The sequence below is a fragment of the Haemaphysalis longicornis genome, unplaced genomic scaffold, assembly GCF_048455015.1.
Source record: "Haemaphysalis longicornis isolate Haplotype H1 unplaced genomic scaffold, Haemaphysalis longicornis Haplotype H1 scaffold_2, whole genome shotgun sequence".
NCBI lineage: Eukaryota > Metazoa > Arthropoda > Arachnida > Ixodida > Ixodidae > Haemaphysalis > Haemaphysalis longicornis.
This window is the reverse complement of record NW_027526295.1, coordinates 13,756,834-13,901,012: the sequence shown is the minus strand read 5'-3', so window position 1 is coordinate 13,901,012 and position 144,179 is coordinate 13,756,834. Positions and strand designations below refer to the sequence as shown.

The 144,179-nt window shown below is 48.8% G+C and overlaps 1 protein-coding gene across 1 annotated transcript; it reads right to left on the bottom strand.

The window, feature by feature from the left end:
* Positions 1 to 85,977: 85,977 nt before the first annotated feature.
* Positions 85,978 to 139,549, bottom strand: LOC144168760 (transmembrane 9 superfamily member 2-like). The gene is made up of 13 exons (XM_077697722.1): positions 139,268 to 139,549; positions 129,691 to 129,758; positions 122,154 to 122,247; positions 120,742 to 120,999; positions 116,259 to 116,404; positions 115,946 to 116,060; positions 115,804 to 115,883; positions 101,442 to 101,550; positions 99,782 to 99,914; positions 99,643 to 99,704; positions 97,333 to 97,390; positions 95,331 to 95,981; positions 85,978 to 87,599 (listed from the first exon to the last, which is right to left on the bottom strand). The coding sequence occupies exons 1-13, from the start codon at positions 139,400 to 139,402 to the stop codon at positions 87,532 to 87,534; spliced, it is 1,977 nt and encodes a 658-aa protein (XP_077553848.1). The 5' UTR covers positions 139,403 to 139,549; the 3' UTR covers positions 85,978 to 87,531.
* Positions 139,550 to 144,179: the final 4,630 nt, after the last annotated feature.

Below are 144,179 nucleotides of genomic sequence, written 5' to 3'. Positions count from 1 at the left end.
GTGTAGTTTAAAAAGAAGGACTTCATTGCAGGCTTCACAGGCATACTTTTAACCATCCTTAAAACATCAAGCCCTGTGCCCGCACCGTATAACGATCTATACAGTGGCACAGGTAAACAAACATCCACTAAATCTTTGTACAGGCGCTTCCTGGAAACACTACACAGGTAGTCGAAAGAAAATCGTACCTTCAAAAATTCAACAGACAGAGCAACTTCTCGCAAATATCCTTTCACCCCCCTGCACACAATATCACTTGAAGACACAACAAAGTCAGGCAGCACATTTTTCAACCGCACTTGAATTACAGTGCGCAAGAAGGCGTCTTTCTGATCCCGCACAAAACAAAACCTTGCGACAACTTGTCGTAAAAATAAATGACAAAGACCAACACCCCCCTTTTTGACTGGGCGAAAAATGTTAGAGCGACTGGTTCTTTCCCAGCTGGGAGACCAAACAAAGACCGCAAATACTCTGTGGATTTTTTGGACATTAGCCCGTGACATACACAACACTTGCAGCACGTACCACACTTTGGCTAACAAAAAAAGGTTGCAGATAGTGTCACGGGCAAACAAAGAAAAATTGCGCCCTTGCCAGTTTCTGGTTTTGTCTCTCAACTTTTCGGTCTCGTTAGTCCAGTAGTCTCGGCTATCCCTATAATGCTCCAGAGGCACCCCTAGATATTTTGTTGGTGCCGTGATCCATTGTATGCATTCAAAAACGGCAGGGGTTGAGCACCAGTTCCCGTGCCACAATCCCGAACATTTATCCCAGTTAATTGCAGCCCCAGATTTTTCACAAAAGGACTTAACCACCTTAACTGCTTCGCTTATGCTCTTTTGATCGCGACAGAATCATCTGCGTATGCGAGCAGTTTTACTTCAGTGTTCTGTAATGCAAACCCCCGTATTCGTTCATGCTTGATTATTTTTAAACAGAAAGGCTCGAGATACAGCGCAAAAAGAAGAGGCGATAACGGACAACCTTGCCTGACCGAACAACCAACATTTATACTTTCACTTAAATTTTTGTTAACGATTATGCTCGCCTTGCATCCGGCATACGCCATCTTTATACCATCCAAGATAACAGACCCAACATTCTAAGATTCTGAAAAGTATGTCATGGGACACCCGGTCAAAAGCCTTCTCAAGGTCGAGTTGCACCATCGCCACACGACCTGAGAAGGCATCACAGCACTCTAACACACTTCTAACGACGTGCACATTGGTACTTATCGTGCGATGCTTAATGCCGCAAGTTTGATGTGGTCCTACCAAAAACTGAATTACGTTTTGCAACCGTCTAGCTAAGACTTTCACGTAAATTTTGTAGTCAACGTTGGCTAGACTAATTGGCCTATACGCCTTTACGGACAGCAGCTGTACTGCATCTTCACACTTCGGTATCAAGATGATGTGTGTCTCCTTAAAAGACTGCGGGAGAACATGTAGTTTGTAAGCCTCTAACAATACTTCATATAAAGATACCACTACCTCCCTTTTGAAAGCCTTGTAAAATTCCGCGCTTAACCCGTCTGGCCCGGGTGACTTACAGGTGTTCAGATCATCTATTGCATTTTCTAAATCCCACACACTAATTGGTGCTTCCATTATTTCACAAAGCTCTGGTTCTAATTTGGGCATAAGCGGTAAAAATTCATCAGCAAAGCCATCGTTCATTGGAATGTGCCTGTCTAACAGCTCAGTGTAATACTCGACGAACGCCCGCTCAATCGTTTCTTTTTGGGCCGTAACACCATTTTTGTACCGTATTTTCCTGATTTCGTTTTTCTGCGCGTAATGTTTTTCATCAGACAACGCACGCTTTGTAGGCATTTCACCGAACCACATCTTATCTGCTCGTGCTCGCACGATAGCTCCCCTATAACGGTCAGTATCGATGACTTCTAGTTTATTTTTTGTGTCTCTTATTTCTTGCTTGAACTCGCCGGCGTTTGCGCTTTCTTCTAACAATAGAGTCCTTAACTGTTGGCGAAGTTCTTGATCCTTCTCTCTTTTCTGTTTATTGATAATTGTGCTTCTTTCGACTGCACCTATTTTAACTTGTTCTTTAAAAAGGTCCCACTTGACTCCCCAGCTCGTCTGCGCATCACTGTGCATATTAGTAAACAGTTCACTGACCCTAGCTGTAAAAGGTTCATCTTTAAGTACCCGGCTGTTTAATTTCCACAACTTCCAATTCCACTTCGTGGTTTTCTGTTTGTTTCCCAGACAGAACGCCACAAGGCAATGATTGCTGTAGGACAAGGCCTCGACCTTATAACTGTCACACAGTGGCACAAGTTCACTTGATATGTACACTCTATCCAGCCTCGCGTGACTGGCACCTTGAAAATGTGTAAACCAAATTGGATCTCTAGTCGTACAGAGAGCTACGTCATCCAAACAATATTTTGAAGTTATGTCCACTAAGCATTTGGCGCTTTTATCTCTAACCCGCTCGTGGGCTGCTCTGTCCTCTGTCATGCACACACAGTTGAAATCCCCAAGCAAGATAACAACCCTTTCGCACTCAAGGTGCTTACTAATAGTTTGGAAAAAACTCTCCCGCTCACCCTGTCTGTTCGGTGCATAAATACATATAACTCTCCATTCAATATCGCAAAATGAAAAGTCGATATACGCATAGCGGCCACTCGAATCAGCTACAGTGGTCTGTTCAACAATCCCTATTGATCGCCTGATAAAAAGGGCACACCCAGCCGATGTTCCCACGGCGTGCGAGACACACACATTAAAATTTGCTCTAAAAGGTTGCAACATGCGGTCTGTCATTTCCTGGCTTTCCACTTTAGTTTCTTGCACCGCAATTATATCCAGTTCTCGGTCCGCGAACAGCCTACCAAGCTGGCATTGCTTCCGTCTCGCTGCCAGGCCTCGCACATTAACCGTGGCAACGTTAATTGCAGCTTCTAAACGTACAGCCATTTGGAAAAACTAGACCGCATGCCGCTCACCTCGGACATATGACAAATGCGCGGGTGTGCGTCCGCTAGCGGAGGTCAATGCGGCATGAGGCGTTCGCCCCGCGTTCTTGGGCACACATAAATCTCTTCACGAGGGGTGCTTTGGCGGCCTCCTCTCTCCGACTTGAATGTTCGACTTAGGTTCAGGGCGCTTTTTCCTCGCTGTGGGCCCAGTCGAGGCAATACCCACCAGGTTCTTCGCGTCAGCGTCCGCAGCACTGTCCTCCCGTGGCCGCCTGGCCGCGAGCTCATTGAATGCACCATCCTTCCCACGAGTGGCGGCGTCCTCGGCGTCCATGGAGGCGTCGCTTGGGTAGCCGTCGTCAATACTTGGCAGCGGGGTATCTTGCGGCTGCACCTCCGGCGCCTGAGCTCCCGCTGTTTCTTCCGTGCCCGTCGTCCCCTCAATAGCACTACCTTCGTCATTGTCCCTTTCTTCTGCTGGCGTGTCCGCCGGGATCGGTGTATGCTCCTCGTCCAGGCCCTTGACGACCTCCTCCGCCTCCGCTTCGTCCATTATGTGCTTCCAACGCTCTTCTGTTGCTCCGGGTCCGGTGGCCGCCGCATACGTTTTCACGCAATTGGCGCCATCATGTCCGAAACGCCGGCAGACGTTGCACTTGGGAACGCGACACTCCCTCCGAATGTGCCCAGTCTGTTGACACCGAAGGCACAGCGGTGGTCTTCCCGGCACGGCAACGAGAGCAAGCTCGGTTCCGATACGCAGCTGGTGCGGCAAATCGTCCCTTGCAACTCCCCCTTTCAGCCGGAGAACAACAATGCGTGTCATGGTGCTGAAATTCGCACACCCTGTCGCACGCTACTTTTCTTTCGTCGCTTCAACCACAGTTCCGTACGGCGCGAACGCTTCCTTTATCTGATCGTCGGGAACATTGTGCAGGACCCAGTGAAGCTTGACGCGGACGTCTTGCTGGCACGGGTCAATTACCAGGCACCTGTGGCCCTTGACGGTGATTTCTTTCTTCGCGAGCACTTTCTTCTTTCCTTCTTCGGTCGTAAAGGTGACTGCCCAGATATGATTCATCTCGTAGGTGCCGAGGGCAGCAATGTCGGCGAGCACAGCGTCTTGCGCTAACGCGTCTCGAAAGTCTTCAACTCGGTACGGTCGAGCCCTTACGTCTCCATTCAGAAAAATGGTGTTAAAAACAACAGACCCGGTTGGCAGGGGAGGCAGAACAACAGAGTAATCCTGGGCATCTTCAGCATTCCTGTTTCCGCGGCGAGACTGGGCCGCAAACGCCGCTCCGACGGAGCTCATGATACCGCGTCCGCACGCTGCGGTGACCGGAAGTGGAAACATTTAGCTACGAGCCCACCCGAAGAATGGCAAGACAGGTGGTGTACTCACCAAGCACATCTACGGGTTTACCCCCTGCGTTCTCGCTGAATGCCACGTGAAAGTGTCACGCGACCGCTCACGACCGTCTAGCGGCCCTGTGCGCACCTTGCTCATGTGCTAAGAGTTACAAATATTAAAGGAAGCTCACACCAATGCATGAAATCTCACTTCTAGTACGCCAATGTGCTAAAGACTGTGGCCTCCAGTGTTCACGTAAACAATCACAACTCCTTGTCGTCCACCCTCACGCCAAACCACGGAATACGTTCAAATACTCCTTGATGGCCAGGTCATGACTCCAAGCTCCAGCATCAAGATCCTGGGCCTACATCTCGAGGCTAACACCAAGAGTGACGTCTCCTTGCAGCGCCTTAAAAACAGCATTAATCAAATCATACACATGATCAGGCGAGTTGCCACAAAGAAGCGAGGCCTAAAGGAATCCGGTACCTTTCGATTAATTGAGGCTTTTGTCCTGTCTTCTTCTCGACAAGGAAGACATAGAGATGCTTTATATAATGATTAGAAAGGTGGTCGAGCAGGCTATTTGTCTTTTCATGAGTCCGTCCACACAGAGGCTGCTTAGCACGGGGCTCCACAACACGGTGGAAGAGCTGATAGAAGGCCATCTTTCTAACCAGAAGGCCCGGCTAAGAACTGCGATGGGTAACCGCAGGCTTCACCAGATTGGCTGTACAGCCCAGAATGTTACTTCGCTTGACGTACTCGCAGACTCTTGGCGACAAAAACTAAAGATATCCCTTTACTTAGAAATATGAACCCCTCACATGACGAGGGTCACCGAAAAGCACGGGCTCAAACGCTAAACACCTCCCTCGGTGGGGATCATGCAGTTATCTACACAGACGCCTCCAAAAATCGAGGGAAGAAATACGCCATCATCGTGGCTACCTCCAGAACCAACCTCCTTGCGTGTAGCTCGCTGAGGACCCAAGAAATGACGGCAGCAGAAGAGGCAGCCATCACCTTGGCTCTCGCTCAACCAGGCGTTCGGAGGGTAGTCATCGACTCCCAGCAAGCCTACTGGAATTACCAGTAGGGTTGGGTGTCCTGACCTGCACTGCGCGTGCTAAAAAATCACTCCCCAAACGGTTCCATTCAGCTCATCTGGACACCCCCTCATGCTTCAATGGAGGGCAACAAATACGCCCACCCAACAACCCCGCGCTTTAACCTCCCGTGCTATGGAGCTGCACGAGGACAGTCACCCGCTTGTCACGTTCAGCGAGATAACCCAGCTATATCGCCTTCTGAGACAGACCGTACCTTCGCCTTACCCTGACCTTTCCAGAGAACAGCAAACTACCCTACCGCTCATACAACCCGGGCTCCTTCACACAGCCTACGCGTCTTCACTTAGTGTATCCGAATCGCTACGACGCTGAATGTAAATTTTGCTCAGAAGTAGGAACACTCCGTCCGGTAATCGGGGTGTGCGACTTTAGCCCTGAGCATCATCCTCTCTTTCCGTCAACTACCCAACAAGAGCAATGAGAGATGCTGCTGTCCAGGCCCTCTCTACCTACCCAGCTTCAGCGGGTGGACAGAACACAGGCCGCGCGAACTGCATATGGACCCCACAGAAGAAGGAATCACTCCCCAGGGCTGCACTCTGGGCCGTTCAAAAATCTGAACAGAAGTATTTCTTCCTCCTTCTCCTTCTCTGCCGCAAATCTCGTCGCCTCCGTCCGCGGCGCAGAGGCGGAAAAGTCAGATCGTCTAGCACCGGGTTGGAGCTTACTTTAATTTTATAAAAAAAGTTTCCACTCTTGTGTTATACTAATACAACTCAACCAAACACCGTTCATGCTTCATGCATTGATTTAACCTTAACAAGAATATCTCTTTGAAGTAATAAATGGTGTGCTTAAGTGCATTTCATTTCTCTCTGGTTTTGCTATTTGTAGAGCGATGTGAGTAAATTTAAGTGGCGTCGCATGGGTAGTCGTTACGGGTGCCGTTTATAGCTTTGCTTTCCAACCACATTCACGGGGTGGATTGGCGCGATTTTTTTCAGTATATTTATATTTAGGTCACCGCCGCAGATAAGAGAGGCAATTTCGAGTAGAAAATTCGAAACATTTTTCTAGGTTATCTGAGAAAATTTGACACCGAACCACTTGGAGGACGGTAGCAGACTGTTATAAGGGTGTCGTGTACTTTTAATGTCATTATTTCACAATCGTTTGTGCTTACAGAAAACTCTTGCAGTAGTTCGCAAGTAAATTCTTTTTTTACGAAAATGCATATGCCACCTCCTCGACTATTGGCGCGGTTTAAGTACAAAGTGTTATACGATGCAGCTTTCTGTTAGCAATATTGTATCGACAGACAGACAGACAGACGGACAGAAAAACTTTATTTCGATTAATGCCATTCAGGTCGCGCTTGTAGCCGGTGGCAGCTACTCACCAGCGACCTCCTCAGCCCTGTCGCTTAGCCGGACCTGAAGGTCCGGATCGGAGCTGCGGAGCGCGGCCTCCTGGTGCTCCTCGGTGGGGAACGGATCCTGGGGGCATGCCCATGTGAGATAGGGTGGCGTGTTCACCGCACGGGTGGCAGGCTGCGGTTTGGTAGAGACTTGGGTGTACGTGGGTAAGACGGGCTGGGTTGCAGAAAGTGTTCGTTTGCAGTAAACGCCAAATGCGAGCTTTGCTGTTATATAATTGCTGGTCCGCCGGTGGGTAGATTCGGCGGGAGAGGTGGTAGTGTGTGGTGATACAATGAAATGTGACCAGGCGATCCCTCGCAGACCGCGCCTCGTGATAGGGATAGAGATTAGACCCTGCCCTGATCGTGGGCCCTCGGCCATTTTCGTGGGCCGTCTCGTGTCCCTCGAGGCCGGAGTGTGCGGGTGCCGAGGTCAAGTGAATTGTCTGGCCTGGGAATATGGGTGGACATTTTCCCGAAGAAAAAATTAAAACGAACCCAAGGGATGAGGAGAGAGAAACACAGTATACGGGACGAGCGCTCGTTCCGTCTACTGTGTTTCTCTGTCCTCGTCCTTTGGGCTCGTTTTAATTTTTTGAAGCCATGAACCGACTCGCCCAACAAAGCATTCTATTAATTTTTCTAGAATTTTGAGTGCCACTCGTGATAATCGGCCTGTGGCGAAATTTTGAATAGCAGTCTTTGAATCAGAAAGGATTGCTTGATTTGTTCAAGATATAAAGACAGATCTGATTCCTTGTTTCTTAGTGATCGTATATTCAAGTGAAAACATTTGAAGGATTTTATGAATTCCTTTTTGAAAGGCACATGGTAGTACAGATGACTCGGCATTTTTACGGCTCATTTTTACGACTTTTTTGCTGCGGTGTTTACCTGAGTTTATCTAGGTCGCTTCTGCATGTGACAACAACACGCTTGTCCTTATCTTCTTTACGAACAAGAACTCGGCCGTTTGCATCCTTTGCCCAGCTTTTTTGCTTCTTGAAGCAAAGCACGAGTTCGTTTGGTCAGATTCTTGAGCATGTATCCTCACGGCCGCGAAGTTTATTCCTGTTGTTCCACCACTTTTCCCTATCTGTCTGCCTTGCAAAGCGGCAGATTATGCGCGGTATTTTTTCCTTTCTTGAATGGCAGACGGTGAATCACTACCACGGCGTTCTCGGGAAGAGGCTGCAGCTCAACGTCGGGCGCCAGCGCATTCACTTTGTTCAGTAGGCCTTCTGTTTCCGTAGGCATGATGCCATAGAATTCTACATTGAGGCGCCGGCGGCTCTTGTCGCCGAACCTGTCCTTGAGCAGCTGGACGGCACTCTCATATCAGGCCTGCGTTGTTGGTAGCCCGGCGATGGCAGCTGCTGCTTCGCCTTCCAGGTAATTTCGGAGGTATATAGGGAAACTTGTCGGTGGTGGTCAGAGCCTGGTTGGTGTGGACTGCGCCGTTGAATTTCTCCCGAAACGACGTCCATCTACACAAGTCCCCATAAAAAAGCTTGATGGTGAGCATTTGTAAACGAGGTCTGGAATGGAACAGTCGCTGGTACATGTGGCGTATTAATCGCGAACGATGGGGCAGCCTGCACCGTGCGGCTGACGCTGAGGTCATCGAGCTGGCACTGAAGATGAGTCAGTCTCGAACGTCTCGTTGTTGTAGTGCGCTGCAGATACGTACTCCTTTGCCAGCTCCTTGACCGCAATCGCGTCCTCGACCTGGGCGTCGATATCGCGAAGCTGCTTTCTTCATCCATCAGCTTTCTGAGCGCTGTTCAGTCAGAGAAGCCGCTCTCAATGAGCGTTGTCGTCTTTGTTGCTTGGGTTCGCCTAGGATGGTACGGGGTGACGTCAGCGGCTCGGTAACGGCGGGCGGTGTGCAAAGAACTACGTCGCATTGCGGGTGCGGTCGGCGCGACGCGAAGTACGAAGGGCGCAAAGCGAAACGGCCGGTCCACAGAGGGAAATTCGGCAGCACGAACGAACCGGGGCCGTTAATGGACATTGACGTTAACGGACACAGGGTTCACAAAGAAACATTATAAGCAAAAAAAAAGGTGCGCCAACACGACTCTAAGACGGATCCACGTTTACGCCCCTGAACCACATCTGTAACACATATTCCTCAAAAGTATTTATTTTGGTCACCAGCATCGTCCCACCTTTTTTAGTCAGTTTAGGCTTCTCTTGTGACATGAAAGCAAAAATGGTGGCCCGGCATACGCGAACGAAAATCTCAACGCCATAGGAGTTACGAATTAAGAACTGGCGTGCTTACGTGGCATTCATCGAGTGCAGCACGGCCGACTGGAATCCTCCTGCAATGCCCGTTTGGTCTAGGCGGCCATTTACTTCGAAGAACACGTTGTATGGGGGAGCCTGCCGGCAAAAAACATATCATTCGGGTTATTAAAAAAGGGCACGAATGTGTTCTTTGTTTTGGCGAAGGAGCAACTGCTGTCATTGCTGTATAAGTGGGTTATATTGTTAAACCTAAATGCTAATCTCGCTCCTTCATAGCTTGGTTGATGAACCGAGCACGAACGAGCGAGCAGGTGAACTTCCCTTTCGAAGACAAGAGTGAAAAGCTTGTTTTCCAGCACAGTTAGAAGTTGTTTGGTTCGAGCCAATCTTTACATTACTTGCATGCCTAGAAAGTTTGTAGGTCTTTCCTGGAGTAAACAGAGGCAAGAGCCGTAGCACGCCGCAAACTAAGCATCACACACGCTCCCCAGCATGCCACCTCTTAAAATGATGCAATCGCATCGCACGACACCTTATAACCGGCGCGAGCACCAGTGCGTGTTGCGAATGCTTCACAGAACCAGCATGTCATACACAGGATAACGACTGAGCAAACTTTGCTTCATTGCAATCTTGGTGTCCCTCGGCGTCTCTGGCCTATTTGCGGTCCGTGCTCAGTCGGTGCAGAAACCGGTGTTCATCGGATGCACTTTCCCTCAGGAGACACGACGGGGCCCCGAGGCAGACAGCAGCGGGCACCCTGGCTTTTGTGTTTTTACCTGCATTAATGGAGCAGGTGGTTTTGGGTTGTTCTCCTTACGTCAACCTTCCGTTCATGCTTACGTGCCTCGAAGGCCGTGTTCCACGCTCTGTTGGCGTCGCTTGCCTGCACCGCGCGTCTTTGGGCTCAATTTCCGTACCGGCCACGTTGTCTGTCTGTCTGTCTGTCTGTCTGTCTGTCTGTTTGTTTGTTTGTTTGTTTGTTTGTTTGTTTGTTTGTTTGTTTGCTGTCGTTGTTGTTTTCTTTTTTTGCGCGCGCACATTTTCGCTAAATACGGCGCGTAATACTTTCGTATTCGCCTCGTCAGTGAAGAGGGACGTTTCTTCATCCGAACTGGCTAGACTGTAGATTCTGCGAGCTGCTTCACCGGCGACGTTCAGGGCGGTTTGGAGGGAGTCTTAAATAATGCCGGACTGCCCTCGATGTGTCCAAACAATGGCGCCGTCAGCCTAAAAAGTGTCGTATCTCGGGGATAGCTTCAGAATATTGCCCATACGTCGCATGGACGAGTTAAATAGTACTGTAGGAGAGCGGGTCGCCCCGTGAGGAATGAGAGGGGTGCTGCGTCAAAACTTGCGGTCTACGATTTGTATATTGAAGGCGCGAGATAGCGCCAAGTCCCTTGCGTCTACAAGGGCGTACCGTCGTCATCTAACAAGTCCAATCCATTCGCGAGGTGTACAGGGCTCAGCTAGGAGACTGCAGGATGTCCTCGAACATGCGAAACAGTGGGTATCGGGTAGATAGGTGTCCGTGATAGCCATATTGAGGGAGCGCTTGGTATCTTGGAGATGTCGCTGAAGGATCGCGTGGGCCGTGCGCTCCGTAAATTCAGCAACGTGGGATGTGCGTGGGATGTGCTGCACATGGGAGAGTTCTGCAGGTTATTCGAAATGAAGGTCGTGCGGTGCTTTCTTACAGGTCACAAAGAGGCAGTTGCCCTATTCATACAATGCTAATGGCGCGAAGAAAACGGTGTCGGTCAGCATCTGACATATTCCGAGGAACGGCAAGTTGGGCCGAGGACTCCACACTTGTCCAATGCTATGTGGAGCTTGCTCCAAAGCGAATTCCTCATCGGATAGGGAGTTTAGAGAGCCGCGATAATCAAAATTCTTTTTTTTTTTTTGCGAAAGATCACCCTGCGGCATGCGGGAGCGATAGGCCGTATGTGCACAATTCCAAGGGGCGTCGTTTTTTTTGTTTTGTTTTTTTTTTTTGCTAAAGCTAGCTTTCAAAAGTGTGTGCAGGTTACACTCGAGTTCAAAACTACAATTGGCTTTAAAGCGACCAGCAGCCAACTCCTCCCGATATCCAACTTAATAATGCGGTCCAAAAGAATCCGTAAACATGACGAGAATAAATTTCGAACTACCCATTCCTCGATGGCCTCAGCTGTTACAGTTAGCACAGCAGTCGTTAGCAGTTCAGTCGTGAGGATTCCGAAAAGGTAGCACCGTGAAGTGTCCCGAAGCGCAAGGCAATTCTACTGGCCACCAGCGCGTGAACCGAGCGGCGTCGCGCCCATCCCCGAGACGCGATTGGCGTAAACAGAGCTGAGAGAGAAAAACTTTTATCTTCGTACGAGGCTTCGCGAACTCGGAAGCTCCCTGGCGGAAGTCATGCAGGAGCTTCGAATGAACCGTCACGTCTGAAACCGTGAAGGTCAGGGCGGTTGAAGTGGCAAGCGCTTTCAATGTTCCCCGCTCCAGTTTTAATGCCAGCAGTTAACGAAGCGCAAGGGACGTTTGCTGCCACTGTTGCGTGCGTCAAATGAGATGTCTTTTTTCAGGTATGTGGCATCACGTATTTGACACCTGCGAGGTAGGATCGGTGTCGAATTATTTTTGTGAATCTTCCCAAGTAAACTTTCCTTCGCTTTGCAATCAGGGGCGGGTCACAATCGTGCAAATTCGGTACGTCTTCTCACCGTGAACAGTAGAGCGGACGGGACGCTGTGTTGACCGGTTGCGCGATTACTCGTGTGTGTGTGCGTGTTCTCGCTAGAACCCGGTTTTGGGATTTACTACGGCGCTTGGTCTCGGTACAGGGCCCAGGGTGCTGGCAAGTTCACCACACTGTTTTTTTTTTCTTTATTTAAGTACCGTAAGGGGGCTGTAAGCTGTAAGGGGACCGGGGCCCCGTCAGGCGATGCCCGCCTGCAGCCTCGGCTCCCTCTTAGAGCTGTCTAAGAAAAATAAACGAACAAAACGTCTCTCTCCAGCCACACGGCGCGCGCTGATATAGGCGGCGTCCCAAATTACGAAGACGGAGGAGAAGTGAAATTCGAGACCGAGAGCTGCAAATTTTAATGTTAAAGCACGTACGGAGAAACAAGTGTCTCGGTGGGCTCTTTTGTACGCGTTTTTAGTCCTCTTTAGTACGCCCATGGTGATGAAACGTTGCAGCGCGAGGCGTTGGAAAACGAGTGTCCCGGTGTTTTAGTACCGTGACCGCATGAGAATTGCACGACGAGTGACAACGACGACATGAGACGCCGGCAGCCCGAGCCCCCAAGGGGCTTCGCCCCTAGAAGCTTTTTTGGTGGCTGGAATGAGGCACTCAGTCCCAGCTCATTCAAACTAAGCGAAGTTGTACTTTCTCTTGGCGGCCCCTTGGATGAGACCGAACAAGTCAGCCCCGCACGATTTGCTTCTTCAGATGGTTGGGTTGGCGAGTATGTGATGAGAGCAAAATGCTCAAAAACAGCAATAGTGAAACCGACGGAAAAAAATGGACAAGCGCACGCACACACACACGTGCACATAAATAAGGTAGAAAGAGAGGCACTCACAAGCGGGCGCATTTCGAGAAACCTACAGGAGCTCCGAAACCCCGCACCGCAATGTCTGCCATCCCACGGCCTAAAGTCTTCCATGCAGACATTCGCCGCCCGTAGTGAACCGTAATTCGCGCCGACGGGAAGCGCGGTCAAACACACAAGTGTCCGCAGTCATTTCTCACCCCGCAAAGGTGACACAATGTCACCAGTCCGATATTGTAAAGAAAACTTCGGGGGTAAGCAAGTGTGCCTGTGTTGCCTGCGGACATTGTTCTGAGCATCCTTGAAAGAGTCGGTTTAGGCAGCTGATTTGGGCACGAACATTCTTTTGACACATGTCAAAAAAATCTGACAACACCTACGCAAACGTAATGAATGACATAGCGTGCTTCCTGTCGCATCTTTTGCGTGTATTTTGTGGCGCTATTCTTGAGCAGAGCGCAGCAATTTTTAAGGGCGCTGCAAACACAACCGTCACATTGTATAAGGCGAACTTTTTAAGGTTGTTCGAAAATCGGTGTGAGTAGGGTATTTCCAGATTATTTAATAAATGCAATAGAATCTATACTAAATCGTAGCGCACGTTTCGTTCTTGCCAACTACTGTTGCACATCAAGCGCAACATCTTTGAAGGCTATACCTTAAACATCTCTCTCCTCTCACACCGTAACAGTTAGCACGCTTAGAACTGCTGCACGAAATTCATTAATTCAATCCGAAATTGAAAAGTGAACTTTTCCACAAACCTCAATATATACAATCACGTATTGACCATCGCCATAAATTGAGAGTATTTCACATTGTCGCACGAAATTATTTTTTCATTCATTTATGCTTGAAACTACCAATGAATGGAACCACCTGCCGGCCTCCATTGCGGACATAACCCGTGCTTTTAAAACTGTTATTGAAAGATACTTTTGCTGCTCCATCTCGTTTTGTTTTTATTTGCAAATTTCTAAGAATTTATCGTGTATACATGTTCTGTATTCCGTTAGGTTCCCTTAAGTCTGTAACACCCTCGGGCCTTGAAGGTACTGCAGATGTATGATATGAACTACAAAACTTAGTTTTCATTATTTGCGTCCAACTCATTTTTATTACCAGCGCCATTTCCTTCTTAAGCACGCAATTCTCTGCGAGCTGTTTCAGCCATTACTGCAAATCTGTGAACCGGTGGTAGGGTGCAGTTTGCGATCACCTCCGTGAATATTGTCACTAAGTTCCCATTATGACACTACACGAGCAAGCACGCACTTGATTGATCTATCTTGGCCCTTTAAGTACGTGGGACAGTTATTGCAACTTAGGCACTGTTTAAATGACACTAGAAATTTGGCTATACTTTATTAGCCATTGGAGAGCATGAGATCAAGTAAAATCTTATCTTCTAAGGGAGATGCTAGCACATATAAATACCAGCTCAGTATATCGTGCAGAAAGCCATATACCTGCATGCAGAACTACAGTGCGCGAGTAGCAAGCCACGCCATAATTATTTAGCACCAGTCCTGTATAGACTGCTTACTCACAAAAAATCCGCCTGCTTTCAGAGTTCTGTTCAGGGTGCAGGGCTCCATTGCATTTGGGGAATTTTCTTGCACCCCGCGAGTTGGGCGGCTGTCGCATGACCTGCGGTTCAAGTGCTGCGTTTTATAGGAAGCGTGACACGGGTTGTGCGTGGCCTTGACCTGGCCGAATGTGGCCGACAAACATTGAGGGCCACTTCAACAAAGCAGGTGCGATTTATGCATCGCAGCCTCCTATTCATCAGAGGCAGCTTGGTTTCGCCGCATTCAGTGTTTTGCCTCGCGTTGTTCGGTACACACAGGCTGCATCCCGATGACACAGAGGGAGCCTGCACGCCGGTACATTTCATATTTCTAATGCACAAAGATGAATGCGATGTCGACCCACCAACAGCTCATGTCAGTAGCTAAACGAAGAGGGTGGCCGTACAGAAGGATCGCGAAAAGGAACCATCCGTCACGTGATGAAAAAGCGCTTCGGTTAGGCCTTCCCATGGCCACGACTGTCTGGGGCCACTTTTCTTACAGATAAATAGACATGATGGTTTACAACGATCATTCGTGCTGTCAGCACAACTTGAAAGTGTTTGCTCACAGAACCGAAATGAGATTAATCACTGGCCGGAATTGGCGTCGAAGCTTGCCGCATCGATCCAGTTTGGGTGATCCGGCTCGCGGGCTGGAAGAGCGTGGCGCAGGTGGGCCGCCCTGTTCGGCCATCCATGGTGTCGATTGGCGGATTTTTTCTTGCTCAGCGCACGATGGCAGAAGAGCGCAAAGGTTTGGCCAGCCCAAATGGGTCTGCAATGATGCTGCCTACTCTCGGACGATGGTCCATAAAAATGTATTCTCTCTCTTAATATCTGGCTGATTATAGAGTGGGTTTGACTCCACGTTGGATAAATACATAGCGTAGAACATGAAAGCTTGGATTTCCACTCCACGCGTGTCAATGTTTCCTGACTTAATATTGTCGCGAATAATATTAATATTATAATAATAATATTGTCGGGATTGAAAAAGCGGACTCCCCATAGTCACCTATTCCAGAAAAATGTCAGGGCGCGGATTCATGAAGCGGAAAGGAGATATGGACCACCTTCTGAGAAACAACAAACGAACCGCGCAGTTTCTTAGTTTTTGTTTCCCTAAGGCGGGCATTACATAGGATCTCATAGCAGTAAAACCACACAATTCGCTCTGAAACAGCCGAGAAATACAATCTTCACAGCAACTTATCATGATAACAGCACCAAGTACTATAACAGCAAACTCCGTATACCAGAGCAACTGCAATTACAAAACAGGAGGAAATATTTTTAAAAGCACCAAATAACACAACAATGCCCATACCAATACCATGACGTAAGATACAAAACACCGCACAAAGGCCGCAAACGCGAAGCACATCTTTCTTTAGTACTCACATTCTTGAACTTCCTCAGCACACGCTTTTCCAAAACAAAACACTTGGGCAGCAGTGGTTGCGGCTGCGTACACGGGAATAACTTTGCTGTGCACTTTCTTCAGGTTGGTTACAAGTGTATCTTGTTTCGTTCAGAATACTTTTTTGCCGTTGCCTCTGCTGCCCTTGGTGCATTTACAGCAAAGCTTTCTAGCTCTGCCTGCCAACCGTTCTTTTGTGGCCTGCGGTGCAACAAACTCCCAACGCTGCGGAGGCGGCGGCGACGGGGGCAGAGGGTTTCACTCACGGAGCACACTGTAGAAGGCGCTGCGTTCCCCGGCGTACCCAGCGTTCCCCGCGCGCCGGAGCCTGCTTAGCCCGGCGGGCGCGACGGCGGAACTTATTCCGTCGGCTGTCTCGTCTGCTTCAAAGGCGGTTGTTTTTTTTTTTTGGACTGTTTTGGCGCAGCTTCGCCTTCATTGCGCGCTCCCTTCGCATGGCTGGATTAACTTGTTCGACAGCATGTCCTGGGTAACCCGGACCCGACGAAATTAAGTGGTCGTACGGCAAAGATGCGTTAAGGATTGGTTTGCAGGGCGGGAAAACAAAATGTACAAACAACATTTGGCCGCTAGAGAAAGGCTACGTTTTGCGCACTGCTTGCCGCGAATGGGACTCCCTTTTCTAAATTGGTGAATACCAACTCGATTGTGTTTTAAAAGGTATTATAAAAGGCGAAAGGAGCAACTGGTTGTGATGAATAGGGATCATAAAAGTTCCCTCAGCTTTTTTGCAAATCTTAAACTTACTATACTAACTAGTTTTAATCGGTATAAATGGGAATCACTTAGCTCACATGTCGAATTGTTTCTGTGTCTTGTGTTGGGTTTCGCTGCGCTTGTGTTGCGCGGTGGTGTAGCCAGCACGTCAATAATGGCTAGGTTCCGCTGTCTCACCCTTCGAATGAGTCCGAGTCACCGACGGGCTACAGCGGCGGACGCCGCCGCCGCTGTAGCCCGGCGGTGAATGTAGTGAGTGAGTGTAGCCCGGGACGCCGCCCCCTTTACATTTCAGGTAACGGCTGGCAGAATCTCTGATTTCACTCCTTGTAGAGCCACGTGTGTGAATTCAAGTGACGTCTCATGGGCAATTGCAGTGGGTGTCGTTAAAGCTTTGCTTTCCAACCACGTTCACAGCGTGTATAGCAGCCAATTTGTTTTTCGGTTATCACGCGAGTGAAGATCACTATGCCCACTTTGCGCCGAGCTTGCTAAAGAAATGCAAGCGCTTCGGCCAGAATTTGCCACGATGACAGAAAGTCTTGACATGTTTAATGGACTGTACGAAACCGTCATGAAAAAGAACGAGGATCTTGCCAAGCAAAATAAGTTGTTCAAAGAACCAGCTCCCTTGGCTGCTCAATAAAAAATGTTTTTTACCACCACCACCGCCCACCTCCCCTGTGTAGATGAATCGTGGGGTTCACTTGGTGTTTCCGTTGGATTGATTCTGAAATCGCGTGAAACGTATCGGGAACGCGTATGATTATTATGTTTTATGATTACTATTATGTTATATTGGCCAATCTTGGTCAATCTCTCTAACTGGTATGCTTGGGGCTTCGCTGTCGCAACGACCTTTACTCCATCAATGTTGCTGTAAGTGGGAGCTTCTTTTCTTTTATTGCAAGTGTTAATCATTGCCCCATCATGCGTTGTATCAGTAGCATATTGACGTAGTTTGAATGAGTCAAGGATATAAGGCGCGTTCGTAGCATTTGATTCTGTCTCGGTTTTGTGGCGCACTGGGAAGAGCACCATGTACCTCGCGTTTCGCCCACAGGGTCGTGGGATCGAAACCGGGCGCCGCTAACTATTGTTTTTTTTTTATAGTGTAGGGGGAGGGGTGTGGACGGACAACGCCGTATGGAGGGACAAGGCAAGTGAATGAGATGTAGTCGCATCTAAAAGATATTAAAACGCATGTCTGAGCTTGACCAATGTATTCTCGTTTCAATAACGTGGCACTGAAAGGCATCCCTTCTACGCAAGGTGAACACTGTCTGGCTATTATTAAATCTATCGGCGACAAGATAGGCTGTCCAATAAATGCACCTGACCTCGATACTATGCACAGAGTCCCAGTCAAAAATGAGATGAACATAATTACAAGATTTCGCTCTAGGAGAAATCTGACTTCGCAAGCAAGGCCACGAAGGCGCGGTTGACTACGCGGGCTGTAGGGTTTAATCGAACCGACGATAGCCCCGTGTAAATGACCACCTCACGCCTGAAAGGAAGCAGCTCTATGCGCAAGCGCTGGAACTCAAGCGGGAGAAGCAATGGACTGCACTATCAAAGCTAGACAGGCTGAAAACGCTCGCGTGTACCGTGCATGGAGGACCTCCGTATCTTCCAATAGGTAGCCCGCGTGTCATGCTTTCAGCTGACATTTCACGGCTAGTCTTTCTTGGGATGAAAGTAAATCAGTAATTCATGCAAAATTAGCCTTTCTGTCGCTGGTGCGCTTAAACGTACGCAGTCTGCGAAAACACTACAATGATTTGTTAGCTTTTCTTTAAATGCTTAGTCGCTCATTTTCGTTCATATTGCCGCGAGCCATGTATGGGTTTGTTTATTTATTGTTTGTTTACTTATTGTTTGTTTTTTCTGCCGGGCCACGCCCGGCTGTGTTATCTGCGTTCTAAGGAAAGCGCGTCTTCCATTCTTTATTTTTATGCTGCACGGGCTATCACATTCAGATAAGCAAACTGTGTCACCCTAACGTCGCTAGCCCAGAATAATCTTCTGTGATCTACAATGCTCTGGATGTGAATCGACGGTTCCAGAAACACTGGCGCCGAAAGATAAAAGCCTGCAGAGCAGACGCCGCGGCATATCGACTCGACGACACTAGCCTGCGCAAGTCACTTTGCTGACCGCTGCTTCGCCGCCTCTGTATTCTTTTGAGTTGTTAGAGAGCACAAGTTCGCTCCAATAAACTTGTTCCTCATTCAAGACAACTGCGTCGTCCTTGGCTTCGTGACATCTGGTGGATGTGCTGGGTACTCACCCTTTATGCTCACTACGACATCTGGAAGCGGCCAAGCCAGTCCAACCAGAGAAAGCCACCGACTCCAAGGATTGCTACCCGAGTTCGGTCTTCTGCCAGAAGGACCCAAGAGAAGGAACTCTGCAACCAACACCATGGTGCAAGAAACAACGTCGCCAATCGTCCTGCAGCAGCCCCGAGAACCGCCATCGTTCCGCGGAGCCCCTGCTGAAGACCCCGAAGAATGGTTGGAGAAGCTGGAGCGCGTCCGCATCTTCAACAGGTGGGACGACGAAGAAACTTTCCGGCATGTCTTCTTTTACTTAGAAGATGCTGCTCGAACTTGGTTCGAGAACCATGAGAGCTCTTTGACCGACTGGACGCAATTCAAAAGCGCGTTCCTTAAGACCTTCACGACCGTGGTGAGAAAAGAACGAGCTGCGTTTTTACTGGAAACTCGAACGCAACACCCGAACGAAGGAGTCGTAATCTTCGTTGAGGAAATGAAGCGACTATTTTGTCGCGCGGACCCGGATATGACGGAAGAAAAGAAACTGAGGTTTCTGATGCGAGGAGTAAAGCAAGAACTTTTTGCTTGCCTTGTCCGCAACCCCCCCCCCCCCCAATTCGGTGGCCGAATTCGCGTCCGAGGCGGCCGCCATGGAGGAGACGTTGGAAATTCGCACGAGGCAGTACGACCGCCCTGTCAACGCGCTGTTCTCGAAGACCATAGGCGCCGCAACTGTAAGCTCCGAAAATTTGCTCGAGACCATCCGAGTAGTGGTCAAGAAGGAACTTCAAAAGCTTTTTCCAACAACGCCGGAACCTCAAGTGGCTTCCCTTACTGACGTCATCCGAGAAAAGGTTCAATAGGCGCTGGGGACTTCTACGGCTTCAGAAGCACCCCGACAGCCCCAAGCAATGACCTACTCCGCAGCTCTTCGTCAACCCCGCCCTGCTCCAAACCGTGGTCAAGAGGCCGAGCCATGCCGCCGTCTAATGCCGCCCACCCGACACTCTGTAGACCAATACAAGGCGCCAAGGAAGACCGACGTGTGGCGAACGCCCGATATTCGCTCGCCGTGCTACCACTGCGGAGAGGCCGACCACATCTACCGTCACTGTCCCTACAAGAGGCGCGATTTGCGAGGGTTCTCCGTCGACGCCCCACGCCCTCGATACGGCCAGCGCCCTGCTGAGATCGAAGAATACCTCTCCAACACCAACCGAGGACCAGCCCGTTTCAACCGTTCGCCGTCGCCCTACCCATATCAGCCACCGAACCGCCGCAGCACTGCTGACTTCTCACGTGGAAGGTCCCCCAGCCCACGCGGGGGAAACTAAAAGCAGCAACTTCTGGAGGTAAAGTTGCACGACCGCCTAAAAATGAAGACCCTCCAACGACGCAGCGACTCGCTGAATACCATAATTCACGACATGCCTTCAACCCGACGACCCAATCTAACCCTGACGTGACTCCAGAAGACGACGACAGCAAAACGGCGCGACGCGTTCCCGACGTCACCGAACCGGCGGCTGAGAACACGACGAATACTACAACGCATAGTGCCCGACCGTCAACACGTACAAGCCGAGATACGACGCCCCGACGCACCCGAAACTCGAGGAAAGCGGCGTTCGCCGTTCAGCTGTCCATCGACGGCTTTGATATAGTCGCCCTCATAGACACGGGAGCCGACTACTCAGTAATGAGCGGACCATTTGCGTCTGAGCTGAAGAAAGATACGACAAGATGGACGGTCCGCACATTGGCACAACAGGAGGTAACCTCGTGACGCCAAGTGGAACGTGCACATCGCGCGTCACCATAGACGGCACAACGTACTCTGCGGCGTTCGTCATTTTGCCTAACTGCTCCCGCGACGTAATTCTCGGAATGGACTTTTTGACGGACAACGGCGCAATAATTGATCTGCAGACCAAGTCGCTAACTTTTTCCTCCGATCACTCCACGACGCCGCAGCCGAACCCCGATCACCGTGCTGCTGTCAGGATCGCCGACGATCACGTCACCCTGCCACCCCGCGCAAGCTTGATGGTCATCGTCTACTGCGAAGATGCTGTTCCTGACGTCGACTCTGTCATAGAGAGTGATCAAAGGTTGCTTCTCGACCGCGGTGTGTCTGTCGCAAAAGGCATTGCGCAGTTTAAGCAACGCAAATCCCACGTTTTGGTCGCCAATTTCACCGAGGAGTACCAGCATTTAAACAAGGGTGCTGCCATCGCGTTCCTCGAAGAAACGCAAGAAGCAAGTGACGTGATCGCAGTCGCCGACTTTGAACGCGCCCCTGAAGATACCTTCAAGCTTCCGCATCCCTTCGACGTAAACCGCAAAAAGAAAGGAACAAGTTTTCGGCTTTGCTGCGTCGTTACAGGGAGTGTTTTTCGTCGAACTCAAAATTACGTCAGACACCTCTTGGCGAAGCACCGTATAATAACCGAAGATGGAGCCCGACCTACCCGACAGTCACCGTACCGCGTCTCTTCACACGAGCGGGAAGCCATCCGGATTCAAGTCGACGACATGCTGAGCGACGACATTATACAGCCATCGAAAAGTCCGTGGGCTGCGCCTGTCGTACTCGTGAAGAAAAAAGACGGCACCGGCGACTGACCAAAATCACCATAAAGGACGTGTACCCCCTGCCACGAATCGACGACGGCCTCGACTACCTCTGCAATGCGAAGTACTTTTCATCGATGAATTTGAAGACCGGCTACTGGCAAATTGAAGTGGACGAGAGAGACCGAGAGAAGACTGCATTTATAAACCCGGGCGTTGTGATGCCGTTTCGGCAGTGCACGACGCCAGCAACGTTTCAAAGAGTCGGACTGTGCTAGTCGGCCTGAAGTGGCACACCTGTCTCGTATATCTCGACGACGTTGTGGTATTCGCCCAAAATTTCGACGAACACCTTGAAAGATTGGAGCCTGTACTCGAGGCTATTCCCACGTCGGGGTTAACGCTAAAGCCTGAAAGTGTCGTTTCGCTTACGAGGAACTCAGGTTTTTGGGACACGTCGTCAACGCCGCAGGAGCCCTGCCTGACGCGGCGAAAACATCAGCCATAGCGAACTTCCCAAAACCGAAAGACAAAAAGGGCGTGCGAAGATTTCTCGGGCTGTGCGCATACTACCGGCGCTTCGTCGCAAACTTCGCACGCATTGCAGAGCCTTGACGAAAGATAGCACCCCTTTCAGCTGGGAAAACGACTAAGCAAAAGCATTGTGCGAGCTGCAAAATGCCTGCAAAGCCCTCCCGTGCTCGCTCATTTCCACGAAAACGCCGAAACAGAAATGCACACGGACGCCAGTAATATAGGCTTGGGTGCTGTCCTCGTCCAAAAGCAAAGCGGTTGCGAAAACCTAATCGCCTATGCCAACCGTGGTCTCTCGAAGGAGGAGAAAAACTACTTTGCCTCTAAGAAATAGTTCCTGGCTATTATATGGTCGATTTCAAAATTTCGCCCATACGTGTACGGAAGACCATTAAAAGTTGTAACAGACCACCATGCGCTGTGTTGGCTCGCCAATTTGAAGGACCGCTCTGGCCATCTTGGGCGGTAGAGCTTGCGCCTGCAGGAGGTTGACGTTACAATCGTCTATAAATCCGGCAGGAAACACTCCGACGCCGACTGCCTGTCCCGCGCCCCCGTCGAACCTCTACCGCAAGACTCCGATGAAGACAGCGCGTTCTTCGGAATGGTGACGGAAAGCGACCTAGCCGCCCAGCAGCGTGCCGACCCAGACTTACGCGTAATAATGGACTACCTCGAGGGATGCAACGTCGCCGTTCCTAGAACCTTTAAACGCAACTTACCAGCATTCAGCCTCAGAAACTCCGTCATCGTGAAGAAGAATTTCAGCCCCGGAACGAGAACGAATTATCTATTTGACATCACCGCAGAGCTCCGTGACGAAATTTCGGAAGCGTGACACGATGACCCGTCTTCCGGATATCTCGGCACAGCTCGAACTATTGCAAAAATCAAGGCGAAGTACTTCTGGCCCCGCCTTACATTCGACGTCACCCACTACGTTCGGAGTTGCCGTGACTGACAGCGACGAAAAACGCCGCCCACAAGACCCGCCGGCTTTCTGCAACCGATCGCTGTCCCATCGAGGCCCTTTCAACAGATTGGAATGGACCTTCTAGGCCCATTCCCTACGTCACAATCACAGAACAAGTGGATTGTTGTAGCGACAGACTACATGGCGCGCTAAGCAGAGACCGCCGCTCTTCCGAGGGGGACTGCACAAGAAGTCGCAAAGTTCTTCTTAAAGCAAGTTGTGCTGTGACATGGAGCCCCTGAAGTCCTAATCACGGACCGCGGAACGCCCTTCACTTACGCTAAGGAATCTTACGCTACAGCAACACGGATCATGGAAGAACGACGGCGTACCACCCCCAAACGAACGGACTAACGGAACGACTGAACAAGACGATCGCGGATATGCTGTCAATGTATGTCGACGTTGAACATAAGACTTGGGACGAAGTGCTCCCGTATGTCACGTTTGCGTACAACACGGCTATCCAGGAAACTACGCAAATGACGCCGTTCGAGCTTGTCTACGGAAGACTGCCGACTACGATGCTTGGCGCCATTCTTCCGCATGTAGAAGACGACGACCTCAACCCCGACGTCCAAGGATACCTCCAGCGTGCGGAGGAGGCCCACCAGCTCGCTCGAGTTCGTACAACGGACCAGCAGCTGGTGGATGCCGGGCGCTACAACCTCCGACGCCGAGACGTCGAGTGCCACCCAGGGGACCGTGTTTGGGTTTGGACTCCCATCCGACGATGCGGACTCACTGAGAAGCTTCTGCGACGGTATTTCGGACCTTACCAGATTCTACGACGTGTCGGCCAACTTACCTACGAGGTGATCCCCGATGGTGATTTCGGAACATCACGACGACGCACGCGGCCCGAAGTCGTCCACGTGGTTCACTTGAAACCTTACTATGCAAGATCACGGACATGTTTGTTGTTTGTTCAGACTGTCTTTTATTTTAGCATCGGGTTGATGCACTCTTAGAGGGGGGGTGGGGGGGTAATGCCGCAAACCATGTATGGGTGTGTTTATTTATTGTTTGTTTATTTATTTGTTTTTTCTGCCGGGCCACGCCCGGCTGTATTATCTGCGTTCCAAACAAAGCGCGGCTCCTATTTTATATTTTTATGCCTCACGGGCTATTATATTCAGATAAGCAGACTGTTTCCCCGTAACTTCGCTAGCCCAGAATAATCTTCTGTGATCTACAATGTTCTGGATGTGAATCGGTGGTTCCAGAAACACTCGCGCCGAAAGATAAAAGCCTGCAGAGCAGACGCCGCGGCATTCGATTCGACGACACTCGCCTGCGCAAGTCACTTTGTTGACCGCTGCTTCACCGCCTCTGTATTCTTTCGCGTTGTTAGGAGAGCACAAGTTCGGTCGAATAAACTTGTTTCTCATTCAAGATAACTGCGTCGTCCTTGGCTTCGTGACAATATGTTTGTCGGAAAAATGGTTATTGTCAAATGAACGTGACGTGTATGGCCTGACAGGCTACACTTCAGAGTATTGTAATCGCGGTAGAACCAGAGGAGGCCACTGACGTATAAACGCCGTCGTGATACTGTAATTAGGAATAACGTCCTCTGCGAATCTGTCTGGTTAGAATTTCAACATAGTGTACTGCCCCTCAATAATCGAAACTCTATAGTCAAAACTATAATCGCATCCATTTATCGTTCACCCTCATCATCGTACTCTGAATTTTGTTCTCAGTTTGCCAAAATCTTAGGTACTCTAGCAGATGATAAGAAAATTCTAATTAGTGGTGACATTAACATTATAATCCTAGATCCCAACAGTGAGTCCTGTTTAGTGTACATGCAATGTCTGCTGGACTTTGGTCTTTCCCTCTTACTTCTGTCGCCAACGCTATTGGATATCACTGGTTCCAGCAGTTTAATTGAATGTCTTTTCTAACATTATCACAGGTCAGATAGCAGGAGTTGTGGATCATAACATAACAGATCATAGTCCCATTTTCATTTGCATAGGAACACATGTGAAGGAAGGTTCCATCAGCTACATAAAGTCTTGGTTTGATGACGCACAATTCATTAAAAACATTCACAACGTTGACTGGAGTCCGGTAATTCAAGAAAATTGCGCTCACAAAGCGTTTGATCTTTTTTCAAGGGTTATTTCCACTTCAATCGAGCTACGTACGACTAATACTACAGTACTGCACTGGTTTAATTCCTACCGGAAACCGTGGATTACTAAGGATCTATTAAAATCTTGTCAAAACAGACAACCTTCGCAGAAAATTAAAATCCCAGCCTTTTAACGTATCACTAAAGTCGCGGTTTTAAAAAATGTCAAATGTACTCGCCACCGTTTTTAGGGCTGCTAAACGTGAATATTACCAATACCAAATTATAAAAATGTAAATGACATTAGGCGCAATTGGAATCGAATCAAGTAGTTCCTTAATAATGTGGGCTATGGCGTTGCGCTGCTGAGCACGAGGACGCGGGTTCGATTCCCGGCTGCGGCGGCCGCTTTTCTGATGGTGGCGAAAAGCAAAAACGCCCGTGTGTACGAGATTTCGGCGCACGTTAAAGATCCCCAGGTGGTCAAAATTAATCCGGAGCCCTCCATTACGGCGCGCCTCATCGCCTGCGTTGCGTCGGCGCGTTAAACCCTACAATCAATCAATCCTTAATAATGTGGATAAGAAAACATGTGTAACCAAAGTGATTAGTAATTGAGAATAAATACCCGCCGCGGTGGCTCAGTGGCTAAGGCGTTGCGCTGCTGAGCACGAGGTCGCGGGTTCGATTCCCGGCCGCGGCGGCCGCTTTTCTGATGGAGGCGAAAAGCAAAAACGCCCGTGTGTACGAGATTTCGGCGCACGTTAAAGATCCCCAGGTGGTCAAAATTAATCCGGAGCCCTCCACTACGGCGCGCCTCATCGCCTGCGTTGCGTCGGCGCGTTAAACCCCACAATCAATCAAATCAATTGAGAATAAATCAGTGACCCTGCCCACTGCCGCACACACGTTTAGCGAACATTTTGCTACCACCGAGAATGAGCAAACGTACCCATCGTGCCCGATTTTATCGCGCTGTGCTCATTCCTTCTATCTGCGTCCTACATGCGCAGATGAAGTACTGCAGGTCATAATTGCTCTCAAAACTACTGCTGCTGGTTTAGATGGCATTCATCCCTCCAAGGATAAGCTAGTAGCCAACCACCTATTCTGCCAAATTTTACTAACTAAATCTTCAAAACTGGTGTATTCCCTCATATACTAAAAATGGGAAAAATAATACCGGTATTTAAAAAAGGTGATCGCCACTGCATTAGTAACTATCGCTCGATTTGCATTGTCTCATTTTTTAGCAAAGTTATAGAAAAAATACTATACAAACGACTAATGAGCTACTTGACTACGTTCGAACTGTTATCTCCCCAACAGTTTGGATTTAGGCAGGGAAACTCTACTAACTTGCACTAATTAATTTTACTGAAAAAATTTAACGAACTATTGATGAAGGTTTTATTGCTGGGGCTATTTTTTTCGACTTGTCCAAAGCCTTCGATACCATTAATCACGCAATTCTTCTGGGAAAACTTCTATCATTTGGCATATCGGTCCCACCTCTTCGACACAGAAAGCAGCTTACTCAATCGGATAGAGTGTCTTTTGTCTAACCGAGCACAATATGTAAGTGCTAACAATTGTAACTCACCGTTGCAACACGTAACATCTGGGGTGCCGCAAGGTTCTGTGTTAGGTCCCTTACTCTTCCTAATTTATATTAATGACCTTCCTAACATTATTTCTTCTACAATTAGACTTTTTGCTGATGATTGCGTGATTTATCGTGAAATAACTAACCCGGAAGATTCCGTCATCTATCCAACGTGACATTAATACCGTATCTTCTTGGTGCAATAATTGGCTGATGCAACTTAACGTTAACAAATGTAAAATAATGAGAGTTTCTTTTTTTTTTTTTTTTTTTTTTTTTTTTTTTGCGATAGTATGCCCTTTGGCATAAAGTCTTATAGGTACAAGTTGGCACCCGTTTCCCGGAGGAAATCCAGAAGACAGCGGTGGTGGGGCCCCCACAGCCATCGGTGCAGATCAGGAGGTCTCCCAGGATGCAGGCCTGTGCCGCGAAGGTGTCTGGATCTCGCTGCACTAAGGGAAGGGCACGTCCATAGTAGGTGGTTGGTGTCGGCGTCTTCGGCAGGAACCGTACAGAAAGGGCAGGTGTTGGTAAACGGGGCATGGTATCGTGGTGGCCACGCCCGGGTTACCGCAGGAGATAGGGCCACCCCAACTCGAAGTCTACGCAGCAGGACCTCCTCCCAGCGAGCGAGCCCACTGGGGAGGTCTGTTCCACACGGTGGGATGAGAGCGCGTGTGGCGCGACGCAGATCTTCCTTTAGTTGGACAAATTTTTCATGTGGGTCCGTTGTCAGCAAGGGCAGCGGTCGTGGAACCGAGGAGAGGTGACAGGAAGTATCCGCCGCAATATGCGCGGTGATAGTATTACGCCGGATCCACGACAGTCGGAGAGGGCAGGGGTATGTGTCCAGCAGTTTATGAATCTCTCTTGAAACGGACGAGTTGGAGGATACACGGCGCAAATCCCGTATGGCCGCCGTTGAGTCCGTGTACATTTGTACAGTAAAACTTCCAGGGGCTTGAAGTGCTGGTAGTAGCGCTTGCAGTCCGTCCCGGATGGCTGTGAGCTCTGCTAGCATAGAAGGCCAAGTGCGAAGTGATTCATAAGCGCAGTTTTGGTTCGCTTCTGAATGAGAGGGACATTGGATCGCCGTAGTTAAAACGCCGTCTTGGGCCCCAGCGTCCACAAATGCCTCTACAACCTGGGGCTGGTTCGCAGCCGCTCGTAATGGTGCGCCCGCGGTCTGCGCGTCTGCGTTCCCGGTCGACCGACTGTGGAGTCTAGTTAGCGGCCTGTTGTCGGTCACTTGATGATATAGCCAGGGCGGCCTAGTTACAGGGTGGGCTGGAAAGGCGGGTAGAGGACGGCCCATGTAAATTGCCAATGCCGCTGCCTCCGCAACAAAATTAAGTTTGTGCTGGCGGGCGGAGCGGCGCTGATGTACAAGCTCATCCAGGGTGTTCAGTTGAGCTTCTGCCTGAAGAGATGGTATGGGCGTCATTTGAGGGAGGCAGGTGATTGTCCGCATTGCAGCTCTATTAATTGATTCAAGTCGGGCCCACTCTGCTTGGGTCATATGCTGGAATTGAGCCTGATAGATAAGTCGAGGCTGAAGTATTGCCCGCACCAAGAGTCGGGCTATTTTGAAGCAGGAGCCCCCAGCCTTTTGTGACATGCGTCGGATAAGGTGTAGCATTTGACCTGCTTGTTGGCGGGCAGATCGAAGCCACAAGGCAGCTGACCCTGACGACGAAATTTCCAATCCCAGCACGCGAAGAGAGGTAGCAGTGCGCACAGGCTGGCCGGATAGTTGTAGCGCGATCGGGGATATCTCCAATCTACGACGGCCCCAAGCATTGGCAACGGACAGAAGGGCAGTCTTCTCGACTGAAAGCGAGAGCCCAGCGTATTCACACCACTTCTGTGTGTCGATTAAAGCTTGTTGCAAGCTCGCGGCTTGTTGAGACAGGTCTGGGTGGACAGTCCATACTGTAATATCGTCCGCGTACACCAAAAGGTGTATGTCTGGCATGGAGCCAAGATGCCAGGCAAGTGGCAGCATAACTACGTTAAATAGGAAGGGTGAAATCACTGATCCCTGAGGCACTCCACGGACGGGCATAAAATGGCCATAACTAGTTCCACCAATCCGTACTGAAAATGATCTTTTAGTCAAGAAGGTCCGGATAAAAGATCGGACCTTTTCCGGCACAAGTAAGCTTTGGAGAACTTCCAGGATAGCATTGTGGCTGACGTTGTCATATGCCTTGTGAATGTCCATGGCAAGCAACGTCCGCACTTTGCGAGACCGGCCGCCCAGTAGCACCATTGATGATAAATGCTCAAGTCCATCCTCTGTCCCCAGACGAGGTCTGAACCCAATCTGTGCCGGGTGGTACCACCGGTAAGTGTCCATCCACCACTGAAGTCGCGTAGCCAGCATTCGCTCCAACAGTTTCCACAAGGTGCACATTAATGCGATTGGGCGCAAATTGGGGAGATGCTCGGGTGGTTTGCCTGGCTTCGGTATAGCGACGATATCTGCCCGGAGCCATGACTCTGGTATTTGGCCCGAGAGCCACACCTCATTGATGGAATCGAGGAGACGGCTCAGGGCCGGATCATCGAGGTTCTTATAAACCTCGTACGTAACGCCGTCTGGGCCGGGAGATGACCGAATTTTCGCCTGGTCTATCGCAGCCAGGAACTCTGCCATGGTGAAAGCCGATTGCATTCCACGGACCGCGGCATCAGAAGGAGAGGCTCCTACGTGGCTCGGTAGAGGAAACGGGCACGGGTTGCTAGCCGGGAGGATGTCAAATGCAGGGTACAAGGCGCGAACCACATCGATGGCAAACTGGTCCGGGTTCTTGCCTGATGCCAGGCATGCACTAGCTGCTGCATCCGGGGTGCGGTCGCCTGATTCCATTGCCCGAAAAGTGCGCCAAATAGACGATGTGGTGGACGAAGGGCCGAGCGACTCACACCAGCTAAGCCATCGTTGCCGCGAAAGACGTTTCTCGTGTCGTCTGGCCGCAGCGGTCAACCGTTGCAAACGCATTCGAGCCGGCGCACACGAGGGATCCCGCGAGGCAGCCACTTCAGCCTGTTTGCGCTGGGCCCACAGCTGCAAAAGTCGGAGGTCAGGCTTTGGCCGGGACTCCTCTACCCACGTCATCCGACTGGCACTGCTCAGAGCCTCTTTAATCACAGTGGTGGGGTCGGTGCTGGGGGCCGTCATGGTTGCGTTGATGTTGCACCGGAACTCATCCCAGTTCACTATAGTGTAGCTCCGCCGAAGCCGACGCGTCGAGTTCGGGGCAATGCCAAGCCTGATAGGGTGATGATCACTGCCCCAGCAGTCGGCCTCTCGCTGCCAAGATACCACTGCACTACCAAGCCACCAGGTTAAGTCGGGTGAGTAAGGCGGCATCCGGGGATGAGTGCATCGACGCGTAGGACATGATATATCATTTAGAAGTGCGAAGTGGGCATCGTTGAAATGTTCAAGTAACGTACATCCGCGTTCACTTGATGTAGGGTATCCCCAATTGCAATGGGGCGCATTGAAGTCACCCGTTACGAGTATGGGACAGCCAGCGTTCGAACGGCGCAGAGATGTTAGCCACCCCAATCGCAGCCGGGGTGCACGTCCGCTGTGTGGTCGCACATAGCACGAGACAAGAATTATTGCACACCTGGGCAGTTGCACCTTTACCGCAACCACTTCCTGCCAAGCCGTACACCATGCTTCTAATGGAATTGGAGTTTGTGCATACGCCGTGTGCACATAAATTGCGGCTTTGCCTGGTGGAGACGTGGTGGAGCCACAGCGCCCATCAGGTATGGAAGGCGTAGCATAGGCTCTAAAATTGGGGAGGCGAGGTAACCCGTTTGTCTCTTGGAGCAGGAACGCCCAAGCTCGAAGTTTGCCTAGGCGGAGACGTTCACGAAGCTCACCCATCTTCGTTGTGAGCCCCCGGCAGTTCCACTGTACTACATATTGTGGGTCAGGCATAGTAATAAGAGGTCTAGCGAAGTTGGGCTGCTAACACAGACACCAAATTCTGTAGCTGCTGCACCACAAACTGAAGGAGCTCTTGCTGGGTGCGGATGGAAGGGACTGGCTTTTGCTGGTGCAGGCTCGGTTGTGAGAGACTGGGCTGACTCGATTGGCTTGGTTGTTCTGGCGGCTGACGCTGCGACCGACGAATTAGCCGAGCACGGCGCTGGCTGAGCTTGGTGACCTCAGCTTGCAGCACAGCCAACTGTTGGTCCACCTCTGCTAGCTCGTCTGTAACCGGAGATGCATTTCCAGTGAACTTGTGCTTATTCTGTCGGCGTGAGGAGCGACGGAGCACATCGCGGTACGAGGGCTGCATGTACTCTGCCGGCTCTGCAGCGACTTCCTCCATAGCGTCTTCGTTATCCTCCGCCAAACACTCGAAGCGATTGGACGTATGGATTGCCTTGGGCTCAGACCGGCGTCGCCACGCTCGTCGTTTAGCAAGTGCAGCTTTGCATTTCGTAGGACATTTCTTGTCCGTAATGTCATGGTCATCGCTACGACACAGACCGCATCGAAACGTGACCTTTGGCGGCGTGGCCGACGGGTTAGCTGGCGGTTCCGATTCAGAAGTAGCGAGTGGTTCTGGGGCAGAGGATGGGCACGAAGTGCTCATGTGCCCCTGACGAAAGCATCGGTAACAGTGCACCACTCCGGCCTTGAACAGGCGGGGCCGAAGTACGCAGCCATTGTACAAAAGTCGTTCTGGTGGCTCTAGTGGGCCACGCAGAGTAACCAGGCACGTGCGGCCAGAGCCCATGTAGCGGGCAAGAAGCACCTGGTGAGAGGCACACCGGAGGCTGGCACGAAGGACTTCGGGATCCTCGCCGGGATCTACCCCAGAAACGACATATCGCCGGATGTCACTTCCCGACAGCAGGTACACTTGTACAGTAAGCTGCTTTTCAGCCGCGAGTGGAATACGGTGTAGGGAGCATAGCCGCTGGACAGCCTCTAGAGACGGCACCCACACAGATATAGTGTTGGTGCGACTGTGGTAGGCGTATCCAGTAAATCCAGAGGTTTGCAGGCAGCTGTCGAGAGTCTGTTGAAGTACCTTCGTTGGAAGAGACAGGATGTTGAAGCGCTCTCGAGGTTTGATGGCGACCTTGTACGTGGAGGAGCTGGCCGTCGCTGTAAAGCCCTGGGGAGCGGCGGTCGCTGCACGGGGTGAAGCGGCTGCCGGTGGTGAACTGCGCTCATCCGACCGCTGAAGTGGCTTGTTTGTATCCGAGGAACACGCCCGCTTGGCCGCAGGTGAAGTTGAGTCTTCAGTAGTGACTTGGGGTGCCCCCTGGTCAGACGGACGTTTAGATAAACTGGAGGGCTCAGCCGGAGGTAGCGGGAACGGTGGCGTTACCTCCATTGGTGGGAAATCCTCTAGCGTCGGGTGCGTAGTCGCTTCTGCAGCAGCAAGGGTCACCGCCAGTTGCGCTGACATCTGGGACATAGCTGAGCGGTGCCGTGCCCGCCAATTGGACTGCGATTGAGGTGCTAGGCCTAGCGGCCGGTGAGCGGGATCCGAAGCAGAGGACGTCCCCGAGGGGTCATCCTCTTGCTTGCCGACTGTCCGTGGAGGGGCCAGAGACGTTGCAGCGTGGATCAAAAGGCACAAGAGGGGATAAACCAGCTGGTAATTACGAATTCAGGCGAAAACAACGAGCATGGAAGAACGCAAAGAGACCGCTCCTTCTTCGTCGTCGTCGTCCAACGTACCATGAGAGTTTCTTCTGGCGTTAAGTAGTATAACCCGTTTGAGCTATTTCCGTACGAACTTAACAATGTGCATTTATCTTCTGTCTCTTCTTATAAGTACCTTGGCGTCCACATTAGCACTCATCTGCAATGGCATGAACATATTAATTATGTTACCAATGATGCTAACCACATGCTTGGCTTCTTGCGCCGTAATTTTGCTCTTGCTCCAGTGTCTTTAAAACTCTTACTATATAAAACCCTTGTTAGATCAAAATTAGAGTATGCATCATCTATTTGGGACCCTCATATGGTGGTGTTGTCTTCATCCTTGGAAGCCATTCAGAACCGGGCTGCTCGATTCATTGTCACAAACTACTCACGAACTGCTAGCATCACGTCAATTAAATCTCTTAAACTCAGTGACCTTGCTGCTAGAAGGAAAATTGCGCGCTTGTGCCTCTTTCATAAGATTTACTTTACTAACCCCATTCTAAAACAGGCTCTCATTTCTGCTCCATCCTACAACTCCGCACGAAACGATCACAGGTTCAAGGTAGGGGTTCCTCAGTGTCGCGCAAACCCCTACTTTCACTCGTTCATTTCCAAGACCTGCGAGGACTGGAACCACCTCCCCGCCTCCATCGCCAGCATTCCGGATCCTACATCATTTAAAACGGCTGTAACTAATATTGTATGAAATGTTAACCACTCCTCTGTGTAACGCCTTCGCGCTTTGACAGTATTTTAATAAATAAATAAATAAATAAACTTATTGAAGGCTATCTAACCAACCGATCAGAAGGGGTACAAATTAACAGAATTTCTCCCTCCGCTAAACCTATTACAAAAGGCGTTCCCCAAGATTCGATTATAGGCCTTTTACTATTTCTACTCTTCCTGAACGACTTACCAAAGTACTTAATCACACACAATGTATCTTACATGCGGACGACACTCCTATTTACACCTCCCACAAAACTATAGCTGCACTTCAATACCGGCTTAACACATACCTGAATAATGTTAACCTCTGGTGCCACCGTAATATTTTACGCATGAATGCTACTAAAACTACTGTGATGTTATTCTACTCCCCTCAAACTGTAATAAATACCTCACCTTTAATAACAATTGACAGCCATACTCTGAAGGTCACCGAGACATCCAAGTTCCGAGGCGTCATCCTGGACAATGCACCTCAAATTTAACTACCACGCAAATTCTCTCCTTCAAAAAGTTTCTTTTGGAATTCACATCATTATCAAGACACGTGCGTACTTTCAGCCTCATATCATCCGATCCCTCTACTATGCTTACAATCACAGTCACCTGTCATATTGCTTGCCGTGTTGGGGAAACCCCTACACAACACATCTCGATCAACTCCGACGCCTTCAAAACCAAGCCATCAGACTAATGACATTTAGTCCATTTATTTCTCATTCCAAACCTATTTATCATGACTTAAACGTCATTCCCCTTCATCAGTTATTCAGCCTTAAACTATTAGTAATTATGTACAGACTCATTCATGGCGAAGCACACATAGATGGAGTCACTAGTGATCACCTTGCCAATACTAACTGCAGTAGATTTTCAACGCGCAATAAACTCCTCTTACCTAAGGCGAGAACTATTTATGGGAAGTTCACTACTATATTTGCTGGCGTATCAAGCTGGAATATCTTGCCCCATGACATGAAAATTTCCCCTTGTCAACACATATTTCATCGCCGCGCTAAAAACAATTTCGTTCAATGTTTAAACGATCTACCTGCCTAAGACTTAATTTGACTTGATCTCGTCTTTTATCCGTAGCACCTAGTATTATTCCTTTTTTTTCGTTTGTCTTTTTCTGCTTATTCATGGTACGCATACTTTTTTCTTTATTGTGCAGTTTGTCACCATATTATAAAAACCCTCATATAAAAACCTCATATAAAAAACCTCATATAAAAAAGAGTTCCTGCGTTTTTGCAAACGCGCCATTCCATAGGGGTGATTTAATTCCCGTGCAAGCCGGGTGAACTTCCCAAGCGTTGTAGTCCCACACCAGAACCGAGCGCCAGGCCGGGAAGTCGCTTGTACCTATTTTACCGGTAGGTGCCCGGCGCCACCAAGGAACACGAATTCACATGGTGCCTTCCACAGCCACGATGGACGCTCAACTCGCAACCGCCTGTGGCAGGACATGCCGCCAGACTCTTTCACCCCCGGCAATGGCGCAACGCGGCAAGATGGCCGGGTGCCCCGCCAGATGGACAAGGGTCAGGGGCCCCTCGATAGTCGATAGGGTAAAGGCAGCTTTCCAGACGTGGATTCCCCTTTCAAGGGTCCGCACTCGACCAGGGACGCCTGTACCCATTAAATAAACCGGTGGGTGCCCGGCGGCACCAGGATTCCAAACTTTTTTTGAAACTGCCTCTGATATGTCCGCAAATGTAAATTTGTTGTGGCTCCAGTTTAAGGTCATTGTTCTTCACTGCATAAATAGCTTTATACCTGTGAAACACAGAAAAACCAACCTAAAAAACCCATGGATGAATCGAGAAGTTATCCAAGCGAAACGTCAAGTAAAAAGGTTACGGCGGGCGGCGAGGATCAACCCCGCCAACTCGCCAGGTAACCATAAGTTATTAAATACAGTCACGGAACTGAAAAAAAAGCATTACTACAACGTAACCCTTCCAAACTTTATCACAAATAGCCCGCAGAAATTCTGGAGGCATTTTCGTAAAAGTCCTGAACCGTCGTCTACACTAACAGCAGAAGGGAAGTTAGCCAAGTCGAATGCGCAAAATGATTTCTTCCGCTCGGTATTCACGACAGATAATGGCATGTCACCTTATTTAAAACAACACAATACTGACAGAACTGACAAAATTAGCATCAGAGACGCTGGAATTATGCAACTATTGCTTAACTTGGACCCGAAAAAAGCCACCGGCCCGGATGACATACCGAACGAATTCCTAAAAAGATATGCAGAATGGTGTAGCAAGTACCTCGGCCGAATTTTTCGCAACTCGCTTTCAACATCTACCCTGCCGAAAGACTGGAAAAAAGCAAAAGTAGTACCAATTCACAAATCAGGAGACAAAATCGACGTTTCAAATTTCAGGCCTATTTCACTAACAAGCACGTCATGCAAATTACTTGAGCACATAATCCTGAGGCATCTAACTGTTTTCTTGGAAAAAGTGAACTTTTTATCACCTCATCAGCACGGCTTCCGCAGCGGTCTATCAACTATTACACAGCTAACAGAAGTAGTTCACGTCCTCGCACTATCCATTAACAACCACGCGCAAACGGACATCATTCTACTGGATGTTTCCAAGGCGTTTGATTGTGTAAGCCATACTAAATTAATTGGGAAATAGGAAAGTGTGATTGGCAAAGGCGCAATATCGGCATGGGTAGAAGACTTCCTCACGAACAGATCACAGTTAGTTGTTTTCGAAAACACACCATCTCAGACCGTACCTGTAACATCCGGTGTTCCGCAGGGGTCAGTCCTGGGACCACTTTTGTTCCTAATTTTTATTAACGACATCACTTTCAATATCGAGTGCAACATCACATTATTTGCAGATGACTGCATTATTTACAAGGAAATTAATAGCTATACGGACCACCTGATGCTTAACATGTCTCTTAGTAAAATAACGGAATGGTGTTGTGACCAGGGTGTCGAACCGGAACCGAACCGAAAACCGGAACCGAACCCGAATTTTTGCCCGGAACCGGAACTGAACCGAACCCATATTTTTTCCGCCATTTTGGAACTGAACCCGAACCAGAAGGAATCGAAGGAACCGTTCCGAAACGGTTCCGGGGCCTTAAAAATATGATTTCTAGTTTTTGATTATGGTGGTCTACCTTGTGTCTGAGGATATTTTTACCACTTGCCTCACAGCGCCACCAAATATTACGCATACTGTGTAGTCGCACAACCATTCAGTTTTTCTTCCTATTATAACCCTCAATATAATGTAAAGTTGTCCGTATATGAGACACGTATATGCGGCACGTCGCATAGCAGCGACGCCATTACAGGGGGGAGTAACTGCTCGGCGTTTCGTCCCGTTGCTCTCTAGATCGGCGGGGACGAACATTTACTCCGCGAATTATGCACACGGCATGTACGCTCCCAAAGTTACTCCTTTTGAGAAGCAACGGTCGCTCGCGAGGACTAACAGCTCTACTTAGTCCTTTCTTCCTCCTTTTTCGCTAAGAGTGTATACTATCAGTTTGTGTTAGATACTGTTCATTTCCCCAATTTTCTTTTAGCATTACGAATAAGTTATGCTTGAACGTATATTCCGAGGCAACATATCATGGCTTAGTCATCGTGGTTCCCATGTACATGGTGTTTAATATTGTGTAAAGCGTTCAATGTGTTATTAATTCGAATGCATCCCTGCCCCCTTGTGAAGGCCTCCAAGGACATCATCAACTGCTGGAGTGTTGTATACGCTGGGCTAGTTGGTGCTGTTCCCTGCACCTAACAGAGCAGGCGAAGGCACGGAAGGGGGGGATACAAACAAGCGGTGTTTTAACTCTCAAATTCTTATGCACTGCTCTTAAAGCTTGCTCACAAAACATACCTTTCGGTAAAACAACGAATTAGTCTTCTTCACCCGTTAAAAGCAGTTTCAGGTCATCGTTTACCATGCAATGTACCATAACGTTCCAGTTGAAGCTTATTTCGGGCCTGACTGTGGGCCGCACGACGGCATCCATGCACTCCCCGACGCGGCGCTCCTTATCACCCTCGGGAACATGGGGAGCGATGGCACGGGTCAATAAGGTAACCTTTTCCACGTTTTAAAAACGGCGCTCAAAGGCAAACTTTGGGCCTAACTGCAAAACTTAGCGATGGGGCTCCGCGACCTGCATGTCACCCAACGCGTGCCCTTGTCCTTGCGTTGGAGTGGATCTTTTCCTGGATGGAAGGGTATGCCGGACGATGATACAAAGCGCTTACGTTGCTTGGTCAGCGGAAGCTATAGGTACTTAAAAAGCGTAGCAGATAAACCAATTTTTTTAATGCGAAATTTTTTGCCTTATTGTGCAAAAATACGCGTGTGTGCGGGCGTGCTCTTGTGGTTATTTGATGGTATCAAATACGATGGAGGTCGGGCAGGCTCTCTGCTACCCAGAGAAATTGCCTGTCCTGCCAAAAGAGTGCCCGCTTGTCAGTAAATTACACCTGTCTGCCTGCCTGCCCATCAGGGAAGAGATTTCGGCGAGGATGCGTGATTTGGAGACGAGCGGTGGCTCGTCACCAGCCACCCAGGAGGGGTGTGGGACGCAAAGCCGCACCACGGCGACACTCGATGGAACCAAAAAAAAAAGATGGTATATAGACGGACGCGTTCACTCTTTCCTTCGCGTCTGGAAGCACTGCGAAAGCTCTAGGTATCGCGGCACGGAGCGGTGCTGCCTGCTTTGCTCGTCGCAGCAGATACGCCTTTCATTTCTGCATTGCTTTTGTGGCTTTCTTTAAACAGCGGAGCTACTTAAGCTTGAACCTGGTTCGGTGGCGTCCGCAAAAAAAAATACTAAGGACGAAACCTGCGCTGCCCGTAATTGGTGCACCACCACAGAAAATATTGTATAACAGTGAAGCCGGCTTTCGCGCCTGCTCGAGTGTTAGCACAAGGGGCATATGCGTGTGCGCACCCTTTACTATATACCCTCTTGAAGGTGAGAGTATTTTTCGGGCTACTAAAACGCAAAAACAAATTGGCGCAGCTACACTAGTCGCGCAAGGCTGGAGAAATAGTCCATCTGAAGGTCGATCTTGCTTCTTCCCCCTAGGATCCGCTGTTAGTGTTGGGGACCGACCGGAACGGCCTTGTAAAAACCGGGTAAACTTGGCCTCACCCCTCAACACTTAGTCTAGCCTAGCAAGAACATCCCGAAACGTAAAAAACTGAGCGGAGCCCAGCAAAGCTTAGGAAAAGAGCATGATACGAAAAAGCGAGGATGACCCTCAGCTCCGCTGTTTCTCCAGCCTGCACCATTTTGAACATCGAAGCTGCTGTTGCTGGCTGTAATGTGTGCGGCGTCATCAGAAAACCCCCGGGTCATAGTTAATCCAGCCGCTTACCGCGCACGTGAGCAGGCGCCTTACGTGAAGCGCCTGGCATCGTCCAGGCTTGCGCGTGGTGCTCGGAAAAAAATTGGCCGCGTATCTGCTCCTTTCGTTGCAAATGACGTCAAAAGACGATAGTCCTTATCGGCTTTTGCGAAGTTAATGCCTCCCTTCGCTTTACCGCTCACCTCTCATGTTGTTCCTCTTGCGTCGCGCTCCTCCCAAGGTAAAGACGCCAAATGTTTGCTTAAATCATTTTAAATTCCCCGCGTTCCACTGCTCCAAACCGGGTGTCTCGATGCGAACGCTGCCGTATACGGCGAAGACGCGCGTTAATCGAGGGGCCCTACTTCAACGTTTATAGAACCGCGTTTCCCTACTCCACGTGCGTTGCAAGCAGAACGTGGAAACTATCTAGTGGAACCTTGCGTAACTGTTGCCGGTTGATTTCTTAGAATGGCACCAGAAGCTATAGTGGCGCGGGCGACAGCAGGCAACGGCGGAGTGAATTCTTTTTCTGCAGTTGATGAAGTATTTAATTTCTCAAAAGTCAAGCATGTTTGAATTTTTATAAAGGAACACTGCAAATATCACTTCTGTATTGATCTGTTGTCTCATATTTGCGTAATGTCTTGTTCTTCTTCCACAATGTTGACAAGTATGAACATTCCACCGGACATAGACGGGTAGATTTAGCACTGACTATATAAGACTATTGCGCCGGCATTGTTTTGCTTTGGCCGGGTGGCTGAATCGAGTCACAGACAGACAGATGGACAGACATACAGACATACAGACAGACTAAAATTTCTGGGTTTAAGTAGCCCAAGAAAGACTATCGTCTTTAAAATACAAAGAAAGCAGTTCATGTGCGACCGCGCCTCAAGGGGGATGCACAAGACAGCTCGCGCTACAGACGCATAGTTCGCGGACCCGGTTGCCACTGGTTCTAGCACGTGTTGACGCGCTCCACTTTCGAACACATGTGAAAGTGTGCGGACAAAGCGATCCTGGGCCGCCAGTCGTGCGTGATGAAGACGACGCTATAGATGGATTTGACGATGACTACTACTACCGCAGTGAATCACGACAACGGAACATGTAAATGAACAATTTCAAACCTACTGATAAGTGGCGGTGTGTCCTTCAGTGCTTACATAGAAAGAAATCCTCCAGGCCTTGCGCGACTTATGTAGTGCAAGCATCTCCAATTTTATTACGTGGCTATAGAATGCGTTCATTGCTGCAGCTGAAGGAAAGCCGGCCAATAGCCCCTCCATTGCTGTAATGGTGTTTTTCCGGCGGTCGAAGAAGGGAAAGAGAGAAAAATCTTTTGAGCAAGTTTACAAGTTGCCTAATAGATATAGAACGGTAATTTTTGGCTGAGGTGTTTTGCCACCCTCTATAATCTTAGTATTGCACGTGTTCGTTGACTACGTTCCGGAAGCATTTGAGATTTCGAAAAAATTGCAAAAAGGGTTGCAGGGTCTTTTTGAATTGCCAAAATGAGAACGTTTGCGCAAAGAAACATAGAATATGAATTTGTTTATATACCGACGTTACAATGATACGAAAACGCAGCACTAAAAAAATTAAACACAAATAACACTCTTGCTCTTTTTCTCCGAACCCGTTTGAACCCGTTTGAACTGGTTCGAACCGGTTCGAACCGGTTCGAACCGGAACGAAATGGTGCTCCGGAACCGAACCGGAACTGAACCCGAAAGGCTTGAACCCGAACCCGAACCGAACCCGAAAAAATTCCGGTTCGACACCCTGGTTGTGACTGGCAAATGACCATAAACATTAAAAAAATCCGTTGCCATGACCATTTCAACAAAAAAACAGCCTTCTACGTTTACATACTTCATTAATGGCATACCCTTAAGTAAGGTTTCGCAACACAAGTATTTAGGAATTACGCTTACTTCCGATCTTAGATGGGATACACACATCACAAATATTACCGCCGCCGCGTTGCGCAAACTGTTCTACCTAAAACGATGCCTAAAGACGTCCCCCACTCCTACCAAGCTGTTAGCTTATAGAACATTCGTAAGACCGCTTCTGGAATATGCAAACACTATATGGTTTCCGCACTCGACTACCCTCATTAAAAAGATTGAAAGTGTCCAACGAAAGGCAATAAGGTTCATCCACAACAAATATAAACGGACTGACTCTCCCACTAACCTCTTGGCTGTTTCAGGAATAAAAAGTTTGTCACTTAGAGCGAGGCACGCTCGCCTAACTCGCCTTGTTCCAGCTAATTCAGAACAGTTACAAGATTGATACGCATAAATACATATCTTTTTCTCAGACCCGCCCTACACGTCACAAACACGACCGCACCATATGTGAATATTCCTGTAGTAACGACACGTTTCTGGAATATGCAACTCTTTTTTTTCCATGGCAATACGCGAGTGGAACAAACTGGACTCGGTGATAACAAGCACTGACTCGTTATCTAAGTTCGTCAAAATGCTAGATTAGTCAGTGAAGGAATAACACTTATTGTTGCGCGAACCGAACAGCACACGTGTAGCATTTCCAGCTTTCAAATCTGTTCATTTCTTGAGTATTTTGTTGCTGCAGCTTTGTAGTGGCACTATTCTTACCTTTTTGATGGACTTGTTTCTTTGGTTTATTTTTTCTTCTTGTTACTACAGCTTGCAATATAGGTGCGTGTATGTGTAAAGTTATGTAATTATTTGTGTCTTTGAGTGCATATGTTCTTTTTTCTTCTTTCTCATGAAGCAAGCCTGCAGATTCATACGTTTCTTGCACGCACATTATGTACGCCCTCCTGCTATGCTCTCGAATGAGAGTGGCAGTATTGTAAATAAATAAATATACATTCCGTAACATTTTTTTTCTATTTATTGTACACATGCTTTCGTTTTTTTCTTTATTGTGCACTTTTGTCAGCATGTCTGGAAACCCATATGTATATTCTTTAACCTGTTATGTTCATGTGACAATATTTAAGACGTATCAGTTTGCTTATTTTTATACTGATGTTGATTTCACTCGTTTTGTACAAGTCTAAACCACTGAGCCCTTGTCGCACCATTACCCCACCGACTAGATATAGGAGGTTCCCCCGACAGTCACTGACTTTGGAACCTCCTCCTGTAATGTTTCCATCTTGTGTTTTATCTTTATGCTTGAATAAATTCAATTCAATTCAGCCCTTCCGCGTCACAGTCCCAAAGGGTTAGATAAAGGCAAGAAAGGAAGTAGGCGAAAATTCACTTTTTTTTTGCGTGGTCCACACGTTAGGAAATTCGTTGGATGCGCTTCGTTATTGGTGCAGTTAAATCGGTAGTGTGATGATTGTGAAAACTTTGCAGATGACATCTACGTACGTTTAGTTCACAAGTTTTACGACGTGTCCGCTTCCCTTCAACGTGCAGGAATCGTTCTCGAACGGAGTTGTTGCATTTACCATTGTCGCAAACTCCCGCGTACAGTGGAAAGCTTGATGACAGTAAACACGGGAGCGCGTGTCGCTCAGTGCACGCAGGCCGGTCTAGCAATGGGATGGTTCGTACATTTGGCGGATCCACTCCCTGACAATGGTTGATTGTGCTGTTGTGTGCTGCGACAGCTGCGCTAGATATCGGGAAACGATTCCAGCGAAGGCATGTGCCGATGAGGGGCTTTTTATCAAGCGCGAAAGAGAGCGAACCCATTAAAACGTTTGCTTTTCGCTGCCGGATTGGGTGGTAAAAGATGCGTTATCCTCCGTAACGTAACTAATGCAGCAGGCAGCCTCGCGATAAGGCGCTTTCAGGGAGTGCGCCCGCCAACCGCACGAACTGCGAGAGCACGCCAGCCGCTCACCAGAGCGCTCTGCATGCATTGAGCGGCACGCGCTCCCGTGTTCACTGTCATAAAGCTTTCGACTCTACACCGTCTACTGGTATTGTGTAAATTGTTGTCATCTTTATGCAGCATCCCATAATTATTGTATAGCGTTTTTAAAGCAAAGCTTTCTACCTCTACCAGGCTAAGTAACTAAATAAAACTAAATAAAATAAATAACCAGGCTAAATAAAACTACTGGCATCGCCAGGGATCGAACCTGGACCCGAAGAGAGCCCGTCGTCGTAGCGACGAAGCTACGCCCACTTTTTTTTTTCCTTTAATGCATGGAAATTTTAGAAAATTTCAACAGACAAGACACTTAACACACAATATAAACACTAACAGACAGCAAAGGGCAAGGACATCAGTCGAACAAAGATCAAAACTCAGGCAAGCAAACACACGCATCCAAAAGAGGCAGCCACTCTGGTGGTTCACTCTGCGCAGCATAAATGCTCCGCACCAACGCCGCCTGTTCCCGAAAAGTGCACTTGGTCGGCCTAGGGGGTTCCGCATGCCGATCAGTCATGCGGCACTTCCACAAGCTAAACAATCCTAGGAGAACGAAAACGTCATATGGCACCACATTAACATCTTCAAATGGTGTACGGGGTGATGTCAATGTCCTTTTTTAGTGTCCGCTGCAAAACGTCCCAGAAGAACACAGCGTCCCGGCACAACACAAAACAATGATCAATTGTCTCTGGTTGATTACAGAGGCGACAATTGTCCGACCAAGAAATAGACATTCCTTTTTCGCGCAGCCATGTCTTAACTGGGAGTGTGGAAGAATGAAGCTTGAAGAAAAATGTTTTTGCATTTGGCGGGATACACATGCTCATTACGCGTTTTAAAACATTGCTTTTCTGGTGGCCTAAGTAAGACTGGCGATAAACAGGCATCGGGAATAGACTTTCAATAAGAGTGTTCGTCATAGTTTTCCTTGACATGCTGAACAGATATTCCAAGGAAAACCGCGCGGTAAGAAAGTTAAATGACTCCACGACCTCTTTGAGAAATCCCCATGGAGGCTTCGTATTGACTTCGCCCGTACATACAAGCAAAAAAGGCAAATGGAAACTTATGCGCTGCTGAAGTACAGTTAGTAAAAGTGGGTGATCAATCAATTTGTAGAATAAAAAACGAGACACAAGTTGGCACACAAACAAATGCATGAGCCCAACACCCCCTGCCTTTAAAGGAAGAAACAAGTTGTCCCACGGCATAGGTTCCCATTGAGATCCCCACACAAATGTTGCAAAAACTCTATGTAGGGCCTGTACTTTTGCTCGCGCACAGTGAAGCACTTGAAGCACATAAAGGAGCTTTGTGGCAAGGAAGACGTTACACACTCTTGCACGTGCAAACACAGAGAGGTCGTGCCCATTCCATGCCTGCGATGCGCGCTTAACTTGCGTTAGCGCTGATGACCAATGAGGCCCTGTGTTCCGTATTTGATGTAACGGCACGCCGAGGTACTGAAGTGGGGCACTATCCCAAATAATACCAGCGAATCTGGGTGGTTTTGTTCCCCATTGTCCGATCCAAAATCCTTAGTTTTTTCCATATTGACATCCGCTCCAGACACATCGCAGAAATGCTTAGTCACTGTAAGGGCTTCCTGGACACTCCTTTTGTCGGCGCAAAAATACGCTATATCATCTGCATAAGCAAGCACCTTAACTTCGCACGATTGTAAGCGAAAACCTTTCACTCTTTGACTCTGCTGAATGCTGAGACAAAGAGGCTCGAGGTACAATGCAAACAGCAACGGTGACAGGGGGCAGCCTTGCCTGACAGACGACTTGATCGCAATCGGCTCAGACAGAATCCGATTGACGATATGCTGTGTACTGCACCGATCATAGCACAGCTTGATGCTCTTATATAACACATCACCTAAGTTGACTGCTGCCAAAAGTGCGAATAAGAAATCATGAGAAACCCGATCAAACGCTTTTGCAAGTCAATTTGTATTAGGGCCACCTGATCTACCGAATCGGACACGCACTCCAACACAGAACGAGCGATATGAATATTTGTGTGAATACTCCTGCCCCGAATACCGCAAGTTTGGTGGGACCCCACTAAACTATACGTGGAGACAGTGAGAAAGACGCTGGTTTTGATTCAGCGGCTGTGGAGGGGGAGGGCGCTTTTTGGGGAAAGATAAATAGTGTAACGTGGCGGCAGAGCCAATGACTAGAACGACGGTTGAAGGATGAGCAACAATCTATTTACAGAATTTGGAATGCGGCCATAACCGCGCGCGCTGGGACCTAACCACTTCTTCGTCGCCCTCGTTGTCTTCTCTGATGAGCCGCGGCTGTATGGGGTATTGGCCGCCTAGGTGTCCCGTGACAATAGGAGAAAGATAAATAGGAGAAAGATAAATAGGAGCGCCCACTTCGCTCTCTCCAACTGGCCTTTAAAGGAGCCATGAAGACAGAATACAAGTTTGTTTTATTCGAAAGATTTCGCGTTTTATAGCGCCCCCAGCGCTTGTCCGGCAGCAAATGATGCCGTATTCACTGAGAAAGTGATCAATTTAGGTTGCGCACACAGATAACCATGATTGCTTTGTTCCGCTATAAATAATATAAACAGCGGTTAATCAGCTCCCGTGGTTGTTTCGCTTCACTTTGTCCCGTATTAGCGCTGTTCGATCCGTGCAATGAACCAACTAGCCCAGCTACAAACACTCCTGCAGTACCTCGTCAGCATAGATGAGACAAGCGGACGCTTCTTCGCCAAAAAAACCGATGCTGAAGAATATGCATTCCCACCACCGTACACGGTGTCGTGCGTGGCAGACACGCATTAGCGATAAGTTCGAAGCCACGGTTCCGAACTAGTAAGCACGTCTTTTGTCTGAAAATTTTCGCGCCTAACTGTGGCGGATATAAGGAGCCTAGGACAAAAGAATGGAAATTGTATAATTTTACACACAGCACAAGGTCAAGAGGTAAGGCCCAGCAAAACAAGTGATTGAACAATTAACAAAACCACTTACCACTATAGGGACCGGACGGCCGTTGTATGGCACCACCGTCGCTTCAGCAAACAGCGCGGCCCGTGGCGAACCGCTCGTCAGTGGAATGCCGGTGGCGGTCAGCGCAGAGTTATGTGCATGGCTTTCTGTGGTTTCTCTGCGGTGAGTCTTGCAAAGCGTACATAACCCTACGGGCTTTTTTTTCTGATAGGTAAATCTTAAGCGTGGGGGTGACCTCTACGAGGCATGCCATGTGTGTGATTTACGCTCGTATACTCAGTATTTACGAATAGCAGTCGACGCTCAATGCGCCAAGCTGGAAGTCAAGCTGGAAGTGAATTAAAGCCCGTTCCTTCATGCAATTTTTTCATGCCTGCATGCAGTTTCGCGTATCGAGGAGTGTATTGCAGCTAAATGCTCCCACAGAGCCGGTGTGTGCAACCGATCCAGGAATGCTGCGGCGCTGGCCTTTGGCAGTTGACGACGAAACGGCGTCGTGCACAAGCGAAAGACAAAGTTGGGGGTGCCTTGTAAGATTTACCTCAAAACATAAATTGTGATGGACGACGCTTCCGTAACTTCACTAACTACGGCTGAAACGTGTTTAATTTCGCAGAAATGTTCTTAGTACAGTCATCGGGAATCGTTTACAGAATAAATACCGCATGATAGCAGAATGTTCTTGATTTCGTGGAGAAGCATTGCTTTACACGAATTGCAATGGTTGCTGGCTAATCGGTAAATGGTTTTTCAAAAACCAATTCCTGCGTGGCTGGAGGACGCAAGACGGGAGGGTGCCCGAAACCTGTATACTCAGATTCACAACTTAATGCTGCGGTCGGTTTACAAGCTGCGCCACCTACGCTTGAAAAATCATGCACTCTTCCGTCTAGCGACGATGATGGTTTATAGCAAAACTTTCTTGTATGGGTTTCCTGGGTTGCCTTCTGGATTTAAACTTTGACTAGTTGAGCTTCGAATTTGACCAGCACGCAGTTTGATCTTTTGATTGCAGCGTCCTTGACTTTGACCATTTCCCATTCGATTTCGCACGAAGAAAGCTTTGCGTTCAACCATCGTAATCATTAGGCGGAGGGCTAGATGATTTTGCTGTTTAATTTTTAACTTCCATGCGCCCCTCTCCAAATCTAAACTTTTTCCAGCGTGTCGGAAATGTGTCTGTGCTGGAGGACTCGCGCTGATGCACCCCTATTTGAGGCAACTAATCGCGCGTTTTCGGTGTCTTCACAAGGCATTACACGATTTTTTTAGGTACTCTGTAAAGAATACTTAAGCGTTAAAAAACACCGGCTGGCGTTGACACTGCCACATTTTTTAACTATCGGTGCCAGCCTTTGTTCCACGCAGGTAGTAAAACGGTAAGCGGAGGAGGGATGGTTTGGGTTGTTGGGTGGGTGAATAACTTTGGCTCTTGATAAAATGACCACCACGAACGTGAGTTCCACTTCGGCTTTCAGGCTCACATGCTGTCACAGTGTCGCTCACCAAAACCGAAGGCACAAAGCTCACGGTTACAGAAAGAAAGTGTAAACTACCGCAACATTTCTACGGGTAATCCATCTCGCACGCAAGTGCCTTTCTCTTCAAAGCACACGTATCGAGGTATCCCAGCGCTAAGGCTGGCGTGGAAACCATAGTATTCGAAACCACTGAAGATCATTTAAAGTGTTTAAAGCGGTAGAAATGAAAACTAATATTCCTAATAGTTTTATTCCTACTCAGATCGCGCAGAGCCACGCGCAGAGTGCTGCAAAAGGCGCTCATTTCAGTGTAGCCCGTTCCCAAACTTAGATGCGTCAAATATGCTTATGTAGCCGTTAGTGCATTTAAGAAGAAATGAATACTAATAATAGTAGTTTTAGTCGTACTCAGACCGGGTGGAGCCAAGCGCAGATCGCTGCAAAAAGCACTCATGCCATTGTAGCCGATACCCAACTTTTGAGGCGTCCGACAAGTTTATGTAGCCGTTATTGCATCTAAGAACCCAACACATCTGTCTACACTTCGTTTCATCTCACATGTCTGCTCCCAACACCACCAAAACATTCAAGTACCGAAGCAAACACGACAAAAACAACGGGAGGCTATGTAGTCCACTGCACCGGCTCATTCCACTAACGAGGAGAGCGCCGAGTGGTGGCGCCACCCGTCCAGCTGCCCGGTCCCTGTAGAAAATCGTTGAACGACGCGGGAAACGTTACGCGCGGGTATGGTGGCTAGAAGGGAGGTTCCCGTTTGAACCCATTCCCATTTTACCCTCCCCGCTTGTTCCCTCCCGTTTCAACCCGGCGCAAAACACCCTTCCCCTTTCGCCCTTTCCCACTTCGCCTGTTCCCGTTTGAACCCATTCCCATTTCAACCTTCCCGTTTGTTCCTTCCCATTTCAACCCGGCGCGAAAGAACCTTCCCCTTTCGTATTTTCCTATTTAGCCCGTTCCCAGGAATAACGTGCCCAAAACACTTTCATGATGCTCTTCCTTTACTTCCGTTTGTTCACAGCCGCTGCGATAGCATGCTCAGTACAGCCAGAGTCCTTGACTGCTTTTCAAACCTGGGGTTCACTTTTTGAATCTACAGATGACGAAATTTGGTTACAATTCAAGTCCTACCAATTAAAAAATCTGCACAATTTACTCGAAAACAGCGAAATACCTAAACTAAACATATTTAGGTCGCGAGGGTCTCCCGGCGTCTGCCCTCCTTTGCTCTTGTCCGGTCGACTGACCCTCGTCTCTAGCTTCTTTAGACCCCCCCCCCCAAAAAAAAAAAAATTCCAGACACTTAAGTTTTATTACATTAAAACGACGCCATCATGGCCGTGTACCGAAAGAGTGTGAGGAGGGACAACTAACACACACGAACACGTCAACCAGAGGTTTGACACAAACAATTATTTTATCCACACTCTAGAGCTAACTTTAACTCAAGCTTCAAGGTAATCGGCAAAGGACGAGTAAATAACTAATAAAAACCAACCGACCCATACCAACTCCGAGCGCTGACCATCGACCCTCGGGCGGCCTCTGCGACGCGCGCCAAAAATATGCTCAGCGCTGAAGACATTCCCGGCTTTGTCAACCAGGCGTGTCCATTACAAACGGAGCTGTCAGTCCCTCGTCACATATATCCGTTGTAGCAGTGACACTGTAGACCTGTTACGAATTCGAACCTCACTGCGTACCTTGGCCGGTGCAACATTTAGAAGCGCCACGGCGGGCCTTTCTCAATATTTATCTCTAGCCCCACGAATGACGGCGCATCGAGGATGACCCCACCGACCAGGACGCACCCGCTCTTTGCATGCTGTAATGCGGTAATTACCCCCGGCAACTAGAGAGACTAGAGCACTGCACGTGCCGGAATTTCTAGGCCCGGCCCGGCCCCGACAAGTTTTTAAAACGGGAGCCCGAGCCCGCCCGAGCCCGACAAATTTTTTAAATGCGAGCCCGAGCCCGGCCTGAGCCCGACAAAAATTTAAAATATCAGCCCGAGCCCGACCCGAGTCCAGTAGAATTTAATGAAATAAGTCCATCTCCGCCAGACTTTATAAGTATCAGCCCGAGTCCAAAAGGCTATAATCATGAGCCCGAAAACGTTTGCGGTTTTAACCTAAAAGCGTAAGCATAAAGCGACTACTTCGGATTTAAATTTTTATACTTGGACCGCTTTTTGCACAACTTAAATATCGGGACTTAGAAGCTGTATTTTTGTGAGTAGCGGTGAAATATGCACTTCATTTGTGACAGTCCGCGAAATCAAGGCACACTGAGAATTCTTAAAATGATTCTGAGAAAAGTGATTATGTTTATTTATGCAACACTTGGACATATATTGCACGTTTGTTTCCAGTTCTCGCTCCTTGCTACATGTTTTTGTGGAGAAACAATAAATTATCCATGGACTCTTTCTTCAGGCAGGTGCGTCTTGCTTGCATAATGTAGCCCGCGGCACTGAAGTTCCGCTCGCTGCTAGCACTTGTGGCAGGGATGCACAGGATGCGTTTGGACAGAAGGGCCAGTTTCGGGAATTCCTTCTCGTGCTCTCTCCAAAAGTCACACAGATCAGACACGCCTGAGCACGAGTACTCCTTCTTGCCATACAGATACTCCTCCATTTCATCTGTAGGTGTCTTGTCGTCCTCCTTGTCACACCAGTCTAAAAACAGACCAAGGCACCTTCTTTTCGCAGCGGGCTCTCGAACGTCATTGTTCGTTTCATCTTCACCACCTTGGCTCATTGCTTCAGTGATACGGGCAAGCAGCTCTCTTACGTGCGCGTACACTTCAAGGCGCTCGTCCTCGGGCAACATGCGCAGTTGGCGGAATTGAGGCCAGAGGAATGTGGCGGTCTTGTGAAGGAGGGAAATTTTGAGCTTTGTGTTCAGGAAGTGACGAGCACGGGCCTTTAGTTTCTCGATTTCCACTGCTTCTACTGCAGACACCGGAGCAGCTTCAAGATGTTTCCTCAACGCGGAGGCGTAGAGCACGACCAAAGGAAGTGTTGGGCGTTTTTCCTCCTCGAGTGCGTCGCTAGCATCTTTGAAAGGTTGCAGGAACTCGATTAAATCGTTGAGTGTTGACTTGTTGACACTTTCCATTATAGGGTTGTTCCTTGATTCCAGTAGACCTTCTATCTCCTCGAACTGGGAGCAGACAGACTTTAGCATGGATACCTTTGAGTTCCACCTGGTGGGGACTTCTTGACTGACACTTTGCTTTAGCTGGCTGGCTAAGCCACTTTGCTTCAAAAAAGTCACGACGGCTTTAGTCGCCTGTACCGTTTCGCTAACCAACGGAACCTCATTGGCGACAAATTCCTCGGCAAACGTGTTTCGCAGAACAGTGTTGAGGACGTGTGCGCTACAATCTATTCTGTCATAGGTCTGCAATGCGCACACAATGTTTGCTCCTTGGTCGGTTACGAACGTTGCTTTTTTCAAAGTGGCATCACACACTCCCAGCTTCATGAACCTTCGTACTAGTTCCTTCCGAATGTTGTCCTCGGTTTTCCGTTCATTCGGAAAGTCGCACGTGAACACAACGCGGCAGTGCATGCTCCACTTAGAATCGATATAATGCGCCGTAGCTGTCGTGTAGGCGATCTTCCTGAAATCATCTGTCCACATGTCAGTTGTTATTGCGCACCTGCTTTCACTGAGCGCAAGTTGGATCTCGGGCATGATGCCGTCTCTTAAAGCCCCGGCAAGTTCGGCGACTTTTCGCGACACAGTTGTGGGATGAGGCAGGATATCTTGAGCGTTCACGTTGCCGTATCTAGCACCAATTTTAATCAGCTCCTCTGCAACTGCCTTGAAGCGGCTGCCACTGACTACATCAAAGGGTCGCATGTCTTTCGCACAAAGGCGCGCACACGCGATTGTCACTTTCTCCTTTACGTCCGTGGGCACCGAAGGTTTAGGGCATTGAGGTGCGAAAAAAGAAGAAATACTTGCGCTGTTCGATGAAACCTTGCACTTGTGACGACTGAGATGGGACGTCCCGGTCTTTGCAGAATCGTAGACGAAGAAAGATTTGCACAACCGACACTGAACATGTCCTTCGGGCACTGACGTTCTGGAGTCCACGACGGTGAGAAATTTTTCCCACACAGAGCTCTTGGAGTTCGTCTTCTGCACAAGCTTGTAGTTCCCGCAGGATAAGCCGTGCTTAAGCTCGCCGGGCGTCGCCGATGGTGCACCACCTTTCGTTGCAGCCACTGGGGCAGCGAGTGGCAGTATAGAACTTTTCAACTAATGGAAGGCGTGAAATGCGCGGCGCAGTGTGTCGCGTGCAGGACTCTCGCCGACTCGCGAACCTCTTCGGCCGTTAAGAACTCTGGGCCGCCTGCCAAACATACGGCGCTCCCTACCCTTGTCACCTCAGAGCGACATCGTGGCGAGGCAAGGCCGAAGAGAAGCAATTGTTTTGACCGCCCTATATTGTGCCTCCGGCTGTTAGGGAAAGGCCATGTGCGAGGGCGGTGGAATTCGGGTGCAGCGAGCTTCAGCCGGAGCCAAAGTCGGGTTCTCAGAACCGCGCTGCTGGGGCGGTGTGCGCGACTCGAGCCCTAAACAGAAGAAAGGGAGAACCGGAATTGTCTTCGGGGCGCGGAAGGAAGCGGCTGCCTACGAAAGCCCCTCGGAACGAAGAAGGGCCCGAGGCCCTGTTCAATAGAGGGTGTCAAAATAAACGGCCATTATTTTTCCTGTCACAGGTCCGTGGGCTGGAACTCTCACATCAAGCGCGTTTGCTCGACGAGGCCCACTTAGCGGGTCTACCGGCAGCTTGAGGGGAAGTAGGAAGAGACAGAGAACAACTTTATTTTGTGCGCTTCAGCTAGAGGCGCGGTAAGCGCAGACAGCCGGCGTGGTAGACGGGACGATAATCGTAGTAGCGGTCGCAGTTCTCAAGTTCGCGTTACAGCGTTTCGTATCGCACGAAGTCGTTGCGCGCCTATACCAACACCGCCGCCACGTGGAGGCACGCATTGGGAGCCGACCTGCGGCCCCTGCGTGCCACCCGTTTTCTTCCCTTCCATTATATAACTCCATTTCAAACTATATGACTGCCACGGCTTGAGAGCGTAATAGGGCGCTTCTTGCGACGAGAAAAGTAGTGCGCAATGCTGATCAAAGTAATGAATGGGAAATACTGTGATCACAATAATATAATTAGGATTTTGTTAGTGTTGACTCAACAGACTAAGTTTACGTACATTTACTGCTGGAATATTTGACAGCATTTTGCTTTTACTATCTGTTGCTAAAGAAACTCGGAGATTGCGCCACGGGTTCAATTCGGGTCCATACACGAACGCGCCTGAAATTTGAGCAGATGACGCGTCCGCTTTCATGACTTCATTTTTTTTCCTTCAGTGATGAAGGCAGCATTATTTTGTCTGCGTTTGTTTTATTTTCTGCCTTGAATCATGGTTTTAAAACTTTTTATCCGAAACATTGGCTCTGCTTCGAAAATTGGTCCCCGAAACTATGCACGGTTGTGACTACCGCCCATACGAAAACATGGGCGTCCGGCGCTCCTACTTTCGGCAAAAGAATGGGGGTGTGCGGACCTTGAAGGCAGCAGCTGATGGCAACAAATCTTGTCTGCCTTGCCTCGGCATTTTTGGGTGACAGCTTGCTTTCCGAAGTGGAGGAACCGCTGCAGTAGGGTTTGGTTTCGCCCTCCACGGACCCGTAGCATCCCGACGACGCTGCGGCCGCGCATGTGCGCTGTGACTGACCCATTTATTTTGTTCGACGACGACTTCGAGCCAGCGCGCCACCACCGGGGGGGGTTCCGGCAACCGTTCGAGACAAAGCGACGACGCGGGCCGTGCGACCCTTCGTGGAACTTCTGTGAGGCGGACCCCGGCGACGGAATCTTTACGGCTCCCAGCGTCAGGGGATGTGTTTGTGTTGTTTTGTGAATAACTGCTTCTCCCCGCGTCTCCTCTCTCGTGCCTATTCCACCAACCCCCGTCCTGTACACAGCAGTGTATTCGACGCGTGCACTCAAAATAAAAGCTGTACTCCCATTCTTCAGTCTCCCGCTTCTTGTGGAGGCCCCGGCGCTTGGAATGCAGGGCCACACGTCGTGACCGAGGAGCCGCTCGCTACCACGGAGGTGGCAACAGTAGACAGTGCGAAGTCTATGTCGCCTTTGTTCTGTTTGTTTTAGTTCAAAAATCAGAAATGAAAGACAGTCATGTTGTATTGTGTATCTGGAGTGCCCTCGTCTGGCCTGCTCTCTCCCACTATGCTGATAAGGCCCAGACTGTTTGTTTTATAATTGATGTGAAGGCTTTCTGAGCGGAATCGTCTATTTATCATGTTTTTTAACGGCGCCATAGTGACATTGCACTTCGCTTTTTTTTTCAGTTAACCTTAAATGTCGATCGGAAAACTTCTTGCTATCAACAATTTAGAATTAGCGTCACTCCACTGCCGTGCCTCAGGCACTGCTCGGGCCGGCTCGGGCCGGCAAGGCCCGAAACATTTTTCGTTCAAGCCCGAGCCCGGCCCGGGCCCGAGAAAATGTGTGCTACCCAGCCCGAGCCCGGCCCACGGGCCGGGCCGGGCTCGGGCTTTCGGGCCGGCCCGGGCCCGTGCAGTGCACTAAGAGAGACCTTCCGCCGGCGTCACAAGGTACCCTCGGCGCCGTATAGACGTGAAACAACAAAGGTGCGGCTCCCCCCAAAATGGCATTAACCACCCTTCCCTGGCTGGGATTATTTTTATCGGCTGGACGCGCTACCCGGCTTCCCCAAAAAAACGATGAAAAGCAGAAAGCACTTCCGCGGTTGCTACTAGCATCTTCGAACACTTCAGCGGTGCCTGCACAAAGAAGCCGCGCAGGCTTTTATGCAACAAAAACGCAGGACAGAGAGCCCCCTGCGTTCTCGCAAAATGTGTAATTGGCTGAATAAACACATTCAATCGTTATTTTTGCTTTTTTTAAGTCCCTCCTATGGACATATTTTATCTATAGATCTCTCGAACCCGAGGAAAAGGCTACGCTCCAAAAATGAGCGTAAGAACAGCTGTTAACTAAATTTCAGCCACGCGTACGGACACCAACTGCATAAAAATCCAATGCGTGCATTGCCCAAGATATTGGGTATCTTTCTAGTACACTTTCGCAGCTACAAATATTGTGTCAAGAGGGCAGTATCGGCCTAAGGCATTCGGAAACTTTTATCGGCCGGAAATATCGGTCGATTCCGGATAAATTGCTGCATACAAGTTTTTAGTGCATGACCCGTTGCTTGTAAGCACATTTTGGGGGACAATTTTGAAGACGGTAACGCAGATTTTCAGATATTCAAATGGGTTGGAACGATGCGGGTTCAATTGAGAAGGGCGCTTTGGGAGTGGGTTGAAACGGGAAGGGCGTTTTGGGAACGGGCTGAAACAGGAAGCGCCCAAACGGGAAGGTCGTTACGGGAGCGGGCGCACACGGGACGGGTTAAGCAGTATGGGCGTTTCGGGAATGGGTTCAAACGGGACGAGGTCAAACGGGAATGGGTTCTTTCGGGCTACACCCATGGTGGCTAGAAGGGGAGGTGTCAGCATCGGCGCGCCGGAGAGGCAACGAGAATTCATCCCGATGCGGCGGCGCTGCTGTCGGCTGCGAGATAGAGTTCCTGTACAGAGAGCTTGCGCGACCGCCCGCCATCTTTGTTATCCGGATATCTGCGGGAAAGCCGCCCGTCGTGAGTGTAGGAGCCTCGCCGCCACGCTTCCGACGGCGGCCAACGCGCAGTGGGGGCGCTTCGGTCGGCGGCTCCTTATTATAGTGCCTAGAATATACTGGCTAGTGTGCTGAGGGCGGGCGCGGAGGTGGCCCCGACCGTGATGACTGGCGGCGGCGCCCGCTTGGGGCGCTGCTGTGCGAGAGGGTGCATCTGCGCGCCGTCCGCGCAGAGTTCCGCGCGCTTCCCAAGCGACGCGGAGCGCTGTGAAGCTTCACGTTAGCCGAGTAGCGCGAAGCGGGCGTTTACTTTTTCCGTGTATTTGGAGCGTTCGTTACAAAACGCCATGCTATATAAGAACTACGCGAGTGCGTTTAGAATGCACGCATTTTGTTAACCCCAATGTAGATAAATGTGTGGCGTAAACTTCGCCGTCTCCTCCCGCTCTCAAAAAACTTAACTTGTCAGTAACCATCCAACCGATTTTTTATTTACTTTGCTTCTGAGAGCAGAAATATCACAGGAAGTTTGAAACCCCTTACCACATGGCCTGCATTCTGCCAGAGATGAAGTGAAAACAAAATAGTAATTACAAGTATGTCAAGCAAATAACCGGACACTAAAGCAACGTTTGAGACTCAGAAGTGCCTTAATTGCTGCGCTGCGCTGATTATTCTGGGCTGGTGACGTTAGTTTGCGACCCTCTCTCAATCAAATGAGATAAGATAACACGTGCGGCAATATCAGAGGTGAAATAGAAAACATTATGGCAGTGACATTTAAAGCGACACCTTCGATTCGTTTAAAATGAACATGGATATTTGTAAATGTTTTCAAAGGACGGTCGTTGCCGAAGACATAATTAACAACCTACAATTCACCTATTACGGCATTAAATAACGACATAGAACATGAATTATATTTCAGAACTCCTGTCGTAATGACAATATTGGCGTTCGAAAACTCAAAGCACCTATTGTGCTTCACCAGGCAGTAAATTAAAAACATTGTTATATCTGTTACTTTAAATTGTTTTTGACAAAGGGCCTGACCAACAATATAAACCACGATTTATTACACATTAACCAATTCCAAAAGTTTCCTCGTGATTCAACTAACCTACTTACCAGATAGCTCAGTGTGATGTTAAGAACCGACCTTCGGGCGGCCTCTTTTAAAGCGTGCCCAAACTATTCCTCTCTTCAAAATACTGTTCCGCCTTGGTCAACACGGCGCGTGCATTACAAAAAAAGCTGTCAGTCCCTCGTCACATATCCGCCGCCTTGGCGACACTCAAGGCCCATAACGACTGTGAACTTCATTGCGTGCTCTCTAACTTCTCCGAACGCGGCGGCGCCCCTTTCATTCATCTTCGGGCCCACGAATGACGTCGCAGCGACCGTAACACTAACACCGCTGACCAGGACGCACCCGCGTGCTTTGCAAGCTCTAATGCGGTAATTACTCCCGGAAACTAGAAAGACTACGCCGAAGCCACAAGGCACCTTCGCCGTCACTTCGACCTAAGTTAACAAAGGTGCGGCGAGCCGCAACGTGACATTGACAACCTTTGTCTGCATGTCTAGGATTATCTCTATCGGCTAGACGAGAGTCCCCGGCCTTCATGGTCACACGATGAAAAGCGGATTATCCATGGTGGGGAAAGTGGGGGTTCAAATGAACCGGGCCTTCCGTGCTTAGGGAGCCCGGTTGGCAGACAGTGTTTCAAAAAAATTTTAGGCCTCCTGCTGATTTCCCTATTAAAACAGAGATTATCTATTACAAAATGAATGCTTCGAAAGGGCTGTTTGTTTCATAGTGTGCATAAACTATAAGTCAGCTCACAGTTCACCAGTCTGAGGGGAAAACGTTTCAATCGCCCAGAACCATGCATCGCGTACAGCGAAGAAGCTAGTTTAGCTGATGGACACCGATATAAGCCGGACTGGGATTTGAGCAGCTGCGGTTCAACAATTTCGGAACGAGCATAGCGCACAGAGAGCAGTTTCTGTTTGAAACCTGTTTTAATGCGCTGAAAAAAAAAAAAAAAAACTGGGAATAAGGTAACGCAGAGGTTTCTATGCTATATTATGTTTTCATGATAGCGTAAACGGTATCTTATACGGTATGGAATTCTCTGATTATGGAAGGACTCCGAAGGGGTGGTGGTTTGATTTTTCGTTCGGATTCAGAGGGTGGGTCGGGATGTCCTGCCCACCCCCCCTTCTTAATTTTTGGATTTATTTTCCCAAGTAGACGACCCCTGAGGTCGTAGAAAAAGTGTAGTTGATGATTTTTTTCTATTGTGGTGTATGTTGGTTTCTTGAATTTTGCCTGTACAAAAATTATTGACGCCAATATAACAATTAAATGTGTTACTTCTACCAATATGCATTTTTCTGGTAATGCAAGGCATAACTTTTGGGTCATTCTCGCTATTTTTAATGCGTATTCGCATCATTCTTTTTCGAGCTTTTCTAGTTCAGGCCAGAGTTCAAATGCATATTTCTCATCTGTAAATTTTCGTAAAATGTCTATTTTTTTATTTTTTGGTTTCTCAGTATTTTGTCTGTGCAATTATCTATATTCACGCTAAATATTTCACGGCCAATCGGGCTGGAAGCTTTTCGAGGACTTCTCAACTCTTCTGGCGGCGTTCTTATTGATGTAACGCATCCATGCAGGCCCGCCTTCACTTGCTAGTTGCGTGTACACGTTTTATGTGTGTGTGTGTAATACGTTACTTCAATCATTGTAGCAATTTCGTTCAATGCTCGTACACCGAAGTATCCTCGCAGTTTGCTGTTATTAAAGATTGGAACTGCTTTTCCCCAGTTCCGAGGAGCCTGCAGGCACTGGACATTGCAAAAAGTATCCGTCCGAGTCTGGCTGGCACATATTTTCCGATAAGCTTGGGCAGTTTATTTCAAATGCGAGCAACGAAGGCTGCTCTTCTGTGACGGACATGGCGAAACTTCTAGTCCGTGAAAACTTTGAAGGTTCATTCCCAGATGTTTATGTTGCTGTTACATTTTTTTGTGCTTGCCGGTAATGAATTTCACTTGCGAAGGTCATTCAGCCAGCTGAAATTGATCAAAAACCGCTTTGATCAGTGGTGACTGACAGCTGCCTCGGCGATTTGTCGCTGCTCAGCGTGGGGACAGAGATTCTTAAAAGCGTCAATGATGAGGATATCATCAAGAAACTAGCGAGTGAAACGGAAACGCTTGTAGAAACATGCAGAACTTTTTATCTATTCTTAAAACACGAATAAAAACAGAAAGCATGCTAATACGTACACATTCCCCATTTCGAGGTTGGATTTCGGCGAAACGCGCGTAAGGAATAGAAAATTTTGTTTATTTATTTAGTATTTAAGAGAAAAAGAGCCGCGTGCAATAGGAACGTGTTTTTTCTGTTATAAATATATATATTGCCTGCAAAAATGTACATCTGTTACCTGTTTACCAGTGAACTATATGTGTTATTATTAAAATATTTTTGTGATGTTCGGTATCCATCTCATTTGCTGTAAGCGCCACTTTTTCTAACAGATTTAGCTCTCCGCAGGTTCAGAATATTTTATTATTAAACCATTCAAATTAAATTTCCCGCTCAGTCGGCATATACCATATACTGCCTTAGGAGAGCTTAAATTTCGGTTTCTGGATGAAATCACAAAATAGCCAGGCGATTGGTAGCTTATTTACAGTAAGGATGGGCGAACAGTTTCTGAAAAAGGACTACCGGTTTACTTCGGCAGTGCTTACACGCCGCCGACCAAAGCGTGGGCTGCCGAATACGCCGCCGCGACAGAGGAGCTTGGCGGCTTTCATGCACCCTCTCGCCGAGCAGCGCCCCTTGCGGCCTCTGCGCGCAGTCATCGCCGGCGGGGCCACCCTCTCCCGTAGAGAATGCGCGCGCTCCGCACACTAGCCAGTATATTCTAGGCACTATATCCTTATGGCGGCTAGAGTGAACTAGAATACTTGGGTAGTGGAAAAAGCGGCGGCTGCTCCCCACGGCGCCTTTGAAGCCAAACGTGTTAACCGCCGCGCGTGGTGCTGGTGTGCCTCGTCCGAGGAGATCCCGAAGCGGCGCGCGTTGATCGACGTGTCGGCATGCTGCTGTTCGGCGATTCACGCTGTGTTTTGACGTTTTTTAACCGCTGCACATGGTCTTTTTTGAGTGCAATTACAGGAGGAGCCTTGCGGGCATTGCACTGATCCTTAAGTGTTCTTGATTCTGTCTTTTATTGGTAATACGGACAGGGTGTGATGCGTGCGACGGTCTTGTAATTGCAGAAGGGCCATGGCTCATGCAGTTTGAAAGGATTGTGCAGTATTGTGGGGTCGGACTGCACCCCTAATAAATTTATGTGATTGCTAGAAATATTTTATATTTGCGATTTGTTTTACCCTGCTTTTATTTGTTGAGTTCCTAACTGTTCATAATTATCTTATGTCTGCAAGACGTGGGCAGTACATTTCAGGAACTTGTGCATTTCTAAAGCGGTAATTATTTTCTGTTAATGGGCAACCAGCGTTCCAATGAACTGTGCACTTTTAAAATGATCGCGCAATAAAGTGTGCCATGTGGTGCTTTTCTTATAACTACGTACGGTTGCGAATGTTGATGCTTTTCGCTGACTTGAGTGAAGTTTTTAAAACGTATCGTGTGTGTTGCGTGAATTAGTGCACTGCAAGGGCCCGGGCCAGGTAGCACGCATTTTCTCGGGCCCGGGCCGGGCTCGGGCTTCAGCAAAAATATTTTGGGACGTGCTTGCCCGAGCGCATGCATGCAGTGTCTTCGTGAAGGTTGATGCCAAAAAGTTTCCGCATTGATCATTTAGCTGAAATGAAAAACAAAAAAATCAAAGTGCGAGGTCACTGCGGCGCCGTTAAAAATATCTTTCGCTGATACTATACTCAAAAAAAAAAAAAAAAATATATATATATATATATATATATATATATATATATATATATATATATATATATATATATATATATATATATATATATATATATATATATATATATATATATATATATATATATATATATATATGTGTGTGTGTGTGTGTGTGTTGTGTGTGCTGTACAAAGCTCGGTACAAGTTTAAGAAAATGAAATGCGATATATCTGTATATATACTCGCTCTAGGTTGTAAAGGCCGATTTTTTTCGGGTTCATACTCTGTCGGACGCGGGCTGATATTTAGAAACAGGCTGGCGGGCTCCGGCTTATTTAAATTTGTGTGTGTGTGTGTGTGTGTGTGTGTGTGTGTGTGTGTGTGTGTGTGTGTGTGTGTGTGTGTGTGTGTGTGTGTGTGTGTGTGTGTGTGTGTGTGTGTGTGTGTGTGTGTGTGTGTGTGTGTGCTGTGCAAAGCTCGGTCCAAGTTTAAGAAAATGAAATTCGATATATCTGTATAAATACTCGCTCTAGGTTGAAAAGGCCGATTTTTTTCGGGTTCATACTCTGTCGGACGCGGGCTGATATTTAGAAACAGTCTGGCAGGCTTCGGCTTATTTAAATTTGTGTGTGTGTGTGTGTGTGTGTGTGTGTGTGTGTGTGTGTGTGTGTGTGTGTGTGTGTGTGTGTGTGCAGGCACACTTGCACACACACACACGCAGGCACGCACGTACGCGCACGTACGCACGTGCGAACACACACGCACACACACGCGCACGCACGCGCACACGCACACACACACACACGCACACACACACACGCACATACACACGCGCACGCACGCGCGCACGTGCGAACACACACGTACGCACGCATGCACGCATGGACGCACACACGCGCGCGCACACGCACGCGCAATAAAGTTATGTTTATTTAATAAATAAAATTATTGCGCAATAAAATTATGCCGTGTGACTTGGTGCTTTTCTAAGAATTGCGGTTGCGAATCCTGTATTTGCGCTCTTTTCGTTGGCTTGACAGAAGTTTTAAGACATCTGTCATGCGTGCTGCATGGGTCAAATTTGAAAAAAGAAAACAGGAAACGTTTGCGTACGCACGACGCAGTTTGCTTGGTATGCAGATCTTGATGGAAAAATCAGCAAGAAAATAAAGAAAAAAGCAGAAGTAACGTATGCTGGCCAGCCTAAAGCACGCCACTCTTTCCTCAGTTGGCGATACGATAGCAAAATCATCAAACAACGAAGAAAAAAATATCGGCGTGATAGCGAGCTCGATCGCTAAAGCACGGCGCGGTCTGCTAGGTTGGCCAAATGGGACGAAGAACTGAGCAAACAGTAAATACACGACGTAGCTACCTTTCCCATAAAAGCCCTGGTACATTAATAGCATTATTAACGGTTTTTACACGAAAAAAGAACTGTAGCCCCCCCCCCCCCCCCCCCGGAGACTGCCCCAACGCACGCCTACCCGCCGCTACCCGAGGCGAAAACGCGCTCGGGCGGGGCATGCGAGCGCCACCGCGCGGGGTTGACACGAAGTGCCTCACTCGGCGGCGGCCGCTTTTTCCACTACCCAAGTATTCTAGTTCACTCTACGGCGGCTACGCTGGATTCCTGCGGTAGGGTCCCTAGAAATATGTGCTAGTCTGCCGTCTGCCGGCTGCGAAGGGGGCTCCTCCGTGATGCATGCAGCGGCGGCGCTGCAGTCAATCGGAGCGCGGTGGCCGGCCGGCGCGATGGGCATCGGCGGGCGGCGCTCTGCCGTGCCGCTGCTGCCTTCGTAGTTCTGCCCTATTTCTGGGCGGGTTCAGCCCATTTTAACTGCCCCTTCTCGAACCCTATCCGTTTCTGTCGACAAACCAGATTAGCCAAATAAGTTCGCTCTCACCAGTACGAAGAGTTTTAACCGAAACGTGAAGTGACAGGAGTACGTTTTCGCGTATTATGAAGGATCGAGCCTTGTAAAAACCGCGAATCGTGTCGCTACGCTATTTCGATTTCGACACATACTCGGGGGCTTCGGGAACACTGCCGGCACAGCGTCGTTTTGCAGCTTGGAAACATCATGCGGGACTTCAGCTAGAAAACAACCGTTCTTTGTGAATACCCCCGCCGTTGTTAACTGATGTATTAGTCAGCGCGTGAAAATGTGTCTGTGATGTGTCGGCGCTCCGCTTTTTTGTATGTCTCTTTGGAACCGACTTTCTTTGCAAGTTTCCCAAGATGTACCCTGTACGTGTATGTAAATAAAGGAGCTCGAACCGGTGTCTTCTGACCTTTCGCATCGTTCATCTGAAGGCCCTTAAGCGCACGTCTTCGCGGCCCCCTGCAGTTACGTCCAGTCAACTGGGAATCTGTTAAATGTAAATGCCGAATAAAACATCAAGACGTGTGCACATGCATACGAAGTTTTATCACCTTCAGTCATCAGATACAGTGATTTCTTCATAACTCGAACTCGGATATCTCGAAATACCGGTTAAGTCGAAACCTTCTTTTGCCGTGCATATACCTGCCATAGGCGACATTTTCCACCCTTTGTGTCGAAACGTCTTTTCGGGGATCACGGATATCTCGAAATGTTGACAAAGAGGACGCAATGCAACATCCGCTGGAATCAGCTGATAAGCTCTCGGTTAAAGCTTAGCTCCAATTACGCGCCGAACACCGTCGCGAACGGCAAATTTGCGCGGGGTACGCACTGTGCGCGGCCGATGACCGGTTATCGGAGTGCTGTCCGACGCCTACATTGTTCATATAGCTGGGGAAGACGCTTTTGATCATTGTGGACGACGACGTGTCTCAAGAAGTGCCAAAAACGGCAGGAACAAGAAAAGCATATGCTTTGCCTGCTTTACAGCAAGATAGAATATAGCGTTGGCGACCAACAGTTGATGCGGCATTGAGAAGCTCGAGAACACTTTTTTGGGGCCAGATGCGAAGGCGAAACAGGCGAGCATCACGCAGTTCTTTTTCCGCAATACCGAAAAAAAAAATGTTTTTTTTTTTCTGCAAATTATTTTGCCTGTATTCCGGAAGCGTCCCTGTGCATTGGAGCGTTTGTTACCAGCCCTAGCTCTTATTTGGCCGTATACATTTTTCGCATTTCGCTTAACCCAACACTCCGCTTACCTCGAAATTTTCAAAAATTTGGGTACTATCAAACCTCTTTTGCGTGCCTGTAATTTTCGTGAATACCACGATTTGAAACATTCGCCAGCATTGTGTACGGGAAACTGATTTTTAATAACACCCGGCTGCAAATCAGTAACTTCGCTTGCATTCCTCATTGCACAGGTTCTTTTTGATCACCCACACACTCGAAGGGAATTGCGAGGCGCACGCGGGGAAAGCAAAACGGGAGAATATTTGTGTTATGGCCAATCCTTATAATCGCGGCTGTTTGAAACCAAGAAGTAAAAATATTGACGTTTATTTATACTGTCATGACCATATATAGCTCGCTTGATCCCCCCTCCCCCCGCACTCTGCCCAAAGTATATAGGAACAAGTTTTTGCTGGCACATTTTACTCAAGCTTTCGCTTTTCTTTTTGTCAGCCTACCAGCCATCTGCGTGCTTGTCACCGTCAATGACGTTCGGGAATGAGCCAGTAGTTTCGATGTGGAACAAACGCAGCTTCTGGTGCCGCAGGGAGCTCTTTTTGAACGGGATCTCACTGTCTGAACATTGATGGTTGAACGCCAAGCTTTCTTGTGAGCGATTCCTTGTCGTCTGAGTTTCGACTTTGACTCGATTGAGCTTTCACTTTTACTCGCACGCATTTTGGACTTATGATCGCGCCGGATTTGACATCGACCCTTCGCCGTTTGATTTCACGCAAAGAAAGCTTCGTGTTCAACCATCGTTGCGGAGTGGAGGAGTGGATACTTTTTCTGACTGCACTCCTCTCCAAATCCAAACTGCTTTGACCATGTTGGAATTGCGCATTGAGATAGACGTCGGCTTCAAAACGCGATGGAGCCAGCTTCGATTCTGACCACGGGAAGCGTTTTTTTTTTTTCCTCTCACTTTACTCGCAAACATCACTGTCGTCAGAGACAGTTGGCTTTCTTGCAGTGCTTTTTCGAGGCGACATAGGCCATCAGTGATACATAGAAAGCTTCACTTTAATAATGGTTCAAGCCGTGGTAGTGAAACGGCTACGCAGGTTGCTGCGGTTTCATCCTTCGGTCTCATTCGCGAAATTCAGCGGCCGCAAAGAGGCTCCGTAGCCCAATTCGCGAAAAACTCGGGGCGTGAAACTAAAAGGTCTTATAGTGAGCTGATTGGGAGCTGATGTACCTCGTACCATTCGATTTCACCGCTCTAAGTGGCCGACAAACCCCGATGCGCGCTCGCGCTCCGCGGCAGTAGCGCGCGGCACAGCCGGCTTGCGGCCGCTCTCACTCCGGCCGCTCGGGCGCTCCGATTGCTCGCAGCGCCCTCTGCGCAGCGCTGTGCGTGCATCAGCGGCGCGGACACGCCTTCCCATTGAGAAAGCGCGCGGACGGCAGACTAGCACAATTTCTAGGGACACTACCTGCGGTGTCGCTCACGCTGCTGCTGCTGTTTCTGGGCGGAGCGCGGTGCCGCCCGCGTCGGCGGCTGCGGCGCAGCCGTAGTGGGGGCTTCTCTGCGCGGCATGGATAACCGGAGTGACGGCGGCGCGTGGAAAGGGGTCGCGCAACTCTTAGCTCCCTGCAGGAACTTTACTCCGAGATGCCCGCGCGAGCCCCCGCGCGTAGCAGACGCCTTTCGCCGCAGCTGTTTCACGGTAGTGCGGTTCTTATAATTAAGGCGAGTTGGCACAATTTCCCATATCTGCTTGCTGCAAAACGTGTATTGGCGCTGAAAACTAACGTCTTGAACTCCTTCCTTGTATGTTATAGCTGCATGCGACGCTCGCATCATGAAGTGCTGGAGGATGTCGAATCAAGTGACTTGCCGTAAGCTTGTCACCAAAACAACATCCGTGCCGTTTTCGCTTGGGTGCCAAAGTGTTCAAGCAATGTCTTAGTTTAAATTAACACGCCGCATGAACAATATTACAAACGGTTCGTTTGAAGGAATTGTAGGTCGAAAAGTAAGTTCTCTTTCGTACAAGCTTTTTGACACAGAAACACCCCCAGGAGGAAACGGAGGTAGAAAATGTGCATCAACATTGCAAACTAGGCTATAGCAAGTAAAGATGCAGTCAGTATTTAATTAGCAAACACAGATCAAGTCATAACATTCAGTGTCCGGAAACTATACCCATTTCAAGCATCACCAGATCGGGATATCAAATATGCGATCGAGACCATTATAATATAATGTTAATAAGGGATCAGCACATAAGCCACAGAGTAGAAAACGTGTAGTCGGTAAAACGTTTTGTGTAATTCGATATTTCGACTGAAACTAGGTATCTGAGAATTCCCGAGATATTCTCTTTACAAACAGATTGGAGACAAGAGGGGTTCAGAACACCACATATAGTTCTCTTCAAATCCCGCTCGGGCGAGGCAGGATAAGGCTGAAAGTTCGAAAGCTGTAGCAAGCGTTTTACCGACTGTATTACGAGACAAGAAATTACGAGCCAATATTTTCTTCTGTGAAGGTGGACGCGGGACCAGCGAAGGTGTGTGCAATGCACATCCCAAACATGGTTAGATAATGTGCACATATCTACAGGGGCTCCTAAAGTGTGTGTGTGTGTGTGAGTGCGGGGGGCGGGGGGTTGTCGCAGGAGCTCCAGCCCCCTCCCCCCCCCCCCCGCCCACCCTTTTTAAAATGAAGGAGTTTAGTATCCCCCTCTTGGTCCTCGCACGTTTAGAAAAATCATGACTAAAACAACAGGAAACGAAAAACTGGCTAAAGTGGTACAAAGTGCCAGGCTCTGTTGAGTCCGGGCTCCGTTCCCCAAGTAGCACCAAAACATTAAAAGAACGTAATTTTTTGTTTGGTGTTAACGTTAGAGCAATGTTCTTAATGTCATTTTTTTCAAATGTTTAACTAATGTTGTCAAAAACGTTACAATAATGTTTTGGAAAACATTATTTAAACGTCTGCAAAACATTTTTACAACATATTATTAATGTTAGCGTTATATTTCCCTAACGTTGCAGCGAACAATCTAATAACGTTCAAAAAACGTTTAAAAACAATGGAAAACGTTACATCAATTTTCGCCAAACGTCATGCGAACAGTAAGAAAACATTTCTACAACAAATAAATACTTTTGGAGTTACGTTTACCTAACGTTGCAGAAACAAGCTAGAAAACATTTTAAGAACAACTAAAAACGTTACAGTAACGTTTCGACAAACATTATTGGAACTGTGAGGAAGCATTTCGACAACATATTAATTATGTTGGATTTACATTTACCTAACGTTGCAGAAAACATGCTTGAAACGATCTTTTAACATTTCAAAACCTTTTCAGAATGTGGACCAGGAACGTTACAGTGACGTTTTGCCAAACGTGTGGAATGTATATCGTTGAGCATTGTTTCTGTTATCCCCGTACACCGGTTACGATATATTTTAAAGTATTTTCAAAATAACAAAGAAAAGTGAAATTTCAAAAATTTTATTTCGTTTTGCATGGTTACATATATATTTTTTTATTTACATTCCATTGCTGCTTCTGTGCAGGAGAGGCTATGGATAGCACACTTAGGAAGAGGCTCCATCCAGGGGCTGGCTGCGTCTGTGTGGAAAAAGCAAACAATTTTTACTGCAGTCGCTGCAGCAGTAGGCTGTTTTTGCGCGAAAAAGTAGTTGCCGCCTAAGGATTTGTTTAGTTAACAAGAGCGCACACACGCACACACTAAATGAAGAGTAAACGAGCAAGCAGCTACGCAGCAACTCTTGCTAATCATATGACCATATGACTAGAAGAAAGAAAGCGCACAAAATTTTGGGTCACCTGACTCCCAACTTGAATCCCCCGAGTTCACTGTTGCTTGCTTGCGGAGTTTTAGGTCTTCTGCATGGCCCACATATTTTTATTAGGCAGAGATTAGGATGAAAATCATTTAAATATAAATGCACTATCGACTGTGGCCTGGGTCACACCCGCAGCAGCTGGAAACATAGGGCGCGACTAGTTATGGGCTGCATAGCAGTTCACAAATTGAACTACTAAAACAAATCAAAATACGCTCTCAGAAATTTTATACACTCACCAAATACTACTAGGGGACGGACTCTAAGCCTCTCGGACCTTTTTCCTCTTTTCTTCCTGTCCAACTGTATATAGATGACAGCTACCTGAATCAAAACAACAAATCTGAAAATTCGCTTGGTTGTAGAAGCGACGTTTGCTCCTCCAGTCCGGCAGATATTTCGCCTAAAAAAGAACACGAAGTGCTAAAAGGTATTACAGATGGGTCACACAAAAGAACACACCCATTAAACACGAATGTGTATAAATGGTCCAAGTTTATATACATAATATAGGGAACCAAAGTGGGGATTCATAAACGAACTTCGATCCTAGTCTTTCTCAGCACTGAAAAAAGTTGTTTCGCATGTTTTAATACATGCTTGGAGCAGGCTAGGGGAAGAAATGAGGAAGAATTTGAGCATTTTACAACAACCGGGGCATTCATTTTTTTTTTTTTTGCACGGATGCAGGAAGGTTCAGTTTTTCAGTCAAAGCCATGCGCATCATTGCTGCAATTAAATTTGTTAGCGTTCACTTTAACCACGGTTTTTGTTTTTTCACGCTCGGCGTAGTTACTTCGTCATATGAAACGCACCCTGTTATTCATCACTGCTGAGCATTTACAGGATTTTTCAAAAGTTGGGAAGTGCGCCTGGAACCACGGAAGTAAAAACCTTTGATTCAAGCTGTTCGAAACCGCACCACCGATGGACAGTACTACTAGAACTAGCCTTTTTGCCAGAAGCATGTCGGTTTAATTTCGGCGAACGACGGCTGTGCATGCTCAATGCGGCCGCAATGAAAGCGTGTTGGTTCCAAACTTCTGATAAAGTACGTGCAGTAGACAAGATTCTGTATCCAGAGTGACCTATTTTGGGCGGAACGGCTTCCTTTAGAGGGGAGTGGGTGATCGTTAGCATGACCTAGTACCTCCCACACCTCCTACCCCCAATTACCCCCTTCGGATCTTTATCGGCTTAGTTGAAAGTGACACCTGCCCTGGTCATTCCAGCTCCTGTTGTGCTGTGCGTTATCGATTTAATTCGCTTTTCCATTTTGATTGGCTAACCCGCTAGCAATTTACACAATTGAGCAATATTTACTTCCCGATTTCTATGGTTTCGGGATTGGCACTCATCGTCGATGAACTCCGCGGCTTTCCCGGTTTGAGGGTATCTTGAAAACCATAGCCTGCAATGAAAGTGACTTCGACTCTTTACCAGCTGCTATTTACCAGCCTTTTGGGGTGCATTTCTCACAACTCAAGAACGCGCTATGCTGCTTAATGCATTTCAAGAATGTAAGTCGCAAACGAACGCATGTGCTCGAACAGCGCACTTTTTCCCACCTTCTGTGACACCTTCAGCCCTCAAAGTGCCTCTTTCTAACAAAGTTGGCTGTATAGTCACGCAGGTTGTCTGGTTGCTTATCGCCAGCGAAGAGAGCTACGACAAACGGCTCAGGTTTGCAGCTTTTAACAATAGCCCAGAAGTTTGACGAACTTTTTGCGATAGGTACATCGTCATACCGTCTAAGTTAACCAGCAGCAAAATAGGCTACCAAGGGGTGCATTCTGACCAGTTCATTTGCATTAGTGTCGACTATATTCCGAAGTAGCTTGCACCCCCCCCCCCCCCACCCCCCTTTTTTTTCACGTTAAAACCCCGGAGTTCCCAACATGATTATCGCATCGCCAGGCAATTAGGGGCAAACGTAATGCTTTTTTTTCTTCAAAATTTAGCACAGCGAACTAACGTGAGACGCACATTATTTTGTTTCGCGTGCCCATGCCGCTACCTCACTTGCCAGACTGAAGTGAAAATCATTCGAATGTGCGCGAGGTTGGTTTTCCGAATTCACTTCGCACAAGGCGCGCAAAAATCGTTTCCATGCAACGAACCCGTAACATCGATTCTTCCATCAATACTGCCTAGTATATTTCACCAAACATATCAGGCCCGTTCACACTTGCCACGAAGCGACGCGATTTCGGAAGCTTTTGCCGCCCGGCGACGGTTTTGTCGTTTGGTCTCGGCCAATTTGTCGCCGCGAAAGAAATCGCGTTGCTTAGTCGCAAGTGTGCACGGGCCTATAAGCAAGAAAATACTCACGAGCTGCTCCTGCACACTTTCCGCAATTCTTGTTTTCCTTGTATGTCGCTCACATTGCCCAAACGCTGCCTCTGGCTCTTCATTTTGAATATCCAGCGATTGATTAAACGGGTCTCGGTTGGACAGACCAGAGAGAAAGATATAACTCCGTCGAACAGACTACGACTGAACAAGCATGCACTTGCGCGTATACTTACGTCTACAACTGCAGTGTGCCAGGTAAACGATCCGGTGCAACGACTGGAGCTGGGTACGCACGGCGTCCTCTCGGCAATGGCGAGAAAAGACCCCTTTGGCCCTTGCCCTTTTTTCTTTCCCTCTCATATGGGGCGAGAAGGCAGTGGATCTCCAAGCAACTTTCCGCAGCCGCTGTCTGCGGCTGAAACCTGTCGGAATAAACAAAAAGCCGTGGGGGGGATGCTACACAAATAAACGTCGCACAATGCGACGGGACACTTATCCACCCGCCGTTGGGGACAGCGCCACGGGGTTCGTCTTTTACATTCCATAGTGAAGACAGCCTTACCTGCTCGTCTCGACGAACAGAATGAGGAGGACTCGCGAGCAAGATTTAACATTATTTCATAAGGCATGACTTTGAACGAAATTGATCGATCGTGATGCACGAATCAAGGAACGCTTCATAACCAAACATGAAATACGAGTGGCTACACGTCCAGTTTTATAGTAGTCCGGGATGTAGGGAGAAAATTTGTCAAAAACACCAGTGACATTTTTTTTTTTGTAAACTAGAACTTAAACGTTTTGATTCACGAGTCAGAAATATGATGCTTCGATGAAAAAAGAATTCTGGGCAACTTAACCAGTCCGGCTGGTGCGTACCGAATAACTACTGCTGTGTGGTCACATAACTACAAAAAAAGTTTTTTTTTTCGTACATGTATGCTTTAAACAAGCGAGTTACCCCTGCACCCTCGAGCACTGTTAGCGAACGCGATTACGTAATTTCTCGCCTGATCGCCGATAGAGGATGCCTTCGCCAGGAACGCCTTCGCACATGGAGTCCCCCCCCCCCTTCCCCCGTTAAACGGCTCCGAAAGTTACAGTCTCACGAATAGAAATAATAGGATATCATCAATTTCACAGTAAATCACTGGATATTGCGTAGCACGGCTAGAAACTGCTCTTTCTCTAATGTTTTCTAAATGTTTTCTGAGTGAATCTTAGAGCAATCTCTCCCCTGTCCAAAGAACCACAACTTAATAGGAAATAAGCCACAACGAGTAAAATCAATCGGCTTTATAATAGGTGTTGATTTAAGTGTATTAAAGAAAAACATAACAGTGGACACAAATCGTAAGATAAACTTTTGAAACGCGGCATTAATAAAAAAAATCAGTAAGTGCAGTAAATTGTCTACCAAAATCAAAATACAACAATACGTTCAAAGCAAATAAGGCATACAAGAACCAGACAGAAGTCGGTGGCTGGTACCAACAAATATATTTTACATGACCTGCTCGAGACAGCGCACCGCTGGCGTTGTCTTATTACCGCTGTTTCCAGGAAGCAGCACGTACACTGCTTGCGTACTCAAACGCTTCGTCGTCGTTTTCTACCGTCGTTGTCTTCTTCCATCGTGACCCGTTAGGAGCACACTACGAGTAACCATGTCTATTCTTCAAAATGTTTTCGCGTAGTTCGAAAATGAAGTTCGCGTAATTCGAGGCTAAATATTGCCCTTCGGCTAATTATCAGGAACGAATACTTCCTAATAGTCTTGCCCTGGCCTGTGCGAAGAATTCTGGCTTTGAGTTAACACAATGTCTGCAAGGCACAAAATGAGAAAAAAGGAGCCATTTCAATTACATTTGAACCAGGATGTAACGAACTTCCATGTGACGAATTCCTGGATTTAACAACGTTTTTCAAATCCCCATTGCCAACCCCATTGAAAACGATGCGTTTTCGACCTGATCTTTATCGAAGGCATGGCAACAGTTACACCTTGATGTAACGAATTTGCTACGCTGACGAGCCATTGTTTTTTGCACTTTTTCTGAAAAAATGGATGGAGATATGCACTAATTTAGAGAACATTGCCCGCACTGCAAACTACCGTGCGTTTCCAATGTGAGTGTGGTGTCCATTAGGTGCTAGGCCCAGCTGTCGGTGTGTATAGTCGCGCGTCTCCACTGCTTTCTGAGGTGTAGGTTCGTTGGTGATGAGTTCTGCTACTAGAAAACGAAAAGCTTTGTCTTTTCAAGACAAGCTCGCAATTTCAGGTGCCGTCTCCGCCGGCAAGTAGGATCAATTACGTTGTCGTCCAGTACAGTATTCCAGCTAGCACCTTCTCAAAACGTTTGAGTGCAGCAATTAAATAGCATCAAGTTCGCGAAAAGGCGCCCTTTCAGCATACGTTTGCTCCTTGAAACTGGTTAAGGCAGCGAAGAATGTCAAAACGCAAAATTGATACTTAAGTTACGCTTGCGAATACAGGGGTAAATGATCTTGATTCTTTGGACTGCCCTGTACTGAAAAACTTCGTGGGAAAGCAGAGGCCGCAAATGGCGCATTTTTTCACTGAAATAAATTCCTGAAGGGAGAGTTCACGATCCCTGATGTCAAGTATTTTGATTTAGTTTCTGCTTCATTTACGCGTGCCTTAAATCGAAACTTGCATATAATGAAGACCTGCATGTAACGAAAAATTGAATTTTTATCAACTTCGTTACATCCAGGTTTAACTTTACGGGTAACTCTGTATTTCAACGTGGTGCGCGCTTTTACATGGCGGATAAACCTAGACTTGCATCAAAATTGACGAATTGATTACGTCTGCCGCAAAGGAAAGTTTTCAAAGTTTCAATTTTGTCTCCTAAATATTTTTATGAAGTTTCATCAAAGGTAATGCAGTTGTCAAACATTATAGCTTTTGCAGTAACTTAACAAGATCGCAGCAGCAGTCATCAAAATATTTAGGCAGCAATCGTGCCCGCCAGCGCAGCGCTATGGGGAGGAATTGGAGCGACAGCGGAGTGCAGTTTATATACGCAGACGTTAAAAGTTGAAATCCACTTTAGAAATACAGTTATGTGGCTACAAAGGAAGGCTGTACAGCTCGGTTAGATACTTCGCAAGGGAATTAAAATACCTCGCAAGGGTTCCGGTGCTTGACTTCACCTCGGGTCCAGCGCCCATCGACATCATGCAGTCTATTTCCCGACAAAACTTATAATCAGGAGGCTAGCCGTTTGTAGCGCGAGCGTGAGCGTAGGGTATCATCATTTGTGAGCACTTACGAGGCAGGACCACGGATGTACGGTTAGCAACCGCCACCAACATGTTACGGAGAGGAAGACGTAGAGGAAGCTGCGGAGAGGAAGCTGCGGCCGCTTTTCTGATAGAGGCGAAAAGCAAAAACGCCCGTCCGTACAAGATTTTGGCGCACGTTAAAGATCCCGAGGTGGTCTAAATTAATCTGGAGCCCTCCACTACGGCGCGCCTCATCGCCTGCGTTGCATCGCCGTGTTAAACTCTACAATCCATCAACCAACAAGACGTATTTACAGAACAGAAGGCCCCGCCCAGACCAAGAACGCCAGAGCTTCGTCTACTTCCTTTTTAATACATGTACACCTCAGAGTCGACCTGAGCGCGCTCAGCGTCTTGTTTTGGCTACAATTAAGCACATGTCCGAGCAGGCTAGGCACTGGCGTTCGTGTCTCCTTCCTCTGTGGCTGACGCACCATAACAATACTGTTGTACTTTATATGGCTAATACGAAACAAAACAACGCGAAACTGCGGTGTCGCAGTTTCGCGTTGCATGCGCAGGGCAACTCTGGCTTTCACTGTAGGTGCGAGTTCGTTGCAAATCTACCAGATCATCCAATGGGTGTTAATTCGATATCCGCATTGATAAGAAGTAGGTCTCACATTTTTGTTTTCTGCTTCAATAGCGCAGAATTTGTGGTGCAAACGTGACAGGGATGTAAAAATTACACATAAAACTATCGATGCCTATTCATTTTTCCAGTATTACTGTTTTTTAAAATAAATTTAGCTTTATGATGCTTACTGAAAATAGTTAAAAGCGTGTTTTCGTGTATATTTGAAGTAACCTGCATTTTAGTTGCAAATCGCTGTTTCCCGGCAACACGGCAACAAGTGTGTTTCTCGATGACGCAAAGCACCTTCTGCTGCTCTGTGTTGTCGCTCTTTCTTGCGCTCGGTGCAGATGACAGACAAGAACAGGCTTTTGACGGACTTCCCCTGCGGGTCGTGAGAGGGGGAGCAAGCCCCCACTCACCGCGCGCACCCGCATGAAACCAACACCACCTAGACTAGGTGGTGTTGATGAAACACGCCTTGCAAAACGAGGGGAGGGGTGGTGGGCAACAATAGGACTGGTCATGAATAGGACCGGTTGTTGACGGAGCTATTCGGGTCCTTCAATGTCTCTGATTGAACTGAGGGAACAAAGGCAACTGAGGGGAAAGTCGCCTTCCCTGCGAAATGTTTAGCGCGGACTCGCAGCGGCCAAAAACCACAAGTGGTGCCCGATTGGGGCTGTAATTTATCCTCGTCAACATGCTGGAGGCTGGGCTCATAACACAAAATAAACACGTGTGCATACACACTTACAATATTTGCCTCAGCGCATCTCCGGCGTCAAAATGCAGTTAAGCAATGAAACAATGCGGCTGCGATTTTTAAAAGCATTGGCGTAGCCAGGATTTTATACCGTGGGGAAGGGGGGGGGGGGGGGAGGTGTTAGCCTCCCTTTCCGCCCTCACCCGTAAAGCTTACCCACTAAGCTGCCTTTCTGTCTCTTCGTCACGATGTCTGCTAACAGACAGTTGGTTTCATTCGCCTAGAGCGTCCTTTTTATTTATTTCAAGCCTAATTCGAGATATCAACCAATTTAACAATAGCGGGGACCTTATTTCAGGTCATAACACATAAGTTACGCCAGGGCTCGCGAGTTGAAGAAGTGGAAGGGGTTCGGAAATGAGAAGCGCGGCACATTTACGCATTCGGAATAATTTCAAACAGCTGCCTCTCGCTGCACATTGACTAGAGCTCTGATCTTTCTAATGTCAGGGGCCCAAACAGACATCTGTCCTCCTTAATTGTCTCTCCAGTCATCGACCAAGGCTTGTGACACTTTATCGAACCTAGTTTCCATGGCGCAACGCATGCTTTAGGAGCTGTGACGGGAGGTAACGGAGGTTGCGTGAAGGCTGCGGAAAAGATTAAAACGAAAAGCTGAGAGAGGCACGCGTCAATCGCGGGAAAGAATATAAAAAGGTGGCCTCTTTGGTAAAAAAAAATATATATATACGTGACTGGCTGAACGAGCATGTGGCGTCCAGTGGTCTGTCAGCTTAAAGGGCCCCTGAGATGGGTGTTTTTGGGGGGTCGATGGTATCGGAGCGCAACGGCTATTTCTTGAACTAATCGTGACGTGTTTGTGCGCTCTTGATTTAATCAATTTTTTACGAGCGTAAAAACATCAGAAAGCTACAAAAAACATCTTTTGTGTGTGGGTGCTTTTACACAGTCACACATATTTGTTTTATACCGGAGTGTAAAGCACTTACACACCGGGCCAAACCGGGCTTGACGCTCCTCCGTTCTCGGCGGAAGGATACAGTGAGCGCAGGAGCAACGACGCTTGCAGCCAGCGTGATCGCTCAGCGCTCCGTGTCTCAGTTTTCTTTGCATTTGCTTTCTTGGACGCTGTACCCGAAATGATTCTTTGCACCTTCTGTGTTTCGAGCGTAGCCTCGACGTTGTTTCAGAGGTGGTAACGAACGGCGCGCCAAGGGAGCGCCGCGCCGACGACGAAGGAGGAGCTCCGCACGCAGCGCTTGGACGACGCCGGGCACTGCTCGTGATCACGAGGCGCACGCTCAAGTGCGCTCACGCGGGCTGAATAAATCAGTTCAAGCCCAAACGCTGTCGCAGCTGATTCTCTGCGGCGGTCGCGACAAGGGCAAGAGCATGCTCATCCCGTAACGACAACTGCCAAAGAGTTTCATTTCATTGCTTCCCATCAAGTCATGATCGCAGGAAAGTGTGGTTTGCTGCACCGGCCTTCTGAATGAACCTGTTGCCTAGTGTCCTTAGCGCGCTTTACCGTTTACCGTGTTAAATGAAGCAAGAGTAGCCGTTTGCCGCTGAAAACGAAAGGATTGCACTCTGCGGTTTCTGCATTCCGGCTTACCGGCTCTGCCGAGTAGCGACATCTGGCGAATTTGTCGCAAAGCAAATGACACAAACGTTTGTTGCCCAGAACTGTTCGCTTACGCTTCAAATGGCTTGAATCTTAGACGTCTTAGATTGAACTCTCACAATACAATAATTTTTTTTTAAAAGAGCCGTTTACTTCTACTGTAGAGCTTAAAAAATCGAAAACATGACGTTGACGCCGCCATCTAGTGGGAAGAATTAGGACCAAGTATTGCATTAACCAGAATTCACGCCACCGCTAAATATTTCGATATAAAATGAGTAAGATATATTGTACTGATTCCACAGTTACCTATATTGCCTTGCTCAAGACGATTTTGAAAGCATAAAAGAGCTATGCTAGTTCATAAAGGCATCTGAACCATTGGAAGCGTGGGAAGCTGGAGTAGGGGCGGAAATTTTGCTCGCTCATTCTAAAAAAAATTGTCATTTATCGTGCTCCTGATCATCATTTAGCAAGAATGTAGTAAACAACATCAACTAAGATTGCTTGCATGAAGCGCAGAGCACAGCGCATTTGTTGTGCCGTAAAGTTCCGGAAGAACGCCCACCCAAATTTAAGTACAGTGATATCAAGTGAAAAATACGAGATGGGCGAAATTTCGGGTCAAGCGCGGAAAGGACGAATAAGTGACCGCATCTACACATGAAGAGATGATTCGGGTTTGTTTTGTTCACTCATCGGCGCTAAAGCCATGGATTTTACGGGGTGGGCGCGCGTCCTTCAGTAAATTGAATATTTCACCCGTAAAAGGGGGTGGGCGATGTTTCGGGGGAGGGCGTTCACTCGGAACTTTCCGGTTATCTAATCAAAACGCGAGCGTACATTTCGCCGGCGCAGGGGGCTCGCTACTACAGTCGGTAGAAATTCTAGCCTCTCTATCGCTATGTAGCGACGGTAAAAATACGTTACCGTTCACGGAAACTCTCGCGCGTGCAAGGTCGACTTCCGCAATCACCAGTATCTCCTGCCCAAAGTCCGTAAAGACTGAAAACGTAGCTTTAAAAAAAAAAAAAAAAAGGACGCCGTCGTCTCATGTGCGACCCACTCGCTGAAGTAACCATGGTAACGACGACGCTCGACACCAAACCGCCGCCGTCAAAAATCGCGGACATTCCGGCGGCCAACCATGACATGAGTGCTTCGCCTCGGACGAGGTCGGACTATGTCGTCATCGCAAGCCGCCGAGCCAACAAATAGTTCTGTCTCGTCGGGGTAATAACTTTTGTTAGCGTGAGCGAATATGCTTACTATTTTTGGTCTTGTTTCTACAAGAACTATAGAGTAGATTTCTGACACAAACAAAAACACTTTGAAATCCATCTCAGGCCCCCTTTAAGACTGGTAATATGCTATTAGAAATTGTTGGCCCAAGCTGCCAGAGCTACTCAAACGAGCCGGAAGTTGGCCGCGGAAGACACGCCAGAGATAGCAGAATCGGTGGCGACACGCCGACGGCACGAGATGCAAAGTTGCATTTATGTGAAATAAGGAAACAACCCGAAATATCCTTATCCTTTTAGTATGTCAAAATGGTGAAGAGGGAGCCAGAAGAACCGAGCGGTACGCGCTGGAGCCTGGAAGCGCTATCTGGCGCGTGCGATTTACGTTTACACGAAATACCCGTCCTATAGATGACACCCCCCCCCCCCCCGCTCTACCTCCCTCACGAGAAATTTCGGGGGGAGGGCGTGTCTTGACCACCTGTACCCCTGAGGACTTTGGTAAAAGCCAGTTGTCGTATCGAGCAATTAGTTTGAAAATTTCTTTAATTATTCAAGCATAACATTACTCTGCCGTACCTTCAATATTATGCTTATGTTCAGATTTATTATGTTACCTGACAGTATTACCTTGAGCATTTTAATAACGCTAAATTTCTAAAGTTACTTCAACGTTATGCCTTGATCATTGTAATAATGTTGCAATAAAGGTGTTACCTATAACGTTGCTGTGCGGTTGCTTCCTAACATTATAATAATGTTTACATTTTTATATCCCAATAATGTTCTGCCGTGAACATGCTCTGAACGTTATTATAATGTTTGAATTTTTACATTACTTTAATGTTGAGTCCTGAGCATTGTAATAACGTTACCATTTCTAACATTAGTCATAAGTTGTTTCCTGAACATGCCCTGAACGTTGTTATAATGTTTGTATATTTACATTCCTTTAATGTTGAGTCGTAAGCATTGTAACAACATTAGCATTTCTAACATTGGTTTTAAGTTGTTTCCTAAACGTTAAATAAATGTTGGGAACAAAACGTTAACATACATGTTTTCAACGTAAAAATAACGTTTCTAACATAACATAAACATTGAATGTTTTTTTTAAACGTTACATAAACATTGCCACGTAACATTTAACGTTATTTAAACTTTCGCAACTTCCAGATAACGTTATTCTAATGTTCTGTGTAACTTGGGTCGCTTCGAGTCATTTAGCCAGGACATCCGACCAATTCGCCTTGTTTGAGTTCTTCTTTGAACTTGTTACTGACGCATTCCTATCAGAGTATTGTAGCTTAGTAACGACGAGCTCATTGTTTCCTTACAGTAATTTAATTTAGGGCATACAGTGCAGTTTAAGTTCCACGCAGAGGGTACTAATATTGATAGTTTCCCTAACCAAACATATAATATAATAAATTTAATTATTAGAATAGGATGTTTCAAGTAGATAAAGAGCTGCTGCTTAAAATAATTGGTTGGGCTCAAGACTGAGTTTGAAAAGCCACCGCATACCTTAAAAAAAGAAAACTTTCCATTTCAGACGCCGGGAAACAAAACACGCTTTAGTGTCTAGAACCACAAAATCTTCATCATTGATTGATTGATTGACTTGAGTAGCCCCCCTCACGTGAAAAACCCTCCCGAAGTATGTGCGTATCTATTTTGTCCATTATTGGTTAATGGTATACGACTATGGCTTTAAAACTTAAGCTTCATCCTATCAGACACGCAAATATGAGCTGTCCTTGCGGCCAATCGTCAAATTATTGGTTTCGGTGAAGTTCCGATAAAACTAGTATACAGCCGTTCAAAGGTTGACCCGTACGCGATAAAGTTGGCTTTGCCGCAATGCGTCTTTTGGCTCTGCGGTGCCCCAATACCCAAGCCCAAGCCCTAAACAGGCGACAGCTTTTTGAAATTCACGGACCATACCCATAACAGCTTCGATGTAAAACTCCCACCTCCCCTCGCGGGAACGCCTGTGCAGATGCGACGCATACGGGGTTCACGGCACGTTTCCTTTGAAGGCAGCGTAGGACAGCGGAGGAACGGCGCTGGAACGATGGAGCGGAGCGGCGCAGGCACCGCGTTTTATAGCGCGCATAAGGGTGAGGGGACGCGCCGGCGCCAGTGCGTCTGCCGCGGCTACGACGCAACACAATCCACTTCAATCCAATCCAATCCAACCCAAGCCAATCTAATCCAATCCAATCCAATGCCCCTCGCGATTGAGTGTTCGCTATCGGAGAGGAGATCTAGAAGGGGTGAGCGGCGGAGAGCGAAGCTGGAGCGGCGAAGAGAATGAGGAAGGGGTGGACGCCGACAACAACGACGCCGACGCCGGATGGAGGGACAAGGCGGGTGAATGACCCGCCGCGGTGGCTCAGTGGCTACCCACATGAAAATGGACACAGTATTTCCAGCTGGAAACGGTTCTTTCCAGTGTTATATCCCGCTGGAATACGTGGTCCCAGCAGGAAATGGTAGTTCCCAGCTGGAAAGAACTTCCAGTCTAGCTGGGAATGTTGCATTCCAGCAGGGAACTCATTTCCAGCTGGAGAAGATTTCCAGCCTAGGCTGGAAATTTCCAACATTTCCAGGCAGCATTTCCAGCCTAGGCTGGAAATGTTGCCTTCCCGCTGGAACTTAGAGTTTCCAGCTTGAAAGAATTTCCAGCCAAGCAGCACATGTACTCCAGCAGAGAAAAATTTCTGCTCCAACTGTACTTATCTTGGGAGGAAGTTGCCAATGGGTCAGTTGGTAAAGGTAATTCCAGTTTTGGTCTTTGAAACGGCCAATCATTTAATTATTTTTCTTTTGTGTGATTTCAGTGGAAGATATACGATTCGGAACATGTCATGTGAACCAGTTCCTGTTTCACACAAAGTCCTCAAAGCGTCGATCACATTATTTATTTATTAGCGGAGGGTTAAACAAGTTAGTGAGACTCGTTAGAACAAATTTCTTCTCTTTTATGCATACCTCAAACTCGCGACCGGTAAGGACCCCCGATACGAAAAAAAACATTTTTACAGAAAAGACGTTGGCAACATTGCTCATCCGAAGTCTTTTTTAAAGCCAAGTCAACACACGTCAAGCCAATCAAAGTTTGAGTAAAATGGCGGTCGAGTTAGCTGGCTGTGAGCATCACGCGCGCTAAGAAACGAGTCAACAAGATTAATTACATCATTAGAAAGTGTGCTAGGCGGCTTTTTACTTGGCGGAGTGCGCACATTGTGTAGCCCAGTAATGTGAATGGAGGTCAAGGCGTGCAGGCAATTGTCACAGCCGTGGTGGACAATGAAGAGGTCGATTTGTGCTCCGCACCGTCTTTGTTCTAAGACGATTGAAGTGCAGTCATCGCAACGGTTTCATTGTGCGTTTATCTCGCATGGAGTTTCGACGTTTACTGCTCCCGTTACCGCGAAGGTAGGACTTGTTTATTACCTGTCTTTTTATTGCTTGTAAGAACAGATCAGGGCCTGCATACAAACAGAAGCACTAAAACTGCACGCGTGCGCGCACACGCACACACACGTAGACAAGCAACTGTGCTTTTGTTTGTGTCCACCTACAGCTCTATCTTCTCTAAGTTGCAATTCACCAACTAGCCCAACACCACATTTGCCTCTTTTAAGTTGCCTAATGCATAATAAAATCTTTTGCTGTACTTTCCACTCGTGTTGGCTTTCTTGCTGCCTGCGTGACCGTTGTTGTGTAGAAATTCTTTCGCAGTAATTTAGGTGAGACTGTTTGTTCTGCCTAATTTTTTAAATGCGGATGTACTTGCATGTTCATTATCTTCACTCGGAAGCACTTTGCCTTAGTACAATGTTCTTTTTTTGCACTGTACTGTGCGTCCCATCTGGGTACGTAACCCGAGCCCTGAAAACTACTACCAGAAAATGCAGCAGGAAATCGTATATTTCCAGCTGGAAATGCAGCCTGGAAGTCCAAGATTTCCAGTTGGGAATGCGAAATTTCCAGCTGGATTATGGAACCGGAAATCTCTTCCAGCTGGGAAACATTCCAGCTGGGAATGCGAAATTTCCAGCCGGAGTTTCCAGCTGGATTATGGAACCGGAAATTTCTTCCAGCTGGGAGACATTCCAGCTGGAAAGCAAATTTCTAGCTGGGATGTTTCCCAGCTGGAAGAGATTTCCGGTTCCATAATCCAGCTGGAAATGGAAACTTTTTTCACCTGGGTAAGGCGTTGCGCTGCTGAGCACGAGGTCGCGGGTTCGATTCCCGGCCGCGGCGGCCGCTTTTCTGATGGAGGCGAAAAGCAAAAACGCCCGTGTGTACGAGATTTCGGCGCACGATAAAAATCCCCAGGTGGTCAAAATTAATCCGGAGCCCTCCACTACGGCGCGCCTCATCGCCTGCGTTGCGTCGGCGCGTTAAACCCTACAATCAATCAATCAAGGCGGGTGAATGAGATGCCTTCGCATCAAAAAAAAAATTTACACCAGCACGCTGCAGACGTTGTGAGAACACGAGCCCTCTACGCCGGCGAGGCAGGCAGGCCAGGCGCGGCAACGGCGGTCTGCTGCTCGAGGCATCTCGGTAACGACGCCCGCGCCGCCGCTCGATGGCATGAAATACCACCGCGCCGCCCATAGAGTTAATACTGCGCCGCCGAACACGGCGCGGCCGAGCCGATGCTGACACCCCTGACCATAGAGATAATATACTCCCCTGACCAACGTTACTAGATAGGTTCCCCTGACACCTTCCATATAATGGAGGCCGATGGAGGATATATGCACCTTCCCTTTGGTGCGCAGCGCAAATGGCTCGCATGACAACAACGCTAGCCACACAGCTACATCACAGAGAAGAAATAATTGTACAAAACTAAGCTGCATTTAAAATATTTATGTTGGGTAAATTTGTAGAACATTTTTATGAAAAAAAACAGCCGGATGCGGATGTGACGCAGAGGTGCATATGAGAATTTGGCCGAAAAGCGTTATATCCACCGGGTGGTAGCAGACACTTGCCTTACTTTTCCCACCACCTACCGAAGAGCAGTGTAGATTGCCAGCTTGAAGGGACACTGAAGGGAATTTGTCGAACTTCCGTTTTTTTGTGTGTGCTGCATTTCATCGGGCGCACCTCCGTTTACTTAGCATCGTCTCTTCAGGGCAGGAAGAAATTCATAAAGTATGAATGCATCTTAGGGCCTCCATATGTTGATGCCCTCTGGAAAGACCTTCCCAGCTTGGTCCTTCTGAGCTGGCTTTACCCCATGGGGTTGCGCAGTGAAGCATGTCCACCAACGGAGGGAGTGTGGTTGCGGGCCCACTCCACTGCCGCCTCTTCCATCTCCCCCCTGCCATTGCGAAATACCGAGCGCTCCTCGGCGGCCACCTGTGCGGCGCACTGGAGCCTGCGCCGATTGGCGTAGCCGTCGCGCTAGAGCACTGCACGGGCCCGAGCTCAAAGCCGTGGGCCCGGGCCGAACTCGGGACCACTCTTTAAAGGGCCCAAGGCAGGCCTTCGAAAACACACGAACATGAAGGAGTGCACGAATCTTCTGTGCCAATCTGGGGTGACGCGTGCAACTGCACAGAGCAGGCTTTTCGCGAATGTTAACAAAACATTGTAGAATAGATTGTTCTAACTTATTTTCCACAGAAACGAACATTGTTTTCGCGTGAGTAACCACTCAAGCCATTTTTCGGTTACTGTGCACCTCTGCCAACATTGTTGCATGCGGTATACAATTTTTCTATTCATGGTTTTAAATTTGCCTGTTTGCATGTACGATCGAGGCAAGCAAGTCCATCTGCAACAGTGCAGCCGGCTATGTATGGGCCAGATTGCTAACGTCTCCTGCGGAGAAACAATAAATATACACAGCAGCCGATTAGACCATGAGAAGGTGATGCTGAAACACTTAAGGTACAATTTGTATGTGAAAAAAGAAAACGCTTTTAGATGCGAAGCATCTCATGCTCGGGGCTGTGTACCTCCCTCGCTTTGTTGTCCGCCGTCCGTACATCTACTGCGCGTGCGTGTCTCTTCAGCCCCGTCAGCGTCTGGGCTGACGTCAGCGCAGTCCACTAGAAAAAAATAGTTAGGCGGCGCCTGGTTTCGATCCCACGACTCTCCGGCCGCAACGGGAAGTACGTACACGACCGGCTAAAATATAGCCGGTCGTGGGTACGTGGCGCTCTTCCCACTGCGCTACAAACTGCAGACGGGAGCATGTGCTACGAACGCGCCTTAAGCTTGTGTCCTTCACTCATTCAAACTACGTCAAGAAGCTACTGATTCAACGAAGGCACGCGAAGGTGAACGTCAACGGAAACGACGAACTGAAAACTTTAGAGGAGGATGTTGAATTTCCTGTGGGAAAGCTGTGGCAGGAAGCGCCACGCGCCTTGCAGAAGAGGGCGAGCAGCGGGGTAGGAGCGTGAGCACGCAATAAAGACGAGAACCAGGAGGTGTTCGATCAGGTAACGCGGGTGTCTATCTCTTCGCTGTCCCTACATGGGGGTTCACACTACGTTCCCATTCGTGCTCCGATAAATGTAACAACATAACGGCAACACAATGGAACCTACACGGGACCCCCATGATGCTTCGCATCCTCCTCATGGTCCCCCCCGCGGAAGATGGTGCAATTTATCTCGAGCCACTCCTGCTTGGGTCTCCCGACCTCCGCGACCACCCCTACGCGGACTCGCGGCGAGGCAGCCACTTCGAAATGGCGCGAGTACGACGCTACCTCCGGTTTCTTCACCGCGAGAGATTAAAAGGCATCACCCCTCTAAGGATTTACCCCTCATCCGATCTCAATAAATATTTATCGACAAAGTACTCGCCAACATGGCCACCACACCTCGTATCACCCATAAATGGCAGACACTTGCTGGCCGGACGAACGGTATTCGCACCGCTGCACCCTGCACACGCACTATTGGCGTCACACGAAAACATGAACCAGAACGTGCAAAGTTGAAAAATACCGTTCGTAGAGTTCATATTTGGAAATCCACTTTTCCCATAGCCACACAACATTTTGGCTTGAATTGAAAGAAATCGCCCTATTTGTGCATTCAGGTTCATACTTTCGTATTTGCGGTTCATTTGACGCCGATAGTACCTTTTTGATAATAGGTTCAATAGGAGTTTATTGGCATAACTTCCATACAGCCGAGAGCCAGAAGCAGCCAAAAGGCAGAAGCCCATACACCAGAGTGCTGGCTGCCTCCTCAATATATAGGACATGAGAAAACGATTATGATAACATATATACAGATGAGAGGAGTTATAGGTATATATACAGTAGTATATGTCCATGTTAGTTCAAAGAACCTATGTACACGTGCTTTGATTGACTGATCGATTGGGGGTGTAATAAGCCACATTTGGACTACGAGGCACACCGCACACCCTGTTAATTTTGACCACCTGGGGATCTCACCACGGGCGTTTTCGCTTTTCACTTGTTACCCACTGTAATGTGGATGCCATGGCTGGAAATCGAAGTCGCGTGCGAAAGAAACAGCACCTCTAAGCAACCATTGCAGGTAAAAACTTTCAATGCATGCACAGTACCTGTGCACAAACACAGCATCGAAAATTTCAGCATATACTTACCAACTTGTGCCCAAGACAATCATGTCATGTCACCAAGATTCTGGTCAACCAACGTGACGGTGGCTCTGATGTCAGAGTACGAGCTATTATTATGCCACTGTGACGTGAATTGAAGACGGTGGAAGCTAAAGTACAAGCACTGCTTAACCCTGAATTTTTGCATTTCGTTAACAATTACTCAAATACAGATTTCACAGCGACTCCTTCAGGTATTCCTATTTTCCGCAAGCCATCAGTGAATGGAATACGCTACCCCAAGGACTTGATTGTACGTCCCTTGACTCTCTTCTGTCCGGGTTGTCTAATCATTACTTCGTTACTACGTAATGATGTACGCTCGTTTTAAGTGCGAATGCACTTCTTAAGCGAGCCTGAAGCGTCCGCCGCCGTCCGCATAGCAACAGCTGCGGGTGCGCGCGCTCCTCGTCTTCCTTGGCAACGGGGGGAGATGGGCGCGCGCTGCCTGGCCGCTGACATGGCACATACCCACGTGGGGGATTGGCCAGGAATCTCCTCGTCTTCCTTGGCAACGGGGGGAGATGGGCGTGCGCTGCCTGGCCGCTGACATGGCACATACCCACGTGGGGGATTGGCCAGGAATCGGGCGTGAGAAGGGCTAATGCACCCGCTTAAAGGAGTACTGACACGAAATTTCAAAGCTGAGATCCGCTCTAGCAATGAAGTACAACGACGATTGGCCAGGAATCGGGCGTGAGAAGGGCTAATGCACCCGCTTAAAGGAGTACTGACACGAAATTTCAAAGCTGAGATACGCTCTAGCAATCAAGTACAACGACAACACAAATAGGTGTCTGTGAATAAATGCATCTTTCTTTCTTTGTAGTTGTGTGTGTGTGTGTGATCTCTCTTTCGCAAACATTACCGAACCGCGCAAATTCAACGCGTGCATTCGCACTTTCACATTCTTCCCCTCGGGTAAATGCGGGGAATTTTTTTGCTTTTGAATTTCATTCTCGAGAAGATGTCGCATTGTGTATGTTGCAGCACGGGTCTTATCATTAGGATTGCTTAAACCGAGGCCAAGGCCTCCTGCTGCTCTTGTTGTGTGAATGATCATGTACGTTGTTGGCCCTTCACTACTGCACCCTTTCCTGCCAAAGCCTTTGTTAGGCTAGCAGTATGTCCAAAATAAAAATAAACGAATACTGTGCAGCCCAGACTGTTTGGTGATTGCCCGCCATGAAAGGCACGTAACCAAATATTATCAACAAATTGCTCCAGTGTCTAAGCCTGAGCGTAGGGTTGCCACCTTTCCCTGAAAGGGGGTGTGGTATATAGAATGTTTCATTTGTGTTGGGAAAAAAAAAAGAACAGACTCCATTTTTTGACGTGCAGTGCCATTGTAGCGTTTTCTTAGAGAGAAATCAACATAGGTTTTGTACTCAAAGTGATTGAAAGCTTGGTTATTGCTCTGCATGTTCTTCACTGAGAAGTAGGTGACTGCGACTGCTGACCGCGGCAGCAGCATTTCGTTTGGTTTCTCCCTTTGGTCCCCCTCCACCTCAGGCAGCGCACTCAACCGTGTATTTTGTCAGCTTGCGTGTCTTTGCGCAGCTTGTCGACACATATTTATTGTCTCAGTTGTTGAATTGACGCTTGTAAAACACCACACTGGACATAACCACGGCACGAGGGCCAAAAAACGGGCAAATGACGGCTGGTTTTAAGTATGGACCGGCAACCGGCCTGCTGCTTCAAAAACCGGTTGGGCCAGTGCAAGACCGGGCAGGTGGCAACCCTACTCGGTCGTGGTCACACACACAAGGGCCTTTCTCGGCTGGGAAATCGTAAAACAGGCTCAGACCGAGCCTGATCAGAAGCCGTCCCTGCCTCTACCCAACAATCAAGTGCATCCTTAGCCTGTGACGTAGAGATCAGGCCACTGTCCTTATAATTCAATGTGGGAAATCTCCAATATAGCCAATCCAAGCAGACTGTCAGCTTCGCTGCACTTCGGGTGGAAGGGCTTCGATATTTTGATTTGTGGCCCCTACCCACAACTCTTTCAACACTTCATTGTTAGTGGTGTAGCTTTGTCGAGGGAATCGGATAATCAGGACACACGGGGCAGTGCAGTGCTGGGAAGTTAACTTCAAGGCAGACCACCTTCGAGGACATCCAATCGGGGGGCGACGTCATCAATCCACCCACCAAGCAAGCTTCAAGACCCACGAAACGGGGCTTGCCCAAAGCCCGATGGCCACCATTCCACTTTCGAGTGGCCCCAAAGTTCCCCACAACGTGGGCAGCAGCAGCACAGCCCAGACGGCGGCTGCCATTCCCGGCCCACACTGCGCAACACTGGGCCCAGCAAGCCTGCCGGGTCTGCAACTGCACACCCCATGCTCGGTTGGCTGCACAGAGTGTGCAGTGCACAACTGGAAGGTGTTCTGCATCCAGGGACAACTCTGGCACAGTCTGGAGGCAATGGCATTTTATTCACCCTTCACTTTCTCACAGTGAGCATGCACTTCGGCAGGAGTCCATTGCTTCAATTTTCTGACAACGCCCTGAAAATCAGCAACCGAGACAACAAAGCCACGACGACCGGCATCGATGCGGATCTCGACGAACACAGGTGCTGCTCCAGTGGACGACACTCCCCATTCCCTCCTAATGCCCCACACACACTCATCATATCACAACAGCCGCACACTTTGCCTCGTGCAGTGTGGCAAACACAACCCCCGCATAAAAAGGGAACAAGCAGTGCTGGTTTAACATGAGAAAGCACGTCAGCCAAAATGTGCAGAAGAAAGCAGCCCACACAGGGAATTTATTAAGCCTGGCACACTACGAATAGGCTTCTGGAGAGCCCCGCAAATATGTGCTCTCCGGAAGACTCGACTGACACTTGAAACTGCATCGGCTCACTGGCTCACCATAGCAGCTCGAGGGACGAAAGGCATCCCAAGCGGAAGGGCTGCCCCCAAATGGCCAGCCGTCAAAATCTGCTGAAGGGCAGCTAATCGCAGCATGGGCTTGCTGGTCGCCCTGTGCTGTGTGGCCCCCCACTGTTTAGTTGGTCCAATCAGCGGAACCCGTGCTTGGGAAAAGAAGGCTCCCAACCACAGGCTTCTGTTGGTCATCAACAGAGTCACAGCACACACGGGGCACACTCGTTCCTCCCCACGGAGGGACGAGGTGCAGCAACGGAGGCAGCAAATCGTGCCGGTGCACAGCGCTCTTGTGGGCAGCCGCACCGTGCATGTCGACGCAAACTGCAAAGGTCCGACTGGCCCAAAAGAGGCAGGCAGCACTTCAAAGGCGCACCAGCACTTGAGCCCGAAGGGCAGACAGCAAAGAACGACACTGTTTCCTGCCCTCCTTGCTGCTGCATACCAACAAAGCGGGAGCTGGCTGCACCAAAATGGCCATGCCCGCTTCTGAGAACAGAAGCACCGCTGTGTGGGGAAAAGAGGCGAGACAGGAGGCAGCAGGCAATTTCCAAAAACGTACACACAGCACACAGGGAGCCAATCTATCCTTCCCACAGACAAAAAAGATGGGGGCTGCTGTGTGCATACCAAAAGACACGCACACTTGCCTTTACATTGGCACGCTCTTTCACACTCACACACACACCACGCAAGTACTGTTTGTGGGCAGAGACCAAAGAACACTTCCACAATGGAGCACAGCACATGGACAAGAGGAAACACCGAGGAAGAGGAGGCCACACAAAGGAAAAGAAAACACAACTGCAAGCCTCCATCATCACATCATGGCCAAAATCAAAAACAAAAGACGCATGCCAGTTTCAAAGGGACAACAAACAAGGGTATTGCACTAGGAAACAAAAACCGGAACAGAAATTCATTAGGTGGCCACCAGACACTGTGCACCAGAGAAGAAGAGCAGAAAGCCTAATGACTACGGCGCTGGCCACTCTCCCAGGGTCCCAGCAGGACTGCCCGCCGTGAGGCAAGTCCCGGCACAAGGCGGACAGTCTCCCCTCGCGCACCGCATGCTCAGTCCACCTTGACCACGCCGTAGATCTTGCGCACGAACCAGAAGCACGAGAAGAAGCCCACCGTGCCTGCAAAGAAGCGCAACGGGGGTCAGCACAATCAGGGGTCAGGCAGCTGGACCAGATTGGGGGGCAGAAGAATCTTCATTTGGAGCACCTGAGGAGCCTATAAAAATCAAATTTTTGGCAGAGGGAAGCGCACTTTTTAAACGCACATTACACTGAAACAGCTTTCAATAGAGCTTTTTCTACCAGAGTATCACAAGGTACGAACTGCACTACTTTTTTTACAAACCACTTTTAAATTCTTAGCCTCTACGCATAGATAGAAAACATCGAACTGAAAAACTAAGCAATCGTAAGGCACTTTTATTGCCGTTGTTTTTCTAATACCGGACACGGCTTTACGCACAAGTGTAGACTCACCACGGCAAAAGTTGCGCATAATGAGGTGACAGTCGTCGCACCCCTCCCATTTCAATACCCAAGGTGCACGTTCACTATGATCGCGATTGCAGTAACGTTGCTATGTGTAGCCACCCCCCTTTTGGCATTAAATTTCACTGTAGATAGAAGAACCATTATTACTAGCGTGCAATAACAGCCCGTCCCGCTATCGAACACTGCCAGAACATTTTCCGGCGATGTAGCCTGTGCCGCCACTTATGCAGTGTCGATCGTCCCACTCCTGCCCCTGGCAAGCTCGCTGTCAAAAGCAGCAAAAACTCGGCATTTTATAACACCGCAATGAGCCCTAAATTTCACTTCAAGAGAGCACAGCGCCTCACACTCAAGGCCGAAACACGGCGAATTCGCGGGCACCACGTTGTTTTCGATGAACTGCCGTCTTTCTAGTCGCCCAACACCCCGCAACAGATCAAACGACTCAATGTAAACCCAGCCACCCCAAGAACTAAAATCACTGTAGAAGTCAGCAAAGAGCATCCTGCCTGAACCACAGCGATTGCTTAGGGCAGCGGCCATTTTTTCCAATTTTCACCACACCAAATTGGCGGCGCCAGTGATGTCGTTCCGGAGATACGGCACTGCGAAAATTGCTGTTTTCTCATCCCCTTGCCCAAGTAGTTTGCCGCCTCAGTACACATAAGTATTTTTTCTACAGGACTTTGCAATGGTTTTCGATGGGAAAACTTTAAAAACTCACAGAATATATAACATGTGCAACCTGACATTGCGACTTTCGAAAAGCTATGTCGGGGACCATTTTATGCGGGTTTTTTTTATTGAATGATCAATCCATTAAACCTTTACAAACAACATCATCCTGGGGGTGCTGGAAAAGTATGCCCCGAGTAAGCATTTTTCCCCACTGAAACTGACTGGAGCGTTAAAATCCTTAGCTCTCAGACCGTTTTGGAGTAGCTTGGCGCAATTTTCAAAATTTTCAAGCTTTTAGAGCAGCCTGGCGTAGGAAAACAAATTTGCATAAAAACTGCGCAATATGCGCAGCTGTCTCACCCCTGCACAATGCCCCCGAAACACAGCAATTCCTCACCAGCCACAACGATGGCTTAAAGGGATACTGACACAAAATTTTGAAGGCGAGATAACTTCGCATATAGATTGGTCTGAACGCATATAGTACATCATCTGCAAAATATCAGCGGCGAATACAGCCTAGAACATATTTAAAATCAATTTTAAAGTGTGCGAAACGCAACCGAGCAGCCAGCAGAGGACCACGCGCAATCGACATCCCGTGGATATTGCGTAAATAAACAACGTCCAAACATGTCACGCATTTGTGTTTGCCGCTTCCGCACTGCCGGCGTTTTTCGCCGGCTCGCCCGGCTCGCCGCTCCAATCGGAGGGCCGGAGGGCGGAGCTTCTGCTCTCGAGAACGAACAAGCCGATCGTTGGCGGCGGAGGCGCCGTGATTTCGTCAGCTCATCGGGCAGCTGGCCGCGACCAAAGTTCTACAGCGATTCGAGGCACTCTGTTTCCATTACTTTTTATTTACATTGGATGTGAAAACGCGTCGGAGACGCAAAAAGCCCACTGAGTGAGCCGCACGGTCGCTGTGCAGGCGGCGGCCAAGGCTGCGAAGTGGCCCAGGCCGGCGCAGGTAGCTCGAGTGATAGCTTGTTACCGTTGCACGAAATTGTCCCCAAGTCACAACCATGGCAGCTTATATGAGAAAGGAGTTAATGATGCGATGGCGGGTTGCATCAAAAATTGTCATCTGCACTGCTTACGAGAGCGGGAATCGAATATCCGCCGCAGTGCTAAGCCGAACACATCTATCTGTAGGCGGACCTGTAGGCAGACCGGCCAGCTGCTCCCAGCGCGTGTCTTGCCACCCACTGTCTCGAGCGTCGCGCGTCGTTCTTTAGCCGCGGTAGCATTTGCACTCGCAGCGCCTGCGTCACGCCCACGGTCGCTATTTAATTCAGCGGCTCACGAGGTCAATACGTGGGGGCATTCGCAGAAACTGCCGCGATGCGGATTCGACAGTGCTAAGGCAGCTCTGCTCTGTGATATCCCTCTGACGGTCACGTGGTCAGCTAAGTAGTTCACACAAAATCCATCGTTTTGCGGCACCCGCTGAAACCGAAACTGCGACTGGCCGCATTGAAAATGCCTGTAATTAAACAACCGTCGCACGCTGAAGCAAATGAGGTTAAACAAAAAAAACAAGATGCAAAATTTTTGTGTCAGTGCCCCTTTAAGGCAGGATAGTAATGCACCCCCAAACTAAACGGTGAACAAATGACATGCACGCACATAGTAGAATCTCGTTACAATGAACTCCGTGTGACTGCCGAATATATTTCATTAAGGAAAAACAATCCTTTCCGTGTGAGTACATGACAAAAACTAACATTTGCTGCAGGTGCCACGTTGATATGTAAATAAGGAAAAAAAAAAAAATTAAAAACCCGGGCAGAGTCTGGCTGTGCACATTGGATTTCTTTAAAAAACCAGTAATCTTCTGGGCTGCTTGCCAAGATCTTCACACGAGTGCTTGTGGGAGTCATCGAGGACAGTGCCTGCGGAGTGAGCGGGTCTTCTCGGTGGAAACCAGAGCATCCCGGCCAGCCTCTCCCTTCTCGTGCATCGATAGGGCATCAGCACCGTTTTCCTTGCTGCACTCTTCTCGCTCATGCACTGCGTTGACGATGTCTTGGGTGAGTCTAGCCGTTGCGCTATTTGCAGTACACATAACCCTCAAAGGTCACCGCAGCGGCGTCTATGCGGAGCCTCTCAGTGAGCTCATTCCACAGTTCTGCGGCAAGTTCTGGTGAGCCCTGACCTTCCTATTAAAGAGTTTCACACTAATGTACACAAGAGGGAAATCTGGCACCACTGCCTAGGGGAGCCGTGCTTTAGCAAGCATTCCGTCCTGTACCGGGCAGGCACACTCCGCTTGTCCTTGGCATGGCTCATGAACAGGCTGAAAAGTTGGCTCTGGCTGCAAAAAAAGCAACAATATTGCTGCAGAAGGTTCATCAAATTTGTTTTGTTATTATAAAATCGAATCCCCAAAAAGATTAATTTGCTTCATGTCCGACGAACAAGAAAAAGTATTACCCTTTTTTGTTGATTTTGGCTTCGAGACAAAAAAGAAGCCATATGGCTAGCTAAGCCAAGTAGGCGAGGAACGTCGCTAGCAGCAATGGCACCGCCCACGACGGCCCGCGACTGCAGCGACAGATTTCCCTCTATGCTTCCTATCTTGTCACATGTGAAGACGCCAAGGGAGTTGCCAGAAATTGCTGGTAGTGCTGGCATTCACATTTCACCACGAGCTTGACAGATGGTGACCTCCTCCGTGAGCATCTCTTCAGCCAAATAATAATTAGGATGCATTGCACAAGGTTCTTTCAAAACACATCGGATGATGCGCTGTCACAAAGCATGAAGCAAAGTGCTGTGCATTACTCCACTGCAAGTTCACCACACGGGCCAAACAGCTTAACGTTCTCCTTTATGGCGTTTTGGAGCTGCAGCAGCCTCTTCTCGTCTCATCTTGTTGGCTTGGTATTTTTCAAGGCTTAGCCGACTTGCCAACCACCTTGTGCCTGTGGAGCTGCAGCAGGAGGGAACCAACACGCCAAGACGCAATTTCTTCCCGCCCTGGCACCTTTGAAGTTCTCTTTTATCAGGCAACAGTTGAAGAAAGTGTGCCGTTCTGTCGGCATTAGGGACATTATTGGAAGAGAAAGACTCAACGACATGTTGCATGTGCCCTCTTGGCATCAGCTGCTTTTTCTTCACCCCACGCGACGTGCCACGCAATGTCATTCGTTTGACAGAAGCCACCCGGCTCTTGCTTCAAGGCCCGAAATATGCAAGGCCTTCTCTTGAATGACAGGGCCTGACAAAGGCACATTATGCTGAAAATCTCCATGTCCCAATCAAGTGGTTGCGACTGTTGGCGGTGTGATATCCCGCTCCCTGCGCAAGCCGACTTCCTTTTTTCCAGCTCCATCAGGATGCCACCTTTTGTCTTGGTGCACAAACACGGCCACTGTCGGCAAAGAGAAGTTTGCAGCCCTGCCTGTGGTGACAGCGTGACGCTAAGCTTGCTATGAAATCACCACTACGGTAGACCGCGCTCACGACGAGGCCGGTGGTGCGAGGTGTGATGGCCTCAGGGATTCAGTATTTGAAGTTCAACAGAACTTTAGAATAGCAAATCACTGGAATAATTAGAGGCCTGAAAGCAGTGGAATTTATACTATGAGCAAAAATTCTTTTTCTGTGTGTTTTTTGTACAGCTTTGGAAAGTCAGATGACAGTGCAAGTCTTTATTGACAGGCATGACAATTAACTAGGTCATTCGGCAATTAAATGTTTCCTTTTGAGTAAATTTTTTGCGGTTCCCCTAAAAGATCCAACACACTGGGCCTACAGAGCTTAAATGAAGCTGGTAGTGCAAGTATCTACAGATTTGCGGACATCTAAACCAACCACGATTTCAGTTTCCGTACACACCCTGCCGTCATACATTGTGCCCCCTGGCGCTGCTTCTTTTCCATGGCATCCAGCTCCACGAAAACGCAACAATGGTGATGTCTATAGCAAGAGGAACCCTTGAAGAACTCTCACCCAGAAATCTAGCAGTTCTAGTTTTGTTCTCAAGGCAGTAGAGGGTATTTTGTGTGGTGTCATCAAGTGACAACACCAAGGCCAAATGGGTTAGTAAGTGCAAGAATACATCTATGTACGTTATGCCAAGGTATTTGGTGTTCTGCAATTCGCAGCTTTGAAACTTTTTACATTGAAAGCACAGGCATGTCAGTGAGAATCCCTTAAAAATTCGCAGATTGTGAAAATTTTCCAATTCAATGTTCACAGTATGCGATTTCACTGTGCAGCAATGACGGCATCAAGTGACCAGACCACACGACACTGCTGGCAAAACTCCACAGTGGCCCTAAGCAATTTTAGATGCGGAGCATCTCATTGTCGGGGCTGTGTCCCTCCCTGCCTTGTCCGCATTCTACTGCGCATGCGCGTCTTTTCAGCCCCGTCAGCGTCTGGGCCGACGTCAGCGCAGTCCACTATAAAAAGAAGTAGTTAGGCGGCGCCCGGTTTCGATCCCACGACTCTCTGGCCGCAACGGGAGGTACGTGGCGCTCTTCCCACTGCGCTACAAACCGAGATGGGAGCATGTGCTACGAACATGCCTTGTGTCCTTCACTCATTCAAACTACGTGAAGAAGCTACTGATACAACGAAGGCACGCGAAGCTGAACGTGAACGGAAACGACGAACTGAAAACTAATGGGAACTTCAGTCGACCCCATGGCTGCTTCGCATACTACTCAGGGTCCCCCACGGAAAGATGGTGTAATTTTTTTGTTTTCAAAAACAATCCATTTTTAATTCTCAGAAACTATATGCCTTAAAGCAAAACTACCGTATTTATTCGAAAATAGGTCGAGCACGAATATAGGTCGACCCCCTAAAAATTGAAGTCGCCGAAAAAAAAAAATAATATATTCGATTATAGGTCGACCCATACTTTTAAGAAAAAAACTTGAGGAAACTTTTTAAAACTCCCATTTATTTACAACGCGGTCACCTCACTGGTCGGAGCCACACAATGCGTCGTCGTCGGAACTTGCGCCGCATGCGCCGCAGTTCATTACCCACCCCCGCCCCCGACTGGCTTTGAAGGCTGAACGGCCAATCCCGCCTCGCAGCGCTAACTGTTGAGCTTTGGTCTGAATATCTTCGCAGGACACTCGGTGTCCTTTCGCACGCTCCTCTTCCACGTGCAGCCGGAGTTTTTTCTCGAGAGCATCGTGCCTCCCACCACGAAACGCACGACGCAGTCCCCTACAAGCAAAAAGTTCGTCCCGCTGTTTCCGCCATCCCCTGATCAGCTTTTCATTAACGACTAACTCTCGCTGAGCGGCGCAGTTGTTCAAGTTCTCAGCAAACAGGATCACCCGCCGCAGTCCGACGTGACATCGCGAAATGCGCACGAGAAAAACGTTGTGTGCGGAAATCACAACGAAGCAAACACAAAGAAAGCGCATGAAACGGAGAACGGGAGATAGTAGAGACAGCGAGCGAAGCAGGCAACGCCATTCCGTTCACGAGGTGGCTACGCTAGGTGGCGAAAGTCACCTAGCCAAGCCAAAGACACCAAGCCAAGCCAATCTGGCTCTCTAGCCAGTACGTAAGCTCGCTCGTGTCCGGTTCGGCCGCAGGTAATGCGCGATAGCCGGCAATGACTGTGGGTGGTTTTCTTACGCTGATTGTTTTGTTATTTTTTCCTTTATTTTCTTGCCTGTCTTTGTTCTAGATGCTCCGCGCTGCCGCCTCAAATTGAGGAGCGCCGGGCGCGACGGAGAAACGGATCGCTCGTTGCGCCCGCCATTTTTGATCACGACTATAGGTCGAGGTTCTTCGGTCACGATTATAGGTCGACCCTCAATTTTTAAGCACATTTTCGGAAAAAAAAGGTCGACCTATATTCGAATAAATACGGTAATTGGGTATTTGAAATCAACTAAAAAAAATGAACAAGCCCATGAAGTTTGATCAAGAATGCTTGGAAAACAAAAGTTTCTTAGAACAGTGTGTCCCCTTAAATTTAAAGGAGCCATGAAGACAAAGCACAAGTTTGTTTTATTTGAGAGATCTGGTGTTCTATATTGCCCCCCGTGCTAGTCCGGCAGCAAACGATAGTTTATGCACTGAGAAATTATTCAATTTATCCTAAAATTTTGATCCTCCCGCCAAACCCTCTTTTTCGTGAGGTTGTCCGCAATGACGCCCGAAAAGAAGGCCTTGAAGTGAACGCAAACGCAGCAATAGGCATCCAGCTAACTACACAGCCTTGTTTACCATCAGTCCTCCTTGATGGCGCTAACACATCGTGGCTGACACTTGCCTGCCTTTGCTTTGTTTTTGACCGTATTTGCGCCTGGCTTGTTTTTAATACGGTAGAAAGAACTCGTGTTGTGAAACATGAGGTATACTCGACAAACAGGATCACATAAGACAATGCCGCTGACGCTAATCTTCCTGTGTCGGGTCAGACAACCCGAAAGCACCATACTGCTGTAGCTATGACAAGCCAAGCGTGCGCAGTACCAACAATAGCACATTCTGGTACTTCAATGTTTACGTGTGCTTTCGTAGCTTCCATGCTTACCCCACCATTCGTACTTCTACAAAATGAATATATGAGTTACATTTAAGCAAAAATATCTCGTGAAGGAAGATTATAAGCCCTGCATAATTGCTTTTGCCGCCTCCGCCAATCGCAGAGGTTCTGTTCTGGGAAATGAGCATGGCCATTAGGTTAAAAGTGCTCACCGGTGAGCAGGAAGAAGAGGAAGACGATGATGAGGGTGTATCCGAAGTAGAGGAAGGTGGAGGCCACGCCCGTGATGCTGAGCCGGGTGAAGTAGTGCACGCAGTAGACGAAGAAGTAGAAGGCGGTGCAGCCGCTGGTGAGGAAGGCGCGCCACCACCAGTGGTAGTCCTCGGAGCACAGGTGGAAGTAGCAGAGCAGCACGGTGGTCTCCGAGCAGGTGATGATCAGGATGAGGAAGACGAGGAAGAGGAAGCCGAACATGTAGTACATCTGGCTCGACCAGATCGAGTTCAGGATGAAGAACAGCTGGATGAAGATGCAGCCGAAGGGCAGAATGCCGCCCATGAACACGGCCGGCACCAGCTGTGTGTACAGCGACTGCTCGGGGATCTGGCGCGGGATCTGGTTGGTGCGCACGGGGCTCTCCAGGGCGCGCCGCTTGAAGCCCAGGTAGGCGCCCACGAAGGTCAGCGGCAGCGAGATGCCAAACCACAGTGCCAGCAGCGCCAGCAGCGTCGTGAAGGGCACCGCCGCCGAGCTCTCCTTGGCCCACAGCAGCAGGTTCAGCGCAAAGAACACCACAAACACCGCCCCGGGACACACCAGGGCCGTCAGCAGCACGTTCAGCTTCCACTGCTCGCCGCCAAACGCTGCACGACGCGATTCGACAGAGACCAAGGTTGCAATTGAAACCAGTTTTGGCTTCGCTTCTCTGCTTGGCATCCGACGTTATCGATATCTCAGGAAACGGCATACCGCGCTTCTGCCAGCACCACTTAGGATTGTAACGACCACTAGCTGAGGCGTACACAGTGGCCAAACGCCATCTGTGCCATCGGAGATGATAAACTGCCATGCGCTTGGCCCCACCTTTGGAGCTCGTCCCTGTGTCGCAAAAGGCGTGTTCACACCAGGCCGAGAGTCGGCTGATTCAGCAGTCGGTGCCTATGGCAACACCACGCCAACGAGAACTCGCCAGCAGTAAGAGTCAAGTTGGCCAACTTGCTCGTAGAGAGCAAAAGGGTGAATTCACTACAGAGAACATTACCCAAGTACAAAAAAAAATCTACTCAAAACTCCTATCGGGAATTTGAACTTGGTAATTATGACACCCAGTGCTTCCAACCACTCGGCCATAGCTGCAGCACTGCCGGAAATGGAAATACTATAAAGTATACATCGTATAGCCCCTTTATTTGTCTTTTAGTTTTAGCACTTGCAGCAGCTTAGACAACCATTTCTTGAATAATGCTCTTGAATAAAGCGTCTCCCAAATTCCCACAAATTTTTCATCTCTAATGACTATTTCTTCAGGCAAGAAAAGCAATCGCAAATGTGTGGTTGTGCTGCTGACTGCTGTGCGAGTTCACCCAGAGCGAAAAGTGCTTCCCTTGGTACCTTGGTTTTGCACTGTAAAATAACAGTTAGTTTATTTTAATTTCTTAGTACCTTAGTACTAACTTAGTACTAACTTTGCTCACTGTTCTCCCGCCTTTAATTGGTCTTATATTTTCTACGAGCGTGCCAGTCAGCGATGCGTCACATGTGCGGTTGTGCAGAGTGGACTTCATAGTCTACCAAGCTTGGTAAAACCTACAAACTGACAAACATCTTATTGGGCACAAATCATGTTGTGACTTAGTTTCAACTGAACAAATGAGTTGCAATGACCTGCCGGTGTCCAGCCGACTGCTTGTGTAGGAAGGTCGGTGAGCCGTGCAGTAGCTCAGTCAGGCCAAGCCTGCTTGAGTAACCATCATGTGGAACGCCATCAGAGAGGAGGACTGCGCTATCGAAATGACTTATCTGTAACTGAATAAAGGGTGGCCTAAACATGCCCTAGGGACTCCAGACTACAATTTGTGCAAGCAATCCCACATCGAGAGCCGGAACACGGGCTGTGAAGATGCAGGGTTTTCGGCCAAAAACCCCGAGTTTGGGGAAAGCGATTACAGGCACTGTGGGGGCTCGACTGGCGGAGGGAGAAGAGGCTCTACTCACACTTGTAGATCCTGGCAGAGACGTAGCCAGCCGGGGTCCCCAGGCACACAAACAGCACCTGGCCGGAGGAGAGAGCAAGCGAGGAGAGCCTGACGCCCTTCGTCTTGCGGCTACCGCACAACGCAGTTCCACGCTAATACATATATACCAGAGAGAAACCTGGCGCTGCAGCTAGCGACGTTACTCGCCTGCTTGGCTTGGCTAGCCACAAGGTTTCGTTTTTTGTCTCAAGGCCGAGATCAACAAAAGGAAGTAACATCTCTTTCTTGTTCATCTTGCATGCGCTTATAAATATTTCCTGACAAATAAATCTTCTTGTAGCTCCAATATTGCAATAACAAAGCAAATTTTGCAGCCAGAGGCAACTTCTCAGCCTGTACATAAGTCATGCTAAGGACAAGTGGAACGTGCCTGGCCGGCCGGGGCGTCGGAACAGGGGGTGCAGGGGGAGCGACGGCTCCCCCTAACACCTCCCCCAGTCAAGGGGCACCTGAAGACCTCTGCTGAGCCTGTTTATTTATTGAAGGCAAAAGGGCTAAGGATCTGACGATATTTTTCGCCCTTATGAGTGGCCTCGAATCTGAAGAAGTGGAGAGTTCAGCGTTACCCGTTTTCGGAAGATTTATAACTGAAAGGCCTTCGTACGAAGCATTTGAAAAGCTACTCTCCCAGCCCAAATATTCCATGCCTGCGGTATCATTCAAAGGATCGATGGTATATTGGCTTTGCCGTTTGTATTCAGCTCGTAGAATCATGATACTAGCCAGCTCCTGGACAGTAGACCAATCATTTTTTACGCTAACCAGTTCAGATTTGTTAGAAAACCATGAAGGGAATCATGGTTCCCTATGGCTTGCAAAAACTCAGTTTAACAAGTTCTCAGCAGAGATATCGGCAGTGCGACTATATATTAATAAATATCAATGCATCCGTGTCATACTACTGAAATTTTCCTAATATAATCGTGCACCAGACAATCAGAAATACTCGGAACAAAATTAAAACAAATCCGTTGTGCATGTACGTACTGTGATAATATAACGCACATGGTTCAATCTACATGCACATGATAACGCATAGCATAACTTCTTTCTTCAACTGACCTGTATATTTAACTCACTTGCTTTGCCAATATTCTTCGTGTAAGCCTTCATTTTGTAGCATGAATGTGCAAGTCTCGTGGTATGTTCGCGGTTAAGACGCATGTATATGAATGTGCTGTAAGTGTGTGTTTCTATTGCAAATTTTAATTTTTTTTATTTATTTAGATGTAAACAGCTCTTTTGCATTGATAAATAAAAAGGTACGAAATCGTGGGTGGTACTGTTGCCTCATGTGGGGGGCACAGTCATTGTGACTGAGTGAATATTTGATTGGGTTTGATTTGGTTTTGCGACCATTTATGCATACTAGTCATTGTAGCAGACCCTGCAGAAGTACTCAAAGAAAATAAATTACGAGGTATTTAAAAAACAACTATAATGTTAATATAATCGATGATGATGATGAGCATACTTTTGGCTCCCCCAGGGAAAAAATAGTTCCGACGCCACTGCATGGCCAAACGTTCCCTAGACCGTGGCGCCAGGTTTCCCTCTGGTGTGCACTAGCATGAAACTCTGCTGCCAGGGGCAAGGAGCACAGTGCACACAACGCTGCCCAGAAGTGTTCCTCCTGCCCGACCCATGGCTGTCTCAGCTGGCTGGGAGCTTTGGTGCAGCCTCTGTGCAGTGTGGAGAGGGTGACAGCGGGGAGACCGCCCTGTTGGCTTTGCTTGGCCCTGCACCATGTTTTCCCCACGAACGCAATGGGCTAGGCCACGGACGGTGGCCGCACAGGGGAAAGGGCACAGCTAGACCGCACCAGGATCAAACGGAAAGTTTGCTCTACAACCACCAAGGGAGAGCGAGCCTCTGCAAAGGAACCATCGCCATCCACCTGAACTGCAGTCGTACCGCCCCAAAGGAAAGCTCCACGGCTTTGCCGGACCAGAATGCATTGCTCTTCAGCTGCAAAGTTCCCCAGAAAGCCGTGGAGCTTTCCTTTGGGGCCGTACGACTGCAGTGCAGGTGGATGGCGATGTACTGATCGACTGATTAGGGGGTTTAATGTGCGATGCTACAGAGGCGATGCGGCGCACCATAGTAAAGGGCTCCAGATTAATGCACCGAAATCTCGAACACACAGGCGTTTTTGCTTTTCGCCTCCCACGTGGGTGCGAAATTCTCCTTTGCAGCAAGCATTGCGCCAAACGACCCTCACCAACCCAAGCAAGCAGCCAAAAAGGAGGCAGGGAGGGCGGGCACTCACCATGGCACAGGTCATGAGGGCTCCCCGGTTGGCTGGCGACAGGAACCCCAGGCAGGCAAACACTGCACACGCCAGGGGGGGGGGTCAGTGGGGCAGCGAGCGGCCCGCGCGGGAGGAGCCCGCCGGCCCCATTACTCACGCAGGGTGATGAAGGTCATGAAGAAGATCTGGGTGCCGCTGCCCAGGAACACGGACAGCAGCATGCCCTTGCGCGGCGTCCGGAACACGTCGCCGTGCACCAGCTTCCAGCCAAACTCCTCCTGCGCGTCATCCTGCACACGGAGGCAACGTCACACACCAGCCGCCTGCCAAGAGGCCAGAAGGCTCTGCTGCCGCAAAGACGCGCACAGAGCACAGGCCCACACTTTGGGGATGGCACAAACGGAGAGGGAAAAGCCAATCCCTGCATCGGAACATCTATCGGAGGACATTTAGGAATGCCTGAGCACCCTGTTCCTCACAGCCCGAAGCCCACAACATTGTGCTTCTTGCGCCCAGCCCCATGCCAACTTTGCACTAGAATACCAAGGGTTTGGAAAGGACATCACTTCCTGGTAAAATTTAAATTTTTACAAACAATATTGCTAACACACACAAAAAAGATTTTGTATATATAAGAAATTTTCCAAATATTTCTGTTTCGAGAAATAAATGTATATGTATCATTCTTGCTATATAGTTTGAAAAAAAAATTCACCAACAAATTGTGTTTTGCACTTATGTTTTGCACCCCATTCTAAGTTATTAATGAATGAACACACGTTTATTGAAAAAAGGAGAGAGAGAAGTCCCCTTGTCATGACCCCAGCCTCAGTCAAGAGTCGGAAAATGGGATAGGAAGCAAAGAAAGCAAGCTAGAAGCACTCCTCAATGCCGGCTTCTGTGAGGAAGTTATTAAAGCCTCATTTTTTTTCTTCTTTGTATAATTTTCAGTCCAACCATCCTTGCATTAAAAAAATAACCAGAACTGAGCAACGAAACACCTTCTCTATCAGCTTCATGCAGCTGAAAGACTGCCAGAGCTAGGGTTAATAACTAATGCACGTAAAGTAACTCTGCCCATTTCAAAATGGTTCTAAATCAAGTGGCAAAGTGCGGACCCTCGAAAGGGCGACTGAGGCCTGGAAAGCTGCTGCGCCTTGGCAAGGGGCCCCCGGCCTGCCACAACACTGCGTTGCTGGGGGGCGAAAGACGAAGGAGTCTGGCGGCACGTCCGAGGTTACCGAGCCGAGTGTCCACCGTGGCCGCAGAAGCCACCATGTGCCAGCACTCACCTGGGTGGTGCCGGTCACCTACTGGAAAAATAGGTACAAGCGACTCCCGACCCCGGCGCTTGGGAAGCTGAACCAGCTTGCACGGGAGATAGCCCCTGTGGAATGGGCTGGCTGGACAATTGAAGCACACGCTGTACAACGCAGAGGGAGGGCTCCGAGAACGGGCGACCCAGCACGCGCCGGGGAGCTTGTCATCATTTGTCCAGCCCCCTGGCTGGACAAATAATGACACGTGCAGCAGCAAAGCTCAACAGGACATTCCACAGCACATCAGCAGAGGGTCCAACTGGGCTATCGTGCTCCCAGCCTTAGTCGAGCTGGTGCATGTTACCAAAAGGTGCAAGCTGTGCGAAGGAAGGCACCACGCAGCAGAAAACCGGTCCCTGTGTGATGTCTCTCTTCGTGCAGTTTACACCTTCGGACAAACCCCTTCTGCATAAAGAGGAGCTCCAAAGTCCTGGACAACCTTGTACTCTGCCCCATTTCCCTGTTCTTGGGCAACGAGGAGAGGAAGAGAACACGCACCCCGGAGTCCATCTGGTTGTAGCGGGCAATGTCCTTGTGCAGGGTGCGCAGCAGGATCATGGCCACCATGCCCGTCAGGAAGAGCACGATGATCAGGCTGTTCATGATGCTGCAACAACAGGCAGGGATGCCACACGTCAACCCCACCCACAAGAGCAAAGCCTGCAGGCAAGCCCCTGCTTGCACAAAGTGCACACACAGCCACAGAGAGGAGAGCCCCCACCTGAACGAGTGCTGAGCGAGGCAGCAGCCGAGCAGAGTGCACCCCTGCTTGGCGCACTGCTTTGGCCTCGCATCTTCTGTGTAACAGGTCGACAAAGCTCGCATTACCGGTGCACGCGCAACCGGATTCAATCATTATGAGCGCCCAATTACATGGACCATGATATTGCCAGCTGCCACCTGCCGCATGGATAGTCTACAGTATCTGCCACCGCATCACCGGACCTCAACGTGCGCCGACCGCTTGGCACGTCACTTATACCAGCGCCACAGCCCGCCAAGTTTATGAATTGCCTACCCGCCAGCTCCGCAGCTAGTGGGCACGGCGGCTCTGCCAGAATGGCATCTAATCCGTTCGTCTTCCTACTGCAGGTGAGAAAAAAATTATGCAAAAAGCTATCGCTCAAGTGACCCGTTTTTGGTAGTGCTGCCATGCCCATGGCTGTGTTGTATCTATGAAACTGCAGTGTCCCTGAGGACATTGCTCATGCTAGCCGGGGATATCGAATCAAACCCAGGCCCGGATTTAGCTGCCACTGCAATAGTGGCCGACATCAGAGACATTAAGGAAGAGCGGCTAGCTAACATTGACAAGAAATTAGATGGCCTGGCTATACTAGACGTTAAAATAGAATCTTGCCAAACTCAGATTGATTCCATGAGTTGCGCCATTGAAGTTTTGGAAAAAAAAAGGGTGACTTGGACAACCGCAGCAGGCGACATAACTTGATTGTTTACGGTCTCCCAGAAGTTGACGAAGAAACAAGTGGTACGCTGGCTATGATCAATAGAACACTCGAGCTAGATAAGGCTGCCATGGAATGAATACACCGGTAGGTAAATCCGCACCAAATGAATCACGGCCAGTAATTTTTAGGCTGTTGGACTGTAGACCAAAAACAAATTCTAAAAAGAGGATTCAAACTGAAAGGTACGTCGTTTTCCATCGGCGAATACTTCTCGCCGAAAGTACGAGAAGTAAGGAAGAAGCTGTGGGACAGTGCGAAGCCAAACTGTGAAAACAAAGAAAAGGCTGCCCTTTCATTTGACAAATTGTACATTGACAGGCGTGTGTTCGTTTGGAGCGACGAAATGAACCACAAGATACCGATGAAAAAAAGGACCAAATGCAAACAAAAGTGCTCCGAGGGAAACCAAGCCAAAAGAAATCCCAAGCTGGCCGACGACTCGAAGCAAAGAGCTAACCTTGCTGAACATAAATGCCCGAAGTATACTGAACAAGATAGAACAACTCGAGCATAAATTTAGCCAGTTCTTATCCAGAGCATATCTTTATCCAACACCTCGGTGATAACAAGCACTGACCCTTTATCTACGTTCTGCAAAATGCTAGATTCTTCACAGCAGGAATAACACTTATTGTTGCGCGAAGTGAACATGGCACACGTGTAGCATTTCTAGCTCTCATATCTGCTCTGTTCTTGTGTATTTTTGTTGCTGTATCTTCGTAGTGGCACTATTCTTACCTTTTTAATATACCTGTTTCTTTGGTTATTTTTTTCCTTCTTGTTACTACAGCTTGTAATATACGCGTGTGCATGTGTAAAGTTGTGTACTTATTTGTGTCTTTGTGTGCATATGTTCTTTTTTTTCCCTTCTTTCTCACGAAGCAATTCAGCCTGCTGATTCACACGTCTCTTGTACACACATTATGGATGCCCTCCTGCTATGTTCTGGAATGAGAGTGGCAGTATTGTAAATAAATAAATAAATATCTGATACCGCGACCCTGGAGCATTCTGATAATTGTTGATTTTCCTATAGAACGCATACAAAAGTGGACGGTGCCATAGTTGTTCATAGTTATATCCAATATATTGTTATGAACAGTATCAACTGTAAACCTGGATATAAATGTGTGCGCATTGGGGCTCTTTGATTTACATTCTCGCAAGAAGGCATTCATTTAAAAAAAAACGCTTCCTAAAAGCTCTACCAGCCAACGGTTCTTTCGTGGCGCGCGGGACAACAAACTCCCAACACGGCGGAGGGGAGGGGGTTTCACTCACGGAGCACACTGTAGCAGGTGCCTGATCGCCGGCGGGCGCGTCGGCGGTACGGCTTTGTTGTCTGCTTTAGCGACCGCTGTTTTGGGCCTGTTTTGGCGTCCCTTGCGCCGCCACAGTCCTTCAGTGCTTTTCTGGACATGAAACTCCACCGTCACGCTATGGGAGAGCTTCGTGCGCTGCCCAGGGAAGCAGTGCGCTTTCGCTTTACGTGTCGTGGGCTGCTGAAATGGACTTGGCATTTTGTGAGTGATGAAAAAGTTTGTGTGAACGGACATGCTGTTACGTCGTTCCTGCCTGCCGGTCTGGCTACAGAGGAAACGGCGAAAAAACACCGCTATTAATACATAGCGTTCTTTGGGGAGTACCGTATAAACCGGAATATAGGTCGAGTTTTTTTCCAAAAAAATCCGCACAAAAGTCACCCCTCGTCTTATATAGCGGTCATTGGCAGAATGTAAATCGTTGTCTGGCAACAATGTGCAAGCGCAGTCCGTCGCCATCGCCATTCGTGTCGGACTGCTCTCTCGCACTATCAGGCCTTTATTTGATTTGGCTTTTCTCTAGTTTTTCGTCTTTTACTCGTTTATTGTGTGTGCGTGCATACATTTCTGTACGTCTCTGTTCCGAGATGAGTGGCGGCAGTCGACGCCAGTTCGCCGCGGCGTTTCAGCTGACAGCGATTGAGTCACTGAGCAGAATGGGAATATGGCGGCACCACGCCAGTTAGGCGTTTCGGAGAAAAGTGTGCGGTACTGGCGGAGCCAGAAAGCTAAGCTGTGCGCGTGCAACCCCCGAAACCGATCGTTCCGTGGACGTCAAGCGGTGCACCCCGAGTTGGAGAACAAAGTGGCAGACTTCGTCCGGGAACTTCGCTCACGATCGCTCCGGAGGCCATGCGCGGACGGGCTCCGCGAACTGTACAATGAGTGGATAGCCGGCGACAACAAAAAGACCTATACGGGCCGGTTGCGACCGTGTCAAGCTGGGTGTCTTTCTCTGGGCAGTCGCTGCCCGACGACATGGTTACACGAGCGTTCAGGAAGTGTTCCATCAGCGACGCGCCTGATGGCATGGAAGATGACAGTGCGAAGCAGTCATCCTTGGACGACTCTGAGAGCTCGGACGAGTGACTTCGGCAGGCATAGTGAGTGGCAGTGATGGACGGGCGTCGAAAATAAATATAGACATTGTGAGGGCGCTTCTGTGCCGAATTATTTTTTTTGTCAACTTTTCCCACCTCAAGGTAGGGGGTCGACTTATATACCGGGTCGACCTATAATCCGGTTTATACGGTACCTCGACAGCCAGGACCGTATACGTCCTACATTTCCATAAAATTAAGATTTGGAAGAAGTTCCACCTTTCATCATTATAACAGTGTAAATGGAGATGATTTGTCGGACAGAATTTTGAAAAACCGTAAAAGTTAAAACCTTGAAAACAAAACCGTCACAAAAATTACCCGGTGAGATGAAAAATATGCATCCTATACATCTCCCCCAAAACAGAATAATACCCAAAAGAATTCTCCAAAGAACGTCGAAATACGTCTATATTCAAAATGCAGTCATGTTTGGCTGTAAGGAACTTACTCTTGACAAGTGGCATAAGAATGCTAGGCATTATTCTCTGAATTTCTGCAGATTTTTTTCACTCTCCTTGTGATGCCGAGCTTCGCACGAGATGAAAGCGTACCATCCTCCGAAAAAGCTTAGCGAATTGAGCTTTCATTTACTGCACATCTGCGTATGTGAAAAAATGAAGGAAGCTCACACTGACGCGTAAGATCTGGAGGTTTGGAGTGAAGCTGTACGCAACTTTCACGAAGGTTGAGTCCACGATTGCAGCCGATTTCCTTCTTCACTGCTGCAACGACCTTTACTCTATCACTGTTGCTATAAGTGTAAGCTTCTTTCATTTTTTTTTTGGAAGTGCTAATCAGTGGACGTCACCTTGGAGGGGCATCCACTATAATGTGTCTTTTTCGTTCATCGTAATCGTGTTCCCACGATTACGATGAACGCTGGAGTTATTTGTATGGCCAATCTTGGCCAATCTACCCAAGTGGACATGCTTGGCTCAACAAACGTGCGGCAGGTACACGGGGCGAGGCACGTCCACACGAGTGCTCGGCATTCTCTTGGTTTTGGTAACTGCCGCAAGGCTTGCGCTGACATGCTCGGCACTTTTAACTGCGTACACAACAAATAGCGCTTTGCTAAGCAGCTTCGCCCTAAAACAGGCGTGGCGAAGTGGTTGTGAATGGAGACAATTAGCGCGTCAATGTGTGCGCAGAAACTGTGTACAGAGAAGACTTGAAATTTCAGCTTGAACAAAAACGATAGGACTTAGGAAGGAAACACGGACACAGTGCTTCCTAATGCTTCCTTCCTAAGTCCTATCGTTTTTGTTCAAGCTGAAATTTCAAGTCGATATGGAAAACCAACTCGCCCAAACCCAAGCAATTCTGCAGAGAAGACACCTCGGCAACAGCAGATAAGATCCACTTGCCGAGCTGCTGTGGAGATTTCTTTCCCCCCGTTTTCTCTTCCTGGCTTTGTAATCAAGCACATTGCCGGGCTGTAAAAGAAGAAGCTCTTGAAAGCACCGCCTTCTTTGTTTCCGGGGAATAACCAGCCAGAAATAACCTTGCCACATAAAATGCCTTGTCGCCATGTGCCTGTAACTATGTCAAATATGTTAACATCATACGTAAAATGTCAACATATAAATGCTCTCTGTGAAAGCATTTCTGTGAGCGCGCGCGGAACAAGCAATGTACAAGGCCGAGGATTATTTAAAAATACTCCAAGCGGTGTTCCAATTCTAAAGTTGAATCCTACAACCAAGCTGTTTTCATCAGAAACCAGAGGCACTCGCGAGAGTAATCTTTGTTTTGTAGTGTTCAATAATGCCAAGCCAGCTCTCAGCGTTTTGAAAAAAGCGCACTATGACACCACCGCACTGCACCTCAACTGTGCGTAAAAGAAGGGCATTGATGAAGCTGATTCCGAACGGAGCTGGAAAGAAATTGTCCACCCGTGCAAACTTTCCCTCAAGCACTGCGTCGACACACCTCCGACGCCGTTCGCACGGGGCTCATCCCTAGCAGTCAGATATCACTTACGCATGTCATGCTAAAGGATAATGTCTGGAACTTTGGGACATACAGATGCAAGCACGGAGCACCACGGCCAAGTAATTTTGGGTTTTGATGTGCCAGAATTTCCCCTATAGGCGAACAGCGCCGTTGCCAAAGTGAAACCGATTCTTAAGGTTGAGAGCTGCTGCTGGGAAGGGCTATGAAGAGTGCTGCCAAAGGTCGGGAAAGAATTTAGACCATCTCCCTAAAGTCTGCCACCCCAAGGACTTAAAAATTTCTCAGATACCAGTTTAGACCGAGCATTCTGCTTGATACGGATTCCCCGTAAGGGCTGCTATTATAGGACTTTCCTACCGGCGTTCCTATCGCGAAAGTGCCGCCAAAGGTGGCTGCACAAGCCAGACCAGCGGCGGCTGCCTGATGCCCTCCGATCTGCGGTGGCGCCCCTCCCAGTAGCCTTGGTCCCCATACGAAACTTGACCAGAAAAGCACCGAAGGACTGTGATTGCACACTGCCTTCACACGGCTCGATTAACTTGTTCGACAGCCCCTCCCACGGGTAACCCGCACCCGATGGAATTAAGTGGTCGTACGGCAAACATACGTTAAGGATTGGTTTGCAGGGCGGAAAACAAAATGTACAAACCATCTGCTGGCTGCAAGGGAAACGCTACCTTTTGTGCACTGCTTGCCACAAAATGGGACTCTGTTTCCTAAATTGGTGAATACCAATTCGGTTGTGTTTTAAAAGGTATTACGAAAGGTGGAAGGAGCAACTGGTCCTGATAAATAGCGATTATAAAAGTTCCCTCAGCTTTCTCGCAATTCTCAAACTCCCTGAAATAGCTAGTTTAGGTCGGTATAAATGACAATCACTAAGCTCACACGCCAAATTGTTTGTGCCTGCGCTTGCATCGCGCGGTGGTGTAGCCCCAAGCTAGCACATCAGGATGGCTAGATTCCACTGTCTCACCCTTCGAAAGACGCTGCTCTCCGTTTTCTCTCACTTCCAACTCACGGCCGGGCTACAGTCCGCCGCTCTAGCCCGGCCCTGATTGGTGAATACCAATTCGGTTGTGTTTTAAAAGGTATTACGAAAGGTGGAAGGAGCAACTGGTCCTGATAAATAGCGATTATAAAAGTTCCCTCAGCTTTCTCGCAATTCTCAAACTCCCTGAAATAGCTAGTTTAGGTCGGTATAAATGACAATCACTAAGCTCACACGCCAAATTGTTTGTGCCTGCGCTTGCATCGCGCGGTGGTGTAGCCCCAAGCTAGCACATCAGGATGGCTAGATTCCACTGTCTCACCCTTCGAAAGACGCTGCTCTCCGTTTTCTCTCACTTCCAACTCACGGCCGGGCTACAGTCCGCCGCTCTAGCCCGGCCCTGGCCAATGCTGCTGCTGCGCTCGGAACGCCGTCTCCGTGAATTCCAGGTACCGGCTGGCAGAATCTCTGGTTTCCCTCTTTGTAGAGCCACGTGTGTGAATTCAGGCGACATCGCGTGGGCAATTGTGGGTGTCGTTTAAAGGAGCCATGAAGAAAAAACAAAAGTTTGTTTTATTCGAAAGATTAGGTGTTTCATAGTACCCCAAGCGCTTTCCCGGAAGCAAATGATGCTTTATTCACCGAGAAATAAGGCAATTTAATAGAAAATTTTAAATCTCCCGCTAAAATTGCACATTTGGTGACGTGAACAATGGCGTCATACGAGCCGGTCCATGAAACAGATACTTAGTATGTCGACTCCATATAGCACCCACACACGGGAGTCAGACAGGAACCGAAACTCGTGCCGAAACCGAGACGGCGGCCATTTTAAAAATACTAGTAAACCTAGTGCACCCGCAGCCCTAGTCATGGAATCGCCTGATCCGGAGAACAAAACTCTCGGTGAGGAGCTCGGGCTTGCATTTAACAACCTCACACCACTTGAACGCTCAATGCTTCTAAGTGCACGAGCGGCAGGAGTTGTGGGATACGCGGTGGACGGGAAAGCGACCATTCCGTGATAGCCACAACAGACGAACGCCCTGCCGTCGGCACCGCTGCCTCGTCAGCCCCGTCGCGACGGACGAATTCAGACTGGTACGTATGTGCCGTATTTTTATTACGGTTAATAGTAGTTCAATTTCAGTAGTAGTATCGCTTATGCCAGTTGGCTGGTGTCGTGTATGGAAAGCCGTTCGCGCGAGCTCCCAGCTCCGACCAGAAAGATACGAGCGTCAATGCGCGGTGTGTACGGAGTTTTTTTCCCCCAAGGTCAGAGCACTTCGACGGCGATTTGACGAAGTCGGCGACGAGCCCCATCATGTCCCAGGAGTGAGCTAACGTAAGGGTCCCTGCAGTAATCACTTCCTCGGAAATGAAGCGAGGACACTCGTATTTCCTTTAGCTCTCTTTCTCCTCCGTTTGCAAAGTTCACAAAACGTAGCCACTTGTTTCGCCGAGGTTCGTCGTTGGGCAGCACATGAAAGGAGATCTCCTCACCGGCGGGGACGTCGCACTCCCTCGACGATTTGCCCGTACTACATGGGCATTTCAAAACGTAGCAAAGAAATTTCATTGTAACGTACTCGAACAAACTGAAGTTTTCAGTGGTTGTAAACTGGAAACGAGCTCCTAACAATAGCAGCAAGCCAACACCATTCCGAAACTGCGACGACTGTCACTATCTTGTCGCTGCTTGCTGTTCCTTACTCCCCTCGTTTCTATTTTTACCTTTGCTGGTTGGCGATATGACGGCCAACCTCCTGTGAAGGGATTACGATACCAAGCAAGGTCGCGGGACGGTTCGTTGCGTGCGGTTCGTTGCGTGCGGTTCGTTGCGTACGGTTCATTACGTACGGTTCGTTGCGTGCTGGGACGGTTCGTTGGCCCCGAAGAGCTTCGAACCCGAAAATTCGTCTGCGCGATGGGGGCGACGGCGAGATGTCGAGTTCGGCTGGCGGTAGTTTCGTACGCATTGGCGTACACGCTTGCGTGTTTATTCGGAACTTCAACCGTTTACTCCACCGTTCTTTGTCATAAAAAGAATGTGCAGTATGTTTCACGGGCATATAGCTCGCTATGCAAACTGTAAGCCTTGCCTAACATGCGTTTGCTTTTGCCGGCCTCCGCCAATCACAGAGCATTCTCGAGTGACATCATAGGTTCTGTTGCGGAAAATGAGCTGGTGGGTCGCATGGTCATTTCCTTTTTTCCTAATTATGTAGCTTATTTGAGCGAAGTTTGCATTATAAGTGGTGTCGTTATGGTTCTAACGAGGCAACCTTTCGAATGAACCAAACTTGTGTTTTCTCTTCATGGCTCCTTTAAAGCTTTGCTTTCCAACCACCTTCAGCCAATTTTTTTTCCCCCCTAAATACTTCTATAGCATTGGGCATCCTTGGACTACCCGTGGTGAGTCGAGGTCTGTAAACCGACAAGCCCCATTGCCATTGCGAGCCGACCGCCTATCGGGGCACACTGCACGAATATAGAAAGGCACGACAGCGGTGGCAGTTTCCAAGCGTCTGGAGCAGCCGGGCCTTTCTGCCGATTTTCTGTCAGCCGCTCTCACCAGCAGTGGAGGGGAAGATCCGCAGTGCCAGCTGCCTTCCCCACAGCACACATTTTCCGCATACAGCAGGAATAAACGAACTGCCCTATTGCACACGACAACACCCTTGCGAATACAGAGGCACAAAAATGAGAAAATTATTTCCTGTGTTAAGGAGCGAACTTTGGACCACCTCGCCTGATTTTTTTTTCACCCATATCTTTTCTGCTTGCCTTAAGCGATCATTCCGCTCTCCATTTTTCGGTAAACATGCCTGTCCTTCACCACCGCACGCATGCAAAACAAATAAGGGACTATAAACGGGCTGACTCCGATAGTGTGAACTTTCTACATTCCTGGACGATTACTTGCAAGGATTCCAAAACCGTACAGTCAACACAAATTGGATTTTGTACAAGGAGAAGGTAGTTGCTCTTATTGAATCATAACTATCCCCTCTAGCAAGGAGAGCCCTTGGTTTACTATGCACCTAAAAAGATTGTCTAACAAGAAAAAGCATTAGTTTCGCTCAGCCAAAGCTGAAAACTCAGCCCTTCGATGGGATGCCTATAAATTAGCAGCTGCTAATTACAGGAGTGAATAAAAAATGCGAAGAATTTATTTTTCCCAGAAACTTTGCCGTCCTTATTAATTACCAACCCTAAGCAATTTTTGAATATTGGAAACAAATGTGATACTTGTACAATAAACCTTAAAGGGCCCCCGAGATGGGGTTTTTGGGGGGGTCGATGGTATCAGAGCGCAACGGCTATTTCTTGAACTAATCATGACGTAATAGTGCGCTCTTGATATAAGCAATTCCTTACGAGCATAAAAACATCAGAAAGCTACAAAAAACATCTTTTGTGTGTGTGTGAGTTTTTACACAGTCGCACATATTTGTTTTATTCCGGTACTTACACACCGGGCCAAACCGGGCTTGACGCTCCTCCGTTCTCGGCGGAAGAATACAGCAGTGAGCGCAAAAGCAACGACACTTGCAGCCGGCGTGATCGCTCAGCGCTCCGTGTCTGGTGTTAGAGTCTCATCAGTTTTCTTTGCATTTGCTTTCTTGGACGCTGCACCCGAAAGGATTCTTTGCACCATCTGTGTTTCGAGCGTAGCTTCGACGTTATTTCAGTTATGACAACGAAGGAGGAGCTCCGCACACAGCGCTTGGACGACGCCGGGCACTGCTCGCGATCACGAGGCGCACGCTCAAGTGCGCTCACGCGGGCTGAATAAATCAGTTCAAGCCCAAACGCTGTCGCAGCTGATTCTCTGCGGCGGTCGCGACAAGGGCAAGCGCATGCGCATCCCATAACGACAACTCCTGCCAAAGCGTTTCATTTCATTGCTGCTTTCAAGTCATGGTCGCAGGAAAGTGTGGTTTGCTGCGCCGGCCTTCTGAATGAACTTGTTGCCTAGTGTCCTTAGCGCGCTTTATCGTTTACCGTGTTAAATGAAGCAAGAGTAGCCGTTTGCCCCTGAAAACGAAAGGATTGCACTCTGCGGTTTCTGCATTCCGGCTTACCGGCTCTGCCAAGTAGCGACATCTGGCGAATTTGTCTCAAAGCAAATGACACAAAAGTTTGCTGCCCAGAACTGTTCGCTTACGCTTGAAATAGCTTGAATATTGGACGTTTTAGATTGAACTCTCAAAATACAATAATTTTCCTTTAAAAGAGCCGTGTACTTCTGCTGTAGAGCTTAAAAAATAGAAAACATGACGTTGACGCCGCCATCTAGTGGGAACAATTAGGACAAAGTATTGCATTAACCAGAATTCACGCCACCGCTAAATATTTCAATATAAAATGAGTAAGATATATTGTAATGATTTCGCAGTTACCTATATTACGTGACCCAACTCGATTTTAAAAGCATGAAAGAGCTATGCTAGTTCATAAAGGCATCTGAACCATTGGAAGCGTGTGAGGCTGGAGTAGGGGTGGAGATTTTGCTCAGAGATTTTGCTAGCTCATTCTGAAAAAAATTATCATTTATCGTGCTCCTGATCATCCTTTAGCAAGAATGTAGTAAACATCAACTAAGATTGCTAGCATGAAGCGCCGAGCGCAGCGCATTTACTGTGCCGTAAAGTTCCGGAAGAACGCCCACCCAAATTGAAGTACAGTGATATCAAGTGAAAAATACGAGATGGGCGAACTTTCGGGTCAAGCGCGGAAAGGACGAATAAGTGACCGCATGTACACATGAAGAGATGATTCGGGTTTGTTTTGTTCACACGTCGGCGCTAAAGCCATGGATTTTACGGGGTGGGCGCGTTTTTCAGTAAATTGCATATTTCACCCGTAAAAGGGGGTGGGCGATGTTTCGGGGGAGGGCGTTCACTTGGAACTTTCCGGTAATCTAATCAAGACGCGAGCGTACATTTCACCGGTGCAGGGGCTTGCTACCATTCACAAGGTCGACTTCCGCAATCACCAGTATCTCCTGCTCAAAGTCCGTAAGGACTGAAAAGGTAGCTTAAAAAAAAGGGCGTCGTCGTCTCATGTGCGACCCACTCGCTGAAGTAACCATGGTAACGACGACGCTGTAAACCAACGACCACCACCGTCAAAAATCGCGGACATTCCGGCGGCCAACCAAGAAACGAGTGCTTCGGCTTTGACGAGGTCGGACTACGTCGTCATCGCAAGCCTCCGAGCCAACAAATAGTTCTGTCTCGTCGGGGTAATAACTTTTGTTAGCGTGAGCGAATATGCTTGCTATTTTCGGACTTGCTTCTACAATAACTATAGAGTAGTTTTCTGACACAGACAAAAACACTTTGAAATCCATCTCAGGGCCCCTTTAAGACTCCAGACGGTGTGACAATTCCTTCTTGATTGATTGATTGATTGTAGGGTTTAACGCGCCGACGCAGCGCAGGCGATGAGGCGCGCCGTAGTGGAGGGCTCCGGATTAATTTTGACCACCTGGGGATCTTTAACGTGCGCCGAAATCTCGTACACACGGGCGTTTTTGCTTTTCGCCTCCATCAGAAAAGCGGCCGCCACGGCCGGGAATCGAACCCGCGACCTTGTGCTCAGCAGCGCAACGCCTTAGCCACTGAGCCACCGCGGCGGGTGTGACAATTCCTTCTAATGAGTGTGCCGATTGTTCCAACGCTGCATTTACTACGGACCAGCCTACCGGCTCTGCAGCTACTTTGTTCCAGACAGTATATGCTTCAATTTCTGTCCAATTAAACCCATAGCTTTTGACACACTAGGCATTACCCGTATAATAGAAAAACTTAAAATTTTTTCGTCATGTGGTGTTGACAATATAAACTCCAAGTTCCTTATCAACACTAAAAATTACAGTTCTATCGTTTTTACAAAACTTTTCACTCAGTCGCTTCAGACTAGTTGCATCCGTGATGACTGGAAAATTGGGGAAATTACACCGCTTTACAAATCTGGTGATCAGTGTTCCCCTAGTAACTACAGGTCTATGTCCTTAACTAGTATTCTGTGTAAAATAATGGAACATGTCATTTATAGCCACATTGGAAATTTTTTGGAGTCATTCATTTTTCAGCCCAGCCCAGCGTGGTTGTAGAAAGAAATGTTCTTTTGAGACCCAGCTTGTGTGTTTCACTCATGATGTGGATGAGTGAAATGTGATCGTGGATGCTTTACAGACAGTATATTCCCAGAGTTTTCTAAAGCATTTGATTCGGTTCCGCATAATTTATTATTTATAAAACTTTCTAAACTAAACTAAAATCATAGTATACTTGCGTGGTTGCGTTTCTTTTTGACTCACCGATATCAGTTCGTAAGTGTGAACGATATAGACTCGCATCTTTCTTCGGTTCATTTAGGCGTACCCCAAGGATCCGTCCTGGGGCCTCTCCTATTTTTAATTTATATAAATGACCTTCCAATTAGCATCAGCTAATCTGTCAGTCTTTTTGCCGATGATTGTGTTATTTACAGGCAAATAACTAACAATAACGACGTCAAAATTTTGCAATCAGATATTGACAATATTTCAGATTGGTGTGAATTATGGAAAATGAAACTTCATATTAAAAAGTGCAAAAGCATGCGCATTTCTTGACTACACCTCCTAAATACTCACTAAACAACGTTTGCCTTGAAATTATGCCGTCGTACAAATATTTAGGTGTTATAGTGTCTTCTAACTTGACATGCCAACCTCACATAGTTTATGTTGTAATGCCAACCGTATGTTACGATATATTCGTAGGAACTTTAATTCTTCATGTAGCTCATTGAAACTAATTTTCTATAAAACTTTGGTTCGTTCAAAATTGATTGATTGTAGGGTTTAACGCGCCGACGCAACGCAGGCGATGAGGCGCGCCGTAGTGGAGGGCTCCGGATTAATTTTGACCACCTGGGGATCTTTAACCTGCGCCGAAATCTCGTACACACGGGCGTTTTTGCTTTTCGCCTCCATCAGAAAAGCAGCCGCCACGGCCGGGAATCGAACCCGCGACCTCGTGCTCAGCAGCGCAACGCCTTAGCCACTGAGCCACCGTGGCGGGTGTTCGTTCAAAATTGGAATATGCGGCTGCTGTTTGGCATCATGGTATTGCATCACTCACCGACGAATTGGAGGCGGTTCAAAATCGTTCATGTCACTTCATACTTTCAAATTATCATCGCACGTCCAGCGTCACCACAATGAAAACGACTTTATCTCTACCACGACTCGAGCACCGCAGGCAAATATCGCGTTTGTGCCTATTCCACAAAATATATCATGGCAATTCCATTCTTAAGGGCAGACTACTAACCAATCCATCGTACATGTCAGCGCGTGTTGATCATCGATTCAAAGTAGGCATTCTATCTTGCCATACAAAGTGCTTCCACAATTTGTTTGTACCGGGCGCATCTGTTAAATAGACAACTGGCACGTGCAGTTGCCAAAATCTTGGACATCGTGACTTTTAGGCGTGCAGTTTCCAGACTGTTTGAGTGAAAATGTGTTTGCCGTTATGTGTTTACTTACCCCGACTTGGGCAGTGTTTGTTTATTTAGCCTTCTCAAGTGAAGGTCTGTTGTATTTGTCTTGTCGCCTGTCAAATTTGTGCAGTGTCGACTTTGCTGGAGTAAAGCTGGATGACTGCTTATGCCAACTTGTGCAATGCATGCTTCCTTAAGCAAGTAGCTGTCGCTATAACTATCGCAGTGTCTGTACTGCTTGTGTAAAGAGCTGTTGTTATCGTATTATCACTTGCTGTATATTCCTCCAATAATTTTGTTATCCCCCACTCCCCTCTGTAATGCCCGTGGGCCCTGAGGGTATGTGAATAAATAAATAAATAAATAGGTAGGTAGGATGCATGTGTAAGTTGAAAACTATGCAAGTTAGTGACAACCTGGTTTCTGATATGACTCGGTCATGGCCCGAATAGGTGAACACAGTATTAATTGCCCCTTCTCCAGCACCGACCCAGCCGTGGCCCAGTCATGGCTCACCTGAACCACTGGATGTTGGACTGGGGCATGGACTCGAGGATGTAGTCCCAGCGCGAGGCCCACCGGGTGTGGTCGTTCCTCTGCAGGGAGGGAGAGGAGGTTGCGAGCACTGGCAGCAGCAGCGGGAGGGGGAAGCACTCACCACAAAGGTGACGCTGTAGGTGTAGGTGACGGTGACGTTGGGCCGCTCCCTCAGGCCGAAGGTCAGGTGCTCGTTGGAGTCGCACGTGGGCCGCTCGGGGTCCGCATGGTTGATGCTGCACACACCCACCCGCCGCTGCTGCTGAGCCCCCCAAGGCTGAACACGTGCACTAGGGCCATCACGATGCCACACTTGGACTACGAGCACGTCCCAAACCCAGAAATTCATGCACCGGCTCAAAAAGCGACTATTCTCTTGCACTTGTGAAGAAGCCCTCCATAGCTGCACCCTTTCAACTGCTTCCTGCACCCACCTGCGGGGTACCACCTTGACGGAGATGATGCGGCCGCCCTCCTCGATGAAGGAGCTGCCCCAGGACTCCTTGTCGCTCTTGTGGTACGAGATGGTCAGGTCCACGTGGTTGAACAGGTAGAACGTCTCGGGCTTCGAGAACTCAGACTGGGAGAGAAAGAGGCACCCTCAGCTGGGGGCATTTCCTGCTTTGTGCCTGTGCACGTCAGGCCTGAGAAGGTCCACAGCCCAATCCCGCACTGTTCCTCCTCCCATGCGGGACCCCAGTCCTCGCACCCAGAGGCGCACTGGACGACACTGACCACCGAGGTCCCCCCCCCACGGCGCAGCAGCCCCCCAGTGCCCTTCCGCTAACTGCAACACAGACCGCCGACACTGGCCTTGGGCTCGCACGAGCCCAGCATTTGGACCCCTGCTACAACAGAATCGAGAGACCCCGTGGCTGCCACTGACTGCCTCAGGGCAGCCATGCAACTTCAGTCACACTGACTGATTTGGGCCAAAAATGTACATGCCAGCAACCAGTGCGACCCTTTGATGCCGAACAGCTGGACGTGTTGGTCACTGCACGGGCAGTGATGTGATAGGGTCGAGTCATTTTGGAGCAGCTTTTGGAGCAGCCTGAACGAGCATTAAGATTTGAGAAATATTGCTAGAAGGGGAGCAGGAGCCCCAAAAGCAGCATCCTGGCCACACAGAAATGTCTAAACAAGTAAAATGCCTACGGTGCAGACGAGTTTCTGCTGCACAGATGTCCTTTATAGCAGTGAATATAAAATGCCTCAAGACTCAAGGGGGCAGACTCGTCTTAGAGCTATTTTTTTTATTTACCAACTACTTTTAGTGAAACTGCACTGCGTTATAGAGCTTTCGTGCTGATTTCAAATCTGCCATTAGATTTTTTGTAAGTTGATTACATTTTGAGTTAATGATTAATTGCCATTATTTTGGGTCACAGTTACAAAATTACCACTCCATACAGAATGGCAATTACCACGTGGCTAGGCAGACAAATGGCTAAAGAATACAACATAGGCAGAACTTTTTTTGATTCAGCTATTTTTGGTCGTTTTACAACACAGGAAACTTTGCTTCTCCCGCGCTCTGCCAGAAATGGCTCGCACGTGGTGCCAATTGAACACAATAATAACTTTCCAAAGCCTCCATTTGAAAAATTTGTTCCCAACATTGCATTCTCCACACATTTCCGTATCAGAAGCAAAAATAATTAAAATTGTACCTGCTGTGGGTGCCAAAATATCTGAGGATGAAATGCTAGCTTTGCATTGCAAGAAAAGTGCCGTTTCACCATCGAACTCTGCGCTAACTGAGCTGCAGAGTGCACTTTAAAATGCTATTATAATATACAAAATATGGTGGCTTTTGATGAGGAAATTTACACACTCATAGAAAAATGGCCGTAAAGGCCAAAAATGCCATTTGTGAAAAAACGCTTTTTTTTACCATTTTTCGGCCCCGAAGACCCAACTGCCCCCTTATGCACCGAAAGAGTTCGTGCGAGTGTGTACAGGCATTCACTGCATGAGCCAACAGGTCATGAATGAACTTGAAGTTTTATTTAAAAAATGACTACCGGGGTAGCATTCCAATCGGTAGGCTACAGAACGTCTCGTAAAACCATAATGAACGGAACACAGTGAGACGCGACAATGTACAGGGTGCCTTTCACGTAAAAGCTTCTAGCGCCCAGCCAAAATGCCTGTTTCCCTCCGGGTTCCCAAGCCGAAATAGCATGCCACATGTCCTATCCGACTTCTACACTCGCTTTCCAATTTGCAGGGTTTGCAACAACGGCCACTCTCTGGCTTTTTTGAGCGGTAAGACTGTCTTCATGAAGCGCCCACCCAGCTTGTGAAAGAGGGTCACCTATGATGATCATTGAGAGGTGGACCAACGGCTAACTTATTTGAAACGAAGACAAAAAAATCAGTGAAAACGTTGACCACATTCTTCACGAAGAGTAGCTTTGCAAAGAAAGATTTATTAGAAAATGCTTTCCTGAACGACATGTTGAGTCAGACAAGATCACTTTCTTAGAAGCTCAAAACTGTTCAATGAACCGGCGTACAGCCGGTCCCAAATTAAGATATCTTGAACTTTCGTCCCTTTCCCCTTTCCCGCTAGCTACCCTTGCAATGCCCGCTCCATCTCGACCCCTCGGAGTTAGTCACGTGAACTCCTGCCAAGCTTTCATCATCATCATCATCAGCCTATCTACGCCCACTGCAGGGCAAAGGCCTCTCCCATTAATCTCCAATTATCCCGGTCGTGTGCTAACTCGCCAAGCTTTATTGCAAAGCAGATAGTAAAGCGTGAACCGCATGGCGCGTTTTTACACGCGATTGTGTGCGTCGGTGTTGCGAGCGCGATATTTTCACGCCCACATCAACAAGAAACTGACACACGACACGCGCGACAGTGGGAGGAGCTTGCCGACTTGCCCCAATGGGGTGGCGCGCGCCTCATGGCGGAAGTTTCGAAGCGCTCGAGACAGCCAGCTGGCTCAGACAGAGATGTTTAGGCTTACTACCCCAGCAGATATTGCATGGGCGCTTTCACTAGCGGCGTGGATGATGGTTTATAGTACCGTTTCCGCCCCCATTATAAGCTCATTTACCACACAAGCAACTTCGTGTGTGCCTTGAGCAGCATTTTAGAGAGCTGTTAGGCGCAGTCGCTCAAGATCCCCACACCACTTCGCGGCCTAAGCCGGCGCCATGTTGCCGCCACCAACCGCGCCGCGCGCAGTGAGCAGGTGGGCTTTACCGCGGCAGTGTCAGCGTGCCTGTGGTGTGTGCGGCGCGTTTTCGCAAGCAGAAAACACTCCCAAGATTCCCTCCTCTTCAACGCTCGTGGCGTAAAGAGCACGCCACATCGAGGAAGCCCAGCGAAACGAAGCTTCGGCGCAACATTGGCGCAGATTGCTTGAAATCAGTCTTTGCAGCAGGATGTAGCAGGATTTACCTCTCGACGCAGTTAGGCGCAGCTACCACATCACTGCACGGGGCATCTCAGAAGAGCTACTCGGGCTACTCCGTGACCAGACACAGAGCACGTTTTCTAGTGAAGGGCAAAGCAGAGAAGCACACAACACAAGCTTGGAAGTCGCAGGAGTTGGAAGTCAGTGCTTGTGTTTGCACTTCTCTGCTTTGTCCTTGTCCAGAAAACGTGCACTGTTCAGTCTGCAGTGTGCAAACAGAAATTGCAAGCCCCCTTCAAGAAACTCGTCTCAAAACCGTTACTAAACCGTGGCAGTCCAAAGAATCGCCTGTAAATCACAAAGAGAGAAAGGACCAAGCTCCCCCGTTTAAACTGTCAAATTTCCTACCCAACCGATTCAAACTTGGAGGAGGACCAAGTGGAAAAATCATACCGTTACAGCAGAACCTCGTTAATTCAGAGCTCACAGGATTGAAAAAAATGTCCGAATTATCTGAATGTTGAATTATCAAATGAATAACCAACCAACAACCAATTTAAATTCTTTTATAACATACCTTTACTTTGAGAAGAACTCTGTTTTTTTGCCGATAGCTAAGTGGAAAGGAGTAGTTTGAGGGCATGCGACAATCCCTTTAGCGCAAGCATAGCGATGCGGACGCCATTTTGACCAACGCTTCCTTCAGAGAGATGCCTGCCGCATGCACCAAAAGCCTCCTGCCCTATCCTTTCCCTCCTTTGCTGGAGATGAGTAATCCCTGCACCAACCCACGCCAACTTCTTAGGCCAAGATTGCTGGCGCCATCTCTCTCAACGACCTAGCACAACCCATGGTTTCTAGGGGAAGCGTTGCCTTGATTACATCGCCGCACCCTACTGGACGTTTGGTCATAGAAGAGCGGTTCTCCTTGGCCTCTGCAATCAACTTCAACAGCATGGCCCTGCTTGACGGCAAGACCGGTCGCTGGTCGCTCGTGCTCTAAAATTGCGCGAAGGTGGTTAGGTGCCAACGATGCGTGCTTTGCAAACTCGTTTCAGTTGCACCGTCCTTGACTTGCCTCCGGCCGGGTGCACGTGTGATTTTGCGTCGAATTTGTTGCCATAGGGGTATGTACATTTTCGAAGGGAGGGTGCGGGAACGGCAAATTATTCAATTTTCCCAATTAACGGGGGCCAAATTAATGAGATGCACCAAAGCAGACCTGCTGCATTTGATTGAAGTTTCCACAGGGCCGAACGTCGCACTGCATCCGACAACTGACAAGGTGACAGGGCTGCACGTGCACTGACAGCACCAACTGCAAATACTGGCACAGCGGCAAAGGAGGCTTCCCACGAAACTACAAAATAGGCTACACAGGTCCACCATCGCCTTATCTGCACGTTAAGGGCATGGCGCAAACTTGCCGCAGACGGCTCAGTCAAAAGTAGCATACGAGCTAAATCCAGCTTTGTTCCAGATTTCACAAAGCGCGAGTGGGAAGCTGGACGAAGGTGCGCATCTGATTTGTGTCGGCACCCACCGAGAGGCCGCAGAGGCCCCGGGTCTGGCCGTTGAGGTAGGTGAAGCAGCCCATGGGGAAGCCCATGGAGCAGTACTGCTTGTCGGTGTCGATGAGGTAGCAGAAGGTGACGGGCATGTTGTCCACGATCCAGTGGTGCCGGTACTGCTTCATCATGCCCTTCTTGAGCTGCTCCAGCCGGTCCCACGAGCCGGGCACGCCCGCGCCGTACTTGCGCGAGCACAGCTTGGCACACGACTTGTTCACCAGGAAGTCCATCTGCGGGGCAGTGCGGGGTTACTAAACAATGCACAAGGCGAGCATGGCCACCCACTGCTCCACTGTGGCCGCTGTGAGCAAGCATGCCATTCAAGACTACGCTTTCTGAATGGCGCCGTGCAAGGTGCAGGGGTGATGAATGAAACATTCATTGCCATTCTTCCCAAATAATCACGCTTCAGCTGCCTTTTGTACCTGTGCACTGCCAATGCCTATCCTGCTGTACCCCCTGGCCTAAATGTTTGCTGCTGCAGCAACAGCAGGCAGTGGCAGCGCTGAAGCCTGTGAAGTCTGCAAAATGCCCCAACGGTTACCCCTCAGCACAATGGCCACGCTTTCCCTTAGTGCTACTCCCAGTACTTCCCTTTGTGGCCCAACTTTCCTTAGCATGCTGACCGCAGCCACTGTGCCCTTGCATGGTGGGAAACAATGCTAAAAGACAAGACAAAGAGGACAAGTGTTGACTTCGAACTCTCGCCTTACTGGACAAAAGAACCTTCCTGTCCGTATGCACACACGCAAACTGTGCCTCCTTGGTCCCCACGTCTTCACCACCACCCATGTCATCTGAACACTATGGAGCCACACACTAATACTGAACCATTCGTACCACTTGGCACAAGTGGCACCCTATCGTATAGATTCATTGTAGGGTTTAACGCGCCGACACAACGCAGGTGATGGGGCGCGCCATACTGGACGGCTCCGGACTAAATTTGACCACCTGGGGATCATCTTTAACGTGCGCCGAAATCTCGTACACACGGGCGTTTTTGCTCTTCGCCTCCATCAGAAAAGCGGACGCCGCGGCCGGGAATGGAACCCGCGACCTCGTGCTCAGCAGCGCAACGCCTTGGCCACTGAGCCACCGCGGCGGGTGGCGCCCTATCAGATCGACAGCCATAGAAGCCAAATTCCTTTTCATGCGGAGCGATCGACATCTGCCCCATGCAGTCACTCGCAAACTGAATCCCAATTCCCAGCCTTTGTGTTGCAGAATACTTTTGTGCCACAGTTACTCAAAGCAACTGGCAGCGCCTGCACACGCAACAGTGTCCAGCCAGGTGTGCACACTCCCATCAGTCTCACAATCACGGCACACACACAGGAATGTGTGCGATGCAGGTTCCCCTGCAGCTCAGAGCAGCACCCACCTGGTAGGGGGAGAGCCGGATCCTCTCTCCAAACACCACCTGGCCCAGGTTCTCGGCAGGGGAAGTGGTCACATTGGTCGTGCAGAAGTCGAAGCTGCAACGGAAAGCGGCCACTGCAGCGCCCACCACCGCCTTCTCGGAGGAAGGGACACCGCTCAGGCTGGCCACGCAGCCCAGGAAAGCCCCAAATATGCCAACTGTACCAGAGACGCGGCTACTTCTCCCCTCTCTTCCACCACTTCCACCTTTCTTCTAGACCACACGACCGAACCTGCCGGGAAACAGGAGCAACGCCCGGGGGTCCACTGAAACAGCACTGGTGGCCACACTCGCCCCATGCTCCCTCGATGCTGCGGTCGGCACGTGCACAAGCAGGGAAGCACTCCCCGACCGAGTGGATCTCACCCCTCGAGGAAAAGCGAGGAGGGAACTGGTGGCATGCCGTGAAGGCACCCGGGAAGAGGCTCGCCATGTTGCACCTGCTGGCAATCCGCACTTGGTCGACCTACCATGCTGTTGCGAGGTTGGCCACAGGACTCCTTGCAGTGGTCGCCAATCAAAGAAATCAATGCCCTTCCACTACGTGAAAAAAGATGACGACCCAGCAACTTACCTAGCTGAATGACAGTAGCCATCTTACTGTCTGTGCCCTTGCGACACGGGCGCTTGAAAGGTCACTCAAGTCAAATGGCCTTCCAAATTTCAAACTGGAAGGAGTTCCACCAATCTACACAACAATTCGTGCAAAGGCAGCTGAAAGGATTTGCGTTCTGCCGTCATCATTGGGTGTTGCCACTGCTGTCCAGTTTTTTTTTTCTAACTTGACAAAAGATTTAATTTTGAAGTTAAACTGCACCACATTATTTAGTGTGATAAAATTTATCAGTTAAATGTAGTGGTGAGTTTAATTACTAAAGAGAAAGGGCAATATGGCTTCTGTGTGTCACTTTTCTTTTCTTTTTCATACTGTCTGTGTCAAGAACACCAAGTTACCACTTTATAATTGTACCTTGAGCAATAAAAAACAAAAAAAACACATGAAAAATTACTAAAAGCATGCTCTTAAAAAACCTTAAAGTCCTTTGGCTCAAACAGCATTTGAAAAACATTGTGTAGCAGCTCAAAGGTGGCATTTGAGTCGAGCAACCTTCCGTCCAAAGGCCTCCAAATGCCCGTGCAACAGACATACCCAAGCACTCGACTATGGAGAAGAGCAGTAACGTCATGTTGCGAGATGTCCCGGCGCCCCGGCGCCCGGGCTCTCTCAAGGACGAGCGCTTGGGGGAAGCTATGTGATACCCGCTATTCTGAAACGCAGTTTCGGCAAATTTTCGAAAACCAAGCAGTGTTCAGTCCAGTCCACTGTGTCCAGGGATCCAGCAAACAAGTATTTTTGGCTTTGACTGATAGGCAGTTATAAGAGCTTTAAAAAGGCGGTTTAGAACAACGTTTTTTGTGGGTTTAAAGGAACCTAATGCTGTAACTACACTTAGGGAGTCTGTGTTTCTTGTATTTTGTTCTGATTTTGTTTTTGCTTTGTTTTGTACTGATTCTTTTGTTTTGTTTTGTACTGATATTTTGTTCTGTACTGATTCTTGTATTTTGTTCTGTGTTCCACTGTGATTAGAATATCATAGGCTTCTGCTGTAAAGATACTACAATTTCTGTTCAATGTCCTTGTGCTGGAAAAGTCCAGGCCATGTGCAGCACAGGATACAGCAGAATAAGACTTGGAAGCATCTGTGTAAAAACAGGCGTGTAGATATCTGTGTTGCAAACTTAATAAATGCAGTAAAATCAGTCTGTGGGGTGCACGACGCTTGTCAATTAGTTTAAAGGATATGTCACAATGAATAGTTGACATGTCCCAAGGTGGGACTAGGTTGGCGATAGAGGTTTTTATGCCATCATCTAAAGACACCCCTATCTCCTCTGCAAGGCCTTTGACACGCAAGGCTAAAGGGGCAGGGATCGACGGGCGCGCTAAATACAAATGGGCAGATGAGATGTCATTCAAAATAGAATTGCATGGGTGATTCGTCATAGACATTGTCTCATTAGCATAGAGGACTGCTGTATAAGCACGCTGGTGATCTAGGCACCAGTGGTCGCATTCTACATAAAGACTCTGGATTGGACTTGTCCTGAAGGCTCCGGAGGCAAGGCGAAGGCCCAAATGTAGTACGGGGTCTAACATTTTTAAGGCAGTTCTAGGACTCGTATGTTACGCTTCCATAGTCTATACGTGACCTAACTAAACTCACAAAGAGACGTAGAAGGCAGTCTTTATCAGCACCATAAGACTGATGTGACAACACTTTTTAAAATGTTAATGGTGTTTAGGCATTTTTGTTTGAGTTTCTTTAAGTGCTGTACGTACGTTAGTTTTCCGTCAAGTAAACACCTAAAAATTTGTGTTCTTTCTTGACAGGAATCCATTCTCCGTTCAGTGTGACATCGGGTTCTCGACGAACTCCACGCTGTCTTGTGAATAACACACATGTACTTTTGTAAGGATTCAATTTGAGAGAGAGAGCAAATTTATTAAAACCATTTTCTTCCATCCATTTTGCAAGCCTGTTCACGCCTAACTGTATCTGCCTTTCACATATGGACTGATTGCATGACCTAAAGCTAATCTGGACGTCGTCAACATACACTGAGTAGGAGATTGAGGGTGGCAACGATTTCCCAAGTGGATTCATTTTAATTACAAACAGAGCATAGCTTAGTACTCCACCCTGGGGAACACCATTTTCTTGTATGTATGTTCTTGATACCACTGTCCCTACCTCTTACCCTAACTGTTCGCTCCGACAAATAACTTTCAATAGTGTTCAGCATATGTCCAGACACACCGAATGCCTTGAGATCAAGCAGTATGCCGTAACGCCAAGTTGTGTCGTATGCTTTTTCTAAGTCAAATAAAACAGGAAGACAGTGCTGTTTGTGGATAAAGGCATCTTTGACATACGACTCAAAGGCAACTAGCTGGTCAGTTGTGCTTCGACCTGATCGGAAACCAGCCTGGCTGTCCAGGATGCCGTTATATTCAAGAAAATGCATTAGCCTCTTATTTACCATTTTTTCAAAAACCTTTCCTAGGCAACTTGTCAGAGCTATTGGTCGGTAACTGGCAGGTAGTGAGGCATCTTTCCCGTTTTCTCTGCTTCGCTCCAAGAACTCGGAAAGTATCCCACCGCCCATATTTTGTTAAATAAGTACAAGAGTGTTCGGAGAGTTTCTGAGTGCAGATGTTGAATCATTGTGTATGATATGCTATCCGCCTCTGGCGCTGAAGCCTTACATGTTCCCAAAGCGACCAAAAGCTCCGTTATGGAAAATTCGGTGTTGTATGGTTCGTCAGATCTTTTATCATCACGAATTGGTTTCTTCTCCATAGATGCTTTGTGTTGTAAGAAAGCATTTGTGTAATGAGCAGAACTCGATACATATGAAAAAAATTGGGCCCATCTCCCCGCGAGGGGGACTCGAGTAAATGCGTCGCATAGGGGGTGGGTGTATTGCGTTAACGTTTAGTGTTTGGGGAGTTGGTGGTAGTGAATGCATTGTATCAGCAGCTTCTTGACGTAGTTTGAATGAGTCAAGGATATAAGGCGCGTTCGTAGCCTCCCATTCTGTGTCGGCTTTGTGACGCAGTGGGTAGAGCACCATGTACATTGCGTTCCGCCCGCAGGGTCGAGGGATCGAAACCAGGCGCCGGATAGTATTTTTTTTTATATAGTGTAGGGGGAAGGGTGCGGACTACGACTACGGACGTCAACGCGGGTGACATCGTGAGTTACTGAAATGCTCTGCATTTAAAATATTTCGCAAGTGTGTTTGCCTGGTCCTCTAGGGTGTCGTCTGTACTGTTGACCAAAGGCAGGGTGTGTGTTTTACGTCCATGAAACTTTTTGATTCTGTTCCATACTTTGCCTGCATTTGATAGAGGTTACGAAAGAGTGCCAGCTATCCCTTTTTGCTTGCTGGCGAATGCGCCTTCCTTGTGCTTTTGCAGGTTTGAAGGAAATCAAGTTTTGCGTCGTGGGGTACCTGCGAAGGACACCCCACGCCTCATTTTGAGCCTGCCGTGCATGCCTACACTCTTCATTCCCCCACGGCCTCCTAGTGTTAGGTGTGGCACCAGATGTTTGTGGAATTGAGCCCTCGGCAGCATGAAGAGTATGGGCAGTCACTCGTACAGTTCACAGGCTTCATCAATGCCCAAATGGCTAAAGATGTGTATGAAAGCTGAGATAATTGTTTAAATTTTAACCAATCAGCACCAGATTCCTTAAAATTTTTATGGCAGATGGAACTGTTACGGGCTTTATCAATGCCTTTCCAGATGACAGGGAAGTGGTCGCTCCCATAGGGGTTGTCGTCCACTTCCCATTCAACAGCCGGAAAGAGGATTGCCAGATCCATGTGTGAGTATGTATTGTGTGTAGTGTTGTAGTATGTCAGCTCTTTTTTGTTAAAGAGACAAGCTCCGGATGAGAAGAGGAATTTTTCTATCAAGTGGCCCTGGGAATCTGTGCATTCAGATCTCCATAGTAGGTTGTGTGCATTCAGGTCACCTACGAGTAGAAACGGTTCCGGCTGCTCATCTATGAGAGACTCAAATTCAGAGCTAGATAAACGATATTCAAGGGGAATGTATAGTGAGCAAATTGTTGTTAACCTGTTGAAAATAATTGCCCGGACTGCAACCGCTTCTAGGGCGGTACCCAATTGAAGAGCTTGGCAAGGGATAGATTTTTGCGTAACTATGGCTACGCCACCAGAGCAGTGCATGCAGCTATCTCTGTCTCTCTTGGTGTGCTTAGGGTTCAAGTGCGTCTCCTGTAAACATAGGATGGCTGATTGTGTTTTGTGTAGGATTTCATATATATCATCTAGGTGTTCAAAAGGACCCCGGCAGTTCCACTGTGTGCTACCATAAATGTTTAGGGAGAAGATTTTGGCTGGTGTAGATGAGGACTTGGGCTGGATGTATACTACCTCTTAGTTGTGACTTGGGCCTGTGACACGGGCGGCTGGTGGCTTTTTGCCTCGCCCCGTGCCTTTGGCACTGGCTGAGACGGTGTTACCTCCATGTCATCGTCTGAGTGCTGTGACAGTGCCGAGATGCAGTCCTTGCGGGCTCCACCTCGGAGTATGTTTGAAGTGGAGGCATGAGCCCCTGTCCTCCCCGACTGTTGTTTGTCGGACACAGAAGAGGTCGTGGGACCGACCACATCTACGTCCATGGCCGCCTGCAGTCTGGCAGCCGAAAGAGGAGGACTGACGGCAGAACCGTCACTCCTGACACTCGCAGCTAAAGCAACACTGGCGGGAGCCACAGGTGTCGTGTCGGATGGTTGGGCTGCCTTGGGCAGCACCTGGGGGGGCTGGGGCGGCACCAAGTCTGCTTCGCAGTACTGGGTGGCCGCCGTGACAAGACGCCGCTCCGCCCCCCGGCGAGCTTCGTCGGCATACCTTTGCGAAAACTTTAAGTGTTTCTGTCGTGCTTCTTGATAGGTGATGTTCTGGGTGACCTTCATATACACAGTTCTCTGAAGGGGGATGATGTCCTGCGCACTTGGCGCATGTCAGTTTTCCGCGGCAGGTGGTAGTACTGTGCCCATACCGCTGGCACTTGAAGCAGCGGCGTGGGTTTGGTATGTAAGGTCGGACGTTGCAATGAAGGCAGCCTGCAGTGAGAGACTCCGGTAGGACACTGCAGTCAAAAGTTAGGATCACATGTTTCGTTTTTACTTCTTTGCCATCGCGTCTGATCATTATTCTTCTTATTGCAGTAACGCCCTGGTCACGCATGCCCTCGAGGAGGTCAGACACACTTTCATTGAGCAGGTCCATCTCGGAAATGACGCCCTGCGAGCTGTTAAGGCTCCGATGTGGCGTTACAGCTATTTCAAGGCCAAGTAAGTCGGTCTGGTTCAAGAGACTGTCAGATTGTTTTTTAGTAGATAGTTTTTAGTAGATAGTTTTTAGTAGATAGTTTTTAGTAGATACTTAGGCCAAGTTGTGACCCCAGATCCCAACCATGAGGCAGAGATAATTAGAAGGATCAGAATGGGGTGGGGTGCATATGGCAGACATTATCAGATAATGAATAGCAGCATACCATTGTCGTTGAAGAAGAAAGTGTATTACAGCTGCATCTTACCGGTACTCACCTACGGGGCAGAAACTTGGAGGCTCACTAAGAGGGTTCAACTTAAATTGAGAACGACTCAGCGGGCAATGGAGCGGAAAATGATAGGTGTAACATTAAGGGACAAGAAGAGAGCGGAGTGGGTCAGGGAGCAAACTGGTGTTAAAGACATATTAGTAGAAATTAAGAAGAAGAAATGGACTTGGGCAGGGCATGTAATGCGAAGGCAAGATAACCGCTGGTCATTAAGGGTAACAGAGTGGATCCCTAGAGAAGGCAAGCGCTGCAGGGGGCGGCAGAAAGTTAGATGGGCAGATGAGATCAAGAAGTTTGCGGGGATAAATTGGTCACAGTTGGCACAGGACCGAGGTAATTGGAGAATAATGGGAGAGGCCTTTGCCCTGCAGTGGGCGTAGACAGGCTGGTGATGATGAGTTCAACAAGCCCGTCCCCCGATGTCTGCTTCTTTGCTTTGTAGTTCGCGCCAACTACACTCTCAATGAACTTGGCAATTAAGAAGACCAACTTGCAGTTAACTGGAGATTCCTTGTTCTTGGATTGTATCACTAAGAAGCGAGGAAAGTTGTCCGGGTGTTAAACTTCATGTTGGGCAGAGGTTTGAATATTACATCGGTGCGGGCCCTTTTTGGGGCCCGATCAATTTGAAGAGAGGGTTTAGATAATACAACGTGACATAGTATAAAGCAGGGGACTGGGGTACTTTCTTCTTTGACGTTACCCTGATGGTCAAAGAGGTCCTGGAGCTCTCAGACAGGCAGGCAGCCCATCGGCCGGAGCTTGACCAGGGCTCCGACGGCCACCGTTCACGGCTTCTAACCCTTCACCTTCCAACTTCTCGCCATGGTAGGTAACAGCTTAAGTATGGGGGGCTCGGGGTTCGCGGTGTCGCCACTCACCGTCACCAAGGTGTCCCGTGCCGGGCTACCCTTTGCTTGTTCCATAAACTTTTTCACAGTCCACTTGGAGTAGAACCTTACATCTTCCCCCCATTTTGCAGATCTTATCATATTGGCCATATCTTTGAAGTGGCCCATCAATGTTCCCACACCGTTACTTTTGCTGCCTAATTTTTTCTTCGAGCAGCAAAAGACTTCAGCAAAAGACTTTCTTCATGCAGCAAATGACCTCGCTCACAACATTGCACCAATCACCTGTCCATCAACATTTATGCAGAGTGTCAGAAGCGATTTTGAGAGCTTGTTTTTTGTACATTTTTTTGTAACCCCACCCCTTATGTAATTAATGTCCCTCCGGGGACCTTTAACGTAATGGAATGAAACGAAACAAGCCCCGACAGGGGACGTTTTCCTGGCCCAGCACAGTGCCCAGACACGAAGGAGGGAAGGCACTCACTGCTGGTACTCGTAGGGGATGACCGACTCGTCCGAATCCAGCCGGTTCACGTACAGGTCGATCCTCGTCTGCACAAGGGAAGAAGAGCAGCAGCGCTCCTGTTAGGCCCGGGCCCCCCCACCACTGACTGGCAGGCACTCGCAGGGAGGTGGGTGTTAACTGGCCAAGGGATTGCAATGCTTGCAACGCATGTGTACAAAGACCTTACGTGCGTTTTTTCTCTGGCAGTACAATTTAGTCGTTGAAGGGCAATGTTGTGTGCGTCACCTCTCTTGTCCGGTTGTGGGCACCATTACAACCCCTGCACCTCCCACTGTGAGCTGAGGAAAAGGGGCTGCATGTTGAACACATCCTTGGCACCTTCGGAGCCTCACTTCTTGGGCTCTCTACGCACACGTGACGAATGGCGACAACCGTGGCCTGGAACACCAGTATAAGGATGTGGGCAACAGCCAAGGTGACGACGGGCAGTCCATTTGGCTTACGCTGCAGCCCTGCAACACAGGCAGGGTGTGGCCTCCCCACCACTGCACGACCAAAAGGTGGGCAAGCCACACATGGGCGTGCAGTCGACTCCCCTCAACGGGAGACCAGAAAAGCTGCACCACAGCCACGGCCCAGAGCCTCACTCAAGCAGGCGTTCCTTCTGGCTGCCCCATGCGCTCTTCCCTGATCACTGCAAGAATCCCCTCCGAAAGGGACTTGTCGCAGCTCGAAACGGCCACCCTTGTTTCCACACTCTTTAGGGACACACTTCACACGAGCCATTCTTTTTCCCTCAACAAGGAAGCATTTCCTTTGACGCACAACCCTCGCCCAGACAGCCAACTCGCTAGCGCCTATGACGTGTCGCACGATTGGCTGTCAGCAGTGGACAAGCAGCTCTGAATACGGCTTGCCCTGGCACACGCGCACCGCTCAGGTGAGCCAAGTCCCCGACGCGTGCCGCCCTTGCCCCCTGCTGCTTGCCCCTTCAGTGCGGTGCCAGCAGCAGCCAGCAGCTCCGACTGCCACCGGGCCCACTGGCTTGGCAGGGAAGGCCGCGTTCCTCGCCAAACACTGTTCTGGCCATCCCTTAAAGGGCCCTGCAACAGTTACTATCGATTGCGAGGAATGTATCTCCTCCTGCAAGAATTACGAAAATCCATTCACTATCGATGAGAAATCGCGCATAATCGTTCCCTCTCAACCCGACCGTGGACAGCGCGACGAAAGCTGCGCGCTCTCTCCCAGAGAGGGGGGCAGCTCGCGGCGTCCTCTTCAGTGGCCTTTCAGTGGCCTCTTCAGGCCGGGGAGTTTTCTCCTTTTCTCCACAATGTGGAGGCGCCTATTTCCGGTCTGGTGCCACAAAACAGCAGGCATGAGTGCCTGCTCGCAAGCGCACGCTTGGGCCAGTAAGGCGTTTTTGAAGCACTAAACGTTTGTAGTCGATTATTTATTTTTTCATTTAAGACATACTGCAGTCCAAAGACCAAGCAGGTGGGCAGGGATTAATTACATAAAAAAAGCATCAATCCGCATGGTAAATTGGTACATATTTCTGAAAACAGTCAAACAAGTGTGAGAAAACAGAAAGAAAAAATAAGGAACTGACAAAAAACAGGAATGATAGCAGTACACAAAGAAAAATAGCGGCACAGTGAATGTTTAAAATATTGCAGAAAGTACACGCTTTTCAAAATCCAACACATCACGCGCCGAAAACACATCAACAGGCAATCTATTCCACTGCTCGATTGTGCGGGGAAAGAAGGAGTGCTTAAAAAGATTAGCGCGTGCAAAAATTGGAGTTAGATTGTGCTCATGGGTGCTTTGAGTTGAACGAGATAAGCGGGGCTGAATATAAAGTCCTGGATTAACATTAAATTGTTGGGAATTAAGCAAAAACAGAAACCTTAGTCGTGCAACCTGCCTCCTGTTTTCCAGGGTCATTATATTGTTGTTGGCCATGAGAAAAGTGGTCCCGTTGAAAGGGAAGTATTGAGCTCATCACTAAAACTCCGCGCGCACTCAAAACACAAAAGAAACGGCAAAATTGTGCCTACAGGTTCAGGCATAGAAAAGGTGTACGCAGCGATGACGACGGCGGAAATGGGAGATATTAGCCGCGAAGTTGACCAGCGACAGCGGATCGGGCAGCCATGGCCTCAGTGACGTCGCTTAGGCCATGCCAGGGGTGCATAATGAGGAGAACCGAAGAGAGCGCGGTTGGTTTTTCCGCGTCTTTCGCAGCGATTCACCGCTTCACGTGCGCGTGAATATTTGGCTCAGGTATTCCTGGCAGTGTAATCAAAACGTCGCGCAGGTTTACTTGCACTGCTCAAAGAGTGTTGCAGGGTCCCTTTAAAAAACGGCACATTTGTTCACCAGCATTTCGACGCATTGCGGAACACTGCACATAGTTTCTGCTAAGAAGTAAAAGCAAAGTGATAAAAAGACAACCTGATGGAAGCTCAAAAGGCAGCCAATTCCTTCGGTCCCCCCATGCAGGGACAACCCTGTGCAGTCTCTTATTTGCCTGTACACAGGAGATCCTGGGCAGTCAAAGTCACCCCAGCAATAGAAATTCCACGAGCAAGAAAAAAAAAGAAATACTGAGCTGCTCACTCTCCAAACCATACAAAACACCATCCCCTGAGTACCCAGTTACCATGTAATCAATATCCGCAAATGGCGGTAGATTCCAAGGCGTACTGACTCCTACTTTGCGTGCCTGCTTGAAAATCGGCGCTCGTGACTTGCTATTGTGCTCCCGGCCCCATTAGCTTCTGGTGATCTGGCTCAGGACTGAATCTACACATGGTAAAATTCAGCAGTGTATTACTTGTAACAGTGTGGCCACTAAGTACTTGAAAATTATCTCGCAAACTGTCAGCACAGCCTGCAGGCAAGTGTTTCCTGACAGTGCAGTTACTCGAAATGAGCCCTAACATTTGACCAAACTGCCAATGTTGGCATTTTGAAAAAGCGCTTGACTGTGCCCTTGACCCGCAGATATACTGCAAAATGTTGCCCCCTTTTGCACGGAAATTAAGTTTAGTGGATCAAAGGTTATTTGGGATGTGGCTCGGATGCTAATGTGATGCTACGAGTTGAGTCACTACTGACATTCCTGCTCGTTCCAGGGCACCCACTGTCGACCCTGATCCTACTGTGGCATGCAAGCCCTCTGCAAGACAGGACTGGTGGTGCAGTTCTCGACTGCGTGCAGCACACACTCCCAAAGGGCTTCCTCCACTCCACCAATGCAAAGTGCCGCATGGAGGACTGTGCCCGTTGGGAGCAGCAACTTACATGCAATGCTAAAGCATGCCTGCAACAGCATTTATTTTCCCTAGCTCAGCTTACAGAAGAAACGCCAAAGTGAGTTGTAAACAAAGTGCCCTTAGCTTGTGTCATGTGGAAAGACCCAGAAGAAGATGTTGGAAGAAAAGATGAAGAGAAAGAAGAATCAGGATACGGGATTGCGAGAAGGATTTTGAAGTGACCAATGAAGAAGAGGAGGAGGAGGTAGCTGGACCAGCAAATGGGAGCATCACACGACAGAATGCGAGGTGAAGAGGAGGACGACCAAGTTGGAGTGGAGAGAGTGGAACGAGGTCTTGGGAGGAACGGTGGCAAGTTCGGGCCGTGCCCCACGACGCACCAGCGGCATCGCACCGTCTGGCAGCGGGCAGCTCGGGACCACCCATTACCAGCAGCTTCGCTCTGCTGGCCTCCTGCTGAGCCGCGCTGCTCAGCGAAGCCGTGGTCATCTGGAGCACTGACGACCAGCACGGGCCATCGCGACGTGCTGCGACGTTCGGCAACGCGGAAGCCTACCCACTGGGCCACGTCATCGGCATCACACCTGGTTCATCGTGGTACCGGCGGTAGGAATAGACAGTTCATTTGTTATAGTGACTATTTGACTAGATTTTTGGATAGTATCAGGTTGTGCTTGGTTTTTTGTGTATAGTGTGATATACTTGTGAGTGTGCTATGATCGCGTTGGTTTGAGGTTTGGGTTTTGTAAATATATTGCGTGGACATCGAATGTCTCAAGCCGAGCCTCATTTCTCTGCTGCGTGAGACGCGTGACAGCTTGCCAGATGAAAACCCAGCTTGCACAGGCCAGCAGTTTTTACAACTGCCTTCCACACACTGTTTCACGAGCAAAGCACATTCCGTATGCCCTTTCCGACGCCTGCCACAACAACATACCTGCCAGGTTCGCAGTGATGGCATTAGGGAGATCCGTCAGGGGAAGGGGGGGATTAGAAGTAACACAATGAAATATTTTACATGCATTTTTAACTTAGTTACAACAGAGCAGGTACCGAACTGTGTCGTCCAAACTACTAACAACCTACACCCCTAATCTTCAACATGGCTGACGCCGCTCTTTTCGGGAAGTCCTAGGAATTACTGCTGAGGCTAACAATGTCCGCCTCTGCGACACTTGGCCAAAAGAACGTGACCGAGGCGTGATCAGACATGGATGGTCGGAATAGGGTGCGACTTTTTTCCGCTCTGCTGAACTGCCTCTTGCATTCAGCGCTGCTGCGGTACTGACCGGTTCAACTTCTGCGCACGGGCGACTACGCTCTTTAACCTCTTCGCTGATAACAATGTCAAGTAGTGTAGGATTGCATTGCATTGCCAGGTAGTTCCGGCGCAGTAAGGCCATACTTGGAGAAAGATTTTGCAAAACACGGGTAGTTTTCGGAAGGTTTTTGTTCAGCTCGTACAATCGTACAAAACCATCAAAATTCGGGAAACCTGGCAGGTATGCAACAACCCACTGAAGCTGAGGGCCACCGCAACTCGGACACTGCCGTTTCCTTGGCTTTTGCTGCCGTCACCCGACGACACCCTGGCTTGCAAACAGCTGCTCCCCCTTTCTCCCATACCCAATTTTTCGCCCAAAGGCACAAACCGCGAGGAAAAGGGAAATTTCTCTGCTGAGGGTCGTCAGTCGGGAGCTCATTTGATTGATTGATTGTAGGGTTTAACGCGATGAGGCGCGCCGTAGTGGATTGATTTTGACTACCTCGGGATCGTCTTTAACGTGCGCCGAAACCTCGTACACACGGGCAGCTCCATCAGAAAAGCGGCCGGGAATGGAACCCGCAAACTCGTGCTCGGCAGCGCAACGCCTTTGCGCATTTTTCCATCAGCAACACAAACCTCCTTTGCGTCTGTCACAACAAACGTTAAGGTTGTCATACAACGTGTACATGTTTCGTACTCGAGTGTTTGTGCTTGTGTGTATATGTTCCTGCCTTCAAATCTCCTGCACAATTAAAATGCACTTTGTGTTCTCTGATGAGGCATAAAATATCAGCTAATTCAAATTTTTGGATTGTTCAGAATTGCGCTACATCAAACTTAAAAGAAATAAACTACTACAAACACCACCCAAGGCCAACTAGGGCAATGAGCACCAAAGAAAGAGTAACGACAGTGATGTAAACATAAATGTTAAATTATATCAGTGAAAACAAAAGTGAACTGAAACAGAAGGCAATGAAGATGGCTGGTGTCTACGGCCAGGATGATTACGCATGATATGTAAACAGCTGTAAAAATTTGATCTCTGCATAAACTAGGCTGCCCCACTCCTCTGCCTTTAGACACCCCCCCGCGTATCCCTCCGTCACCTCCCATCCCCAAACACATGCACCCTTCCGTCAATCAAGGCCCACGTCACCCGCCTCCGAGCCGAATACCACAACAAACCGGACACTCCGTACACATCCCGCCCTGCTCACGCACTGCTTGTCGTCCCCTCCAAATCGGTCAATATTATCTCCCGACGGCTTCCCCTCACAGATTGGCAACAGGCTTGCCGCAACTACTGTACAGGCCGCGTCTCTCCCTCAGCGCTCCTCAATCGAGGAGGCACACAAGGGGTCCTTTCCGTCCCTCCCATCATTACCAACACCCTCCTCCCCCTCACCCATCCCTCAGCATTTGGCGTCCACTGCAGACCAACACATTCTACAACCCCTACAGCTGCCCCTCTTGCTCCATCCCTGGTCTGGGAACGCCCCTACGCGCCAGCTCACAGTGCGAGGACCAAGAACACCTCATCGCTCGCGGCCATCCGGACTAAGAAAGCCGCCCACTCTTGTGCTCAATAAACGTTTTCCAATCCAAAATCTATTACAAACTGAACTGGTTTAATAGAAAACGGTCCGTGGGCTAAAAAGTACGATGGGTGCACTGGAATGTGTCGTCTGTGCAGTTGCGGGAAATGCTTGCGTCGTGTTGTGTCAAGTGGGCAAGTGGGAGTGTGGCCGTTATGTAACCTAGCATTGCCAAGTGGTTTTATTACACATAGCTAGTCTGTTGGCTGGAAATGAGTGCATGGTGCCACTGTGGCCCCGAGTGCAGCAGCGGCGGCCCCCTCCTCTGCCAGCGTGGCCTGGGACCCAGCACAGGACCAGTTCATGTGTCTGAGAATACCAAGACACGATGGTGTCAAAAGCGTGGTTTTAGCACAGCTCCTGAGAAAATAGTGGTGTGGATGCTCATGGTACTGCACGCACTAAAGTTCGGACCATGGCCAGCACAAGACACCACAGTGGAACTTCTGGATGCATGTCAACAAGTGCTGCAAAATTGTACTTCTTGGCACTCGGTTTTTATCAGTTTTCACAAAAGACATGACACAGGGAGGAGCTACTATGGTGGCTGAGGATTGGTAAAAGAGCTCTCATTGCTTTATAATATATTCAACAAGGAAATGTATCCAAAACAACCCTCACACCAATCATGGCTTGAAGATTCACAAGTACAACTCCACGATTAACTCATTTAAGCAGGCTTTCTTTCTCAGAACAATACATGATGGAATACGTTGCCAACGCTTTTACACAAAATGTTAAGGGAGCAGAGACTACTCTGTCAAAGTATGACGTAGACAAACTCATATCCCGCCGTTTCATTTGCTGGGCCCACTCATTGTTAACTCTGTCTGTGCTATATGCCTTTTTTCTTCTCTTTATTTTCCTTTCTTGGAGTGCTGTTTCTAAATGTTACACTAGTAATTACCCCGCTTTGATGCATAATTGTTATCAAGAAAGCGCAACGTGTTTGTATGACAATCGTACTTGCACTTTTGTATCCCTCTTTGCCTCCCCCCTACACTAATGCCTGTGAGGGCGATGGAAGTATTGAAATGAATAAATAAATAGAAGTGTCACCTCAGGTGCAGACGATTCCTCTTTCACTCCGTGTGAAAATGGAGCAGAAATGGATGGATGATTTAAGAAAAGCTGGGATGGACAAATGGCCGATTCAAAAGGATGATGGGTGTTCAGTGAGATTTTAAAAGCATAAAGCAAGTTGTTATACATTTGCTGGTGTCCCACTCAACATAAAAGCTTTGGAATGGGCCTGTGCGGAAAGCTAGACGGAGCATCATCATCCAGAAAGCCATTTTGTGACGTTCCTGAAGCGAATGCCAGCGCACCACTTGGACGGCTTTGCAGGTGCCCTGTACAGCACCTCCAGCAATTTCCTTCTCACGAAAATTTTATTTATTTATTTAGAGATACTGCCAATCTCGTGAGAGATCATAGCAGGTGGGCAAAAAAAAAGTACATTGAAGCAAAAAAAAAAAAGTACAAATGCTTTGCTTTCGAATGCACAAGCTCCACATCACACAAAATCTCTCTATCAGGCGTGTTGAGTCCATTGTGTGCACTGCAGCTGCCATTCCCATGAGCAGTTCTGAACATAGTCCATCACAGTCCGAGATCACCAGAGAGGACATGCAAGCAGCATAAACAAACGTCCTAGCATGAGGCGTTGGAGTGTCCCGGTGTGCTCTTTTAGCAAGCGAGGCATTGAAAAACGACAGTCCCGGCGTTTTAGTGCCGTGACGACAGGAGATGACATGAGACACCAACAGGCCGAGCCCCTAAGGGGCTTTGCCCCTAACAACATGAGTGGGGAGCATGCTAGTCCTGGAAACCACTCCAGGCGAATGAACACGGCAGATTGGTATTGACGAAGAAGTTCATGCAAACACTATGCATCACCGCTGGAAGGCTGCCAACTTATCTGCCACTCTTATCCAGAGAAGCACAGTGAAAGCTGAGAGCAGTACTCCAGAAATGGCTCTGGTGACGTCACACGTGAAGGAGTTCCCTCGATTGTACACGTCATTCTTATAAACAAGCCCCCCACAGTCCCTGTCCTGAACTTCGCCTTGGGGCAGAGCAGGAAGCTTTTTCCCCCACCTCTGCCTGGTGGAGGGGAAGCTGGGCGTGAGGGGACGTGCCCCAGCTGCCCCTTTGGAAGCCCTACTTCTCCGAGGCACGGTTCCCCTTTGGCCCTTCTGGGTGCTGGCCCCGCCAGGCTTGACGGCTGGGCTAGGAGGCACGCCGTAGTGGAGGGATGCTCCGCATTAATTCTCACCTTTAACGTGCACCGAAACCTCGGACACGCGGGCATTTTCGCTTTTCGAATGCTGCGATGGCACAATGGCCCCACAATCCCACTCCAAGGGCCCACATTTTCCAGCGGGAGCCCCAAAAAGCTCCACTGGGGGACCACTTTACTCTAGACAGCCGGAAATAACACCACCTCGTTGCCACCCACTGTTAAGCCGTGTCCTGCTGAAGGCACCTGTGATGACGCATTAGACAACAGTGCAATACACAGTGGACAACTCAAAAGGCATGCGTCACATGATACGCACACTTACGCCAGAAAACTGTCCGAAAACATCGTAGAAAGAGACAGCAGCTGTGCGGCATTGGGCGAAAAGCACGCACGGCTGCGGGTGCTGTCGCGACAATCATGCGCTGCCTACGCGGCCGCGGACGTGTATCACCAAATTATGCACTGGCGCTGACAGCGAGTAACGGCTTCAAACTTTCACACCCGCCAACTTGGAGACGGATAGACAAGATTCTTGGAAAAGAGCTCACTGCCGGGATTTTTGTTGGCAGTTTCATCGTACCGCGCAGGGAAGAACCTGTCGCCACGCCGAGTGGCAGGAGACCAAACGAACGCTGCTCGGGCGAGAACACGCAGTCAACGCAAGGAGGAGCGATCGGCTTTGTATTCGCCCCATTCGCGCGTTGCAGGGCCCGAGAACAACAGTACGAATCGGTTCGGCAACGCCTGCCACCTCGACACCGCGCAGGAGCCCGATTCATAGCGAGCGTATCTGCTCTGAACGCTTTTACAACCGGGTTGTTCGCGCACGACGCAATCGGCTTCCAGGCGAAAGTCGGCGGCGACGAAAGTGCAAGTGGCGCATCTGCGATGCAGCGCCGTTTGCATCGTGCCAATGTCGCGCCCAGCAGCCAGCACTGCGGGCATAATAAAGGTAACGGTTGTGGGCGCGGATGCACAACGTGGCACGCGACGTCGTCAGCGCTGGCTGCAGAGAAAAATGCGAAACCGAAGGCCAGCCCGAGCCATCGCCCGAGCTGTACAGTGGTTTCACGAACGCCAGCGGCCGACGAAGACCGCGGCAGGCACATGCACGCGACGAGCTAAGGACGGAGAAGGGAAAACGAACCGTCGCCCTCGGACGACGCGCGTGTCAAAGGAGCCGCTGGAGATCGAGTCTTACTTGGCACTGTTTGGTGGTCGATCCTGGCTTGCAGTAATTGACGGGGGCAAGGCCGGGCAGGTAGAAGCCGGACGCTACGTGAAGCACGGCCAACAGCAGGACACCGACGACACGCGCCTGAGTCTTGGGAGGCATGGCGGGGCGAGTTGTTACAGTGGCACAGAATAACAGGCACAAATCGACGGTAACGGCGTCCGGAGAATCCGCGGTACGTCGCCTACATAAGACGTTCCAGCTACCCCAAAAAAAGGTAGGCGGCGTGTCTGTCTGTTACGACAGCGGTGACAACTTCCTGTCTTTGTGGCCAGACTGGAACAAAACAGAAGCGACAGAACCATCTGCGAAACCGAAACTTTTGTGTGGAAAAGACTGCCGGAAATAAGAACAAATTCTTTTTCTATTTATTTCTTTTTAAACCTGTATCACTTGTTTAGTTTCGTCGAGGGACTACTCTTGACGTCAACGTTTTTGAAAAAAGAAATGTACACCATTTCACCTCAGCGACCATAGTCATATAGCATCCTCGATTAACCGCACCGGTGCACACCGGGGCACACCGGTGCGCCTTTTCATCCTCGATAAACCGCACCGGTGTGCACCGTCCGTCCTCGATAAACCGGGGTGCACCGTCGCGGGGCAATTTTTGGTTGCACCGCCGCGCACCGAGAGAGTCGACGGTGCGCCGGCGTGCAGTCCCGAGATGCATCGCGGACGATGCCGGCGAAGGAGCTTCCTCCGCCGTCTGCTGCAGCGACGGCGCCATCGCCGCACTCGTGTCAAGGCGGACGGAGCTGTGTATTGTTGCTGACAAGGATGGCGTGCTTGTGAATTCATCGGGCAACGATGCGACAGTCTCTTAACGGGCGGTAACAACGGCCAGTGATTCTAAATGAGGACGCGAACTTTGTGTACTTCAAAGGCGGCTGCATGCATTGCCAGAAAGTTGGGGATTGACATTCGTTTCGTTCGATCGAATTATCATGAACTGTTACCGCAGTGCCTAGACGATGAAGACCTACTTGTTTTGCTGTAACGGAAGGGCGGAACAAAACAGGCACTCGCATTACGGCTCAAACGAAGATTAGAAGCAGCTTGTATGTAGCTGTTTAGTGGAAGCGGTGGCGGTACGTTGTTCCGCATGTGTGACGGATTTAAGTTGTGCGTACATATAATAGAGAGTTTTAGCAGTACGTTCGTTACGTTCGTTACGTTCGTTCCGTTGCTACCGGGTTTACCGGGACCCGACTGCGCATGCGCGCGTACGTACCGGGTTCTTTCCGTACAGTGAGACGGAAAACGTGTTTTAGCACTCCGTAGCGTCGTACCGTTCGTTCCGTGTGACGGCTGATTAGCCGAGTAGTTGCAAAAATCCGCACGCTAAAAATACGTAAATAAACAACGCAGTTTCCCCTAAAGCATTGCAAATCTAAAATAAATCGCGCTCGGCCGGACGCATTGTGAGGCAGGGGCTGCGGTGGCGGCGACGGCACCAGAGCGAGCGCAGGTGACGACATGGTCGCGCGCCGTTCACGTGGAGGAATGGCCTTGGCCTTGCCCGATTGAAGCGCTAGACACATGTACAATTGGTACACGCGATTCGTATGCGACTGATCGTAACGACTGTCACCACGACTAGTCGTACGCGTGAATTTGAGACACATGGCCCGATGCGGGTGTGCGATGCCTCGTCGGCGCCGCTCCGCCCACTGTTTTTGCACCATGGTCAACTACGACGATCGCTGAGCTGAATTTGTAGATTCCGCGGGTTTGTACGCAAGAAATGGATAAAGCAGGCAATCGTGAAGCGTTTTCTGCATCGGAAACAGTCCGCGCACACGCCGGTCGCGCCTGCCAGCTCGGCACACTCAGCGGCTCGAACCGGCGCAGACCACGGTAGCAACCGCTTGTCGCTGTTCTCCCAAATCAATCTGATCACTAAAACGAAGTTCCACCTGCGAGAAAGTAGGTGTTAGTGTGGTGAAAAATTGTGCTAGGGATTGTTCTCGGGGCTTATTTTAAAAGCGGCGATCAGATATATCTGCCGCGATGCACGCATATGCTGACCGGCCGTTGATGCCGCGGCGCGCGGTGCGGCGAGTGGCCGAGAGATGGCGATACCTGCCTCGAAAGCATCGAAACAGGCTACGCAGATGTCTCGGTCACCGATAGCTCACGGCAGTTGTAGCTCAAATAAAGTTTCACATGCGAGAAAGGGGATCATAGTGAGGTGAAACGTTGTGTTACGGAGTGTCATTCGCAGTTGCACAGATAGCGGCGATCGCCAGGACGCTAAGCCTAAAGTTTTCAACACCCGAGCAAGCCGGTTGCGGGCTCCGGATACGGTAACACCGGTAACACGGAAGCAGAGCGCCGGGATAGACGCCGGCCGCGTACGGAACAAATGGCGCATGCGCAGTCGGGTCCCGGTAAACCCGGTAGCAACGGAACGAACGTAACGAACGTACTGCTAAAACTCTCTAATCATTGGCCTTCAATAAATACCACTTTCAAATATAGCTGTGTCTCATTACAGTGCTGTATTGTTACTTGTGAACGTTTTTATGAGTTGATTTCTTAGATTAAGAGATGGCGCCTGGGTAGAACCGCCCCGTTTGTCCTCGATCAAGAGAGAGAGAGAAGAACTTTATTTATAGATCCGGCAAGATGTAGTCAGCGGCCACGCAGGGCTCGCACTACGACTCTAGTGTGATTCGAATAAAGTCTCTTGTCACACCGGGCCTTGGGCTCGAGGGAGGGGAGTGCCTTGACAGGGGTATTTGGGTCCCGCTGCCGGTGAGTCCGGCGTGTGGTCTCCCGTTCTCCTCTGTCTTGCCAGAGCCTCCTCGAGTTGCTGGATCGCCCACTTTTGCTGGTGGTAATTGTCCGAGCGAATGCACCGCTCTAGTCCCTCAGGGAGCCGGTCTCCTGGCACCCCGGCTCCCGCCACGCAGTCTTCGGCTTCCTCGCCCCGTGCGGGATCGCCCGTTTTAGCAGTTCTTCCACACCTAGTGATGTGGCACAGAGTCGCGAGTTCACTGTCACATACACTGCACACAGCACTCACGAAAAGTTCGGGACACGCGTGCCTGGCCCACGCGGGAGTCAAAGCACACTTCACTTGCAGGTGTCTTAGGAGCACCGTCTCCGCTCGAGAGAGGTCTCGATGCGGGTTCGGGTACTCCCTCCTCGCCTCCCGATGTCTTCTGAGGATATCCCCGTAGTCCGTCAGGACGGCGCTTGTTGCTTCTTCGTCAGGATCCGCGGTGACTTGCGTTTCGCCGGCCCGGCACATGGAGAGCTCGCGGGCTGCAGCGTCCTCGATCAACGCACCGTCGTGGGGCACCAGGGGCACTGTGCACCGCGCCGGTTTTGGGGGCAACACCGGTGCGTGTTTATCGAGGACGCTAATAGTTATAGTGAACTAGAATGATCTAGTGGCGCGAACGGCGAGGAAGGGGTGTGCTCTTCTGTGTAGAAAACACCAGGTGGCGCTGCTGCGCTCTCTTCGAAAGGCGCCGCCGCGGCAATCGCTGTACTTCAGGCGATCTGCAGTTGTTATGGCTGTCGTTGTTCCGATGTTGGGTAGTAATTAACCTTTACAAAAAAAAAAAGCTACTCGCGTCTGGCATCCCCGTACCTTGCTAGGAACGTTTTGTTGCAAATCTGCCCGTTTGAGCGGTAGGGAAACGGCTATAAATCGTGTTGTTTGGTGTCGTCTGCTACCTGCGCAGATGATCGATACGAGCGTACGCGTTCGATGTGCTGCCGGCGGACAACTGGTATGTTTAATTCTTTACGAATGGATTTACTTTTTTTGTATTTACTGTAATAAAGTCCCGGCATGAACCTACTCGTGAATTTGCCTCTACAGAAGCAAATTATACCCAGTATTCACGCGTCCAGTAGCACCCGGCTGATTTTTTCAGCAGCAAAGTTTGCAATGAACAAATTACCTTTAGAGGAAGCTTTCCCCAGGCACTTAGGGCTGAATGCGGCGTTAGCACGTGCAATACATCACTAAACGCCGTAGCCGTCATGGCCCCTTTGCAGGCCGAACTGCTGTCAGCTTCTTGCAGCAAGCACACTGTTTGCAACAGCTGGGGAATCTATTTCACCGCTTCCGCATAACACACTACGAAAAAATGTTTGCGCCGACACTTTGTCGTCATGTGGATAGAAGAGCACGGATTTCTCGTGAAAAACTTCTAGCTTTTCTTCTCTTCGTATCGATGTGGTAGCGAAAAGAACGTTTTGATCGCCGGCAAAATTTAGCCGGCACCAGAGCTTCGAAGGAAGCTTGACTTCTTGAAGATGGCTAATTGTGAAAGCATCCCATTCCACAGAACTTGCGCCTTCATTTGATGAGCCCTGCGGAGAGAGAGAGGCCTCGTGGTGTGGCTGGCGCACCTCATCTTTTTCGTCTCTTCAGCTTTGTCGCTTCTTGCTGACTGCCGAAACTGGAACTCTTTTCTTTTTTTTTTTTTGCCCGCCTTTTTCTTTGCGGCTTCCGCCTGCATGCTCCGTACAGAATTCGACACACAGTAGGCAGGATGGTAGGTACAGCACCTGGAGCCAGTGACAGCTTCCCGCGTGCCAAGTCGCACTCACAGCCGTTTATTACGTGGATTTAATCCCGCAATATATATATGCACTCGGGCCCAAAGTGGCGCTCACCGACGGCTAAAGATATGGTCAAGAGTTTGTCCAGTCTTCCCCAATTTTGTTCCCACTTTTTGCGCAGTTCATCGTCCATTGGCGCGGCGAACAAAGACGCCTTGGGAGCACCTGGGTAACGTGACAACCCGGAGCAAAGGAATAGGTGTCCGTCCTTCGTTTTGACATCGCGGCTACCCGGCGCCTGTCCAACCTCTATTCGACAGCACTCGCAATAACTATTTTTATGACGATTAAT

Coding starts and splice junctions, on each gene's coding strand:
- LOC144168760 (XM_077697722.1), bottom strand. CDS start 139,402: ATGCCTCCCAAGACTCAGGCGCGTGTCGTCGGTGTCCTGCTGTTGGCC. Junction 99,705..99,781: donor CATGACCTTCATCACCCTGC/GTGAGTAATGGG, acceptor TGGCGTGTGCAG/TGTTTGCCTGCCTGGGGTTC. Junction 97,391..99,642: donor CCCTCATGACCTGTGCCATG/GTGAGTGCCCGC, acceptor TCCTCCGGCCAG/GTGCTGTTTGTGTGCCTGGG.